Source organism: Mobula birostris, chromosome 23 (genome assembly GCF_030028105.1).
Source record: "Mobula birostris isolate sMobBir1 chromosome 23, sMobBir1.hap1, whole genome shotgun sequence".
NCBI classification, from domain to species: domain Eukaryota; kingdom Metazoa; phylum Chordata; class Chondrichthyes; order Myliobatiformes; family Myliobatidae; genus Mobula; species Mobula birostris.
Genome location: NC_092392.1, coordinates 54,653,606 through 54,775,501, shown reverse-complemented (window position 1 = coordinate 54,775,501; position 121,896 = coordinate 54,653,606). Strand labels below are relative to the sequence as shown.

Sequence of the window (121,896 nt, the reverse complement as noted above, 5' to 3'; positions counted from 1 at the left end):
CTACTACAAGGAGCCTCAGTTTTCACCAAGCTTCATCTCCGTAACGCCTACCATCTTGTCCGCATCCACAAAGGGGACGAGTGGAAGGCGGCCTTCAACACCACCTCAGGCCATTACGTGTATCTGGTCATGTCATTCTGTCTCACCAACGCCCCCACCGTCTTCTAAGCCCGTTTAAATGACGTTCTCAGGGACATGCTGAACCAATTTGTTTTTGGGTATCTCAATGACATTTTGATTTTTTTCTAAGTCCCTTGCTGAGCACACAGGTCACATCTGTAGATTTCTCCAGTGCCTTCTGGAGAACCAGCTCTTTGTGAAGGCTGAGAAATGTGAGTTTCATCACAATACCGTCTCCTTCCCGGGGTATGTAATTTCAGGTGGTTCCATTCAGATGGACCAACAGAAGGTCAAGGCAGTGGTCAAATGGCCCCAACCCCCGACTTGTCAGGAGTAGCAACACTTCTTGGGCTGTGCTAACTTCTATCGCTGCTTCATCAGAAATTACAATACACTGGCTGCACCACTCACTGCTCTTACCTCATCTGCTGTCAGATTCTCCTGCTCCTCTGTCGCTGAAAAAGCATTCTCTGACCTGAAGGAACATCTCACCTCTGCCCCCATCCTGATTCAACCCAACACCGACCGGCAGTTCATTGTGTAGGTGGATGCGTCTGACATCGGTGTAGGAGCTGTTCTCTCTCAGTGCTTGGCCAAGGATGAGAAGGTACACCCCTGCACCACCTCACTCCCACAGAGCGGAATTACGATGTCGAAAACTGGGAACTGCTGGTTGTGAAGCTAGGAGTGGAGGCATTGGCTGGAGGGAGCAAAGGTGCCTTTCTTAGTCTGGACTGATCACAAGAATCTGGAATATATCCGTACGGCCAAGCGTCTCAACTCCCGTCAAGCTCGTTGATCCGTTTTTCTCAAGATTCAAGTTTGCCCTGTCGTTCTGCCCTGGTTCCATGGAAAACCTGATGCCCTCTCCCAAAGACTTCCTTCCTCTGAGACCCATGAGGTACCCGATGTCATCCTCCCTGCTCACTGTCTCATGGGTGCAGCCCAATGGGACATTGAAGCCATGGTGCAATCTGCTAAACAGAGCGAGGCAGCCCCTAGTCAATGCCCCACTAACCCTATTTATGTTCCCAGCTCTGTCCGCTCACAGGTATTGAAGTGGGATCATTCTTCCCGGTTATCCTGACACCCTGGAACCAATCATACTCAAGACTTCATCAGTTGGCGGTTCTGGTGGCCCTCCGTGGGAGATGACATCCGTAACTTCGTCTCAGCCTGTTCGGTCTGTGCTCAAGGCAAGAACTCTAACTGGTCACCTGCTGGTCTGTTACAACCCCTGTCTATCCCCGAGAGACCCTGGTCCCACATTGCCCTGGATTTTGTCACCAGTCTTCCTCCATCAGATGATAATACCACCATTCTCACAGTTGTTGATCATTTTTCCAAGTCTGTACACTTCATTCCTTTACCTAAACTCCCCTCGGCCAAAAAAACAGCCAAATTACTAGTACTGCATGCTTTTAAATTACATGGTTTACCTGTAGTTGTTGTGTCAGACAGGGACTCTCAATTCACATCCAACTTCTGGAGGGCATTCTGTAATCTTCTGGGTGCCTCCATGAGTCTGTCTTCAAGATTCCACCCACAGACCAATGGCCAGACCGAGCGGGCCAACCAATAGCTGGAGACAGTATTGCGGTGTCTGGTCTCCCAGAACCCCTCTGTGTGGAGTCAGCAGCTACCCTGGGCCGAGTACACCATAAACTCTCATTCGTCCATATCCACCGGTCTGTCCCCTTTCGAGTGCTGCCTTGACTACCAACCTCCACTGTTTCCTGCCCAGGAGGAGGAGGTTGGCGTTCCATCTGCCAAGGCGTTCATCTGCCGTTGTCATCGGACGTGGAGGCACACTCGCTCTGCCTTTCTCCGTGCCTCTGCTAGGATCAAGTGTCAAGCTGACCACCGTCGCTCCAAGGCTCCACGTTACCGCCAGGGACAGCATGTGTGGCTTTCAACCCAAGACCTGCCCCTTAAGGTGGATTTCTGCAAGCTCGCCTCTCACTTCATCGGCCCCTTTCCCATTGCTAAAGTCATCAGCCCTGCTGCCATCCATCTCAAAGTCCCCTCTGCTCTCCGCCGCATTCATCCCACCTTCCATGTGTCCTGCATCAAGCCTTTCATGAGCCACCCCCTGTGTCCTGTCTCCAAACCCCCCCTCCCCCATGGCTCATTGATGGGTCAGAGGCCTTCATGGTGCATCAAATGCTGGACATTTATCGTCAGGGCCGTGACCTCCAGTACCTTGTGGACTGGGAGGGCTACGGTCCTGAGGAGAGGTGCTGGGTCCCCACTTGTAACATCCTGAACCCCTCTCTCATCAGGGACTTTCATCACCAGCACTCAGCTCTACCTGCTGTGACGCCAAGAGGCGCCCGTGGGGGGTTGTGATGGTACTGTCAGTACCTCCGGATGAACTTTGCCTTTTTGTGTGTTTTCCCCCAAGCTGTCAGTCTGTGGTTTTGTATTGCCATGTGCTCCTGTCCCCACTCCTGCTCTACTCCAGCCCCTGTATTACTGAGTACTCCGTCTCTCACCTGTTTCTCATTCTTACCTGTATTGCTGCCACCTGTGTCTCATTGTGCTCCACCTATCATCTGCCTCTCTGTTTATTGCTCAGTGTATTTCAGTCCTGTGTTTTCACCTGTTTGTTGCCAGACTGTGCCAGTGAATTTTCCTGAGCCTTTCCAGCATTCATATCTGTACTCTGTCCGTCTGAATATCAACTCTACCTGTTTCCTGATTCTGGTTTTTGGATTTCTCTGGACATTTTGATCTCTGCCTGAACTTTGATGTTGATTTTGTTTGCACCATGGGATTTGTTACTCAATTAATATCACTGTGCGCACGGTACTGGGTCTGTGATTGGATCCCTGCTCCAGTGCCCTGACAGTAGTAAGAAAAGCATATGTAACAAAGACCAAGGTATTGGATTGGAGTAAAGGTGATCTTGTAGCACCCAGGGGAAACAATGGGGTCTGTAGCGAGCTCGTTATATTGGCCAGACTCTGGTTAGTTCACGCTGCATTTCCATCTTCTCTGAACATCCTGGCGAGATAACCTCAGAACACGACTCTTTAGATCATACAGCACGAAAGCAGACCATTCAGCCCTCATCCATACTTCTATTCCCTATGTAACTTTCCATAAACGCCAGTCAGCATGATAATGCATTGAATGGAGTATGCACACTACAGGCTGTAGCGCAGAGAGCGATTGATAAGAGACTTGTTGGTGCTGGAATAACTTAAAGGACACTGCCATTTTTGTTGGATATTGTTCCTCAAATTGGTATTAATGAAGTGTCTGAATCAGCATTCTGAAAATGTTGGTTTTGTTCAGTGGGTTCTGTATGTTGGTAAGCTTCACACAGGTTGTAGCTCGATTAGTAAACCAGCATCGGATGATGCAATTACAGGTACGACAGCCTCCTTCCTGTGTGGTTACCAGTGTTTTCCTCTCTTCAAAAGGTGGGACACAATCCTTTTTTGATGCAATGGAGTGCTGACAGTTAAGGTCAGTGTCACCATCTTGACCTGACACACTCATGACATTGCTGCATTTTGTGAGGTCTCTGAATTTCATACCCTTGGGCTGCAGACCACAGGTGACTTAATGACTCATGATTCAGCTGTTATTGTGGGAAGATATCCATTATGATATTCTATCATTTCTCTGTAGAACATAGACGTAGAGTTGTTATAGCATAGTACATGACCTTCAACCCATAATGTGGAGTTTTTAACCAACTGTAAGAGCAATCCTATCCTTCCCTTCCACAGTACATGGCCCTCGGTTTTTCTATCATCCATGTGCCTCTCTTCTCCAAGGATCAGCACCTTGTTATGATGCAGAGACTTCTGAGTTCTTGAGATCTTGAGTGTGATGCCATTGGGAGCTTAGCTCCTGTTAAGGTTCCAGGCTGATACAACCAGGACCGCAATGGCGCAGCTGGCGGCAGACAATGACACATCACAATGGCAACGAAGGTGGAGGAAGGCTGCCAAAGTGAAGGGTCCCCAGTCATCCTACATGCCATGCCACTGCACTCTGACCCAGTTCTGTCAAGGACTGCCTGGTGGCTCCCTGTGCCCGCATTAAACAAAGACACGCAATGGCGTTCTTCATTTAGGGAATAACCCCTTGGGAGAACATCATGTTTGACTCTACCTAAGAATTTCTTAAATTCCTCTAATGTATCTGGCTCTTTCACCACCTTGGTAGGCACTCGAACATCGAGTTAATAATTTTTGTTTGTGAGCTTCTAGACCAGTGGTCCCCAACCATCGGGCCACGGACTGGTACCGGGCCGCAGGGAAATGATATGACTTGGCAATATGGAACGATTTGAGTCAGCTGCGCCTTTCCTCATTCCCTGTCACGCACTGTTGAATTTGAACATCCCCCCCACCCCGGTCGGCCAGTCTGCAAGAATATTGACATTAAACCAGTCCGTAGTGCAAAAAAGGTTGGGGACACCTGTTCTAGACATTCTTGAGCATCTTACTTGTACATACAAATACACAATGAAAAATCAGAGAGACTTCTTATCTAAGTGGTAATTAGAAGATGAAATTCATTACCACAAGGAATATATTCTTTATATCATGATCCTTTATCTCCCAGAATAACCTCTGAAGCAGTACTTCATCAAACGCCTGTTTACAATCTAAGTATAGTGCATCTACATGTATCCTGCACCCACACCACACATTAGATCTTCAAAGAGTTCTCATATTTGAAGTTAATGAAAATAAATACTGCAAGAATGATTTCAAATGCTTAAATAATTGAAAAAATAATGGAATCTCAATTGAAAGTCACATCAAACTACTAAGCTCCACAAAGCTAATCTTCCCAGTTCCTGATGTAGATCCACAGATGCATACTCTAAGAATTAGAGAAAGTTTGTGATGAAAACCAATATCAGGGCACAGGTATAAAATCAACAACAGCGTTTAGACAGCAAGATTAGGAATTTGATAATTACATTCGAGACCTATCTTCAGACATGGGAGTTGCCTTGGCAACCTCTCACTGCTTCCCTCCCCCACCCCATCAGGAAAAGGATACTAAAGCCTGAAAGCATAGACCACCAGGCTCAAGGATAGTTTCTTGAATGGTTCCCTTGTACCGTAAGATGGAGTCTTGAATTTACAATCTAACTTGCTATGACCTTGCACTGCACTTTCTCTGTAAATGTGACACTTTATTCTGCACTCTGTTATTGCTATCCCCGTACTACCGCAAAGCACTGTTGTAAATTAATTGATCTGTATGAATGACATGCAAGATGAGTATAGTTCACTGTTCCTTGGTGTATGTTACAATAGTAAATAAATTTACCGATTTACACCCCACAGTTTGATGTTAAGTTGCCAACATTCCCCTTGCCATTTCAACAACTTCTGGATTAATGTTGTACTTTCATTTACAAATTATAGCAACATTTTTGGACTTTATTTTTCTACCTGCATCGCACTTTTTTGTAACTGTAACCCTACATTCTGCAGCCTTTTTTTTAATTGCCTTGATGTGTTTGTTGATGGAATTATCCGCACCTAAGCCAAAACTCTTCACGTTATCCTGCGAGAGGTGACAATAATAAACCAATGATCAATTACACAAATGCCATTCAGGACACCACTTTTGTTCAATGACTAGTCAAGTTAATAACCTAATAACCAAACCTAAACCTTCAGTGAGATATCAGCAAGACATTGCTCATCCAGACAGGCGGAACTGCTGTGGCATTGCATCAGGTACAATGGTAGTGTAGTGGTTAGCATAATGCTTTACAGTACAAGCATCCCGGGTTCACCAGTTTCTTCCCGCAGTCCTGGTTGGTCATTATAAAATGTCCTGTGACTAGGCTAGGATTAAATGGGGGACTGCTGGGAGGTGCAGCTCAAAGCGCAACTGTATCTCAATAAAAAAAATCAATTATTCTCGTTAGCCCCCACTCCACACCCACCTTTCTGTCTATTACCCCAGTCGCTGCACTGTAAACACTTCAAGCCACTTTTGGTAATGCTGTTAACATAGTAAATACATAGTGCCATTTATGTATTTATGCACATTTTAGTCCATTTGTCTGTACAATTCTTTATTCTACACAATTATTGAAAGTTGCTGGGTTTTTTTGTTGCACATCACACCACAGCAACATTTATATGGCAAATAAAGTTGATCTTTAATCCTTCATTTTCAATGTGATACAGACACTGTGCATGATCAGAAATTCATTCCCAGCTTTACTAAAGCATTGGAATTTCCAAGTACGTGCCATTGGTCTGTTGAAGATATAGTGATACACAGTGGAGTCAGATGGCATTCACTCAAAATTCTGATAACAGTTACCACGTTTTATCATAACACACAGGGGGCTATGTTGATTTATTATTTTTCTTAGACTTAAAGTATTTCAGGACCATGTGAACATCTGCTCTTTGTTCAAAGTTCAAAGATGTGCTGACCCTCTCCATCTCTGATCCTCTGATGAGGATTGGTCCCCTGGTTTCCTTCTCCGGAAGTCAATAACCAGCTCCTCGGTCTGGCTGACATTGAATGAGAGGTTGTTGTTGTGGCACCACTCAACCAGATTTTCAGTCTCCCTCCTATAGGCCAATCTCTGATTCAGCCTCTGCTTGAAAATGGCATTGAAGCTATGTTTAGCCACACAGTCACACGGCCATGAGTAGCACGGGCGAAGCACACAGCCCTTTGGTGCACCTGTGCTGATGGAGATCATGGAGGGGACATTTTTGAGCTTCAGCTTTTTAGCCACTTCTGTATGTCACAATATGTCAATATGACAGACTTGAATATAGAATTCACAGTCCTTTGATACACAGGTTGAAAAAGTACATAGATAACATATTCATCCTTTTAGTACTGCTCTCCCAGGGTGCAGGGGGCTTGCAGAGACATTTATATCATCATGGAGAAAACACCTGCCTAAAAGTATCAATTGTGGGGAAGCGGAAAAAGACTAGCTCATGAGGCTTTCTAAATAAATATTCCAAAATGTGTATTTATTGCTAGGACCACCATCACAAGTAGCATCTAAGGAATAATTGTGTAGTTCCTCCATCTTCTTAATATCCACATTAATTTGACTTTGTTCCAAAGCAACACATCAGAATAAAATGCTCTATCTCTATCTTTGGAGACAGCTTATCTACTGATGTCTACTATAAGCCTACCGACTCTCACAGCTTTCTGGGCTATTCCTCATCTCACCCTGTCTCTTGCAAAAATGCCATCCCCTTCTCGCAATTACTCAAAGGAAAGGATGAGGCTTTTCATTCTAGGACGAGGGAGATGTCCTCCTTTTTTAAAGAAAGGGGCTTCCCTTCCTCCACCACTGCGGTATGTTTCGGGGTAAGGATGAATTGTACAAAAGGGACGGGTTGCACCTTAATAGGCGGGGGACCAGCATTCTGGGAGGCAGGTTTGCCACTGCAACACGGGTGTGTTTAAACTAAGTAGTGGGGGGGGAGGGGACGAACTGGAAACATAAGGTTGGAGATAAAGGGAAAGTGAGAATAAGAAAAGTTAAGAATGACAGCAGAATCAACAGAGCAGAAAGCTCAAGAAGGGATCGTACAGTATGGCCAAGTGAAATAGGAATTGATATGAAAGGTGAGGGGAGTAATGAATTAAAAATATTGTATATAAATGCACGAAGTATAAGAAATAAAGTGGATGAGCTTGAAGCACAGTTGGAAATTGGTAAGTATGATGTTCTGGAAATAACAGAGACATGGCTTCAAGTGGACAGGGCCTGGGAAATGAAAATTCAAGGGTATACGTCCTATCGAATGGACAGACTGATGGGCAGAGGGGTGGGGTGGCTCTGTTGGTGAGGAATGATATTCAGTCCCTTGCAAGGGGGGACATAGAATCAGGAAACGTAGAGTCAGTATGGATAGAACTGAGAAATTCTAAGGGTAGAAAGACGCTGATGGGAGTTATCTACAGGCCCCCAAACAGTAGTCTGGATGTAGGGTGTAAGTTGAATTAAGAGTTAAAATTGGCATGTCGCAGAGGTAATGCTACAGTTATTATGGGGGACTTCAACATGCAGGTAGACTGGAGGAATCAGGTTGGTACTGGACCCCAAGAACGGGAGTTTGTGGAGTCCCTCCGAGATGGATTCTTAGAACAGCTTGTACCGGAGCCTACCAGAGAGAAGGCAATTCTAGATTTAGTGTTGTGCAATGAACCGAATTTGATCAGGGACCTCGAGGTAAAGGAGCCATTAGGAGGTAGTGATCATAATATGATAAGTTTTAATCTACAATTTGAGAGGGAGAAGGGAAACTCGGAAGTGTCAGTATCACAGTTGAACAAAGGGAACTATGGTGCTATGAGAGAGGGGCAGGCCAAAGTTCAATGGAACAATACCCTAGCAGGGATGACAGTGGAACAGCAATGGCAATGTTTCTGGGAATAATGCGGAAGGTGCAGGATCAGTTCATTCCAAAACGGAAGAAAGATCTTAAGGGGAGTAAGGGGAGGCCGTGGCTGACAAGGGAAGTAATGGACAGTATAAAAATAAAAGAGAAGAAGTATAACATAGCAAAGACGAGTGGGAAGCCAGAGGATTGGGAAACTTTTAAAGAGCAACAGAAGTTAACTAAAAAGGCAATACGTGGAGAAAAAATGAGGTACGAAGGTAAACTAGCCAAGAATATAAAGGAGGATAGTAAAAGCTTCTTTAGGTATGTGAAAAGGAAAAAAATAGTTAAGACCAAAATTGGGTCCTTGAAGACAAAAGTGGGTGAATTTATTATGGGAAACAAGGAAATGGCAGATGAGTTGAACAGGTATTTTGGATCTGTCTTCACTAGGGAAGACACAAACAATCTCCGAGATATAATAGTGGCCAAAGGACCTAGGGTAATGGATGAATTGAAGGAAATTTATATTAGGCAGGAAATGGTGTTGGATAGGCTATTGGGTCTGAAGGCTGATAAGTCCCCGAGACTTGATGGCTATTGGGTCTGAAGGCTGATAAGTCCCCGAGACTTGAAGGCTGATAAGTCCCCGAGACTCCTGTGGATTGGAGGGTGGCTAATGTTGTCCCTCTCTTCAAGAAGGGAGGAAGAGAGAAAACAGGGAATTATAGACTGGTTAGCCTGATGTCGGTGGTGGGAAAGATGCTGGAGTCAATTATAAAAGATGAAATTACAACACATCTGGATAGTAGTAACAGGATTGGTCCGAGTCAGCATGGATTTACAAAGGGGAAATCGTGCTTGACTAATCTTCTGGAATTTTTTGAGGATGTAACTATGAAAATGGACAAGGGAGAGCCAGTGGATGTAGTGTACCTGGACTTTCAGAAAGCCTTTGATAAAGTCCCACGTAGGAGATTAGTGGGCAAAATTAGGGCACATGGTATTTGGGGCAGAGTATTGACATGGATTGAAAATTGGCTGGCTGACAGAAAACAAAGAGTAGCGATTAACAGGTCCCTTTTGGAATGGCAGGCGGTGACCAGTGGGGTACCGCAGGGTTCAGTGCTGGGACCGCAGCTGTTTACAATATATATTAATGATTTATTTGAGGGAATTAAAAGTAAGATTAGCAAATTTTCCGATGACACAAAGCTGGGTGGCAGTGTGAAATGTGAGGAGAATGTTATGAGAATGCAGGGTGACTTGGACAGGCTGGGTGAGTGGGCAGATGCAGTTTAATGTGGATAAATGTGAGGTTATCCACTTTGGTGGTAAGAATGGGAAGGCAGATTATTATCTAAATGGAGTCAAGTTAGGAAAAGGGGATGCACAACAAGATCTAGGTGTTCTTGTATATCAGTCACTGAAAGCAAGCATGCAAGTACAGCAGGCAGTGAAGAAAGCTAATGGCACGCTGGCCTTCATAACAAGGGGAACTGAGTATAAGAGCAAAGAGGTCCTTCTGCAGCTGTACAGGGCCCCGGTGAGACCATACCTGGAGTACTATGTGCAGTTTTGGTCTCCAAATTTGAGGAAGGACATTCTTGCTATTGAGGGAGTGCAGCGTAGGTCCACAAGGTTAATTCCCGGGATGGCGGGACTGTCATATGTCAAAAGATTGGAACAACTAGGCTTGTATACTCTGGAATTTAGAAGGCTGAGAGGGGATCTTATTGAAACATATAAGATTATTAAGGGATTGGACATGCTGGATGTAGGAAGCATGTTCCTGCTGATGGGTGAGTCCAGAACCAGAGGCCACAGTTTAAGAATAAGGGGTAGGCCATTTAGAACAGAGTTGAGGAAAAACTTTTTCACCCAGAGAGTGGTGAATATATGGAATGCTCTGCCCCAGAAGGCTGTGGAGGCCAAGTCTCTGGATGCTTTCAAAAAATAGATGGATAGAGCTCTTAAAGATAGTGGAATCAAAGGTTATGGGGATAAGGCAGGAAATGGATACTGATAGTGGATGATCAGCCATGATCACAGTGAATGGCGGTGCTGGCTCGAAGGGCTGAATGGCCTACTTCTGCACCTCTTGTCTGTTGTCTATCAACTCTGCTCTCAAACGCATCTCCCCCATTTCACGCACATCTGCTTTCACTCCATCCTCCCGCCACCCCACTAGGAATAGGGTTCCCCTTATCCTCACCTACCACCCCACCAGCCTCCGGGTCCAACATATAATTCTCCATAACTTCCGCCACCTCCAACAGGATCCCACTACTAAGCACATCTTTCCCTCCCCCCTTCTCTCTGCTTTCCGCAGGGATCGCTCCCTATGCGACTTCCTTGTCCATTTGTCACCCCCATCCTTCCCCACTGATCTCCCTCCTGGCACTTATCCTTGTAAGCGGAACAAGTGCTACACATGCCCTTATACTTCCTCCCTCACCAGCATTCAGGGCCCCAGACAGTCCTTCCAGGTGAGGCGACTCTTCACCTATGAGTCGGCTGGGGTGATATACTGCGTCCAGTGCTCCTGATGTGGCCTTCTATATATTGGTGAGACCCGACGCAGACTGGGAGATCGTTTCACTGAACACCTGCGCTGTCTGCCAGTGAAAGCAGGATCTCCCAGTGGCCACACATTTTAATTCCACGTCCCATTTCCATTCTGATATGTCTATCCACGGCCTCCTCTACTGTAAAGATGAAGTCACGCTCAGGTTGGAGGAACAACACCTTATATTCCGTCTGGGTAGCCTCCAACCTGATGGCATGAACATTGACTTCTCAAACTTCCGCTAATGCCCCACCTCCCGCTCATACTCCATCCGTTATTTATTTATATACACACATTCTTTTTCTCTCTCTCCTTTTTCTCCCTCTGTCCCTCTCACTATACCCCTTGCCCATCCTCTGGGTTTCCCCCCTCCCCCCTTTTTTTTCTCTCTCAGCCTCCTGTCCCATGATCCTCTCATATCCCTTTTGCCAATCACCTGTCCAGCTCTTGGCTCCATCTCTCCCCCTCCTGTCTTCTCCTATCATTTCAGATCTCCCCCCCCCCACCACTTTCAAATCTCTTACTAGCTCTTCCTTCAGTTAGTCCTGACGAAGGGTCTCAGCCTGAAACGTCGACTATACCTCTTCCTAGAGATGCTGCCTGGCCTGCTGCGTTCACCAGCAAATTGGTTGAAATTGTAGCATCTGCAGATTTCCTCGTGTTTGCATAGAATAAAATGCTCAATTGGTGCTAAGGTTGATTCTGGTTGGCCTTCAATAATAATTGGTTTCCTGAAGTTAAAATGTCCTTAAATATCATATGTTTGCTTCGAGCATATTTTTACACAAGAGGCAGGGCAATTATTTTCCTTCATTTAAACAGCTTACATGACTGAAATAACCTGTATAATTTTGAACATGGATAAAACAAGTAATTGCCCAGCATCTTATTTAATAAATTCAGTGCCTTTCATTAGAATGATTACTGGGCTTTGTTAGAATTTTTGATGTGGGGACAGAAAATTGTCCAGGACAAAATCCATTTGTTAATTATTATTATGGGTAAAACCCATGAAGGCATTTGTTACGTCACTTCAGGAAGCTAAAGGTCAATGTTTTTGTACTCAGGAGACAACCCTGGTTAGTACTGGAAGGGCAATTCAATCTGTATCTGTACCTCCTCCTTTTCAATCTGTACAGTTTCCATGGTCTCACTACTTGATTCCCTCAATTCCATAGATTTCATGCCAGCTTCCTTAGTAAATACAGACGCAAAAAACCTATTTAAGATCTCCCCCATTTCCTTTGGTTCCGCACAAAGCCGACCACTCTGATCTTCAAGAGGACCAATTTTATCCCTCACAATCCTTTTGCTCTTAGTATACTTGCAAAAGCTCTTTGGATTATCCTTCACTTTGACTGCCAAGGCAAACTCATGTCTTCTTTTTGCCCTCCTGATTTCTTTCTTAAGTATTTTCTTGCACTTCTTATACTCCTCAAGCACCTGATTTACCCCCTGTTTCCTATACATTTCATACAACTCCCTCTTCTTCTTTATCAGAGTTGTAATATCCCTTGAGAACCAAGGTTCCTTATTCCTATTCAATTTGCCTTTAATCTTGACAGGAACATACAAACTCTGCACTCTCAAAATTTCCCCTTTGAAGGCTTCCCACCTACCAATCACATCTTTGCCAGAGAACAACCTGTCCCAATCCACGCTTTTTAGATCCTTTCTCATTTCTTCAAATTTGGCCTTCTTCCAGTTCAGAACCTCAACCCTAGGACCAGATCTATCCTTGTCCATGATCAAATTGAAACTAATGGTGTTATGATCACTGGAACCAAAGTGCTCCCCTACACAGACTTCTGTCACTTGCCCTAATTCGTTTCCTAACAGGAGATCCAATATTGCATCCCCTCTAGTTGGTCCCTCTATATACTGATTTAGAAAACTTTCCTGAACACATTTTACAAACTCTAAACCATCTAGACCCCTAACAGTATGGGAGTCCCAATCAATGTATGGAAAATTAAAATCCCCTACCACCACTCCTGCAGTTGCCTGCTATCTCTCTGCAGATTTGCTCTTCCAAGTCTCGTTGACTATTGGGTGGTCTGTAATACAATCCCACTAATGTGGCCATACCTTTCCTGTTTCTCAGCTCCACCCGTAAGGACTCAGTAGACAAGCCTTCTAATCTGTCCTGCCTGAGCACTGCTGTAATATTTTCCCTAACAAGCAATGCTACTCCCCCACCTTTCATTCCTCTGCCTCGATCACATCTGAAACATCGGAACCCTGGAATATTAAGCTGCCAGTCCTGCCCCTCCTGTAGCCAAGTTTCACTAATTGCTACAACATCATAATTCCACGTGTCAATCCACGCCCTCAACTCATCCGCGTTTCCAGCATCTGCAGATTTCAAGCAACACACATAAAAGTTGCTGGTGAACGCAGCAGGCCAGACAGCATCTCTTGGAAGAGGTACGGTCGACGTTTCGGCCGAGACCCTTCGTCAGGACCAAATGAAAGAGGAGATAGAGTTGCGTAGTCAACGTCTGTAGGGTTGTTGAAGCCACTGGACAGCATTCTTCAAAAATAGTGCCGTGTTCACCACAGCAGGTAGACGGAACTCGGATTGATAAGTATGATTCAGTGGTCGGAATATGAGGAAATGATGTGTCAGTCAACGGGCGGGAAGGGCGTATTCCGCCCTGTACCTCAAGCAATCAGTCAGTAATTAGGTTTGTGTTAGCTGGGTGATGTTAAGTTAAACCCTGAGGGGTTTCTGTTTCCCCCCTCCCGTCTTTAAGACGTTTCTCCAAACTAATCCGATGGAACACCTCAGTAGTGGTCATTTCGATTCCACTGCCTTGGATTGCTTTGTTTGTAAAACCGTTGTATGAAGGCAGGTAGTTTCTTTAAAGCGGAGGGGAAGGGGGAAGGGGGATTGATGTGGAATATTATTTCCTACATCAGAGCACAATACAAAATGTGGGCAGGTGCTGCTAGGGGGGATAAAAATGAAAATTGAGTGCGAGCAGGACAGTAGAGGGTGCAATTTCAAACCGGCATCAAGGTGCATTTGTGCAGATTGAGTGAGGGAGCGCTGTGTGTTGCGTCTTGTGCGGTTGCAGTGTCAGGATGTGCTTGATATTCGACACTACGTAGCAAAAGGAGGGAAAACGCTCCAATCTCTAGTTTCATATGAACGTCAAAAAAAATCTCAGGCATTTAAATGCTTAAAAAATCACAAGGAGCTTTCTAACAAACCCCTGTACGTTTAGCATCGGGTGTTTTCTTTTCAAGCCAGAAAATTATATAATACATATATATTTTTTAAAAAGGCTTTGAGCAGCCCACTGAATGAGCATTGTGGCATTTGAGATCGAGGGCGGTGAAAAAACATAGCCCTCCCACTGTAACAGACAAGTCAGGAGCCAAGCAGCCGGTGGATGTGCCTCGCACACAAGGCTTGCTTTGTGTAGTGGGCGAGAAGATTGCATCTCCTCGATGCACGAGACTTTTTTTTTGCATCACGGATGCAGTATTTTTTGCATGCTGCAGATAACTTATCTAACCTGAGCTGCGGATTTATTATTCTGCATTAGTGCATCCCCCACGTTATTAGCAATGCATCGAGGTTAAACGCAAAACGATCTTTTTTTTTTGATCGTCAAAGATTTATTTGGCTCGTTCAGCTGCGAGACCGAAAGGCTGGAAGCTTTCAGGTCGCAAAGCCCACCAAATGCTGTATTGTTACAATCTCTCTAATTGTCTGCATCTCGAGAGACTAGAGGACCATGTGAAGCCGGACGCCTCCCTTCGCCCCCCTCATCCTGCTCCGTGCGCCAAGCATGGTGCCGCGGTGGCTGTGCCCCCGCTCCCGGCTGTCGCTTGGGGTAGCCTTGTGTGTCTTTGTCCTCTGCTGGCTCTACGTCTACCCGGTCTACAGGATTCCTAACGAGAAGGAGATCGTCAGCGAGATCTTGCAGCAGGCGAAGTGGAGGAGAAACCAGACAGCCATCGCTGATTTCAGGTAGGAGAGGGTGGTCGAGGGCAAAATGGTCAGTGCGGGGAGATATAACGGCACGGTGAGCTTTAATTGACGGCAAACGTGGAAAGAGCCGGTGAAGTATTGGGAGCAGCGCAGTGTCTCCATACATACAGCAAAGGACAGTGTCTCTTCCACACACATGCCCCCATTGTACGGACACACCCACACATAGATAAATTCACACAGCCACATACCAGTTCAAAAACATCTGTTTATTATGTCGTGGATATATAAACAGGAATACACCATCTACATACAGTACCAGTTTAATAATATCAGTGGACTGTATATGCATTTGAGAATGGACTTACCAATTCAAATACATCCATTGTAATGTGTGTATGTATAACTCAAGCGTATAGGAACTTGCAGCAACCCAAATATGCCCATGTTTTATTGTCCTCTATACACATGAACATAATATACCAATTGAAAGTTGTCGGTGTATTATTAAATATCCGTGCATGTGTATATCCAATGTCTCATACACACACCCATGATGTGCATTTATGTGTAGGCATGACCTCCACATACATGTGAACATACGTGCACACATGGAGGTCTATGCTGTGTGGATCTAGCATCATTACAGCGGCCAAGCCCCCAATGAACATAGCACAGCACAGGTGTAACTTGTACAGTATATCTCACTGGCTGGGATTCTGCTGTTGGGCAGATAAACCAGGGAACACTTATTTCTGCCGTGACAGCCCTGTATCTGAAAGAGGGCTTGATCTTCCTGGAAACCACAGTGTCATGTCTCCAGGGCTGAGGAGAAGGATTTATTTTGGTTTGGTGTAAGTGATTCTCCTCATAGTCTTTAATTATCTGTCTGTTCTTTTAGTTGTAACCACACAGTAGGTAATCAGACAAATCTGATTAGAAGGTCAACAAATAAATGAATATTGCACTTGAGATCTGAGTTTCAAGTCAACTGCTAATGGTTTAGATAAGACCATAAGACATAGGAGCTGAATTAGCCTTTGAATATTCTCTTGCTAATTTATATTCTTTGTGAAGGTGTGGAGAACTGTGGCTGCTGATTATTGGGCGTCACCGGCAGAGCCCTGTGTAGCAGATGTACCAATCATTTGTCTTGCTTATTTTGTGTTCCAAAGACTGGAGAGGTCAGTGGTCACTTGGCGGGATACACTGATATTAGATGTGTTGTTTTCCCATCAAACCCCGCTCCCCACCTTCCATAAAATGTGTGTTGTGGATGTAAAGATCACAGTCTGCACATACAGTGGTTCACAGACAGGCTGACTGCTCCCAAGAGTGGTGCCTGGTCATAGAGTCATACAGTGCAAAAACAGGCCCTTTGGCCCACTGAGTCAGTGCTGACCATCGATTTTGTCAGATTCTATGACTCCCTGTCAATCTGGGGTCAACTTTCAATGGCTGCCTAACTTACTGATTGGCTAGTCTTTGGGATGTGGGGGTAACCAGAGCAGCCAGGGGAATCTCAGAGAGTCATGCGGACTCCACAAAGACAACGTCAGAGAACAGGATTGGACCTTCCTCACTGGATGTGTGAGGCAGCGACACTGCTAACTGCAGCACTGTGCCTCTCCCAACTGCGCTGAAATCCCCCATAATCAGTACAGACACTTATTCTGCAGGGAGCACGGAGAAATTCCAGGAGACTCAGGAATTAATGAATTGTGCGTGTAAGGTGTTCTGAGGTCGGAAACACCCTCGATTTAAGGACAGATTCGGGTTCCATTCATACCTTAGCATTGAGACTGAAGACATGCAGCTACTCCCGGGGCAGGGATGGCCACCACCAAACTCCCCAGCTGAGCAGGATGAAAGTCTCAAGTCAAAACATAAAATGCTAGAAGCACTCAGCGAGTCAGGGCCCATCAGTGGGAACGGAAACAAAGTTTTGGGAGGAGGGGAGAAGCATATGTAGTAAATTGAACAGGCAAGTCCAGTGGGCAGAGATGGTCGGGGAGATGTGGAGGGCATCAGAGGACTGGTAGTCTTAACATACAGTCAGCCCTCCTTATCCGCAGGGGATTGGTTCCGGGACCCCCCGCGGATACCAAAAAACACGGATGTTCAAGTCCATTATATAAAATGGCGTAGTATTTGCTTGTAACCAACGCACATCCTCCCGTATACTTTAAATCATCTCTAGATTACTTATAATACCTAATACAATGTAAATGCTATGTAAATAGTTGTTATACTGTGTTGCTTAGGGAATAATGACAAGAAAAAATGCTCAAGGGACGAGTGCTGGAGAGAGAACTTCCGGGTTTTCCAGATCCGCGGTTGGTTGAATCCGCGCATGCGGAGCCCATGGGTAAGGAGGGCCGACTGTATTTACGTTAATGCAAAGAGCCTTACTGATAGGACGACTAAACTGGGAGTGTGGATCAGTAAGTTGAGATAATGACATCGTAGCACCACTGAAGTGTGGCTGAAGGATGACCAGGAATAACAACACAATGCGATACTTTAAAGCATGACGGGGTGGCGGGGGGGGGGCTGTTCAGAAAACAGAGCTAGCGCCATGCTGCTAATCAGGGAGAGTATTGTAGCAGTACTCAGAGAGGACATGCTGGAGGGATAAGAAGTTACAAGAAGGAGACAATCGCTTTGATCTGATTACTGTATACCATAGGCCTCCAAAAGAGTCAGCAGGGTTCAGAAAAGCAAATAGGTGAATAAATAGCAATAGGGTGCACTGACCGGCTCTTCTGCTCTGCTGACATTAACGGAAAGGTTGTTCTCGTGACACCACGTCACTAAGCTCTCATCTCCTACTTACTCCGACTCGACGTTATTTGAGATTTGGCACATTAATGTGGTGTCATTTGCAAATTTTTACATGGCGTTAGCGCAGAATCTGGCCAGGCAGTCATGACTGTATCGGAGGTAGAGGGCTGGGGAAACTGCCTTATGGGGCACCAGTGTTGAGGGTAATCATGGTGGAGGTGTTTATTTATTGTTATTTTTATTTAGAGATTCACCATGTTAACAGGCCCTTCTGTGCCTGCACCGCCCAGTTGCATCCATGTAACCAGTGAACCTACTAACCTTTATGTCTCTGGAGGAAACCAGAGCACCCAGAGGAAACCCACTCGGCCACAGGGAGAACATACAAATTCCTTACAGACAGTGGTGGGATTGAACATAGGTTGCTGGCTCTGCATGACTGTATGTTAAGTACTAACTGAATAAGGTCAGTTGGTGAGGAAGTCCCCAGATGCAGTTGCAAAGGGAGATGTTGCGCCCCAAGTCCAGGAGCTTGGAGATGGAACGGTTTATTTTTATATTATATTGTAGTTTTTTTAGTTTGCATGGAATCGCGGCATCGAAAACAGAACTGTAGTAAATAGGAGTCTGATGAAGGTGCCTTTACTATCCAGATGCTCCAGACATGAGTGATGGGGCAGGAAGATGATGTCCGCCGTTATCTTGTTTTGGCAGTAGGCAAATTGCAGTGTGTCGAGGTTGTGGGAGGCTGGGACTGATCTGTGTAATCACCAGCCTCTTGAAATGTTTCATGATGATGGATGTCAAAGCCACCAGATGGTAGCTGTTAAAACACGTAACCTTATTTTTCGTTGCTCCGGATATGATGGTCATCTAGTGGTGGAAGTCTGTGGAGGAAATGTCTGTGAGCAGTGACCACAATTTGCTTTAAGGTATTTGTGGACGAGAATGAGGTTGGATCTAGAGTAAAAGTAATAAATTGGGGGAGTCACAAGGAAATCTGCAGATGCTGGAAATTCAAGCAACACACGCAAAAAATGCTGGTGAACGCAGCAGGTCAGGCCGCACCTACAGGAAGAAGTACAGTCGACGTTTCGGGCCGAGACCCTTTGTCAGGACCAACTGAAAGAAGGGATAGTAAGAGATTTGAAAGGGGGACGGAGGGGGGAGATCCAAAATGATAGGAGAAGACAGGAGGGGAGGGGTGGATCTAAGAGCTGGAGAAGGGAATGGATCATGGGACAGGAAGCCTGAGGAGAAAGAGAAGGGGGGAAAGGAGCCCGGCGGGTGGAGAGCAGGCAAGGAGTTATAGTGAGGGAGAAAAAAGAGAGAGAGAGAAAAAGGGGGGGGGGAAATATATAAAATAAATAAGGGATGGGGTGTGGAGGAGGAGCATTAACGGGGGCATTAAATTGGGGGAGTGCTGACTTAAATGGTACAAGACCAGGAGATGGCATGAGTAAATCGGGAAGACCTGTTAGAGGTATAGCCCCCCCTGGCCACCCTCAGGGTTGCTCGGCTCGCTGTCGTCTAGGGAAACAGCCTCAGCCCCAGCAAACTGGGTAATTCGTTTGTGTGGATGCTGTGTGAGGTACCCCACGCTGCCCAAATAACAGACATTACACCAGATGCAATTAAATGATATACAGTTTATAGATATTACTGGAACTATATAATTAATAGAGAATAAAATATAAAAGGAAAATAAAAGGCGCCACACTTATCAAACTTCAATCTCTTCGTGCACAAAACAGTTGGAGCTCAAGGACCTTCTTCTTCACCCTGCGACCCCTTCGGACCACCTCGACCGGCCACCTGGGACCAACAACGGTGGTCAACCAGACGCTCCATACGAGTCCGTCTCCGTCTCCTCGCCGAACGTCCCGCTCGGGGTCCGACCCTGTTAGCGGACTCACAGCACCTCGTCCATCCTCTGTCTCGCTTTCCCGCCTTCTGCCCCAAAACCCCGCGCATACAGTATCTTCAAATACACCAAAACCATAACAACTATCCCAATTGGTTAATAACGTATCTCTTATCACCCTCTAAACCACAACAAGCTGCTAGCGCAAACTTTCTCAGCGTTTAAGACAACAAAGCTGCATTCCCCAGATTAACATAACAAAAATGCCATTTTAATTAGCCTCCGCAGTAACATAAAAATCGAAACCCCGTTGCACTGGGAAGAAACACAAGTGACTAGATTAGATTAGATTAGCTTTATTTGTCACATGTACAAACGTTTGTACATTGAAACATGCAGTGAAATGCATTGTTTGTGTCAAATTAAATCAGTGAGGATCATTGTCACCATACTTTTGGCACTAACATAGAGTGCCCAAAACTTACTAACCCTAAAGTATTTCTTTGGAATATGGGACGAGACTGGAGCTGCAGGAGAAAATCCAGTGTGGTCACGGAGAATTCACAAACTCCTCAGAGGCTGCGGTGGGAATTGAACTCCAGTCACTGATCACTGGCTTTGTAAAGTGACGCACTGACCACTATTCTTTAAAAGTGAAATACTGAGTTTGAAATTATCGTGTCCCTGCAAGGGTGAAAGGATTAGAGAGTCTTGTTTAACAAAGGAATTGGAGAATTTGATCAGGCAAGGTTGGAGGGGTGGGGGATTATGTCAGGTATAAGAAATTGGTATCGGGTGAACCCTTTTAGATTTATAGAAACTATAGGAGACATTTTAATAAAGCACTTAGGAAGGCAAAAAGATGATATGAACTAGCCATGACCAACAGAATTGAAGAGAATTCCAGAACATCTTGTAAACATTAGAAGCAAGAAGGTAGTTAGGGAAAAAGTATGTAGGTCCCTCGAGGGATCAAAAGGGAGACTTTTGTATGGAGCCGGGCTATATCTGTGGTGTCCTGAATGAATACATTAGTATTCATCAGGGCAAAGAATGGGGAGGATGAAGAGTCAAAGGAATGATAGTCTGCAATATATTGCAGTAATGGCTAGAAAATGGAAGACTGGGAACATTTTAACAAAGCAACAAACAGCTATTCTGTAAGCAATAAGGAAATGGAAGATAAATTATGAAAGTAAACTAGCACATTAATGTATTTATGCATAGTAACACCTTTTATTATTAAATAAAGTGTAAAGGGATAAAGTGAACTTTAGTCCCTTAGAATAGGAGAAGGGGAACTATTACTGGGTAAAGCAGAAGTAGCTGAGTGTTTGAATGACTATTTTGTGTCACTCTTCATGGTGGAGGATGTGTCTCCTATGCCAAAGAGAGATGTTATGGATGCATTGGGAGGTGAGGATATCGATACATTTGCTATCACTAACATGGTAGTGCTGAGCAAACCAGTGGGCCTAAAGACAAACACATACCCATTCTGAAGGAATGCATCTCAGGGTACTGAAAGATATGGCAGATGTTATAGTTGGTGTGTAACTGGTAATTTACCAAAATTCTCTGGACTCTCTGTAGGCTCTGGTAGATTGGAAGACAATTATTGTCACTCCACTGTTTTAAAAAGGATATAGGCAAAAGCCAGGTAACTAGAGACTGGTTACCTTAACATTTGCAGTTGAGAAAATGCTGAAGCTATCATTAAGGAAGAAGTAGCAAGACATCTGGATAAAAAAGTTCATCATAGATTCAGGAAGGGCAGGTCCCGTTTGACAAACTTACCAGAATTCTTTGAGGATGTAACATGTGGAGTGGATAGATGGGAATAGGAAGATGTATACTTGGATTTCCGGAAGTTGTTTGAGAAAGGCCCGTAGATTCATCGCCTTGGACAGTCTACCATCTGCGGTGGAGACGGCCAAAATGGTACCGCACCAGGTCTTCGGGATCCATGGTTTTCCAGTGAATGTTGTGTCAGATTGCAGTTCGCAATTCTCATCACGTTTTTGGAGGGTGTTCTATAAATTGATTGGGGCAACAGTGAGTCTCATCAGGGGTTCACCTGCAGTCCAATGGCCAGACGGAGTGGGTAAACTAAGATTTGGAACAAACCCTAAGATGCCTGGCCTCAGAAAGAGCAGATGAGTGGTGTGACCATTTGATGTAGACACCTCGCCCACAATACTCTGCAGCATTCGGCACACGGGATGTTTCTTTTCGAATGCCAGTTTGTGTATCCTCCGACCCTGCAAGGAGAACTGGACTAGGGCAAGGCAGATTTTGTTGGCCTCTACCCAGAAGGCTTAAACCAAGGCTAAACGGTCTGGCTGTCTGCTCAGGATTTGCCTCTCCAGGTGGAGCCTAGGAAATTGGCATCCAAGTTCATTGGACCCTTCTGTCCGTACCGATTCATTATTCAGTCGGAGAAAACACTCAGAGGCCACGTTTTCGCTCGATCAAATCTTTATTTAATTTGATCCGAGGAGAGGTAACCACCATACGCATCTGCAGCGTTTGGCAATCAACTCTGCCTAGCACGAGTACAAGGTTACATTTATATCAAAAGAAATGGTTTCAGTTAGCACTTGTTTCCCTGCCCGCGCTTATGACGGTTTTGTGGTTAGCAATTTCATCATGGTCACAACAGCTTCATGTGCAGAGGTACAGGTCAGTAAGCGCTTCTATTCTAAAAAATGAGCATGCAGTTGCAACATCTTAACCATGCCCGGTTCTGTTGTCTAGTTCCAGCCCCTGCTATATTTTCCAGGTCACATACACCATTTAACCCTTTCTATCCCGTACTCCAACCCCCTTTTCACTTACACACTTCAAGGTTCTGAAGAAGTAAACCCAGTGGCTCGTACCTTGCAGCTCCCCAGGACTCTCAGGATCAATCCCACCTTTCATATTTCCAAATTAAAACCTATGAACACCAGCCCTTTCGTCCCACCTCCATTAGTCCTGCTGCCACCCAGGTTTGTAGATGGGAAAGGTCTTCACCATGAGGAGAATTCTGGATTCACGAACTGTTTAGGGATGTCCAGCAGTTCCTCATGGACTGGGAAGGATTCGGACCCACGGAACGGTGCTGGGTTCCTGAAAGGGACAACTTAGATCCAGCTGTCACCCACGATTACCATCACCATCTCTCCGAGCAACAGGGCCATCAGGGGTTGGCCGTAGGGAATGGGTTCTTGTTACGATGTGTACCCAACTGCACCAGCTTCCAGGGTTTAGGCGCTTCAGAATACGGATAGCTGGATTGGCCCCTTTAAGGATTCAGGACCGTCCCGCTAATTGGCAGCCGTGTTGGGCACCAGGATTTCAATATTTAAGGAGCACCTGAACAGAGGTTCAGTGCTCAATCGTCAGCTCTAGTTGGATTATCATCGAGCATCTTGTTTAGTATTCTGTGCTTGTTTCAGTCTTGCATCATGTCTCAATTCCAGTCTCGGGTACTCCATCCCTGCCTAGGTCTCATCGTAATAACCCCTTCAGTCATGTGTGGGAGTCCCTGGTTTGTGAGGCTCAGAAAGAGAATGAGCTCAAGTCTTTATGGTAGTCACAGAGGTACAGCATAATAAAAGTGGAGGACGCTCGCGACATGGTGAACAACGATCAAGTCAGGCAGCATCCGTGGAAAGAGAAGCCATTAACGTTTCTGGTCTGGTACCCTTCATCAGAACTAGCAAAGGGAGATGGGTTGGTTTAGGTGGAAGAAAAGTGAGGGAAGGCAATGGGTGGAACAAAGGGAATTGCTCTGAATGGATGAAATAAAGTGGCAATAATCTCATTAGTCTGTACAATGTGGTTCTAATATGGTATAGTCAGACTGTATATTTAAAAACAAAAGATAGCAGGCAAAAACTGCCACTGTAGATATAAACAGAAAGAAAGAGACAGTTTCCCAAAAGCTCAAGGATTTGATGTTGAGCCCTGCAGGCTGTAACGTGCCAGAGGTGAGAGGAGATGGTGATACCCAAGTTTTGTTGGGCTTCGTTGTTATAGTGCTGAGACTACAGACAGAATGATCAGAGAACGGTGGAGAATGATTGTGACAGGGAATGGGAAGCCTGGGATCACCCCTTGGGCTGAGAATAGTTGATCTGCAAAGCAATCACTCAGTCTGTGTTTGGTTTCTCCAGTGTAGAGGAGGCCTTGTTATGAATGCAGTGCACTAGACTGGAAGAAGAGCAAAGCAACCCATCCACCTTCTGCTTCCCTGCAGCAAAGTCTGTGGACCATATTGGTGACCAGTCAGCTCGCAGCTCAGAGCAGAGCTGAAGCAAGTCATCTTTGATCATGAGGGACTGTCTGAGAAGAAGACAGAGACTTTCTGCCAAGCTTCGAAGTTTCATTATGAAAAGCAGACTGCTTGTCCAGTTTCATATGGTGCTACAAAGAAAGGTTGGGTGAGACTAGAACTGGAGATCATAGGTTAGGGGTGAAAGGTGAAATATTTAAGGGGAATTTCTTCTTGCAGAAATTTCTTCCCAACCCGAGTCAGAGGGTCTTGAGAATGTGGAATGAGTTGTCAGTGGAAATGGTGAATGCAGGTTTGATTTCAACATTTAAAAGTTTAGATAAGTACATGGATGGGAGGGTTATGGAGGGTTCTGGTCTAGGTGCAGCTCGATGGGACCAGAATGATTGTTGTGCTCGGACTAGGTAGGTCAAAGGGCCTGTTTCTGAACCGTAGTAACTCTAAAGGGTCCTGTTCCAATCCACTTTTCATAACCCAGTGACATTACCAGTGAAATACTTTTCAAATGTAGTTATTGTTTCAGATGGGAAATATTATAGATAATGAATATGCTGTAAACTCACAAATAGCCATATAATGAACTGAGTGATTTTGGCCAAGAATAAATAATCAGATAAACCAGTAAAGAGAATTCACCTGCTCTACATCAAATACTATACAGACACAAATTATTAATCAGAAGAATGCTGATTAACAAACCCGGAAGGGTTGCCTCTTTTACTCAGTCTGGGCAAGGTGGGTTTCTGAAGAAGGGTCTGATGTATATGATTTGTGACATGGGTTCTGCAGCTGTGTCAGACAATACAGATGCAGGATTTTGTAAGGTTTCCCTGTCCAACTCACCTTAAGCCTTGGGGAGTCACCATCTCCAGTATACCTGTGAGGGCTGCATGAGATGTGTTGGGCAAGGAGATGTGAAGGTGTTAATTTATCTCTATGGCTTCTGTGGAAAACCGGAAGGCTCCCAGGGGTTGCATTGTAAAACAGGGAAGTTTTCAGTTCTTCAGTTCACCTTTCAGTTTTGTTTTAAATACTGCAGGTTAAGGAATTACATCATTTTTAGTTCTAAGACCGTAAGACATAGGAGCAGAATTAGGCCATTCAGCCCATCGAGTCTGCTCCGCCATTCCGTCATGGCTGATCCCGGATCCCACTCAACTCCATATACCTGCCTTCCTGCCATATATCTGAGCAATGTATCTCAGAGGTTAAGTTAGAAACTTAGGAACTGCAAGGTAGAGGAAGACCATAAATCATTGATTTCTTTAACTATCCCTATAGTTGAATAATCCAGCAATAACTAATTGTGACAATCACTTAGTTAATCCACAGCAGGTTCACACAGCGAAGAAGAAAACTTCAGTGGTGTAAAACTATGGGAACTATTGTCTAAATACCTTATGTTCTCTGAGAAAATTTCCCTTACACACGCTGTACATCAGATATTCCTAGAGAGTGAAACAAATAGCAGTTGTGAAATAAGCCCATCCAGCTGGCCTTAAAATGACTCTTCACTGATCCAAAACATTTCTTCTTTTGCACATTGGTGTATCAGACCAAATGTCGCTCCCTGACAACAGTATCAATACGCACATCATGTTTCTAGGAATATTATGGAGTGATTGGGACTGGGGTGCTCCACAATCACTGGGACCTCGGTGTTGTACCGATGGGCACGAGCAGACGGTAGAAGGATCCTAGTGCACTTGGCTCAATGTTGCAGCTACCACTTTAGTGCAATATCAGAGACTTGCACCGAAAGCTGATGGCATGGTTTCCCACCTAGCTGTGGTCCTCACTGGAAGCTTCGCCTTGGAGGCTAACAAAGGGGGCAGTAAAGCAACTGAGCATTTAGTTAGGGCAGTCCCTGGTCTACTCCAGGGTGCAATTAAACTGGAGCTGTAATGTGTCATCTGAAAATGTGAACACCACCCGACAGCCTATCGGGCAGAGAATGCGAGATGCACAGCACCTGAATACTTCAGAAAGTGATTTCAGCGAATTGTGAGGGTGTCCCCAGCAATATCTAGTGGTGTTGATAGGGTTTGCATCTTCCTCCTATCCCCTCCAACACCTCCCAGATTCCCTTTTCCATCATGTCTTCAAAACAAATCAGTAAGCTTTAAGACCTGGGCCTCAACGTCTCCTTGTGTATTTGGATCCTGGATTTCCTCCTCAGTAGGTTCGGATTAGCAACAACACCTCCTCCACAGTCTCCATCAGTACAGGTCATAAACCCCTTATGACCATGTGGCTCAGCTGCTCCAATGCTATATTGAAGTTTGCTGACAACACCATTGTCACTGGCTGAATCAAAGTTGGTGACAAATCAGCATATAGGAGGGAGATTGAAAATCTGACTGAGTGGTGCCACGACAACCTCTTCCTCAATGTCAGCAAGAGCAAGGAGCTGGTTATTGGCTTCAGGAGAGGGAAACCAGAGGTCCATGAGCCAGTCCTCATCAGGGTTCAGAGGTGGAGAGGATCAACAACCTTAAATTTCTCAGTGTTCTCGTTTCAGTGGATCTGGCCTGGGCCCAGCTGCGTGCAATTAGGAAGAAAGCAGAGTTGTGCCTCTACTTCCTGAGGAGTTTGTGAAGATTCAGCATGATATTTATAACCTTGACGAATATAGATGTGTGGTGGAGAGTATATTGACTGGCTGCATCACAGCCTGGTGTGAAAACACCAGTGCCCTCGAATGAAAGTCCAGGATACGGCACAGTAGATCTCGAGCCATTGAGCACATCTACATGGAGTGTTGTCGCAGGAAAGCCGCATCCACCATCAAGGACCCCACCATCCAGATCCTGCTTTCTTCTCGTTGCTGCCGTTAGGAAGAGAGTACAGGAGCCTCAGGACTCGTCCAGGAACAGTTATTACTTCTCAGCAATCAGGCTTCTGAACCAGAAGTTCACTCAACCCAACTTGTCCCATCACTGACCTGTTCCCATAACCTGTAGATCCATTTTCAAGGTCTCGTCATCTCATGTTCCTGGTATTGTTGCTTGCCTGCTTGCTTGTTTGTTTGTTTGTTTATTTATTTATTATTACTATTTATTTATTTTTGTATTTGCACAGTTTGTCTTTTGCACACCTGTTGGTGCAGTTTTTTATTGGTTCTATAATGGTTATTGGATTTATTGAGTATAACAACAAGAAAATGAATCTCAGGATTGTATATGGTTATATAAATTTTACTTCACTTTACCTGTAGTCATCCACCAGCTCAATTCCTCACTGCACCCCAACCTTGTGCCCTCCTCCTTTCCAGTCCTGCTGAAGTGTCTCGGCCCAAATCATTGACTGTCCATTTCCCTGCACAGACGCTGCCTGACCTGCTGAGTTCCTCTAGCATTTTTGTGTGTGTTGCTCCAGATTTCCAGCATTTGCAGAAACTCTTTGTGCCTGCCGTGTCGTGTGGACCGACTTCAGACCGAGGGCTGTCACCGCCCCAGTATCTATCTGTGCTGAGGGAGACACATAATCTCCAGGCTGTAGTGATAGGTGCTGGTCTCTCCTCTGCAGTAACGCTTAGCAGTGAGTGGGGAGGATTCCCCTCTCCGGTGACGGGAATGATCTCTTCCCTAGCGTACAACAAAATGAATCTCAGGGTTGCATCTGGTGACATATACGTACTTCAATAATAAATTTACTTTGAACTTGGAGCTGTAGCAAGACTGATGGTGAGAAATTGGTCACAAAATCATACAGCACAGAAACAGGCCCTTCAGCTCAACTTGTCCGTACTGACCAAGGTGCCTATTTCAACTAATCTCGTTTGCTCACATTTGGCCCAAATCATTCTGAAACACTCTTGCCCATGCCTCAACCACTTCCTCTGGCAGCTTGTTCTATATTTCACCGTCCACTGAATCTGGTCAATTTTAAATCTTTCTCCTCTCACTTTAAACATATGCTTCTTTGTGTAAAAGACTGTGTGCATTCCCCGTCTACGACCCTCATGGTTTTATACCCCTCTATAAGGTTACCCCTCATTCTTTTAATTGCAAAATAAACTTTATTCATAATTTTAAAAAATTACAAGAATAAACCATGCAATGCCTTTTCATTCTTTACATTCATAGTCAATGCTTTCAGTTTTGTTGTATAGCATTCATTCACATCAATAACGCTGCGGCCACTCATGTGGCCCCTGGGTGGTGTACTGTTACAATAATAAATGAGGAGCTTCCTCCCCAGTAAGAGCAGAACCTGACAGTGTGGTCTTCACCCACCAGACCCCTCATTCTGCAACATTCCAAGGAATATAGGAGATTTGCAGGAATATGGGAGAGTGGGGCGGCACAGTGGCGTAGCGGTTCCATCGCCAGCGAACCCCGATCGGAGTTTGATTCCCACCACTGTCTGTACGTCCTCCCCGTGACCGTATGGGTTTCCTCTGATTGCTCAGGTTTCCTTCCACGTTGCAGAGGCTTATGGTTGGGGTCACGGTTAGTTAGTTGAGGGCAAGCAGTGTTGGTTCTAGAAGCCTGGTGACTGTTGCAGGCTGCCCCCAGCACAATCCTCGTGTCTGTGTTTGTCGTTGACACAAGCAGTACATTTCACTGTATGTTTTGATGTACATGTGACAAATAAAGCTAATCTTTAATCTTGAATGAAGTCCCAGCCTGCCCAACCTCTCAGGCCCTCAAGTTCTGGTAAATCTCACCACCTCCTGTGGAGCAGCTTTAATGGGTTTTGGTTTACCAGCCCCTTTCCATCTGCCACCCTCACCACTGCCATCTCCTTCTGCCACCCACACACAATCGTGTGTGCTGCATGTCTTATTCTTGCACCCTAATCTCTTCCTGCCTCCAGCCCGCTCTCCTGAATTGGATTGGAATCAAGTTGATTATCACTCATTTGTCAGTGCAGTGCAAGACAAAAAAAAATCTATAAACCCCAAAAATATGGATAGTGCAGAAGGGAAATATAGCGTAGTGTTCATGACTTCATGGGCCTTTCAGGAATTTGGTGGTGGAGGGGAAGAAGCTGTTTCTAAAATGTTGAATGTGGCTTCAGGCTTCTTTGATGGTAGCAACGGGAGCCAAAAAAATTCTTTTGAGGAAATTACAAGGAGCGTAGACAAAGGAGATGCAGTAGACGTGGTGTACCTGGATTTTCAAAAGGCCTTTGACAAGGTGCCGTACCGGAGGCTGCTTGGCAAGATAAGAGCCCATGGAATTACAGGGAAGTTACTAGCATGGGTGGAGCATTGGCTGGTCGGCAGAAAACAGAGTGGGAATAAAGGGATCCTACTCTGGCTGGCTGCCATTTACCAGTGGAGTTCCACAGGGGTCAGTATTGGGACCGCTGCTTTTTACCATGTATTTCAATGATTTGGACTATACTATTAATGGATTCGTGGCTAAATTTGCTGATGATACAAAGATACGTGGAGGAGTGGGTAATGCTGAGGGAACAGAGAGCATGCAGAGAGACTTAGATAGTTTAGGGGAATATGTAAGGAAGTGGGTAATGAAATTCAATGTTGGAAAGTGTATGGTCATGCACTTTGGTGGAAGAAATAAATGAGCAGTCTATTATTTAGATGGGGAGAGAATTGAAAATGCAGAGATGCAAAGGGACTTGGGAGTCCTTGTGCAAGGTACCCTAAAGGTTAACCTCCAGGTTGAGTCGGTTGTGAAGAAGGCAAATGCAATGTTGGCATTCATTTCTAGAGGTATAGAATATAAGAGCAGGGATGTGATGTTGAGGCTCTATAAGGCACTCGTGAGACCACACGGTGTATTGTGCGCAGTTTTGCGTTCCTTATTATAGAAAGGATACCCTGACATTGGAGAGGGTTCAGAGGAGATTCACAAGAATGATTCCAGGAATGAAACAGTTACTGTATGAGGAACGTCTGGCAGCTCTTGGAATATTCCCTGGAATTCAGGAGAATGAGGTGGGGATCTCATAAAAACATTCTGAATGATAAAAGGCCTGAACAGATTAGAAATGGCAAAGTTATTTCCCATGGTAGGAGATCCCGGGACAAGAGGGCACGACTTCAGGATTGAAGGATGTCCTTTTAGAACTGAGATGCGGAGAAATTACTTTAGTTAGAGGGTGGTAAATCCATGGAATTTGTTGCCACGAGCAGCTGAGGAGGCCAAGTCATTGGGTGTACTTAAGGCAGAGATAGATAGGTTCTTGATTAGCCAGGGCATCAAAGGGAATGGAAAGAAGGCAGGGGATTGGGGATGACTGGGAGAATTGGATCAGCCCATGATTGAATGGCAGAGCAGACTCGATGGGCCAAATAGCCTACTTCTCCTATATCTTATGGTCTTATGGTTTTAAAATAACTTTCCAGGATGTTACTGAGCTAGATAGCCTGGGTTCTAAGGAGAGGCCGTATAGGCTTGTACTTTGCTCCCTGGAGCTTCGGAGATTAAGAGATGACCTCATAGAGGTTTATAAAATCACGAGGGTCATACATAAGGTGCATGGTTGCAATCCTTTTCCTGGAGTAGGGGTCCAAAACTAGATGACACAGGTTTAAATTGAAGGGGGAGAAAAGAGGTATCTTTTTCACACCTGGTGATGAGTAAAGGAACAAGCTGCCAGAGGAAATGGTGGAGGTGAGTATAATTACAGTAGTTGAAAGGCATTTGGACAATTACATGGATTGGATGAGGCGAAAGTGATATGGGTCATATAATATCTTTCTTAGAGTACTTTTTTGTCTTGTACTATACTTTGCCACAAAGATAGGTCAGTGAACCGATTGCTGCCATTGGTGGAAGTTGATTTGCAAGTCACGTTTTTCACACAGCGAGTGGTAGTTGTGCGGATCCCACTGCTGGGAGAGGCTTTGGAAGCAGATACGATGGAAACATTTAAGTGGCATTAGGCATTTAGAAGAGTAAATGAACAGGCAAGAAATATGGACAGTGTTGCAGCAGATGGGTTTAGTCGTGATCAGCATAGAGATTGGGGGGCTGAAGTGTCTATTCCTGTGCTTGACTGATTGCAAGAAGGTTGCCGACCCATGTTCTAAGCTTTCCTGTCTGAAGCTCTCTGTCTCTCTAACTGTCAAACCATGCTCTTTCTAACTATCCTTTGTGACCAAGCTCTAGACATCCGCAGTAATATATCCTCATCATCCAAGTCTGTATAATAATGTTCCTACAAAGTGCCTTGGGACTCTAGTACTGTACATTAATGACATTTATTTATAGGCAGCCTTTAATGATTACTCCACAAATCTGTATTTAAATGCTTTGAGGTTCCCAGCATCCTGTGAAATTTGGAGATGTTCCATTTGGTTTTTCACTAATTTGTTGCTACTTCGTTAATATCTTTTTGGAGGGACTATATTGGGGTATTTGCTGGGTCACCACCAATTATCCTACTAAGAGAGATTCTTAAATAAAACTTGAAGGTTGATAAAGAAGTATTCAATAACAATAACCACGTGGTACTGAAAAGAAGAAACAAAAATGGGACATAAACCTCAAAGATATTCAATTTCTCCATTCCAGAGAACTTTTGTCATTAAAGTTCCCCATGTTTAGGGAATTTTAATGAATGCTAGTGAGGCTAGAAATAGGAAGATAATGCAGCTAAATATGTGGCTAAGGAAATGGTGCAGGAGGAAGTGCCTCATGTCTCTAGACAGTTGGGCTTTGTTCCAGGGAAGGTGGGACCTGTTCTGACAGGACGATTTGCACCTGAACTGGAGGGAGACTAACATCCTTGCAGGTAGGTTTGCTATTTCTGCTCAGTGGGGTTTAAACTAGATTTGCAGGGGGAGGGGAACCAGAGTGTTAGAACAGATAGTGAGGTGGAGGAGGATTAAGGTCATGTGAGGACTGCATGTATAGACAGTAATCAAAGGTGTGTACATGATAGAAATGTTCTCAGGTGCAAATATTTCAATGCAAGGAGTATTGTAGGTAAGGCAGATGAGCTTAGGGCATGAATTGACACGTGGGATTACGACATTATTGCTGTTAGTGAGACTTGGTTGCAGAGGGGCAGGACTGGCAGCTTAATATTCCGGGGGTCCGTTGTTTCAGACGTGACAGAGGGGGAGGGATGAAAGGGGGAGGAGTGGCATTACTAGTCAGGGAGAATATCACAGCTGTGCGTAGACAGGACAGCCTGGAGGGCTTGTCTACAGAGGCCATATGGGTGGAGTTGAGGAACGGGAAAGGGGTGACCATACTAATAGGGTTGTATTATAGACTGCCCAATAGTCAGAATTGGAGGAGCAAATCTGTAGAGAGGTAGCAGACCGATGTAAGAAACAGAAAGTTGTAATAGTAGGGGATTTTAACTTTCCACATATTGACTGGGACTCCCACACTGTGAAAGGGTTAGATGGCGTGGAGTTTGTCAAATGTGTTCAGGGAAGTTTTCTAAATCAATATATAGAGGTACCAACGAGAGAGGATGCAATACTTGATCTCCTATTAGGGAACCAGACAGGTCAGGTGACAGAAGTATGTGTAGGTGAACGTTTTGGGTCCAGCGACCATAATGTCATCAGTTTCATGTTAATTATGGATATGGATAGGTCTAGTCCTCGAGTTAAGGTTCTAAATTGGGGAAGGGCCAATTTTGAGGAAATGGGAAAGGATCTAGGAAGAGTTGGATTGGGATAAGTTGTTTTCTGGCAGGGATGTGTTCAGTATGTGGAAGGCATTCAAAGGCGAAATTTTGAGAGTGCAGAGTTTGCATGTTCCTGCCAGGATTAAAGGCAAAGTTAACAGGCATAGGGAACCTTGGTTTTCAAGGGATATTGGTGATCTGATTAAGAAAAAGAGAGAGGTGTATAGCAGGTATAGGCAACAAGGAACAAATGAGGTACTTGAAGAGTATAGAAAATGTAAGAAAATACTAAAGTAGGGAATCAGGAAGGCAAAAAGTAGGCATGAGGTTCCTTTGGCAGATAATGTGAAGGTAAACCCGAAGGGTTTCTACAAGTACATTAAGAGTAAAAGGATAATAAGGGACAAAATTGGTCCCCTAGAAGATCAAAGTGGTCGTCTATGTGTGGAGCCTCACGAGATGGGGGAGATCTTAAACATTTTTTTGCTTCAGTATTTACTCAGGAAACTGGCATAGCGTATATGGGAGGAAGGGAAACAAGCATCAGTGTCATGGAACATATAGAGATTATAGAGGAGGAGGTGCTTGCTGCCTTACAGCGAATAAAGGTACATAATTCCCCCAGGCCTGACATGATATTTCCTCGGACCTTGTAGAAATTGCAGGGGCCCTAGCAGAAAAATTTAAAATGTCCTTAGCCACGGGTGCGGTGCCGGAGGACTGGAGGGTAGCTCATGTTGTTCCATTGTTTAAAAAAGGCTCCAAAAGTAAACTAGGTAATTACAGGCCAGTGAGCCTGACATCAGTAATAGGTAAGTTATTGGAAGATGTTCTGAGAGATCGGATATATAGTCGGCCCTCCTTATTCGCGAGTTCCGCATGTGCGAATTCAACTAACTGCGAATCGGGAAAACCCAGAAGTTCTCTCTCCAGCACTCATTGTTCGCCTCGCATCTCGTTTGCTCGCTACTTTGTTTCTGTGAAAAAAATGGCTCCTAAAAAGCAATTACGTGGTCAAAGCAATTCCTCAAAGGCTAAGAGGGAGCGTAAAGAGCTACCTCTCGCCGAGAAATTAGAAATATTAGATCTTTTGAAAAGTAGCATGTCGCATTCCGAAGTGAGCGGTAAGGTTAGTAAGAACGAATCCAGCATTCGCACAATACAGCAGAAAGAAGCGGAAATTCATGCAAGTGTTAGTGCCAGGGATGGCTGGCCGGCTATGTAAAGTGCTACAGCCTCAAGAACTTAAAGATCACAGGAGAATCGGGATCGGCTTTCCCAGAAGAGCTACAATGGTTGCGTCTGTACTGAACATGTACAGACTTCTTTTCTTGTCATTATTCCCTAAACAATACAGTATAACAACTACTTACATAACATTTACATTTACATTGTATTAGGTATTATAAGTCAACGGAACAGAAACACTGAGGGCCGTGGGTCCTGTGCTGCCCTGGGTTCTAAAGTCCACCCACACTGAGACAGGTTAAATAAGGGACCTGAGCATCCGTGTTTTTTGGTATCTGCGGGGGGGGGGGCGTGGGGGGGGGGGTCTCGGACCCAATCCCTTGCGGATAAGGAGGGCCGACTGTACAAGTATTTGGACAGCCAAGGACTGATTAAGGATAGTCAGCATGGTTTTGTGCGTGGTGGATCGTGTTTAACGAATCTTGGAGAGTTTTTCGAGGAGGTTACTGAGAAAGTGGATGAAGGAAAGGCTGTGGATGTTGTCTACATGGACTTTAGTAAGGCCTTTGACAAGGTCCCACATGGGAGGTTAGTTCAGAAGGTTCAGACACTAGGTATCCATGGAGAGGTTGTAAACTGGATTCGAAATTGGCTGTGTGGGAGAAGACAGAGAGCAGTAGTGGATGATTGCTTCTCAGACTGGAGCCTGTGACTAGTGGTGTGCCTCAGGGATCTGTGCTGGGACCATTGTTGTTTGTTGTCTATATCAATGATCTAGATAATAATGTGGTAAAATTGGATCAGCAAGTTTGCTGATGACACTAAGATTGGAGGCGTTGTGGACAGCGAGGAAGGCTTTCAAAGCTTGTAGAGGGATCTGGACCAACTGGAAAAATGGGCCAGAAAATGGCAGATGGAACTTAATGCAGACAAGTGTGAGGTGTTGCATTTTGGAAGGACAAGTCAAGGTAGGACATACACAGTAAATGGTAGGGCACTGAGGAGTGCGGAGGAACAAAGAGATCTGGGAGTTCAGGTACATAATTCCCTGAAAGTGGTGTCACAGGTAGACAGGGTTGTAAAGAAGGCTTTTGGCATCCTGGCATTCATAAATCAAAGTATTGAGTATAGGAGCTGGGATGTTATGGTGAGGTTGTATAAGACATTGGTGAGGCCAAATTTGGAGTATTGTGTACAGTCCTGGTCACCCAACTATAGGAAGGATATCAGTAAGATTGAAAGAGTACAGAGAAGATTTACTAGGATGTTGCTGGGTCTTCAGGAGTTGAGTTACAGGGAAAGATTCAACAGATTAGAACTTTATTCCTTGGAGTGTAGAAGAATGAGGGGGGATTTGATAGAGGTTTACAAAATTATGAGGGGTAAAGACAGAGTAAATGCGAATAGGCTCTTTCCACTTAGATTAGGAGAGATAAATAAGAGAGGACATGGCTTTAGGGTCAAAGGGGAAAGGTTTAGGGGGGACATTAGGGGGAACTTCTTCACTCAGAGTGGTGGGAGTGTGGAACGAGCTGCCATCTGACGTAAATGTGGGCTCACTCTTAAGTTTTAAGAATAAATTGGATAGGTACATGGATGGGAGAGGTCTGGAGGGTTAAGGACTGGATGCAGGTCAGCGGGACTAGCGGAATAATGTTTTGGCACAGACTAGAACGGCCGAATGGCCTGTTTTCTGTGCTGTAGTGTTCTATGGTTGTATGGTTCTAATGTGTTGGACTAGAAATAGTATCCAAGAAAACCCTCATGTAGGGCAAGTAGCTTCTGCCTTTGGAAAAGTTACAGAATGGTTTGTTTTGGGGTGTATTCTCAGGTGAAAGAGGTTACTGTCTGTAGAGAATGGGGCATAAGGGGAAGTTTGAACCATACTCTAAGTGGGTACATTGAAGCATTTCATATGTATGTCATGTAACACAGAAACAGGCCCTTTGTCCCACCAAGTCTGGGTTCATCGCCAATCAAATAGCATGGAAACAGTCTCTTCACTGACTCCATGCCACCTCCATCCACCCATTTACAGTAATCCTCCATTAACCCCATCATATTCTGTCACTCACCTTCACACTAGGGACTATGTAGTGGTAGATTGGGAATGTAACTAGGTCAATATGGCGATCCCTTGTGGTGCGCTGAAGGAGCAAGTAGATAATGCTAAGCCTTTGTAAGAGACTCGTCAGGCTGCACTTGGCACTTGGGGATATTGACAACAGTTTTGGGGCTCTATATCTCAGAAAGGATGTGTTGTCATTGGTGAGAGTCCAGAGGAGGTTCCCGAGGATGATTCTGGGAACGAAGGGCTTAACATATGCGAAGCGTTTGGCAGCTTTGGGCCTGTACTAACTGGAATTTAGAAGAATGACGGAGAGGGGGTGGGGGAGGATCTCATTGAAACCTACCAAACGTTGAAAGGACTAGATAGGGTGGATGTGGAGAGGATGTTTCCTGTGGTGGGGGTATCCAGAACTCGAGGGCACAGCCCCAAAATTGAGGGGATGACCTTTTAGAACAGAGGCAAGGAGTTTTTTTTTAGCCAGAGAGTAGTGAATCTGTGGAATGCTCTGCCACAGACTGCAGTGGAGGCCAAGTCCTTGGGTATATTTAAGGCAGAAGTTGATAGTTCCCCAATCGGTCAGGGCTTCACAGGATAGGGCAAGAAGGCAGGTGTATGGGGTTGAGTGGGATCCGGGATCAGGCATGGTGGAATAGCGGAGCAGGCTCGATGGGCTGAATGGCCTAATTCTTTTCCTATGTCTTATGGTCTAATGTACTGCAGCCGGTTAACCAATCAACCCCCATGCCTTGAGGGAAGCTCGCGGAGGAACTCTCTTGGTCTGAAAGAGAAATTGTAAACCGCACACGGAGAGCACTGGAAGTCAGGACTGAACCAGGGTCACTGGAGCCGTAAGCCAGTGCCACTTCACCATCAGTAGTGTTGCTGAGCTTTCGATCAGTGGGGTTTTGTGTGCATCGGACTGCACTGGTAGATGGAGTGTGTAGCTAGGCTAATATGGTGATCCCCTGTGGTGCTGTGAAGGGTAGCAGAAGATGAGAGGCCTGCAGACCGTGTCTCTCCACTGCCACAATCCTTCTGAGGTCAGAGCTCTCCGGTTCTGGACTGGAATTGGGATGCAGTGTTGAAGCTGTACAAGGCGTTGGTGAGGCCAAATTTAGAATACGCAGTTCTGCTCATCGACCCACAGGAGCAATGCAAGTAAGCCTGAAAGAGTGCAGAGGAAAATCACACAAGGTTGTCAGGATTTGAGGACCTGTGTTCTAGGAAGAGTGCAGAGGAAAATCACACAAGGTCGTCAGGATTTGAGGACCTGTGTTCTAGGAAGAGTGCAGACGAAAATCACACAAGGTTGTCAAGATTTGAGGACCTGTGTTCTAGGGGAAGGTTGAATAGGTTAGGACTTCATTTCCTGGAGCACAGAAGAATGAGGAGAGATATATACAAAATAATGAGAGGTATAGACAGGGTGAATGCATGGAGGCTCTGTCCCCTCAGGTTAGATGAGAATAGAACTAGAGGGTGAAAGGTGAAATTCCTAAGGGGAATATTGAAGGGGACTTCTTCATTCACTGGGTGGCTCGAATGTGGAACGAGCTGCTGGTGGAAATTATAGATGAAGGCTCAGATGTAGCATTTAAGAGAAGTTTGTATGGGTACATGGCTGAGAGGGGTATGGTCTGGGTGCAGGTAGATGGGACTCGCACAGGCTAGCTGGGCCAAAGGGCTTGCTTCTGCAGTTGTGGTGTTTTATGACTGTGCATCTAGCTGACACAGTGACATCAACAGGTAACCTTGACTCAGCTCTTTACTTCACCTGCCCCCTCCCCCTGTTTCACCTATCACCTTGTGTTTCTTCCCCCCCCCCACCACCTTCTAACCCTGACTTCACATCTTCTCTCCATTTCTAATGAAGGGTCTCGGTCCGAAACGTCAACTACACTCATTTCCATAGATGCTACCTGGCCTGCTGAGTTCCTCTAGTGTTTTGAGTGTGTCACCCTGACTCAGATTTTTCTTTCTTTGCTGATGTTGCCTGACCTGCGAAATATTTCCAGTTGCTGCGTTAAGTATCTCTTGGTTTTTTTCCTCTCTCCTCTGACCATTTGTCTCCATGAAGACTCAACCTGCCTCAGGCAGATTCGATGCAGTTTAAAAAGCCTTCAGCATCCTCTCTCGGCGAGCACTACCGCCATCTCCCGACGTCCCGGCCCTGCTGGCCTCCAGCCTTAGTCACACGCTCTCTTTCTTCTCACTGTCCATCCCCCTTTCCGGCAATTGAAAGAAAGCCTGTTTCCTTCTAAATCTGATGAAGGGTTGATGGACAGGAATGTCAGCCCTTTTCCTCTTCTCATAGATGCTGCCAAATGTCTCCAACATTTTCTACTTGTTCCATTTCAGATATCCAGCAATTGCAGTCTGCCTGCCCCTCATTAACTTTAAGCTCTTTGGTGAAATACTCTGCCAACCATCCTCAGGTTACAAATGTTCAAATCTGGAAAAGCACAACACAGAAACGAGCTCCTGTAATATTATTCAATTCAGAAATCCTACATATGTACTAGGTTTGATCTTACAAACAGCTGAGCTAGTTTCCTGTCTCCATTTTTAGTCATTGTTATTTTTTAAAATCAATATTATGTACTTTTGTTACCTTTCATTACAATGCTGTGGAGGTATAGTGGCAAGAAGTGATTCTTGTATGTTTTCTGACTTATGGCCTAAATAGACTGATGGACTTCCGTAAAAACAACCCTTTTGTTACCCAGGGTTTCCTGTAGAGTGTTGACGGGGAAGTCTGATTGACATTGTTGTAGACTTTCAAAGTTGATTGACAAACATCCTCGTGGGATTAAAAGGCCGAAATCAGTGAATGGCAAACTAACTAAATGGCGACACACTAAAGGCTGATTTATACTTGTGCGTCAAAGCTGCGAACCCTACGCAGAGCCTACACGGATCCCTACACCGTAGCCTGATGAGCACCTCTCCCAAAATGTAACTACGCGTCGCAGCAATGCAGACCGCAACAACTGTGATTGGTCCGCTTGGTAGCATCGCATTTCCTCCTACACTGCAATAGCTTCCCATTGGGTGACTGAAGGGCAGGGAAGGAACTCTGGCTGCAATGCTTTCCATAAAGCTTTACAGACCTCCGAAATTATGGAGGACACATTTCGCTTTTACGAGAAAAGATGCTCGCTTTAAACTTGTTTACTCTGAGAAAGACTACCATGACCATGAAGCCTTGCGTGGGCAGGTGTGTGTGTGTGCGTGCGTGACGTGCCCAAATTGCAGAGCGACGCAGACACACCAACGCACCAGTATAAATGCTCACAACGCACGTAGGCCACTTGTGTAGGTTATGGCATCGAGTTGACACACCAGTATAAATCAGCCTTAAAAGTCATGGTGTATAGTTGATTTTCAAACTAGAGAAATGCAACGGTCTTTGGAAGACGAGATTCTGCAGCTGCTGAATATCTTGAGCATCACACACAAAATGGTGGTGGAACTCAGCATCTATAGTTGACATTTCAGGCTGAAACTCTTCATCGGGACCTGGTGTTGGGATCAGATGAAAGACCTCAGCTGGAAGCATCCATTGTTTATTTCCCTCCATAGAGGCTGCCTGCACTGCTGAGTTCTTTTCGTCTGGCTCAGGAATTTTGCGATTTTGTTAATGGCATCACAAGTGCACTGGTTATGTGTAATTCAGACACATAATAAGCAGAAAGGAAGATGTCTACAGGCACTGGGAGTCTGAAATTGGTCACTTGTATTCAGAAACAGAGTAGGTGAAAGGTTGAACTGAAGAAAGACTGGGAATCTGAAATTTGTATAATCTATCTTTTTACATACTTATTGAAGATTTTGCAGTCCATTTTTAAAATCTTTCTTGCAAGTTTGCTCTCATAACTTTATTTTTCCTCTTTTGAGCACTTGGTCTTTTTTTGCCAGAATTAAGCCTGCTTGTACTCCTTGGACCTACTACTCTTTCAGATAGCTTTGTTTCCTCTGGATCCAATACTGTCCTTCACTTGTTACTGTCATACATTAGTGTAGGCATCTGTTTCTTCCAAATCAATGTTTTATTATTTAGAGTTACAGCAGGATAACAGGCCCTTTCAACCGAGTTACACTCGTGACTACTAGCCTGTATGTCTTTAGAATGTGGGAGGAAACCAGAGCACCCGGAGGAAACCAGAGCACCCGGGGGAAACCAGAGCACCCAGAGGAAACTCACACAATCACAGGGAGAATGTACGAACTCCTTACAGACAGTGGCAGAAATGAACCTGGGCCGCTGGCTCTGTAATAGTGTTATGCTAACCGCTACACTACCGTGCTGCCCAGGGCCGGATTAATCTAGTGCGGGGCCTGTAGCATATGTTATAAAGGGGCCCTAAATTTCAAAAATGCGCATAACTATTAAAACATAAATTATTTACTTGCATAGTAAAGTAATTCAATCTTTTCATTTGCTATAGAGCCAGATAATGCGACAAATGCCTGACACTTCAGTAATAGTATTACTTACATGTAGGTATCAATTTCAAATGTCAAAAGTAACAAAACTACAATTTATAAGTTAGATTTTCTAGATTTAGCATGAGCAAATTTGTTGATGATACTGGGAATGTCTATTTCACGCAGAAGTTCATGTTCAATGCTCATTAGAGTGAGATTGTTCAATCTGTTTTGACCCATGGTGCTCCTTAGTTCATTTTTAATCCTTTTCAGTTTTGAAAATGAGCATTCTCCACTGCAGTTGGTAACCATGAGTGACAAATAGATGCGCAAAGCATTTTCTACATTTGGAAAACATGACTCCAAAGAATTGTCGGTTATCAAACGGTACAACTGTAACTCTACAAGGTCTTGTTTGGCGCCAATATGAGAAGCAAGATCAGTTTTCAACAGTTCAGTAAACTGCACAAATTCTTCATCAAGACTTTTTTCCAGATCTTCCGGATATGATTTAATAAGATTTGATGACCTCTTTACGATTTCTTCAGGTGTAAATGACTATAACTGATGAAGGAATCGAAAAACACCATTCACCTTTAGATAAGCTTTCTGCCTTTTTGACAGGGCAGAAAGCAAATTGTCAATAATGGCAAGAAATGTTCGGCTTTTAAACTTCTGAGAAGGCGTTTGAGATTCAACGAGTGGATCAAGAGTGCTGGAACCACTGAAATCATCATACGCATGACTTTGCTTGTGTTTTCTTCGAGTTTCCTGTTGTTAATCTTCACACTTAGTCAGATCCTTGGCTTTTTGTCAATGTCTGAAAAAGTAGACCGCATAGCTTGAATATATCCATGCAAGGATTCATAGAGTGCACAAGCTGTGTTCAAGTCTTGGCCAGAAGACTGCAAAGAAGCAGTGGTCATTTGAAAACGTTGTAATACTTGATCCCACAATATGACCATTATTCCTGTTTCCAACTTCATCATGGTTGAAAGTAGTCCACAAGCCTGTTGTCGACAATCTGCCTTCTGATCATTGTTATTTGAAATGTCATCCAAGATTTGTTTTATTGCAGAAAAGCTGTGTAAAAGTGCTTTCGTTGCATCTGCATGAGCTGACCACCTGGTATCTGGCATTCTTTTCACAATGGGCAAATGAGCACCACCATCGGATAATGCAGCAGAAAGGAGATCCCACCGATAAGTAGAAGCAGAAAAAAATGTGTACAGGCTTTCTACAAATTGAAAGAAAATTAATGCTTCTTGACAACATTCAGCAGCACATTTTCCAACCAAATTTAGTGAATGTACAAAACATGGAATGTAATCCGCAAACACGAGGAAATATGCAGATACTGGAATTTCAAGCAACACACATAAAAGTTGCTGGTGAACGCAGCAGGCCAGGCAGCATCTCTAGGAAGAGGTACAGTCGACGTTTCGGGCCGAGACCCTTCATCAGGACTAACTGAAGGAAGAGTGAGTAAGGGATTTGAAAGTGGGAGGGGGAGGGGGAGATCCGAAATGATAGGAGAAGACAGGAGGGGGAGGGATGGAGCCAAGAGCTGGACAGGTGATCGGCAAAAAGGATATGAGAGGATCATGGGACAGGAGGCCTAGGGAGAAAGAAAGGGGGAGGGGGGGGACCCAGAGGATGGGCAAGGGGTGTAGTGAGAGGGACAGAGGGAGAAAAATGAGAGAGAGAAAAAGAATGTGTGTATATAAATAAATAGCGGATGGGGTACGAGGGGGAGGTGGGGAAGTTACGCACAAGATGCGGCAAAACCGTAGGTGACTTCATCACATCCCGCGATATACCATAAACAATAAATTTGACCCTTTGTTAAACTGCAACGTAGTTATCAACCTTTAACTTCAACTAGAAAATAGTTACAAACAAATTATTTAAGGCGGAAATTTAATAAAGTTAAATAAATGCCTTAAGGGCAACACGACAGTGAGATACCGATTTCACCAGACTGCAGCTTGCAAGCATTTAGTGCGGGGCCCTCGAAAATGCTGGGCCCATAGCATATGCTACTTTTGCTACTAGGTTAATCCGGCCCTGGTGCTGCCCACGTGGACCTGGAATTGCTGTTATCTCACTTCCCTATGTAAACAAGCATGTAGCACATAAAGAGTCCTCCAGTCACTAGGGTGCAGCTGCATTTCAAAGGCAGATTGGAAAACTAGCTAGAGCTGCCTTAAGTCAGTCGTTACATTCCTCACAGACCTGATATAACACATGAAGGGATCTAAACTGGCTACAATATGTGATGTGGTCTCAGACTTAATGAAGGATTTAAAACTGCTTCTCTGTCTTGTATAGACTCATACCATGAGAGGCCTGCACCTTACAAGGCACAGATTGGAAGTCTGTGGGGCGCCGTTCCTTGCGCAGACCGGAGCAATGTGCCTTGTTCAAGGACACAAACACGCTGCCATAGCTGGGCTCGAACTAGCAACCTTCAAATCACTAGACGAATGCCTTAACCACTTGGCCACATGCCCAGCACATATCTCAGCCTGAAAGGGGATCTTAAACCTGATATAATGAATAAGGGCTCACACTGGTATGGCGTTTGAAAAGGTCTTATAATTAGAGCATCATATAGAGGGGAAACATACTTTTCAAGAGGGCAGAGTTGCAGAATACAAAGAACAGATGAGGGAGGAATTCCTTTAGCCAGAGGGTGGTAAATCTCTGTAATTCATTGCCACAGAGGCCAATTCATTGGGTATATTTAGAATAGAGGTTGATAGGTTCCTGATTAGTCAGGGTGTCAAAGATTGCAGGGAGAAGGCAGGAGAATTGGGCTTGAGAGGGATAATAAATCAACCATGATGGAATGACGAAGCAGACTTGATGGGCTGAATGGCCTAAAGCTGCAAACTCCACGTAGTCAGCACCTGAAGCCAAGGTTGCTGGAAGTGTAATTCTGTGTCTCTGGGTTCCTGATTGCAAGAACTTTAATCCTTGTGTTTCTACTCAGGCCCAGATAACTTGTACTGGGAGTATAGTAGGCCCTCCTTATCTGCGAGGGATTGGTTGCGAGACACCCCACGGATACCAAAAACTGCGGATGCTCAAGACTCTTATTTAACCTGTCTCAGTGCTGGTGGACTTTAGGACCCAGGGCAGCACAGGACCCGCCGCCCACAGTATTTCTGTTCCATTGACTTAAAATACCGAATACAATGTAAATGCTATGTAAATAGTTGTTTCACTGTATTGTTTAGGGAATAATGACAAGAAAAGAAGTCTGTACATGTTCAGTACAGACGCAACCATTGTAGCTCTTCTGGGAACGCTGATGCTGCCTCGGCATCAGCCGGTCCCGATTCTCCCGTGATCTTTAAGTTCTTGAGGCTGTAGTGCTTTACACAGCCAGCCAGCCATCCCTAGCACTAACACTTCCCCGAATTTCAGCTTCTTTCTGCTTTATTGTGCGAATGCTGGATTCGTTCTGACCGACCACCGGAATGCGACATGCCACTTCTCAGGAGATCTACTCTTAGCCTTTGAGGAATTGCTTTGACCACGTAATTGCTTTTTAGGAGCCATTTTTTTCACAGAAACAAAGTAGTGAACAAACGAGACACTAGACGAACAATGCTCGAACAACGAGTGCTGGAGAGAGAACTTCTGGGTTTTCCTGAGTCGCGGTTGGTTGAATTCGTGCATGCGGAACTCACGGATAAGGAGGGCTGACTGTACTATTAATCTTTTAAGGACTCTAACTATTATTGTTTAAGCTTCACTTTCATTTCCCCCCTAACATTGTATTTAGTCACGATGAAGGGGCTGGGCACCAATCGCCAACTGTTTATTCCTCTCCATAGATGCTGCCTTTAGCATTGTTGCTTTCTCTGTTGCAGATAAATGGAAAGTACTTCTGCAATTCAAAGGTGCAGCCTTGGTATCCTCCTCTAATTTTGGTGTCTCATTGGTGTCCCACCTTCCTTTAACTTCCCTTCCCGTACTTGTACGTTTGTAAACAGGCCCCGTTGCTTCCTGTTAATTTAACAACCGGCAACACAGCCCATGTCAGAAGCACAAATTTGTCAGAGCTGTTGTCTGTTCATCACTTTGAGATTTTCCATTTAAAATGCACCTTGTTTTTTTTTACCCCCTTAGGCAACTACTGCAGCAATGCTGTGATACACAGAGGCTTTTTGCAGTAACCAAGTTGAACTCTCCAATGGGAAAGAGCCTTTGGTTTGATGGAGAGTTCCTCTACTCGCTCGCTATCAACAAGGAAATCTTCTCCATGTTTCCTCAGGTTAACTATTTTAACTATTATTACTTTTGTGAATGAGGGATCGCGTGTGTGGAGGCTTTGGAGAGAGCGCAGAGGAGATTTGCCAGGATGCTATCTGGACTAGAGAGCATGGCTTATGACGATGGATTGAGCAAGCTGGGGTTTCCTCTTTGCTGTGAAGGAGAGTCAGAGGTGACTTGATAGAGGTGTACGAGGTGATAAGAAGCTCTGATGAAGTGGAAAGCCAGAGACTTTCCCAGGGTAGAAATGGCTAATATGAGGGGACAACATTTTAAGGTGGTAGGAGGGAAGTATAGGGGAAGTATCAAAAGTAAGTTATTTACATAGAGTGGTGGATGTGTAGAATATTTTGCTGGGGGTGCTGGAAGAGGCAGATACATTAGGGGTATCTAAGATGCATGGATAATAGAAATCTGTATTTAGTTATTGAGATACAGTGTGGAATGGGCCCTTTGAGCCGCAACACCCAGCAACCCCCAGTTTAATTCTAGTATAATCACAGGACAACTTACAATGACCAGTTAATCTACTAACTGGTCCGCCTTTGGACTGTGGGAGGAAACCGGAGCACTCGGAGGAAACCCATGCATTCCACAGGGAGGACATACAGACTCCTGTGCCAACAGATGACATTGATGTTGAAATTGGACTCCGATCTCCAATGCCCCGAGCTGTAGCAAAGTTCCTCTTACCACTGCGTTTCCGTGGTGAAAAAGGGAGGATCCGTGGTGAAAAAGGGAGGAAAGTCAGGTTAATCCTGGAGTAGGTTAAAAAGTCAGCACAACATAGGAGCCCAAAGGGCCTTTATTGTGCAGTAGTATTGTATGTTCTATGTAAGCCTGGGTAGCGCAGGTGAAGCATATGTAGTGTGGCACATCAGGTTTTAAACGTGGTACAGAGTACTGATGCCCAGGAGAAGAGAAACAAAAAAATAATCATAGTATGCATGGAAAATGTATTTATAATCATGCAGGTTACTCAGTTGGTAATATTATCAACAGTGTATGGTCTTTCCATGATGTAAAAGTGATTGAATCAGCACAGAAGCAGACTCTTCAGCCCATCGTGCATATGATAACCATTATGCCTTTCTCTACTTAACCCACTTGCCTGAGTTAATTCCACATCATTTATTCATGTACCTCTCCAGTTACTTTTTCTGAAATGTCACTGTTTCTGCTTCCACCACCACTTCTGGCAGTTCATTCCAGATACCAAAGACTCTCTGCAAAAAATTTATCCCTCAGGTGCTCTTTAAACTTCTTCCCTTTCACAAACCTGTGCTGCCTAGTTTTAGAGGCCCCTTACAGACTGGCTATCTACCCTATTAATGTCTCCATATGCTTCTATCATGTCATCTCTCAGCAGGAAAAAGAGATGCAGCCTATCCAATCTCTATTTATAACTCAAGTCCTCTAATCCATGTAACTTCCTCATGAATATTTTCTGGTCTCTCTCTAGCTTAATTCCTCTTTGCTATAGTGCAGTGCTGAGAATGGCACATAATATTCCAGTTATGGCCTAACCAATGTTTTATACTTGTAAGGTGATGTCCCATCTCCTGTAATCAATGCCTTGACTGATGAAGACAAGCATACCAACTGCCTTCTTCACCACCCTGTCCACCTGTGATGCTACATTCAGGGAGCAATGGACTTGTACCTCAACGCCCCTGTCACTACTTTCGGAAATGGCTCGAATGTGGAGAGAGAGAAACACTGAAGTGGGTTGATGGTTCACAGACTTTAATGTCAACTGGATTTTAAGGGAAAAGAAAACAAAAAACACCAGGCAAAATGGGGCCGTTACTAAAACTCCCAAATGGAAAACTACATGCCAACACAGTGGCTGAAAAGAATATCTAATTATAAAAGGAATACTGCTAGTCTTCAGAGTCAGTTGACTTGACAGCCCACTTTCTCAGGCAAGGCTGAATGCAAGCCGGCAGCGTCATGTTGCTGTGCTTTGCTCAAGTCTTGATAAGTGCTGCAATGAAAGGAAGGGAGTTAAATACAGCCATAATGAAATAATAATTATCTGGCATGCACATATTCATGAGTACAATTGCCAAATCTGCTGCTGAACCTATCTGCAGATGAGCGCCTTGTCCAAGATGTCCTTTGCCAAGATCCAAGAATGTTCTTCAGGACCATACCCTTCCCAATCCACAAAGTTCTGGACCTTAACACATACCTGGTGAGATGCCAGGGGGTGCCACACCGTATAGACCAGGGAACCATCTACCAAGCGGGGAGGAGGGGAGGCAAAGTGACTGGGGCCAGGGGAGAGGTAGTAACGGGCTTGAGCTGGGAAACATGGAATACTGTGTGGATCTTCAGTGATGCTGGTCGATGCAATCTATACGAGGCCTTGTTGGCAACCTTTTCCACTACGAATGGTCTTGCATAGCACAGAGACAATTTGTGGCTCTGGGCTTTCAGGAGAAGATCCATTAAGCCCAACAAGACCTCCCCTCCTTGCTTAAAGGTCTCACCCGTCGGTGGAGCTGGTCAGCCTGCTGGGCATGTTGTTTCTGGGCACGCAGCTCAGAAGCCCTGGCTCATTTCCAGGTGCGCTTGTCGCGCTGGATCAGCTGTTCAGCAGCAGGAACTGCCACATCAATTTCCTGGTCAAGGAAGAGCGGTGGTTGGAATCCCTTCTGGCAATAGATGATTGGAGGATATTGTGGGCGATCTCTGCCCAAACCAATTGGGAGCTCCAGGACGTGGGGTTGGAAGAGTCAAGGCAGCTCAGAGTTGTCTCCAACTCCTGGTTCACTCTCTGGCCATTGGATTGGGGGTAGAAACCAGACAAGAGGCTGGCCATGGCTCCTACAAGAGAGCAGAAAGCCTTCCAAAAGTGGGAAGTGTACTGTGATCCACCATCAGACACTATGTCGTGAGGAAAGTCATGGAGCCTGAGCACGTGTTGAACCATGAGTGCAGCAGTCTCATGAGCTGATGGGAGTTTGGGGAGGGCAATAAAGTGGGCAGCCTTGGAGAATCGATCCATGATGATCAAAATGGTGGTGTTTCCATCAGATGGGCTGCCCAGTGACAAAATCCACTGAGAGGTGGGACCAGAGGTGGTGGGGCACAGGCAGTAGACATAACAGACCTATAGGATGCTGGTGTGACATCTTGTTTTGGTGGGTCAGACAGACATGAAGTTGTGGACATCCTGGGACACAGATAGCCACCAAAATTATCTCTTAATTATCTCAATTGTCTGTAGCTTATCCCCTACCTGACCATTGAATGTCAGGGCCAAGGTCAGTTGGTCTCTCCCTGCTAGGTCCATCTTTGTATGGTCAAGACTTGCTGTCACTACGTTTGGCTATGGCCCAAGTGCAGAGAGAGAGACACTAAAATAGGTCGATGGTTCATACACTTTAATGCCAACAGGATTTTAAGGGAAAAGAAAACAATAGGTGCTCGGCTAAACAGGGCCATTGACTAAAACCCTCAAATGAAAAGCTATGCCAACACTGCGGCTGAAAGGAATATCTAAATATAAAACGAACACCGCTAGTCTCCAGTGTCAGTCAACTCGATAGTCCACTTTCTCAGGCAAGGCCGAATGCAATCAGACAGCGAAACGTTGCCACCTACATACTTATCTAAGCTGTTAATATATTTGACAAACAACAAAGCTCCCGGCCTCGAACCCTGTGGCACACCACTGGTCACAGGTCTCCAAGCTGAAAAACAACCTTTAAACTGCCACTCTTTGCCTCCTACCACCAATCCACTTTTCTATCCAGTCTGCTAGCTTGCCCACTATCTAATCTATTCTAAATAGTTGGACCAGCTTACCAAGCAGGATTTAGCAAAGTCTGTACAGATAGTGTCGACCACCCTGCCCTCATCAATCCTCTTGGTAATCTCATCAAAAAATTGTCAGTCAAATTTGTGAGACATGATCTCCTACATACAAAGCCACGCTGACTCGCCTTGATCAGTCTTTACCTTTCCGAAAGTGAGTCAATTCTGTTTCTCAGAATCTCTTGCAGTAACTTTCTCATTGCTAATGTAAGGCTCACTGACTTGACCAGCTTTAGGAAGTTGTAAACCAAATACAGTTCATGTGAGGTTCTTGCAACTGATCTGGGGATTAAAGAAATCTTAAACCTGGTTCATTGTTTATAGTGTTCTTAAATCTGGTAGACTTCATCAGGGAGTTTAAACTCAATATACGATTTGAGAGACCTTTCACTATTAATGCAGAATCTTAATCCAGTGTAACATTTGAAGATTTTATAAAGACTTGTATAGAAATGACAGATATTAGTCTTGCTGGAATAGACGAAGGGTTGTAAACTTGATGTGGGTCTGAGAGAGCCTTAATCCCAATAGAATATATGAAGGTATCTTAACCCTCCTAAACAGATGAAAGTCTTGCACCTGGTGTGAATTCTGCATTAATGCGCAAGAGATTTTGAAAGTTTGTTTAATGAATGAAAGTATCTCAAACATGGTATATAGTATATGATGGGACTTAAATGTTGCAAGAGGGATCATAAATGAATTGGCCATTATAAATAGTCCCATGATTAGGCTGGGGTTAAATCTGAGGTTGCTGGGCGACGTGACTTGAAGGGCCGAAACAGCCTGTTTATCTCAATAAATAGCTAAACCTGGGAGAATATACAAAAGTAGGGCGGCAAGACAGCACAGCTGTTAGCATAACACTATTGCGAGGCCAGCGAGCGGGTTTAACTCCTGCTGCTGTCTGTAAGAAATTTGTAGTCTCCCTGTGACCACCCGGGTTAGTAGGTCAGACGATCTCATTGGGCAGCGTGGGCTCGGTGGGCCAGGAGAGTCTGTTACTTTGCTGTTTCTCTAAATAGAAAATAAATACATTGAAAGTGAACCGCAAACTTGGTCTGATGTATGAAGGGATGTTAAACCTGAAACGATGCAGATGGAAGTGTAAATCTCCTAGCAGGCATCCCGCGTCGTAATCCTGTCAAGTTTGCCGGTCTTTACAGTGGGGTAGTTAGGAAGTCTGGAATAATGCTTGAGGAATGTTAAAATAATTAGACTTTTTGGAGGATCTTACCTTGTTTCTGTAATAATGACCGACGGGCTCAAGCAGCAAGTAGAGAGATGAAGAATTCCAAGTCTGTAAGAGGGACCTAAAATCTGGAATGGTGCTGATCCTACCTCTGGTATAGAAACATAGAAAATAGGTGCAGGAGTAGGCCATTCGGCCCTTCGAGACTGCACCGCCATTCAGTATGATCCTGGCTGATCATCCAACTCAGAACCCTGTACCTGTCTTCTCTTCATACCCCCAATCCCTTTAGCCACAAGGGCCATATCTAACTCCCTCTTAAATATAGCCAATGAACTGGCCTCAACTGTTTCCTGTGGCAGAGAATTCCACAGATTCACCACTCTCTGTGTGAAGAAGTTTTTCCTCATCTCGGTCCTAAAAGGCTTCCCCTTTATCCTTAAGCTGGGACCCCTCTTTCTGGACTTCCCCAACGTCGGGAATAATCTTCCTGCATCTAGCCTGTCCAATCCTTTTAGGATTTTATACGTTTCAATAAGATCCCCCCTCAATCTTCTAAATTCCAGCGAGTATAAGCCTAGTCAATCCAGTCTTTCATCATATGAAAGTCTTGCCATCCCAGGAGTCAAACTGGTGAACCTTCTTTGTACTCCCTCTATGGCAAGAATATCTTTCCTCAGATTAGGGGACCAGAACTGCACACAATACTCCAGGTGTGGTCTCACCAAGGCCTTGTACAACTGCAGTAGTACCTCCCTGCTCCTGTACTCGACTCCTCTTGCTATGAATGCCAGCATACCATTTGCCTTTTTCACTGCCTGCTGTACCTGCATGCCCATTTTCAATGACTGGTGTATAATGACACCCAGGTCTCGTTGCACCTCCCTTTTTCCTAATCGGCCAACATTCAGATAATAATCTGTTTTCCTGTTTTTGCCACCAAAGTGGATAACCTCACATTTATCCACATTAAATTGCATCTGCCATGAATTTGCCCACTCACCTAACCTATCCAAGTCACCCTGCATCCTTTTAGCATCCTCCTCACAGCTAACACTGCCGCCCGGCTTCGTGTCATCTGAAAACTTGGAGATGCTGCATTTAATTCCCTCATCTAAGTCATGAATATATATTGTAAACAACTGGGGTCCCAGCACTGAGCCTTGCGGTACCCCACTAGTCACTGCCTGCCATTCTGAAAAGGTCCCGCTTATTCCCACTCTTTGCTTCCTGTCTGCCAACCAATTCTCTATCCACATCAATACCATACCCCCAATACCGTGTACTTTAAGTTTGCACACTAATCTCCTGTGTGGGACCCTGTCAAAAGCCTTTTGAAAATCTAAGTATACCACATCCACTGGTTCTCCCCTATCCACTCTACTAGTCACATCCTCAAAAAATTCTATGAGATTCGTCAGACATGATTTTCCTTTCACAAATCCATGCTGACTTTGTCCGATGATTTCACCACTTTCCAAATGTGCTGTTATCACATCTTTGATAACTGACTCTAGCATTTTCCCCACCACCGATGTTAGGCTAACCGGTCTATAATTCCCCGGTTTCTCTCTCCCTCCTTTTTTAAAAAGCGGGGTTACATTATCCACCCTCCAATCCTCAGGAACTAATCCAGAACCTAAAGAGTTTTGAAAAATTATCACTAATGCATCCACTATTTCTTGGGCTACTTTCTTAAGCACTCTGGGATGCAGACCATCTGGCCCTGGGGATTTATTTGCCTTTAATCCCTTCAATTTACCTAACACCACTTCCCTACTAACATGTATTTCCCTCAGTTCCTCCATCTCACTAGACCCTTGGTCCCCTACTATTTCCGGAAGATTATTTAAGTCCTCCTAAGTGAAGACAGAACCAAAGTAGTTATTCAATTGGTCTGCCATGTCCTTGTTCGCCATGATCAATTCACCTGTTTCTGACTGTAAGGGACCTACATTTGTCTTAATCAATCTTTTTCTTTTTACATATCTATAAAAGCTTTTACAGTCAGTTTTTATGTTCCCTGCCAGTTTTCTCTCATAATCTTTTTTCCCTTTCCTAATTAAGCCCTTTGTCCTCCTCTGCTGGACTCTGAATTTCTCCCAGTCCTCAGGTGAGCCACTTTTTCTGGGTAATTTGTATGTTTCTTCTTTGGAATTGATACTATCCCTAATTTCCCTTGTCAGCCATGGGTGCACTACCTTCCCTGGTTTATTCTTTTGCCAAACTGGGATGAACAATTGTTGTAGTTCATCCATGCGATCTTTAAATGCTTGCCATTGCATATCCACCATCAACCCTTTAAGTATCATTTGTCAGTCTATCTTAGCTAATTCACGTCTCATACCTTCAAAGTTATCCTTCTTTAAGTTCAGAACCTTTATTTCTGAATTAACTATGTCACTCTCCATCTTAATGAAGAATTCCACCATATTATGGTCACTCTTACCCAAGGGGCCTCTCACAACAAGATTGCTAATTAACCCTTCCTCATTGCTCAATACCCAGTCTAGAATGGCCTGCTCTCTAGTTGGTTCCTCGACATGTTTGTTCAGAAAAGCATCCCGCATGCATTCCAAGAAATCCTCGTCCTCAGCACCCTTACCAATTTGGTTCACCCAATCTATATGTAGATTGAAGTCACCCATTATAACTGCTGTTCGTTTATTGCACGCATTTCTAATTTCCTGTTTAATGCCATCCCCAACCTCACTACTACTGTTAGATGGCCTGTAGACAACTCCCACCAGCGTTTTCTGCCCCTTAGTGTTATGCAGCTCTACCCATATCAATTCCACATCCTCCAGGCAAATGTCCTTCCTTTCTATTGCGTTAATCTCCTCTCTAACCAGCAATGCCACCCCACCTCCTTTTCTTTCATGTTTATCCCTCCTGAATATTGAATATCCCTGAATGTTGAGCTCCCATCCCTGGTCACCCTGGAGCCATGTCTCTGTGATCCCAACTATAGCATATTCATTAATAACAATCTGCACTTTTAATTCATCCACATTGTTACAAATGCTCCTTACATTGATACACAAAGCCTTCAGGCTTGCTTTTACAACACTCTTAGCCCTTATACAGTTATGTTGAAAAATGGCCCTTTTTGATTTTTGCCCTGGATTTGCTGGCCTACCACTTTTACTTTTCACCTTACTACATTTTGCTTCTACCCTCATTTTACACCCCTCTGTCTCTCTGCACTTGTTCCCATCCCTCTGCCACATTAGTTTAAATCCTCCTGAACAACAGTAGCAAATGCTCCCCCTAGGACATTGGTTCCAGTCCAGCCCAGGTGCAGACCGTCCTGTTTGTACCGGTCCCACCTCCTCCAGAACTGGTTCCAATGCCCCAGAAATTTGAATGCCTCCCCCTTGCACCATTTTTCAAGCCACGTATTCATCTGACACGTCCTCCTACTTCTACTCTGACTAGCACGTGGCACTGGTAGTAATCCAGAGATTATTACCTTTGTGGTCCTACTTTTTAGTTTATCTCCCAACTCCCTAAATTCACCTTGTAGGACCTCATCCTGTTTTTTACCTATATCGTTGGTACCTATGTGCACCACGACCACTGGCTGCTCACCCTCCCACTCCAGAATGTCCTGCAGCCGCTCAGAGACATCCTTGACCCTTGCACCAGGGAGGCAACATACCCGCCTGGAGTCTCATTTGCGGCCGCAGAAACGCCTATCTATTCCCCTTACAATCGAATCCCCTATCACTATAGCTCTCCCACTCCTTTTCCTTCCCTCCTGTGCAGCAGAGCCACCCATGGTGCCATGAGCTCGGCTGCTGCTGCCTTCCCCTGATGAGACATCTCCCCCAACAGTATCCAAAACAGTATATCTGTTTAGGAGGGAGATGACCTCAGGGGACTCCTGCACTACCTGCCTACTGCTACGCTGTTTAGTCGCCACCCATTCCCTTTCTACCTGTGTAGCCTTTACCTGTGGTGTGGGCAACTCACTGAATGTGCTATTCACGACTTTCTCAGCATCGCAGATGCTCCAGTATGAATCCAGTCACAGCTCCAGCCGCTCAATGCGGTCCGCCAGAAGCTGCAGCTGGACACATTTCCTGCACACATAGTCGTCAGGGACACTGGAAGTATCCCTGATTTCCCACATGCTGCAGGAGGAACAAACCACGGGGCCGACCTCAGCTGTCATGACCTACCCAATACGCCACAGCCTCGCCGCCTTCCTTGCTTCAAATAAAATACCGCTGCAGACCGTTCTCCTTTTAAAGGAACTTACCCGGCCTTACCTCACTTGGAGTGAAGCTTGTCCTCAACCTCTGCTCGCCGAAGCCTCTTGAGACAAAGCCTTCCTACTCTGTCTCCCTCTACTCCGTCGCCCGCTCCGTCAAACTGCTCTCTTTTAAATACTCCCGCTGACTCACGGACTGACTTACACGCACATGCGCAGTCCTGTCCCAATCAACCGCTGAGAAAAATGTATGAAGTACAAGAGATCATACAGCCAATGCACTGTACAGAGAATTACCTGTATAAAGCCTTGTCTAATGAATGATGAACCTTAAAGCAAAGATAACGTGGTAAAAATAAGAACTGCAAGGAGTTAAAGCACAAGGGGACATGAAAGATTCGCTGCAATGACCAGGCTTCTTGTCCATTGCTAGGATACACCGTTCCAGCTGCCATTGAAAAAGTGTTCAGTGGTTGGAAATGGCGGAATTTTGAAGAAGAGTAACTGTGGCAGCTTAATCGACGAGGCAGACTTTGTCATGCGGTAAGAGAACTTTTTGATGCCCCTTATCTAGTCTGCGGTTAGATATTCTACTTCCGCACACTATCTCCTGCTGGTGCTGGAAATCTGAGTAACACATACAAAGTGCTGGAGGAATTCAGCAGCTCAGGCAGCATCAATGGAGGAATAAACAGTCAACATTTGGGGCCAAGAACCTTTATCAAGACCAGAAAGGGAAGGGTGCAGAGATCAGAATGAGAAGGTAGGGGGGAAGGGGAAGGAGTACATGTTGGCAGGTGATTGGTGAGACCAGCTGAGGGGCAGGGTGCTTAAGTGGGTGATGTCGAATGGTGTGTTGATAGGTAGAAAAAGTAAAAGACCGATGAAGGAATCTGATAGGAGAGGACAGTGGACTGTGGAATAAAGGGAAGAAGGTGGGGAACCAGAGGGAGGTGATTGACAGGTCGTGAGGGCATGGGAGGAGAAGAGAACAGGTGAGATCAGAAACTGATAAAAAGAGGAAAATATTTGAACAATGAGGTAATCCTCCTCACAGCTCTGACCCCTGGGAAGTAGAGTCATGCCGTAATCCACCCATTGCCGCCTCTGACACTGCTGTTGTGCACTGTTCAGCTAGGCCTTCTAATATACAGTAACAAACTCAGAAAGGATCAAATTATTGACACATTATTGTTTTAATTGCAGGGAAAGCTACATCGAGACATAATGTCTGAAAATAGCTTAAATCTTATAACTCAAACAAAGTACTTTTATACTTTTTACAGAGAACAGTAATTAGGTTGTTTCATTCCATAACATTCCTCTGTAAGTGGACGTGCGGAGGATGTTTCCAATTGTGAGGGAGTCTTCAGACCAAGAGAGCATAGCCTTAGAATAGAAGGATGTGGGTAGTGAGGTAGTGTTCATGGGTTCAATGTCCATTCAGAAACCAGATGGCAGGGGGGAAGAAGCTGTTCCTGAATCACTGAGTATGTGCCTTCAGGGTCCTGTACCTCGTTCCTGATGGTAGCAATGAGAAGAGGGCATGTCCTGGGTGATGGGGGTCCTTAATGATGAATGCCACCGTTTTGAGGCACCGCTCCTTGAAGATGTCCTGGGGAGGCTAGTGCCCATGATGGAGCTGACTGAGTTTACAACTTCAATCCTGTTCAGTGGCCATACCCCAACCCGCCCCATACTAGATGGTGATACAACCAGTTAGAATGCTCTCCACGGAACATCTGTAGATATTTGCGAGTGTCGTTGGTTACGTACCAAATCTCCACAAACTCTTAATGAAATATAGCCGCAGTCATGCCTTCTTTGTCACTGCATCGATGTATTGGGCCCAGAATAGATTCTCAGAGATGTTGACACCCAGGAACATGAAATTGCTTGCCCTTTCCACTTCTGATCCCTCTATGAGGACTGTTGTGTGTTCCTCATCTTACCCTTTCTGAAGTCCATAGTCAATTCTTTGGTCTCATTGATGTTCAGTGCAAGGTTGTTGCTGTGACACCACTCAACTAGCAGATCTTCCTCACTCCCATCACCATCTTATCACCAATCCTTCTCGTCACCCTCTGAAATTCTGCCAACAATAGTTATGTCTTCAGCAAATTTATAGATCGTATTTGAGCTGTCTAAACACACACCCTGAGCTGCACCAGTGTTGATTATCAGCAAGGTGGTGATGTTATTTCTGATCTGCACAGACCGTGGTCTCCTGGGTCCAGTTGCAGAGGGAGGTACAGAGGCCCAGGATTTGGAGGTTTTCGATCAGACCTGTGGAAGCCAAATTATATTTAAAGCTGGAAGTTGATGGGTTCTTGATTAATGAGGTCATCAAAAGTTACAGGAAGAGGACAGTAGAATGGTGTTCAGAGTGAAAGCAATTCAGCCATGACTCGATGGGCGGAATGATTTTCTGCTCCTATGTCTTATAGTTTTATGGATGAATTGTAGCAGATGTAGTCAGGTCTGATCCAGGGAGAGTGCGTTCAAGTTATTTTGAGTTTATTGTCGAAGTGCACAAGCACATTGAGGTACAAGTAGAGTGAAAAACTTTTTTGCAGCAGCATCACAGGCACGAAAGTACAGCTAGTACACAGACTGTAAATTACACAAGACACTGAAGAAAGAGAAAGGGAAAACAAAAGACTGGAAAAACAAGATCTTAGTGCAAAAAAGAGTCATGACCATACACGCCCATAATGTTCTGTTGCTGCGGGAAGGTTAGGATTATGCAGATTGGTAGGTTCAAGAACATGATGGTTGTACGAAAGTATCCGGTCCTGAACATGCTAGCGTGGGACTTGTTTCTGCACCTCCTGCCTCATGGTAGCTGCGAGAAGATGGGGTGACCCAGATGGTGGGGGTGATGCCCCCTTCTAAATGCAGAGCCTGTTCTAGTATCAGATATTTCTGCCCTGGGGTAAAGATACCGGCTGTCTATCAAGGCCTCTCATAATTTTACAAACTTCTGTTAGTCCCTCCCTCAGCCTCTGCCACTCCAAACAAAAGAACCATTGTTTGCCCGACCTCCCCTTGCAGCAGGTGCCCTCTAATGCAAGCAGTATTCTGGTATACCTCTGCACGCACTCTAAATCCTGCACATCTCTTCTACCAGAATTGAAGTTGATATTCCAGGTGCGGCCTAAAGCTGCAACGTGACCTCTGACCCTCAAACTCTCTGTCTCAACTAATAAAGGCCAGTATGCCATGCGTCGTCTGCCATCCTATCAACTTGATGGCCACTTTCAGGGAGCTATGGACTTGATCCCCAAGATCCTTCTTGTTTTCACTCCGGTGCCATAGGCACTGAGGTATTGATGGGGCACCTACTAACTCTGTCACAAATGGGGCTGAAGATAGTTGATAGGATGCATAGGCTGGTGCACGCCTTCTATCACTTGCACAGAGTGAAATTCAAAGTAGAGCTTGAACACGCCTAGGCACTACAGTAGCATCCTAACATCTAAGACAGGAGGGTAAAGTCCCATTTTACTAATGTGCTGTTTTATAAAATAGAACAGTGTGTGTGCAAAACTATTGAAATTCAGTTGCAGAAAGCATAATGTGTGTTACATGATTGAAGTTTTAGTCCTGTCGGGGAGTTTGTGAGTAAAGAGGGAACAGATGTGGACTGTAAGCTGATAAGTGCACCTTATTTCTCTGTACAGCTGCAACCTCCCCCCTCTGTCCAGTGAATACACCAGCGATGCTGGCTACAGAACACACCTGGTGACCGCAAATCCAAGCATCATTGAGAAAAGGTACAGTAGAAAATGCGTTCGCCCAAAGCAGAAATTCATTCAAGGACAGAGGCAAAGTCTTGTTCGTTTCCTCTCCCTGCACTGTTATACTCCAGGTCATTCTGTTTCCTGGTGACCTTCATTAAGGTAACACCGATAACAGTACTTAACCTAAGAGGCAAAGGGAAAACAGTGCAGAGATGGTGGTCAGTTCCTGTAGCTTCTGATGCACGGTAATGCAAAACAAGGGAGTGAACTGCTTCATTAGCTATGAATTATCGCCCATTGCCAAACATGTTGCAACTTGAATGGATGGGTGGAAAAAGCAGTAACTAGTTGCAGTGAACACAAACTAATTGTGCTGTCTTCATATGTACCTGTTAGCTGGGGGTCAAGCCAGATAGATTTTGATCTCTTTGGGTGTGATCAGTGTGGCTTTTGGCTTTGAGCTCATTTGATTTATGACATTTTAGAACATAGAACATTCCAGCACGATACAAGCCCTTCAGCCCATGATGTTGGGCCAACCTTTTACCCTAGTGTAAGATCAATCTAACTCTTCCCTCCTACGTAGCTCTCCAGTTTTCCATCATCCATGAGCCTATCTAAGAGGTATTGACTTGTGCTCCTAGTACCCCTAATGTATCTACAACCATCCTTGACAGGACATTCCACGCACTCACTATTCCATGTGTAAAATAAAAGTTACCTCTGACACCCCCCCCCCACATTTTTTCCAATTATCTTAAAATTGTGCCCCTTCATATAAGCCATTTCTCAACAAGTTTCAATAGGTACATTTAATGTCAGAGAAATGTACAATATACATCCTGTGAAGAAAAAGAATTTCAGGATGGATTTTACACACATGGAATGGTGAGTGTGTGGAATGTCCTGTCAAGGGTGGTTGTAGATACATTAGGGGCAATAGGGGCACTTTCTGCTTTGGGAGACAGTCTTTGGCTGTCCATTTGATCTATGTCTCTTATCATCTTATGCACCTCTATCAAGTTACCACTCATTCTCTTTCACTCCAGAGAGAAAAGTTTGCTATCTTCTTAAGGCATTCTCTCTTATGCAGGCAGAATTCTGGCAAATCTCCTGTGCACCCTCCCTGAGGCGTCCAGGTCCTTTCTATAATGAGGCGACCGGAACTGAACACAGTATTCCAAGTGTGGTCTAACCAGGCTTTTATAGAGCTGCAACATTACCTCACGTTTCTTCAATTCAGTTCCCCAACCAATGAAGGCCAATACACCAGAAGCTTATTTAACAATCTTATCAACACACAACTGTTGATGTTTTTAGTGTTTGGATTTTTCTCTTTGCTATCTCAGTAACGTAAACACAAAAGGTGATTAAACAGTCTCTCGACATCTTGTCAGTATATTCAAGTGAAAAGAATAAAATGTGGAAAGAGTAGGACCAGTTTGAGACAATGGGGGCAATTGGTGCATGGACTGAGTTCCTGTAGGTGAGGGTCAAATGAATACATTTCATTGATGATCACAAAGGAAATAGACCTTGTAGATGGAAAACTCGGTGATGGGTGCATAGGTGAAACTCCGGTGTAAGACTCCAGAATTAAAGACAATACAATATCCTCCCGCTTCTTTCTTCTTCTTTTTTGTTTTATGGCGGTTGGCACCCAGTTTTCAGTGCATTACCGCCATCTGCTAGACTTCTTGTGTTCCAACCAAATATGTCCTGGAGTTCTCTACTTTAGACAACCTAGTTCGGCCTGCAGTTCTCTATTGGCATCACTCAATTCCTCGTGAATGCTTAATACGCTCATTAGATAGTGCCGCAAACTGCTATTCTACAGTAATTTTGTTACATGTTTTCATGTAGTTGCATTACCTCAATTACATTGATTTCATCTACATCACTTGTAAGACTAAAAGCGTCTTGTTAAAGAATAGTAATTATCACACGTTATACTTCTAAAATTGCGATTTTTCCAAGTCTATCTGCTTTTCCAGTTTCCAGTTTTCCTTTTCTTGGATCGTAGCCTGCAGTTGTTTACTGAGACCTTGGAGTTCTTCTTCATTTGCTTCCATGTTTTCATTTTATAATCTGAATGTAGATAATTCACTTTGCAACGAATTCCTTTTCCTTTTGTATCCTTGTAATAATTTCCTCCATTTTCTAATCTCTTTTCAACTCACCGTTATTCTTGTCGGGTACATCTATTTGTTGTTGGAGTTCTGCACATTTACCCTGGGCTTCAACCATAAAATCTGAGGATTTTCCTTAAGTTCTGAAACATTTCTTAAATTCTTGACCATTTGCGATAAATATACTGCCATTAACATTCCATCTCCCCTGCCTGTGAACTGTTGGATCCTCCATTCAGTGTTTCTTTGATTTCTTCCCACCTAATCCCTTTAATACCAAGATACTTTTCTGCAGACTTGACGATAATTTTAATTTTCTCAGTTCTTTTTCTTGTTTGCGCTGAACAATTAATTACATCCACCATAAAAAGCACGAAATCCTTTCTACTCATTAATAGTGTATCCTTATTTTTCATATTACAGCTCTCACAATTCACCAGTTTATTATTCCCTGTATTTGTTTGCTTGACAGCCTTTTTTTCATCAAATTCTTTCACTGCCTCTGCATAACTGATTCCTTGAGTTTTACATATTGTATCTCAGCTGCCTTCTTGCTATAAATGCACCCTTGATAAGCTGCGCTGTGTTCCTCGCCACAATTGCAGCATTCCAGCCTAGCTCTCGCTTCACATTTCCCGTATTCATGTTCTCCAGCGCATCTCCCACATCTTTGTTTTCCTCTGCAGACCGCCGCAATGTGCCCGAATTTCTGACATTTATAGCATCTTAAAGGCGGTGGTATATATATTCTAACGGCATAACACATATACCCTAAGTAAACTTCAGGCAGCAATCTCTCTTCATCAAAGTTAATCGTTACCGATAAACTATCACACTTTTTCCTGTTTCTTGTAACTTTCAAACGTTTGGCCTCAATAATTTTTGCTCCTTTTATATTCTGTTTAATCTCATCCATTGCAACTTCTGTTGGTATCCCCGAAATAACTCCTCTAGTTCGCTTTCTATTGTTGGGTATTGAGCATTGTACTTCTTTGCCATCTATTTTACATAATCTTATCACTTTGCCTTGCTGAGCACTATCCCGACAAATCACTAATAGCGATCCATTTCGTAAAATCTTTGCTCCTTTAATCTCGCCTATAATTTTGTTGAGCATCTTCGTCAAACGAATCGGGTTCTTAGTCTTCACTTAGTTTTATAATAGTTTTAATCTCATCTTCTTTCCATTGTTTTGCTGTCCTGTTTTGATCATCCGCTGACTCCTCAGAATTTGATATCCCGTACCTCTGCTTTCTTTTCTTCCTCTTTCCATTCCGTTCCTTTTTCCCGCCAACCTCCATCTCTAGTTCACTTCCACTCTCGCCAAAAACTTCCTTCAACAGCTTGGTTCTTTCCTTGATGTTCTCTCTCTCTGCCATTTTCCAGTCACAACTATGACTCCCATAACCATCTCTGTCTGCCAATACAATATCCTAGCTGGCTAAAAGCTGATAAACCCCAGATGAGGTTTATACCAGGCTGCTAACGGTGGGTGGGTGGGGGGGCATGATAAGAAGTTGCTGAGATTTTTATTTCTACATCTGCCATAAGTGCAAGAAATCTGGTCCCCTTTTCAAGAAAGACAGCAGGAAACATCTGTCTGTTTTAGAGCCTAGTATCAATAGAAGGGTGGTAATTGGAAAGGATTCTGATGGACCAAATGAATTAGGCCCAATTACTTCCAGCTGCTTCATCAATGACCTCCCTTTAGTCTTAAGGTCAGAAGTGGGGATGTTTACTGATGCACCCACTGCTCATGCAAGACCTGGACAATATGCAGACCAGGGTCGATCAGTGACAAATTTTCCTTATGCCACACATGTAACTGGCAATGACAATATCCAACAAGAGAAAATCCAGCTGTCACTCCCTCTCACTGAAAGACTAAAAGATATAGGAGCAGAATTAGACCAGTTGGCTCGTTGAGTCTACTCTGCCATTCCACACCCTCTGGCTAAAAAAGCCATTGCCATTGCTAAGTATCTCCGCTATCAGTAACCTCGGTGGTAGCATTTGGTGCCATGGTAGCTCAGTGATTGGCGTGGTGCTATTACAGGTTGGGGCGTCAGAGCTCAAAGGTCAATTCCAGCATCCAATGTGAGGAACCCCTATGTCCCACCGGTGGAATGCATGGCTCTTCCCTGAGTGTTCCTGTTTCCTTCCACAGTCCAAAGATGTACCGGGGGTAGGTTAATTGGTTGTTGTAAATTGTCCTAGGATTAAATCGGGGTTGCTGGTGCAGAAGGGCCTACTCCGTGCTGTATTGCTAAATAAAGTAAGTAGAAATAAGGTCGACCAGAAACTGGAGTAGCCATGTACACAACATGGCTGCAGGATCAGCTCAGAGACTAGGGTTCCTGAGGCGATAAGCTACCTTCTAGCTCCCCAAAGCTTGTCCCCTCACTACGATGCCCAAGTCAGGTGTGTGTTGGATTACTCTCGAGTTGTCTGTGTGAATTCAGCTTCAAGAACATTCAGGAAGCTTAACAGTTCCTTCATTGGAGCATAGCAGAATGAGGGGAGATCTTACTGAAGTGCATAAAATCATGAGGGGCCTAGATAGGCTAGATAGGGTTCATATGCACAGTCTTTTTCTTGGAGTTGGGGAATCAAGAACTACAGGACAGAGAGAGAGGAAATATTTAATTGGAACAGGAACAGGAAACAATTAATCTGATGAACCAGTCTAGTTCCTTCTCCCACCCCACCCCTTTATTACCTCAGGCACTGCACATAAACACCTTAAACTACTTTTTATAAAGCTGTTTACATTGTAAATACATGATGTTGTGTTTTTGTATTTGTGCACGTTTTATTCTATATCCATCTTTAACCTCTAATTGTAGTGTTTTTATATAATTCTTTATTATTTATATTTGTTTAACGTGTTACTTTTCTGTTGCACGTGACACCTGACCAACACACCACAGCAAATTCCTAAGACATTAAGGCATAAGACAAATAAAGTTGATCTTTGATCCTTAGCAAGCAATTATTTTCACCCAGGCATTTAGTAAATGGGATGAGCTGCCGGGGGGATTGATTGAGATGTCTGTGGAAGGAAAGCTTTAAAGAGATATGAACCAAACATGGGCAAGTGGGTCTGACTTAGCCGGAATTTTTGATTGGCATGAACCAGTTGTTATGAAGGGCCTCTTTGCGTACTATTTGATCCTATGACAATAGAGGACATTGCAGTCCACTTGATAGGCAACTTGTCTAAATGGTAGCAGCCGTTTGTATCAACTACCAGGTACACTGCAGCAACTCACCAAGAATTCTTGTACAACACATGATCTCTGGCTAGAAGGACTGGGCACAACCTGGAAGATAGTCTCCAAGCTGCACAGCATCATGTATTATAAATCTGTCGCTGTTCATTCACTACTGGGCCAAATCCCCTGACAGCAGTGTGGGTATACCCACCCAACAAGATCTGCAGCTGACCAGCACCTTCTAAATAGCAACTGTTGTTCAGTGGTTAAGTCGAATCTGACTGTTCATGACCTCATGGACCATAGGGTCCATGGCAAGATATGGAAGTAGATTGCCAGGCCTTTCTTACTGGTGCTGCCCAGGTAGGACCCGGCTGGGTTTGAACTCAGGGCCGTCTGCCTTGAAGCCTAGTGCTGATGCCACTACACCACCAACCAGCCCAAAAATGGCAACTAGGGAGGAGCAATTAAACGCTGGCTCGTACTGTGAAGCCCACATCCCTTGAATGAACAAAAATAAACAGAATAAATTAACAATTACTTGGAAAGAGGACTAACAAGATCTCATGCAGGAGGCTGGTCTAAAGATTAGGACCCATGTGTTCCAGATGGAGTTGGCAAGATAGATTGTGATTGGAGGCCTGTGACTAGTGATGCCCTGAAGGCATCTGTGCTGGAACTTCTGCTGTTTGTAATGTAATAATGCCACGAGACTGAGGAACAGAATTGGCCCATTGAGTCTGCTCCACCATTCGATCATGGCTGATTTATTTTCCCTCCCAATCCCATTCTCCTACCTACTCCCTGATTCCTTTGACGCCCTTACTGATAAAAAACCTGTCAACCTCTGCTTTAAATATAGATTAGATTCAACTTTATTGTCATTGTGCCGGGTACAGATACAAAGCCAATGAAATGCAGTTAGAATCTGACCAGAAATGCAAAGAATAGTGTGATTTACAAAATAACTGCGAATACAAAGTAAGTGCTACAGCACACAAATATAAAAGTACTGAGACAGTGCAATATGGGTGCAATACTGCTTAGCGCTGCGATGTGAGGTTCAGAAGCTCTTCCTGTGCCTGCTGGTGTGGGAGCGGAGGCTCCTGTAGCGCCTACCGGATGAGAAGAGAGTAAAAGTCCATGCTTCAGGTGAGATGCATCCTTGATAATGCTTTTCACCCTGCCCAGGCAGCGCTTATGGTAGATGTTCTCAATGGTGGGCAATTGGGTGTGGAAATATACTCAATGACTTTGCCTCCACAGTTGTCTGTGGCAATGAATTCAACAGATTCACTACCTTCTGGCTAAAGAAATTCCTTCTCATCTCTGTTCTAAAGGGATGTTCTTCTATTCTGAGGCTTTGCCCTGTGGGTGTAGACCCCTCTCTCCCTCCATAATAGGAAACATTCTCTCTTTGTCCATTCTATTTAGGCAGTTCAATATTCAATGTTTTTCAATGCGATTTCCCCCCCCCCCCCCATTCTTGTAAACTCCAGCGAGTACAGGCCCAGAGCCATTAATGAGCTCCTCATACGTTAACCCTTTCAGTCCTGGGATAATTCTCAGGAACCTGCTCTGGACCCTCTCCAGTGCCAGCACATCCTTTCTTAGATAAGGGCTGAAGCCTGCTCACGTTGCTCCAGATGCAGTCTGATCACTGCCTTTTAAAGATTCAGCATTACATCTTCGCTTTTATGTACAGGAGTGATTTGGCTGTGGACTTAGATTGCATATTCAGCAAGTTGGTGGATGACACTAGACTGCTGGGGTTGTCTTAGACTTGCAGGGTGATATCAGTGTGCTAGTGAAATGGGCTGAGGTCCTGATAAATGTGAGGTCACTGGGTGCACTTAAGGGAAAGGTTGATTAGTCAGGGAATAAGAGGTTATGGGGAGAGAGCAGGAGAATGGGTTTAAGAGGGAAGTGGATCAGCCACACTGAAATGGCAGAGCCAGACTCGATGGACCAAATGGCCTAATTCTGCTCCTATGTTTTATGGTCTTATTATGCATTTTGAGGGTACTAGTGAGGCAGAGCAAATTCTAGGGTCCTAGGGAGTACTGAGCAATATTTGTATGCAAGTCCAAAGATTCTTGAAGGCCGCAGCACACTTGATATGTGGGTAGAAAGGCAAATGGAATACTACTGGACACTGTAGTATTACTACAGGACACTGGATACAAGAACATAGAGCACCTCAGCACAATACAGGCCCTTCGACCCATGATGTGCCAACCTTTTAACCTACTGTAAGATCAATCTAACTCTTCTCTCCTACATAACCCTCAATTTTTCAGTCATCAGTGTGTCTAGCTAAGAGTTTCTTAATTGTTCCTATGTATCTGCCTCCACTAAACCCCTGGAAGGGCATTCTATGCACTCACTACTATTTGTGTATTAAAAAGAACTTACCTTTGACATCTTCCCCACCACTCCATCCCTCCAATCACCTTAAAATTATGCTCTCTTGTATTAATCATTTCTGCCCTTGGAATAAGTTGCTTGCTATCCACTCAATTAATGCCTCATCATCTTATACACCTCTATCAATCACCTCTCAACCTTCTTTGGTCCAAAGAGAAAAGTCTAGTTCTCTCAACCTATCTTGATAAGACATGATCTCTAGTTCAGGGAGCATCCTGGTAAACCTCCTTGGCACCCTCTCCAAAACTTGCACATTCTTCCTACAATGAGGCGGCCAGAAATGAACACAATATTTTAAATGTGATCTAACCAGAGTTATTTAGAGCTGCAGCATTACCTTACAGCTCCGGAATTCAATCTGCTGCCTAATGAAGACAACACACCATACACCTTCTTAATAATCTTATCAACTTGCGTGGAACAGGAAGGTTATGCTCCAAATGTACAGCAGGGGTCCCCAACCTTTTTTGCACCGCGGACCGGCCAGCTGGGGGTGGGGGGGTGGTGTTCAAGTAGGGTTAAACTCAACTCAACATGTCTTTTACAGTTAAGGTTGCCAACTTTCTCACCCCCAAATAAGGGACAAAAGTAGCAGTCAAATCCTAGGACACTATACCCCAGGAAAGACTACCATGACCATGAAGCCTTGCGCGGTCACCTGTGTGCGCATGTGATGTGCGCATGCGCGTACCTCCCGACTATACTGTACATACATTTCTACTTTATATAGGCTGTGTATTTATCATATCATTCCTGCTTTTACTATATGATAGTGTTATTTATTTTCAGTTTTATGTGTTATTTGGTATGATTTGTTAGGTTATTTTTTGGGTCTGGGAATGCTCAAAAATTTTTCCCATATGAATTAACAGTAATTGCTTCTTCACTTCAGGCCATTTCGGCACGAAAGGTTTCATAATAACGCTCTACCTTAGCGGGGGAAATACAGGACAAGGGCAGTCCCGTATGGGACAAAGCAATTTAGCCCAATATATGGGATGTCCCGGCTAATACAGGGCAGCTGGCAACCCGATGTTCAAGTTTAACAGGGAATGAGGAAAGGTGCAGCTGACTCATATCGGTTCCTCACGGCCCAGAAGCCCATGCTTTGCGGCCCGGTACTGGTCTGCGGCCTGGTGGTTGGGGACCGCTGATGTACAGGATAAAACGTTGATAGATTCTTGGCTGGAATATTGCCTGCAGTGCTGGCCACCTTCTCACCCTGGAGAGGGTGCAGAGGAGATTCTCCAAGATGATTCCTGGGTTGGAGTTATGGAGAGAGACTGGAAAGGTTGTTCTCCCTAGAACTAAAGAGGTTAAGAGGGAACCTAGGGCATAGAATGGTACAGGCCCTTTGGCTGACTATGATAGAGGTATATAAAATTATGGGTTGTACAGATAGGGCAAACCACAGAAAACTTTCCCAGGTAAAGCTAGAGGACATAGGTTTAGGGAAAGGGATAAAAGATTTGGGGGGCATCTGAAGGTGAGGTTTTTTCACCCAGAGAGTGGTGAGAGCCTGGAATACACTGCCAGTGAGAATAGGTCGGCATTATTTGTCACATGTACATCAAAACATACAGTGAAATGCATCCTATTGCATCAAATCACATCGGTGAGGATTGCCTGGCGGTGGTGGGGGGGGGGGCAGCTCACCAGCACCAACATAGCACACCCACAACTTACTGTCCCTGACCATGTGTGTTTGGAATGTGGGAGGAAATCAGGGCACGTGGAGGAATATCGTGTGGTCACAGGGAGAACGTGCAACTCTTTACAGACAGTGGTGGTAATCGAGCACTGATCGGTAATTGCTATAAAGCAATTGCATTAGCTGCTATACTATTGCGCTGCCCAGCTACGCTGATTAGTAGAATCAGAGTCACTGACACAGTATCCAGACAATCACTTGAAGTGCCGAGCAATAGAAGCCTCACGTGCTGGAAGAGGGGAATCAGTGCAGATGGGTGCTCAGTGGTTGGTGAGGATGTGGGCTGACTAGTCAGTTCACATTTTGTGTGGCTCTGTGACTGCTAATTTTATGTGTGTGGGTGAGACTGAGTGAGTATATGCAAGTACGTACACTGTGGGTGTGTGTGTGTGTGTGGGTGCAGATGTGCGTGAATTCAAGAGTGTGCACGTGCATGTGTGCATGCATGTGAGAGCTTAAGTGTGCATGCGAGTGTGTGTGTGTGTCCCCACTCCAGTGACTTGAGAATTGTTGAGTTCATTTGGTGCCAATTTACATTTTGTTCAGACAATGCATGTCTGGAAAGGGATATTCTGTGTCCCTGCCTGAATGTTCTGATTGTCTTTCATGATTACAGAAGTGCTATTCTTTCAGTCCCTAAATCCCAGCAACGTCTTTTTGGTGTGTGATTATATCTGAAGGTTTTCTTTGGGGGAGGTGGAATGAAACAGAACCTTTTAGTGAAGCCCGACGACTTCCCGCAGCTCCTGGTAACAACAGCATTTCCTGCTGTGGCCATCCATGCGAGAGAGTGGAAAGAAACTCCTTCAAAAGAAATGATCAGTAGTGAATGAAGTCTGTCTTGAATTTGTCTTTTCTTCTACATTACTGGACACAAACCCTGGATAGTTCCCCAAGGAGTCCTGGCGGTTTGATTTTGTTCCTGAAGTTGAAGTTTGAAGTTTGGAGGCTGTATTAATGAGGGTGATTATCTACCTTCCTGCTAAACTTGCCGTTCAGTACAGAAATGACTCACAAGGAAGGCTTGAGTTAAGGACACACTGGATATAGAGTCATAGCGAAATGCAGCCCTGTGGCCCATCTAGTCCATGCCTAAAGCATTTAAACTGCCTGGGACTTTTTTTTGCTTTTTGTATAGGGAGGCACATACATTTTTGGGGCTATGGTTAAAAGTGAAGAGTCAGGGTTTTTCCCAGGGTTGGAGAATCTGAAACGAGATAGAATTGAACAGTACCGTACAGGAACAGGCCCTTCTGCCCACAGTGTTGTGCCGAGCCAGCACAAAAAATAGAAAACTAATCCCTCCTACACACACAATGTCCATATCCCTCCATCTTCCTCACATTCATGTGCCTATCTAAACAGCTCTTAACAGCCTCTGATGTATTTGCTTCTACCACCATGGCAGGCAGTGTATTCCAGGCATCCACTTGCCCTTCACATCCCCCCCCGAACCTAATCCCCAGCACCTTTCAATGCATGCCCTCTGGTATTAGGCATTTCTACTTCGGGGAAAGGATACTCCTTGTCTACTCTATCTATCCCTGTTATAATCTTATAAACCTGTACCGTATCTCCCCTCAGTCTCCGCCACTCTAAGGAAAACACCACAATTTTATCCAGGTTTAGGGTGAGAGGAGAAAGATTTAATGGGGAACTAAGGGACACTTTTTCACTCAAAGCGATGGTTATGTGGAACAAGTTGCCAGAGGAAGCAGTAGTGGCAGATACAATTACAGTGTCAAAAAGAATTGAGACTGGTACGTGTATGGAAAAGGTTTGGACGAATACGGCTAACTCAAGTAGACAGGTTAGATGGCGTGGACGAATCGGCCTCTTGCCTTGCAGTATCACTCTATGACTCTACAGCAGCCTGTTTAATCCGTTGATAACATTATATAAGTGGACATGCCATGATGACATAAATTGATTATTTATAAAATTTAAGTGGTTGGTACCAAACATTTCTATTTACAAGATCCCTTCCCTTTCTTTCAGATTTCAAAACCTGCTGTGGTCTCGGAAGTCCTTTGTTGAGAGCATGAAAGTGTATGGCCGGAGTTACATTTACATGCCAGCCTTTTCCATGAAGACTGGCACAGATCCATCCTTCCGAACGTACTACACCTTGTCTGACTTCAGTGCCAACCAAACCATACTCTTCGCCAACCCGGACTTCCTGCGCAACGTGGAGAAGTTCTGGAAGAACAAAGGAATCCATGCCAAGCGTCTCTCCACAGGTCTGTTCCTGGTCAGTGTAGCCTTGGGCCTCTGTGAAGACGTGACCCTTTATGGATTTTGGCCGTTTTCAATAGACCTGCACGGTAACATGATTAGCCACCACTATTATGACAATGTGATGCCATACTCGGGCTACCACGCCATGCCAGAAGAGTTTCTCCAGCTTTGGCTCTTGCATAAGAGTGGCATTTTAAAGATGCAAATTGGTAAATGTGCAGATGGCCCAAAATAATCTTCATTCCAGAAGAAGGGAGGTGTATATTGTACAGATTTCTGCTGTTTCCCTTTGGGTAAAATCTTATCAACTTGCACTGACAAGATGTTCCATTTTTTTCTTGAGTGAATGGGTCTGAAGGCAGAGCATACCCTATTCATTACCACAAACAGTGAATGGATTTACAACAGGCAAGGGTGAGCCCAATCTCACTTCCAGCACCTGGCCTGCACTGTGTCTGGGGTATTATGTTGAAAGGCATAAATGAGAGACTGTTGGAGGGATGGTGTCATTTTATACTTCTACCAGGAAGCAAACATATTGAATGCTTAGGAAGTTCAGAGGATGAGTTTCTACAAGGCTGTGTAAATATTGTCTTTGCAGTTGTTGCTGAAAGATTCCCAAGGAGCATTGAAACAATGATGAACTTATCACCTTGGTTACTGGACTTATCTGTTAGGTTGACTGGATCCAGGGTTAGTCTTGGTACATTCTGTAAAAGTGCATGCACTAAACGAATTCTTTTACTCATTTCTGTTTTGTTCCTAGGAATTGTTTTGCAAGCATTTCAGTCAGTGTCAAGGAATTAGCTTTGTACTTTTTAAAGAAGGTGGATCTTTTGAACCAGCATAAACAAGTCAATCTCAATCAGTTTTGCCTTAAATTTGCAGATATAGAATAGGCTTCCACCCTCGTGTTGGTCTATAAATTTTATTACGTCGTTCCATTGTGATTTCTCCTTTGTTCCAATGTGGTCTCTTGAGACAGCTGATGATTTTTCCCACAGTGGGCATGCTATTGAATACATAGAAAAAGGCAGAAGCCCATTGATGTCATAACTTACAAAAATACTGACAGCAGTTGAATGCATTTGTTTACTGGATGTTTTTGTGTACCTCTCTGTAACATAGGAAAGGCAAGGTAATTACCTGTGGGCGGGGGCTGGCTTGATTGGCGTTCATACTACTGAAGATGGGACTGTTGAGAGCAACTTTGCGATCTCCACAGCAAGGTAGTAGGGATCGCAAAACTGCTCTCGTCAGTTTGTATGGATTCCTGAGAGTAAAGAGGGCAGATTTACTCTGTACGCTTACCAGTCGTGCAGCCTATATTTTCAGTAAGTTATATTTTAGGCCAAGAGTGAGTGTCAATTATTTCACCTCATTTGGTACAACAAATCTTTGATCTCCTGATTAGAACCTTTGGCAGTCCTGCCTTTAATTTTCTATCAGGTATCTTTTGGTCAGAAAGATTTGTGGATGTAGCAGCAGAGTTATCTGGTGTCATTTTTTTAAAAAAGATGATCTTTTCTGACTCAGGTTTAAAGCTATTTCCAATACATTTGTCCTTCACTATTGTCTTTATGAAAATATTTTAAAGAGAGGTGACTTTTTTCTTTGTAGCAAATCCATGCCAAATTCTGGGAATGTAGGACTTTCAGAAGCACTATGTCTCCCTTCTGGTGAAACTTATTTGCCCTCGCGTCAGGATTTTCTCATGTTGATATAGCCAGTGGAAAGGAATATGGGAGGTTTTTAGTGAGACACACAGGTTTTGGGGATTCTGGATCCTTATGGTAAATACGCTTGCATTGCCATGTCTCTGAGGAATTCTGGATTTCACAAAACAGGTTTTAACTTTGCAAAACGTATTGCCAATTTGTACACAATTAAGGAGAATAAAAAGGTAATTTCTTATTCTTATAGTAAGTGGTTTTGTGAACTTGTAACTTAGACAAAATGTACTTGAATATTCATGGATCTGCCAAGTTACATAAATACACTTGGCGTCTCCCGTTGTGAGGGGCTTTTTGACTTCAGAAAGGAAGTCATTGTTGGACTTAGAGTCTAGAGTGGTATAAGCTTTCAATCCCAGGAGACGGTGAGGAATTTTGGGTTTTTAACTCGGCAGCCTGCTGCTTTCCAACCTGTGTTTGGAAAGTGTCAGGAATTGGGCTGTTGGATGGAGCATTGTCAAAAAGCAGACTGCTTCACTCCTAGTCAGAGGCCAGTCCCTCTGAAAGCTTCCTTCCAGCTTGCTAAAATGCTGAATTTACAGGAAGGAGGTATATAACCTACTAGTTGTGTGGAGGGAAATCCTATAAAATGAAATAAACTAGAGTCTGCAAACAAAATAAAATAGGTTCAAGCCCACGTGGGTCAGTATAATATCACAGATTGTGAATGATTAGTGGGTGTCATTGGATGTTTGGTCTATTAAGTACTTATGTGAAAAGCCTTGTAGTCTCTTTTGAAGGTTTTAGAAATAGATCTTGTGGAAAACTGTTGAAGAATAGCATATCCTGCGGGGGTGGTTGAGTAGCCTGGCTTAAACAGGGTCAGGTTTAAACCATTGAAGCATTGAGGGATAAAAGTGTTAAAGAGGTTCTAGATATCCATATCTTTGTCTGTATAGTCATTTTAGGTTCTGGTTAGCAAAGTAACTACAAATTGTCAGTGGGAGTCTATTACTTTGCTGATGGTCCAAATAAAATTAATGTGAAATAAAGCAGAAAAGTAGAGAGAGAAAATACTCAGCTAGTCAGGCAGCATCTGTGGACGGAGAAACGGCTATAGTCTCAGTACAAAGACCGTTCATCAGAAACTCTGAATGTGTGTGCCAACAGTTATTTATGTGCTGAGCTCCCATATTTAATATTTTTTTAAAGGGGCAATTAACAGTGTTTTGTGTGTTGTGTTGTCAGTGTGTATATGAGCCAAATGATGCAGCAGTATAATGCTGCATCTTGAGAATACAATCAGCTACTTGGACTGTTCTTCACTGAACAGCTGACATGATTTGACCTGGTTTCCTATCTGGCTACCTCAAATGTGTGTATATGACTTCTATCTGCCTTAATTATTCTTCCGTCTGAAAAAAAAGGGTGCAAATCTGAAGGAAAACAGAAATGAAAAGGGCCAGATTTTTAAGGCCAATATTCAAACTGGATGGTTTTTATGATTCTGGTGCAATTAATTTATGGTGTATTCCTGTCAGGAGGAATGTAATACTTGTTCAGCAACATAGAAGAAGGAAAAGGCAGGAAAATGGGGTTGTGAGGGAAAATAGATCAGCCATGATTGAATGGCAGAGCAGGCTCGCTAGGCCGAATGGCCAAATTCTGCTCCTATATCTTAAGGTCTAAAAGAATTTGATTCTGGTTCCATTTTATGTACAGACTGATTCTGTTACGACTGAATTCTGAGCATTTCCACTGTTGATAAGTTTGTTCATTGTTAAATTGATCATTTGACTTCTGTCTTTCCAAATTAATAATTGTTTTCTTCTATTTCCATAAATGTGTGACTGAAAATATATAAATCAAATTTATTTCAAGTCTTAATGAGTCCTGTAACAGTTTAATAGATAATGTCGTGTTCAGTCGATTGTTCAGTCCATTTCACAATAGAAGTATACTGTAAGTCTTTACAGCTGACATTTGCACATATAATCTTTAATAGGAGTTTCTGTTTTAGGACAATGCAGCTATAGTATTTTCAGTTCTTTAGATTTGTAAATCAGAAGATACTGTATTTTATTGAGTTTTTGAAAACTTTTGTCATAACAGAGACAAGGAAATTACTGGCACACCAACACTAAATGGGTGTCCAGTTGTCGGGCATATGACTTTATTGTGAACAACACAATCGTCGTCTGATTGTGATCGATTTTTAAATGTAGCATGTGGATTTAAAAAAAACAACTGTAGCATGATGTGTTAACATTTTCCCTGTTCATTTCCTCGATATTGTTTCTGGAATCGTAAGCCCCATTGTAACTTGGATTGTTTTATGATATTCGTGTCAGTGTGTCTTTTGAGAAGTATGTACAGTTGGGAATGAAACTGTAATTTCATGTGCAACCAGGGAGAACACTGCATGCCAACCAGAAGCTGTGGTGTAAAGCCTGAGGCCTGAGCTGTCGTGGATGGGAACACATTTCAGAAGGAGGACTTCACATTTATTCTAATGCAAAATTCTGCATAAGAGTAACAGCAAGGATTTCTATTTACCACAGGGCTGTGTTTATGTTTGAATTTGTTGTCCTACTCGAATATTGTTTATGGTAAAATACTATTGGTGTTCTAATTTAAATGAGTTCTCTTTCAAAACTGATGCCTGTATTTTAATGTTGTTCCGTTTACTGCCTGCAGGATTCCAACCACCTTTCATGTACATTCAAAGACTGATCAGACTTTGAGTGCTATGTTATTTTACAGGCAGTTGATACCAGAAGGGATTTTCTCCCCCCAGTTCTGATCCTTGAATTGCTGCTGAAGTTCGAAACTCTGTAGTCTGACACCCTTGGGACCTGACTCGTGCCAGACCACTGGAGCTGAGCATCAGAATTAGCTTGAGTATCACTGGCATATGTCGTGAAATTTGTTGTTTTGTGGCAGCAGTACAGTGCAATACATAAAAAATACTTTAAATTACAATAAGAATTTCATATAAAAATTAACCAAGCAGTGCAAAAAGAGAGCAAAAATAGCAAGGGTCGGTTCATTGTCCTTTCAGAAATCTGATGGCGGAGTGGAAGAAGCTGTTCCTAAAACATTGAGTGTGTATCTTCATGCTCCATTTATACTGCCTCCCTGATGGTAGCAATAAGAAGAGGGATTGTCCTGGGTGCTGGGGGCCCTTAATGATAAATGCCGACTTTTTGAGGCATTGTCTTTTGAAGATGCTGGCAAGGCTAGTGCCGTGCTCAGACATTACTCCTGATCATCTTCTTGAGCAGGAGGTCTGTTTTAAAATGATCCAGGAAGTGTCTATCCTTAGGGTTTCAAGAAGAGTCTTTAGCCCAAAGTTACCATAAGTTTAGATCTGCTGAGACAACTGAGATCACAGTTGCACTGATAGGTTAATTAGGTACAGATTAGTGTACATCTTGGATCACTTTAGATTTGCGTAGAATTGGTTAGTTAGTGTGGATCTGTACCACAGTTTTAAAACATGCCTGCCGACGGGAGTTACTGGACCACAGAATGCCACACTAGAGAGTTTCAGCCTGTTTAGTGGTGGAGCAGGCTCAATGGGTCAAATGGCCTAATTCAGATCCTATGTCTTATGGTCTTACCAACCCCTTTGCCTATTTTGGTTCAGTATCCTTACCACTCCTTCCCGGTCTGATGCGTTGCTTACTGTTTGAAACTTTTAATTGATTTGGAAGAGAAAGTTACAGAAATTCCATACTCCTTGTGTGAGCCTGTGCTTTCTGTCAGAGGCTTTGAGTTGCCAGGCCCCAATTTTTAAGGTTCCAGCTCCTTGTTCTGGAGATGGCCTTCAGCTATCAGTTGTTCGGTTCAGATTCCACTCCACACTCTGCTGCTGGTGGAGTTAAGTCAAGTGTTCGAAGATTGAAGAGCAATGTAATCAATTGGGAGTAATTGCAGTAATGTTTCAGTTACTTTCAGGCTCACCTCTGCTGGTTCATCATACAGGGATTACCTGCGTTTATGTGAAAAGTCAACTTAGTTCCAGCTTCAACAGACATCTGCCCTACATAATGGCTATCAATGGTTACTGACTGAAATTTATATGGAAGTTTTTATGGATTCAAAATTCTTACTGGTTTGGGCCTTGTAGCTGTTGGTAGGCCCTGTGTTGTGTCAACATTCAATAAATTTCTCTTAAGTTATGAAACATAGTTTTTGTTTGTCTAATTTCTTGACTTCAAAGTATGTATATGTCACCAGATACTACCTGGAGATTCATTGTCTTGCAGGCATTTACAGGAAAATGAAGAAATATAATAGCCAAATATTTTCTTCTTGGGCTTCCAGCCGGGTACAAGTATCAGTTTTTAACCAACGTTTCAGTGACAAACTCTGCCATCTTCACCAGGGGCGATGTCTGTGCACATCTAGTCTAGTGCTATATATACGCTCGTCCTCCATCCCCGCTGATTGGTTAGACCTCAATCAATCATCTTTCCACTGTCCCACCTTCTCTAACAAAGATGAAGGTCTCACTCCAAGTAAGAAAGGGAATTCAATTGTGAGCAAGGTGGTACTGCAGAAACCTTATACTCATACAGTATACACCGGGAAAGCATGAGATCCTTTTTCAAATGTTGTAGAATTTATAAAAACTATATGTAAATTAAGACTGACAAATAACCAATGTGCAAAAGAAGACAAATAAGAGTTAACAGCACAGAAACCAGTCATTTCCTCCAATTGCCTTGTGACAGTGTTTATGGTTCCATCCATCCTGCCAACAGATTATCATCATTTATTCTGGTTCACATACTGCCCTTACAAGTATATCCTCAACCTTTCCATGTTGTAACTGATTCCCAGTTTAATCATTCCCATTTCCTTTATTGGGTTTGCTACTGATGATATAATGGCCCTTAATAACTTGCTTCTCTCAAATGCAAACATCCCTACTCCCACCAAACCTCTTTTAAAGAGCCACTCAGTTTTTTTCTGTATCATAAGACCACAAGATAGAGGAGTAGAAGTGGGCCATTCAGCCCATTGAGTGTTCTGCCATTCAATCATGGGCTGATCCAATTCTTCCGGTCATCTCCACTCCCCTGCCTTCACCCCATACCCTTTGATGCCCTGGCTAATCAAGAACCAATCTATCTCTGCCTTAAATGCACCCAATGAGTCAGCCTCCACAGCCGCTCATGGCAACAAATTCCACAGATATACCGCCTTCTGACTAATTTTTCCTCAACTCTGTTGTGAATGGATGTCCTTCAATCTTAAAGTCGTGCCCTCTTGTCCCTGGATCTCCTACCATGGGAAATAACTTTGCCATATCTAATCTCCTCAGGCCTTTTAACATTCGGAATGTTTCTATGAGATTCCCCCCCTCATTCTCCTGAACTCCAAGGAATACAGCCAAGAGCTGCCAGATGTTCCTCATACGGTAACCCTTTCATTCCTGGAATCATTTTTGTGAATATTTTCTGAACCCTCTCCAATGTTAGGATATCCTTTCTAAAATACGGAACTCAAAACTGCGCACAATACCCCAAGTGTGGTCTCACGAGTGGCTTATAGAGCCTCAACATCACATCCCTGCTCTTATAATCTATACCTCTAGAAATGAATGCCAACATTGCATTTGCTTTCTTCACAACTAACTCAGCCTGGAGGTTAACCTTTAAGGTATGTTGCACAAGGACTCCCAAGTCCCTTTGCATCTCTGCATTTTGAATTCTCTCCCCATCTAAATAATAGACTGCCCGTTTATTTCTTCTACCAAAGTGCATGACCATACACTTTCCAACATTGAATTTCATTTACCACTTCCTTACATATTCCCTTAAACTATCTTAAGTCTCTCTGCAGGCTCTCCATTTCCTCAACACTACCCACTCCTCCACCTATCTTTGTATCATCGGCAAATTTAGCCACAAATCCGTTAATACCATAGTCCAAATCATTGAAATACATCGTAAAAAGCAGCGGTCCCAATACTGACCCCTGTGGAACTCCACTGGTAACTGACAGCCAGCCAGAGTAGGATCCCTTTATTCCCACTCTGTTTTCTGCCGACCAGCCAATGCTCCACCCATGCTAGTAACTTCCCTGTAATTCCATGGGCTCTTATCTTGCCAAGCAGCCTCCGGTACGGCACCTTGTCAAAGGCCTTTTGAAAATCCAGGTACACCACGTCTACTGCATCTCCTTTGTCTACGCTCCTCGTAATTTCCTCAAAAGAATGTTTTTGGCTCCCGTTGCTACCATCAAAGAAGCCTGAAGCCACATTCAACATTTTAGAAACAGCTTCTTCCCCTCCACCACCAGATTCCTGAAAGGCCCATGAAGTCATGAACACTACGCTATATTTCCCTTCTGCACTATCTATATTTATGTGGTTTATAGATTTTTTTTTGTCTTGCACTGCACTGACAAATGAGTGATAATCAACTTGATTCCAATCCAATTCAGGAGAGCGGGCTGGAGGCAGGAAGAGATTAGGGTGCAAGAATAAGACATGCAGCACACACGACTGTGTGTGGGTGGCAGAAGGAGATGGCAGTGGTGAGGGTGGCAGATGGAAAGGGGCTGGTAAACCAAAACCCATTTAAAGCTGCTCCACAGGAGGTGGTGAGATTTACCAGGACTTAAGGGCCTGAGAGGTCGGGCAGGCTGGGACTTCATTCAAGATTAAAGATTAGCTTTATTTGTCACATGTACATCAAAACATACAGTGAAATGTACCGCTTGTGTCAACGACAAACACAGACACGAGGATTGTGCTGGGGGCAGCCTGCAAGTGTCACCAGGCTTCTAGAACCAACACTGCCTGCCCTCAACTAACTAACCGTGACCCCAACCATAAGCCTCTGCAACGTGGAAGGAAACCTGAGCAATCAGAGGAAACCCATACGGTCACGGGGAGGATGTACAGACAGTGGTGGGAATCAAACTCCGATCGGGGTTCGCTGGCGATGGAACCGCTACGCCACTGTGCCGCCCCACTCTCCCATATTCCTGCAAATCTCCTATATTCCTTGGAATGTTGCAGAATGAGGGGTCTGGTGGGTGAAGACCACACTGTCAGGTTCTGCTCTTACTGGGGAGGAAGCTCCTCATTTATTATTGTAACAGTACACCACCCAGGGGCCACATGAGTGGCCGCAGCGTTATTGATGTGAATGAATGCTATACAACAAAACTGAAAGCATTGACTATGAATGTAAAGAATGAAAAGGCATTGCATGGTTTATTCTTGTAATTTTTTAAAATTATGAATAAAGTTTATTTTGCAATTAAAAAGAATGAGGGGTAACCTTATAGAGGGGTATAAAACCATGAGGGTCGTAGACGGGGAATGCACACAGTCTTTTACACAAGGAAGCATATGTTTAAAGTGAGAGGAGAAAGATTTAAAATTGACCAGATTCAGTGGACGGTGAAATATAGAACAAGCTGCCAGAGGAAGTGGTTGAGGCATGGGCAAGAGTGTTTCAGAATGATTTGGGCCAAATGTGAGCAAATGGGATTAGCTGAAATAGGCACCTTGGTCAGTACGGACAAGTTGGGCTGAAGGGCCTGTTTCTGTGCTGTACGATTTTGTGACCAATTTCTCACCATCAGTCTTGCTACAGCTCCAAGTTCAAAGTGAATTTATTATCGAAGTACTTATATGTCACCAGATGCAACCCTGAGATTCATTTTGTTGTACGCTAGGGTAGAGATCATTCCCATCACCGGAGAGGGGAATCCTCCCCACTCACTGCTAAGTGTTACCGGAGAGGGGAAATCCTCCCCACTGATTGTTAAGTGTCACTGGAGAGGGGAATCCTCCCCACTGACTGCTAAGTGTCACCGGAGAGGGGAATCCTCCCCACTCACTCCCCACTTACTGGAGAGGAGAGACCAGCATCTATCACTACAACCTGGAGATTACATGTCTCATGTATTTTCTTTCCAGCAAATACAATAGAATTGATGAAAGATTGCACCCAACTGCAAATACGAATGAGAAAAAAGCAACGAATATCAAGAACGTGATGAAGAGTCCTTGAAAGTGTGTCAATAGGTTGCGGAACGGTTCTGTGATGGGGTGACTGAATTTATCCCCTTTCGTTCAAGAGCATGATGTTTGATGAATCTCAGCCCAAAAAGTTGACTGTTTACTCTTTTTCATAGGTATAGCTTGGCCCGCTGAGTTACACCAGCATTTTGTGTATATTGGTTGATGGGTAATAACTGTTCCTGAACCTGCTGATATGAGTCCCAAGCTCCAGCACCTTTTATTTCTTCTACCACACTGTGTGGCCACACACTTCCCGCATTGTTGCTACGATTAAGTCATTAAAGGACAGCAAAGCCCCAGGAGACAATTCGAAGGCTGAACCGTTGCAAGCTCAACCAGAAGGTGCAGCAACCATCCTGCAACCACTGTTCACTATAATTTGCAAACGGGGACAAGTACCCAAGATCTGCACAGAGGACTTACTGTTTGGATTCCCAAGAAAGGAGCACCGAGTAATTGCGACATCACACTGGTCAGTGACCTGCAAGGTTTTCGCTGAAGAAGTCACTGTCCAGTGGATTACAGATGCTCCTGAAGTACGCTTGCAGAAGGAGCAAGATGGCTTCAGGAAGAAGAGAAGCTGTAAATTCCAGCTGTGTAACATCATAGAACAATGCACAGCGTGGCAGGGGCAACAGTCTGTGAATTTTGTGGACTTTAAAAAGGATGTTAATGGCATTCACAGGCAAATTCTCAGATTATACGGGATTCCTTCCAAAATGTTCCAGTTTATCCAGAGTTTCTACACTAATTTCACCTGCACAGTTTAGGACTGCAATTTGAGCTTTGAAGTCAAAACAGAAGTCAGATAAGGCTGTGTGATGTCAGTGATATTGTTTATCCTGGTGACTGGGTTATGAGGCAAACAACAAAAGATAAACGGAGAGACATGAGGTGGACTCCATTCTCTACTTTAGAAGACATTGACTTTGCAGATAACCTTGCATTACTGTCACATACACACCAGCACATGCAAGAGAAAACTGTGTACCCTTGGGGGACAGGTTGGACTCAGAGTCAACCAGAGGCAGACTGAGACCATGACCCTCACCGTAGAGTCTCCCTCTCCCGTCAAGGCCTACGGCGTCGACTTACCCAGCTCTCGCAGTTATGGTTACAGAGATGGTGCAGACAATGAAGTGCAATGGTTATGACAGGTAGATTGTGAGGTAAAGGGTTCAACTTTATTGTACTAGAGGTCCATTCAAGGGTACAACGGTGGGATAGAAGCTGCTCTTGAACCTGGAGGTGCGTGCTTTCTAGCATTTATATTTCCTGCCTTATGGAAGGGAGGGAAAAAGAGAGAATGACCGACGGTTTATAATTATGTTGAATATTTTCCCAGGGCATAAGGAACCATAGACAGTCAGTGGAAGGGACCATAATTGTCTATCACAAAAGCTTTGTGATCTTGGACACCTCAGTGGAAAATGATTCCTAGTTTAACTGTTCCCATTTTCCTTATTGTACTTATCACTGACAAATTGATTACCTTAATTTCTAGCTTTCTTCAACTGAAAACATTTTTATCCCTAACAAACTTGTTTATAGAGTCGCAAAGCACTACAGCACACAAACAGGCTCTATGGCCTATAGAGCCTGTTTGTGTGCTGTAGTGCTCTGCGACTCTATAAACAAGTTTGTTTTTCCTAGTTCCATTGACTCACACCTGGACCATAGCTCTCTATACCCCTCCCATCCATGTGCTGATCTGAATTTTTAGATTAGATTCAACTTTATTGTCATTGTGCCGAGTACAGATACAAAACCAATGAAATGCAGTTAGCATCTGACCAGAAATGCGAAGAATAGTGTTATTTACAAAATAACTGCGAATAAAAAGTAAGTGCTACAGCACACAAATATAAAAGTACTGAGACAGTACAATATGGGTGCAATACTGCTCAGCGCTGTGATGTGAGGTTCAGCAGTGTCACAGCCTCAGGGAAGGAGCTCTTCCTGTGCCTGCTAGTGCAGGAGCGGAGGCTCCTGTAGCACCTACCGGATGGGAGGAGAGTAAAAAGTCCATGGTTAGGGTGAGATGCATCCCTGATAATGCTTTTCACCCTGCCCGGGCACGTTTATGGTAGATGTTCTCAACGGTGGGCAATTGGGTGCCGATAATCCGCTGGGCAGTTTTCACCACACGCTGGAGTGCTTTGCAGTCTGATACGGGACAATTGCCATACCACACTGAGATGCAGATGGTCAGTATTCTGTCAATGGTATTGAACCCGTATCCACCACCTCTGCTGGCAGCTCATTCCACACTCTCAACACCCTCTGAGTGAAGAAGTTACCCCTCATGCTTCCTTAAACATTTTACCTTTCACCTTAACCTATGACCTCTATTTCTACTTTAGTTTATAATTCAACTTTAGTTTAGTTTATCATATTTTTTTCTGATTGTACTTGCTTATTTCCTTACAATACAGGCTTTCCCTGCCATCTGAAGGTAGAGCGTTCCTATGAAACAGTTCGTAAGCCGGAATATCGTAAAGCGAAGAAGCAATTACCATTAATTTATATGGGAAAAATTTGTGAGCGTTTGCAGACCCAAAAATAACCTACTAAATCATGCCAAATAATACATAAAACCTAAAATAACAGTAACATATAGTAAAAGCAGGAATGATATGATGAATACACAGCCTATATAAAGTAGAAATATTTTTCCACAATCATTGCCGGCACTGTTCTCTGTAGTGAAAATCTCACGCAAGCGCCGTTGGCAAAACACCCTCTCCAGTAACCTTTACACTATGAAGCTGCCAAATCATACCAAATAACACCTAAAAATACACAGCCTATATAAAGTAGAAATAATGTATGTACAGTGTAGTATCACTTACGGGAATCGGGAAGACATCGAGCACACTGATGATGGTGTGTTAGGCTGAGTCGTCGGACGATGGGGTGGTGCAGTGGCCCCCACCGTCCGGGCAGCGAACCAATACTGATCCACGAAGCATGCGGGGTACACACACGGCACATCTTTAAGAAAAAAGCCGAAACAAACAAGCTAATTAATTAGGTGCCGCCCGGCACGTAAATGTCGGCCCAGATCAGAGGTGATGCAGGTCATCTTCTTCTATGTCTGCCCGCCTCGATGTCGAAGGTCGAGTTTCGCCGTCTGCTATGGCTGATGTGGAAGGCTTGCTTGACTGCTCAGCTTCGCGCATTTTTCTATCATACAGTTCTTTGTAAGCACTCAAACCATCCTGCAAATATGCCCTAAGTCGATGTACCTTTTCAAAATTAAAGTCCTACTTTATCATTGCAGCGAAAATCCCACGCAGTTGCTTCACATCCAGTTCCTGGATGACTTCACTTTCGGTCCGTTCGCTACTGCATTCGGTTTCAATTGTTATCCTTTTCTCTTCCAGTTGCATCGGCTCTTCATCTATCAGTTTTTGGTCTTGGGATGCCAAAACCTCTTCAACATCATCTTTGTCAACTTCCACAAGCCAGACTCACTTTGTCCTTACTTCGTTCATCACGATCGAAACGCTTAATTATGCCTAGTTTTACGCTAAGTGTAACACCCTTACAAGCTCTTTCAGGCTTTTCCGATACCATAGAACTCATCTTGCTAACAGCTGCTCACAGGCACGTGTTTAAGCAATGCCAGCTAGAATGCAGTTCCGAATCCAGGGGAGAGCGGCTGCTCGGGGCACGCGCTGCCTTTTTTTCGTAACAGTGAAAACACCTTCTGTTAGCGAAAACAGGGAACAAATGTAGGTCCTTCATAATAGTGAGGTTTCGTAAAGCGAACGTTCGAAAAGTGGGGGGCACCTGTATTGAAGAAGGCCATTCATCCTGTCAAGTCTATGCTGATTTACTGACCAATCCAACACCCCTAATAGTTTTCCCAATAACTTATTCTCCTCATATACCTATCAATTCTTCCACTCTCCTACATATTCCTTTGCAGCAGGCAATCGACCTACCAACCTACACTCTTCGGGATGTGAGAGGAAACCGGAAGACCTTGCAGAAGCTCATGTGGCCACAGGGAGAAAGTGCAAGCTCTGCAGAGATGGCACTTGAAGCTGGATTTGAACCTGGAACTGAGAGAAAGCAGTCCTATTTCTTGTTACACCCTGTGATACCCTTCCTGCTACGGAAGGATCTGAGCTGTTCAGCCTGCACTTGGAGATGGATTTTGCAAGGAATAATATCACAGCTTTTAAATCCTTCCCCTCTAAATATGAATCCCAGTCTTTTGTTGGCATTATTTATAGAGGAAGTGAGAAGAGAAAGCAGAAACGTAATTACTTAAAATTGGTGTCAAAGGTAGATAGGACCGTAAAGAGAGATTTGACACATTGGCCTTCATAAATCAGAAGTTGGGATGTTATGTTGAAGTTGTATAAGAAATTAGTGAAGCCTAATTTGAATGTTGTGTGCAGTCCTGGTCATGTTCTTACAGGAAATATACCAGTAGTATTGAAAGAATGCAGAGAAAGTTTTTTAGGATGTTGCTGGGCCTTGAGAACCCGAGGTCGAACAGGTTCGGACTTTATTCGCTGGAGTGTAGGAGAATGAGGGGAGAGTTGATAGAGGTTCATGCTTGAGTGCTCAGTGGTGGGTGCTGATGCTTTTTGCTGGTGGGGCTGGGTTGTTGCCTTACTGCTGCTTGTGTATAGGGGGGATCTGGGGGGTCTTTGGGGTTCTAATCTTTAACTCATTCATTCCTTAGGACACTCCTCTGTTTTTGTGGATGTTTGCGAAGAAAAAGAATTTCAGGATGTATATTGTATACATTTCTCTGACATTCAGTGTACCTATTGAAAACTATTAAATTATGAGAGGATACATAGAGTAAGTGCAAACAGGCTTTTTCTACTGAGGTTGGGTAAGACTGGAACTAGAGACCACAGGTAAGAGTGAAAGGTGATATATTTCAGGAGGATCTTTTCACTCAGAGAGGGGTGAGAGTGTGGAACAAGCTGCCAGCAGAAGTGGAGGATGTTGGTTCATTTTCAACGTTTGTGAGAAATTCAGATAAGTACATGGATAGGAGTGATCTAGAAGTGGGATGATGGGACTCGTCAGAATAACAGTTCAACATGGACTAAATGGGCCAAAAGGCCAGATTCTATGCCGTGATGCTCTATGACTCCAACTCTCACGCTCTTCTCTCTTATCAATTACTTTGCTGCCCATTTAAGACACCTGGATTTGTGCCCTAGTCTCTAAATGAGAAAACATGTTACAGATAAAACCCTGGCAGATCCAAGAGGAACAAAAAAATCAGCTGGAAGAAGTCAGTGGGTTGAGCAGCATCTGTGAGTGGAGGGGAGGTGTATGCGTGAGGGCTGTGAGTGGAGGGGAGGTGTATGCGTGAGGACTGTGAGTGGAGGGGAGGGGTATGCATGAGGACAGTGAGTGGAGGGGAGGTGTATGCGTGAGGACAGTGAGTGGAGGGGAGGTGTATGCGTGAGGACTGTGAGTGGAGGGGAGGTGTATGCGTGAGGACTGTGAGTGGAGGGGAGGCGTATGCATGAGGACAGTGAGTGGAGGGGAAGTGTGTGCGTGAGGACAGTGAGTGGAGAGGAGGTGTAACCGGTATAGAGAGGAGGAGAGGAGAGGCAAGAAAGGACCCCAGGGGATGCCGGGGGGGGGGGGGTGGTGGTGTAAGATAATAAGCAGGTAGGGGAAGTGAACTTGGGTGGAGTTGGAAGACCATACAGCTGCGTGATTGATGGAGCCAGAGAGAGGAAAACAGGGGAAAAAATGGGAGCACAGTAGTGGGAGGAAGGGAATGTGAAGATAAGAGGCACGTGCTGGAAAGAGATAAGCAGGAACAAAAATTGTAATACATTGGGGCAGCAGGGTAGCGTATCAGTTAGCGTACACCACTACAGTGCCAGCAATCTGGATTTCATTCCCGCCGCTGTCTATAAGGAACTTGTACCTTTTCCCCAGTGACTGCTTAGGTTTCCTCTGGGTGCTCTGGATTCCTCCCATGTTCGAAAGACAAGCGCGGTAGTAGATCAATTGGCCACGTGGGTGTCATTTGGAGGCCCAGGCTTGAGGGGCCGGAATGGCGGGTTACAGCGCTGTAAATAAAAAATAAATTGAAACTTTCTGGAGTTGGATGGTGATAAGTGAATTGAGCAGGAACGGGAACTACTAGTGCTGAAGAGCGCAGTACCTCGACCCAGATGGGGTGGAGTTACAGGACCTGTGTGTGAAGGGGGTGGATGAACCTGGAATTGGCCCCTACACTTGAAAATGAGAGAACACGTCACCACTCAGCCCCAGTAGATCCAAGCGGCTTGTGTGGGTGAGGAGGATAAATTAGCCGGGCTGCTGATGTTGCATTGCCATTGGGTGAGCTCTGCTAGGAAGTGCATTCTTGGGAAAGAGGCCTTTTGGCCCCTGACGATGTGATGACTTTTAAACCTACTCTAAAACTAATCTGACCCTTCCCTCCTACAAAACCCTCTAGTTTTCTATTATCCACGTGCCTATCTAAGATTTTTTTAAATGCCCCTAATGTATTTGCCTCTACCACCACCCCTGGTTAGGGCGTTTCAAACAACTATCATGTCTGTGTGAAGAACTTACCTCTGACATCCCCCTATACTTTCCTCCAAATTTAAGAGCCACTTACAGAGTGTAAAATAGACACTTAACATGGATGAACTTTACATAGGCTTTTGTAAGAAGAAGAGAGAGATGATTTGCAGGGTGAGGAGTAGGGTTATGCACCAAAAATCAGTTCATACCGGAAATTAAGCTGTGATAACAAAGGTATTCTATGCTGGTTGTGTGTTCGCCAGTTCCTTATGTAGAGTCCTGAAGCATTTTAAGTAGAAAACCATTGGAGATGTTCATTAAGCCAGGTGGATTCATCATTTGAAATGCTGGAGTTTAATACAGCTGCACTTCACTAAAGAAGGCCCATCAGCCCATTGAACCTGTGCTGGGCTTTGAGAGAGCTGTTCAGTAAGGACTGATACTCCTACTGGCATTGCATGGAGTAGGCACGTTTCTCGAACGGCTCCGTTCTTTTTAAATTACTGAATCCAATCAGCTTTGAAAAACTTACTTTTGGAGTATTATAATGTCTCGTGCTAAAACTTCAAAAAAAGAAGAGCAACACACATCAAAATTGCTGGTGGACGCAGCAGGCCAAGCAGCATCTGTAGGAAGAGGTATAGTCGACGTTTCAGGCCGAGACCCTTCCCTCTTCCTTCAGTTAGTCCTGACGAAGGGTCTCGGCCTGAAACGTCAACTATACTTCTTCCTACAGATGCTGCCTGGCCTGCTGCTTTCACCAGCAACTTTGATGTGTGTTGCTTGAATTTCCAGCATCTGCAGAATTCCTGTTGTTTGCGTTTAAAAAAAAGAAGAGGATCCTTCTGTGACTATGGAAGATATTAGCGGAGCTAGTTCGGAAAGTTCAGAGCGAAACATCTGAACAACTTTCGGATGTATGTTTAAAAGTTACCACAGAGCTTAAACAAATGGAGATTCTGCTGCAGACTTTGCAAAAAATTTTACAGGAACATGCTACTCAGATTCAAGAACATAAAGATGCTTTAACCAGACTGGACACTAAGACGGATGAATTGGAAAAGCTCAGAGATAAACAATTGAAAATAGTTGAATCTTTAAGACAAAAGATTGTTGCTTTGGAGAATAGATCAAGAAGGAACAATATACAAATTCTGAGTCTTCCTGAGTTGGTCGAAGGCAAGCAATCTGCAGAATTTTTTGCAAATCTGTTGGCTCGTTTGTTTTCTGATATTTTGGATACTCCACCAAGAATAAACTGGGCACACAGAATTCCAGTGCTTAGACCCGCTTCTCAACAAAAACCTCGACCTGTGATAAATGCTTTTCATGACTTCCAAACTAAGGTTTCTATAATTCACCAATCTTGTCGGTTAGGTATGATTAACTTTGAAGATTATAAGATAAGGCTGGTCGAAGATTATTCGCCTGAGGTGTTAAACAAACAATTTAAGTATAAAAAGGTTATGGCAGAGTTATACACCAAAGGCTATAAACCTTCACTAAATTACCCCACTCGCCTCTGGATCATTTTGGAAAACGGATCTCCTAAGTGGTTTCGCTCAATTGAGAAAGTGCACGATTTTCTTCAGGCCAAATCAAGTCCAGAAGACTAATTGTTTATTACTGTATCATATAAGTTATGCTTCCTTAGCTTGACCGATTCTTTGTTGTCGGATGTTTGCAATCTAATGGTTTAGTATGTCTTTTTTTTTGAACAATTCTCTCTTCTATTCTTGTATACTCTTATAATTAGTTTCTGTTCTTATCGTATTTTCTTTGCTGAATTAATCTTTTTTCAACATAATGTTTTGAACTCTTCTTTAGCTCTTTGGAATAATATTTAGTCTATCAACTCCAGAAGTTTAAATGTTTATTTCTGTTTTAGATAACCTCTGGCCACTATTGCATCTGGGAGATCGTTTGTGTCTTCCCTAGTGAAGACAGATCTGAAGTACCTGTTCAACTCATCTGCCATTTCCTTGTTCCCCATAATAATTTCACTCTTTCTGTCTTTGAGGGCCCAACTTTGGTCTTAACTAATTTTTTCTTCTTCACATACCTAAAGAAGCTTTTACTATCCTCCTTTATATTCTTGGCTAGCTTACCTTCGTACCTCATCTTTTCTCCCCGTATTGTCTTTTTAGTTATCTTCTGTTGCTCCTTAAAAGTCTCCCAATCCTCTGGCTTCCCATTCATCCTTGCTATGTTATACTTCCTCTCTTTGATTTTTGTACTGTCCTTGACTTCCCTTGTCATCCACGGTCGCCCCTTACTCCCCTTAGAATCTTTCTTCCTCTTTGGAATGAACTGATCCTGCACCTTCTGTATTATTCCCAGAAATACTGCCATTGTTATTCCACTGTCATCCCTGCTGGGGTATCTTTCCAGTCAACTCTGGCCAGCTCCTCCCTCATGGGTCCATAGTCCCCTTTGTTCAACTGTAATACTGACACTTCCGATTTTCCCTTCTCCCTCCCAAATTGTAGATTAAAACTTATCATATTATGGTTACTACCTCCTACTAATTCCTTTACCTCAAGTTCCTTTGTCAAATCTGGCTCATTACACAACACTAAATCCAGAATTGCCTTCTCCCTGGTAGGCTGTAATACAAACTGCTCTAAGAATCCAACTCTGAGGCTCTCCACAAACTCCCTATCTTGGGGTCCAGTACCAACCTGATTTTCCCAGTCTACCCACATGTTGAAATCCCCCATAACAACCATAGAATTACCTTTGCGACATGCCAATCTTAACTCTTGATTTAACTTGCACGCTATATCCAGGCTACTGTTTGGGGGCCTGAAGATAACTCCCATTAGGGTCTTTTTGCCCTTTCAGTTTCTCAGTTCTATCCATACTGACTCTACATCTCCTGTTTCTATGTCCCCCCTCGCAAGTAACTGAATTTCATTCCTCACAAACAGAGCCACCCCACCCCCTCTGCCAACCTGTCTGTCCTCTCAATAGGATGTATATCCCTGAATATTCATTTCCCAGCCCTGGTCCTCTTGCAGCCATGTCTCTGTTATTCCCACAACATCATACTTGCTGATTTCCAACTGAGCCTCAAGCTCATCCACTTTATTTCTTATACTCCATGCATTCATATATAATATTTTTAATCCATTTAAAGTAATACTTTTACTCCCCTCACCTTTCACATCGATTCCTATTGCACTTGGCCATACTCTCTGATCCCTTCCTGAGCTTTCTGCCCCGTTAATTCTGTTGTCTTTCTTATTCTCTCTTTCCCTTTCACTCCATCCTTATATTTCCAGTTCCTCCCCTCCCCCCACTACTTAGTTTAAACACACCCGTGTTGCAGTGGCAAACCTGCCTGCCAGAACGCTGGTCCCCCGTCTGTTAAGATGCAACCTGTCCCTTCTGTACAATTCATCCTTACCCCAAAACAGATCCCAGTGGTCCAAGAATCTAAATCCTAGCCTCCCGCACCAGCTCCTCAGCCACACATTCAGATCCCCTATCTCTCTGTTTCTGTCCTCTCCAGCACAAGGAACTGGAAGGAAACTGGAGATAACCACCTTGGAGGTCTTGCTTTTCAGCCTTTTTCCGAGATCTCTGAAGTCACGCTGCAGAATTTCTTTCCTCAACCTCACGACGTCATTTGTGCTGACATGCACCACCACTTCCAGCTGTTCACCTTCACCCTTGAAGATGCCCTGCAATCGGTCTGTGACGTCCTGGATCCTGGCACCAGGGAGGCAGCACACCATCCTTAAATCCCACCTGTTGCTGCAGAAACCCCTTTCTGTACCTCTCACTATGGAGTCCCCTACTACCACGACTCTGCCTGATGTCCATCTCCTCGGCTTTGCTTCAGCGTCAATTATTGACTCGCAGACCAGACCGCCTCTCAGACTGGCAATGTCTTCTGTCCTGACAGCTTCCAAGAGGGTGAACCTGTTTTCAAGAGGTATATCCCCCGGGGTCTCCTGTACTCCAAGCATCCATCCCTTCCTCATCGTCGCCCCCCCACCTCTCTTCCGATCTTTGGTGTAACGATCTCGCTGCAGGTCCTGTCCGGAAAAATCGCTGTTTCCTGGATGAACCTGAGGTCATCCAGTTGCCTCTCCAGTGCCTCAACACGGTCCTTCAGAAGCTGAACCTGGACACGTTTTCCACATTTGTAGTAGCCAGAGGTACCATCAGTGCCCCTGACCTCCCACATCATGCAAGCAGCACACTGAATCACTTGACCTGCCATTTCTTCACCACTTCTCACCCTCTCCAACCGGGGCGTAGTCTCCTCCCTCAGCCTCCTCGCTGAAGACTCTCGAGACAAAGACTCGCACTTTTCTCACAAGGCACTTCCCTTGACAAGGCCGCTCCCTGACAGTCTACTCCCCTAGAGCAAACCTTGATTATATTGGCTGATATTTTGACTAATTCATTTCACTTGTCGCACCTTGGCCGACCTCGAACGTTTGTGTTGCAGGCTGGTCCCGATTGATTTTTAAATCAACGGCTCCTTCTCAGCCAATCCCCTCACTCACTCCTTCACTTGTCTCACCTTGGCCGACCTCGAAAGTTTGTTAGACTTAACTTCAGTACGTTTTCTTTGTAATTATTTTTTGCAAACATTATGTTTTGATTTTTTTAGTTCTTTTGAAGGTTATTTAGTCTAGGATGGAATTCATTCTGTACTCATCTTTTCTTCTCTTGGAGCTTTGCCCGTAAGATGTTGGGGGACGGATTTATCAGTAGATTAACTTTCGCCCTTGCTTGGGTGATTTTTCTCCTTGGGAGGGGAGTGGGTGGGAGTGGGCTGTTTTTTTTTCTTTTTCTTTTTTATCAGCTGTTTGGTTATCCCTGCCTCATCTATTGCTTGGTCAAGTATTTTGAATTTTAAGGTTTGGAATTTTGGTATATTCCAGTGGTTTGTATGATTAACCTCTGTTTTAAACATAATCAAATGGTATATGATATTAATTTTCTTATTTTAAATGTGAAAGGTTTAAACCACCCTGTGAAATGCAATAAGATTTTTACCTATATTAATAAATTGAATGCCTCAATTATTTTTTTACAAGAGACACATGTTTGCAGATCTGACTGTGGGTGTTTGTTTAAATGTTGGAATGGTCTAGCTTTTCATTCTTCCTTTCAAACCAAGGCCACAGGTGCTTCGATTTTGATTGACAGTTCAGTTGCTTTTGTTCAACATGATGTAATGTCTGACCCCAGTGGGTGGTTCGTTATAGTCTCAGGGAAAGTAGATAACAAACGAATGATTCTTGCTAATCTCTATGCTCTGAATATAGATGATCCTAGCTTTTTTGAACATTTTTCTCCCTTTTTACCAGACTTAAATTTGTACCCTTTAATCTTGGGAGGGGATTTTAATTGTTGTCTTGACCCTGTTTTAGATTGTTCATCTTCGAAATGATTGAATATTAGTAGATCTGCCTCCTATATCCAATCTTTTCTAATGAAATGTGACATTATTGATGTTTGGTGTTTTTTACACCCAACAAGTAGAGAATATTCCTTTTTTTCTCATGTTCATCATACCTATTCCAGGATTGATTTTTTTTTGTCGATAGTCATTTGATACCCTCTGTTCGATCCTGTGATTATAAAGAAATTGCTGTTTCAGATCATGCCCCTGTTTTTTTATTTTTAAAGCTCCCGGGTGTTTCTCGATCAAACAGATTTTGGCGTTTTAATCCAATTCTACTACCGGATAAGGCTTTTTTACAATTTTTAGAGAGTCAAATTACTTTTTTCCTTGAAGGGAATATGCTGGATGGCACTTCTAGCCTTATTATTTGGGATGCTTTCAAAGCTTATATTAGAGGCCAAATTATTTCCTATACAGCAAGTATTAAGAAAAAAGCAGAGAACTGATTTAGCCAATCAGCTGAAACATTTAGATAAAAAATATGCTTCTGATCCAGATCCCATTTTGTATAAAAGACGTGTGGAAGTTAAAGCTAAATATGATCTGTTCTTAACTTACCCTGTTGAAACTCAACTTTTAAAAGATAAAAGTCAATTTTACGTTCATGGTGATAAAACGGGCAAACATTTGGCTAATCAACTTAAAACTTTAACAGTTAAATGTCAACTTAAGGAAATCTCCAAAGGGAATGGTGATAATATTTCTGATCAATTAGAAATAAATGATATTTTTAGAGAACTTTACTCTAAAATTCCCCTAAAGTTCAGATTCCCCTGAAGTCAATTTTGCTATGAATAATTTTCTAGATCGTTTAAACATTCCCTCACTTTCTGAGGTTAATCGAAAATGGTTAGATCAACCTTTTTCTTCTGAGGAAATTGCCTGGGTTGTCCATTCTCTGAGTTCGGGGAAGGCTCCCAGTCCTGATGGATTTTCTGGAGAGTTCTACAAGGCTTTTGCTCCTTTGCTTATTCCTCACTTACTTTCTGTTCTTTCTGACTCTTTTAAATTAGTTAGGTTGCCACGATCTTTTTATGATGCTTCTGTTGCACTTTTTCTCAAAAAGAATAAAGATCTAACTGATTGCTCTTCCTACAGACCTATTTCTTTAATTAATGTTGATGCTAAAATTTTATCTAAACTTTTGGCTCATAGGATGGAAAACATTCTGCCTTTTATTATCTCTGATGACCAGACCGGATTTATTAAAAATCATTTTTCTCATTTTAACATTTGTCATTTACTCAATGTTATTTATTCTCCCTCTAAAGAAACTTTGGAATGCGTGCGTGATTTCTTTGGAAGCTGAGAAAGCCTTTGACCAGGTTGAATGGAATTATTTATTTAAAATATTAGAAAAATTTAAATTTGGCTCCAATTTTATTCAATGGATTAAATTACTTTATTCATCTCTCACTGCACAGGTTCTTACTAACTCTCAGAGTTCTAAACCATTTAATCTCCAATGTGGAACCAGACAAGGATGTCCTTTGAGTCCTTTGCTTTTTGATTTGGCTTTAGAGCCTTTAGCCATCACATTTAGTGAATCCATTGACATCTCGGGTACTTTAAGGAGGGGTATCACTCATAAGGAGTCACTTTATGCTGATGACCTTTTGTTCTACATTTCTAATGTGGAGTCCTCTTTACTCTCAATACTCGCTTTACTTTCTGAATTCAGTCAGTTCTCAGGATATAAACCTAATCTTCATAAGAGTGAACTTTTTCCTTTGAATAATTTGGTATCAGTCAACTCTGACCTTTCTTTTAAAATTGTAAGAAATCAATTTACGTATTTGGGTATAACAATTACTAATAATTATAAATTTCTTTTTAAAGTAAACTTAATCACTCTTTTGGAATGTGTTAAGAAGGTACTATCAAATTGGTCTCCCCTTTCTTTACTGCTGATTGGACATATTAATTCTATTAAAATGAATATTTTGCCTAAATTTTTATACTTATTTCAAGCCCTAACTGTCTTTATTCCTAAATCCTTTTTTGACTCTTTAGATTTGATTATATCTTCTTACTTACGGAAGAATAAACCCCCCCGATTAAACAAAATTCATCTTCAGAAAGCTAAAAAAATGGGAGTTTAGCCCTACCCAATTTTAGGTTTTACTACTGGGCAGTCAACATACGCTACCTTACGTTTTGGATATACTACATTAATCGTGAAGACTGTCCGGTTTGGGTTTCTTCAGAAGTTAATTCTGTTAATACATTTTCTATTATTTCTCTTCTTGGTTGTTGAATTCCTCCATCCTTAAGTAATTTAACTAATGGTTTTGTAGTTAAACATTCTTTGAGGATTTAGTTACAATTTAGAAAATTCTTGGGTTATTTGGTTTTTCACTCGCTAGTCCCATTTTTTCTAATTATTTTTTTAAATCTTCTTTGACTGATGTAGTTTTTAAACAGTGGAATAGACTAGATATTAAATGTTTTCAGGATATGTTTGTTGGAGATAGTCTTTCCTCATTTGATCAACTATCTATTAAATATAATCTTTGTAAAGCTCACTTTTTTAGATATTTACAAATTAGAGACTTCTTGTGTTCTCAACTTTATACATTTCCTAAATGTCCAGATAAGAATTTAATTGATACAATTTTTACTTTGAAACCTTTTCATAATGGATCTATATCTAATATTTTTAGTATGTTGTTGGTATTGAGAAACATTCCATTAGACAAAATTAAAAACCTCTGGGAACATGACCTACAGATTTCAATTGATGAGGATACTTGGAATGCAATTTTTAAACTTGTTCACACCTCTTCGTTATGTGTGCGTCACTCTCTTTTACGACTTAAAGTGGTTCATAGAGCCTATATGACTAAAGATAAGCTCTCTCGTTTTACTCAGATTTTTCTCCATACGGTAATAGGTGTAATGTCAAAGAGGCCTCTCTAATGCATATGTTTTGGTCCTGTCCACGGCTTGATAAATTTGGGAAAGAAGTATTTCAAACTTTCTCGGAGCTTTTTAAAGTAAACTTTAAACCCAACCCTCTAACTGCCTTGTTTGACATTGTTGGAGGAAATGATTTTACTCTTAAACTGAATGATTTGCATATTTTGGCTTTTTTTTCTCGTTTAGCCCGAAGAGTTTTGTTGCTGAAATGGAAAGATGCCGCTCCGCCTGCTCATGCCCATTGGTTGATTGATGTTATGTCATGTTTAAATCTAGAGAAGAGTAGGTGTTCTATTTCTATACCTAGACAAGATTTCTTCACATTATGGGGACCTTTTTGGAACTACTTTCACAATTTTTGATTTGGTCAGCAATGATGATGGCTATTATATGTTCGAATTTACAACTATCTGTCAGAGATTTTTTTTCTTTTGACCAAACAGCACTTTTTTTCTGTTTCTTTTCTATTTTGTTATGGGGTTTTGATTTTGCTTTAGATTAGAATAAAATATACCTTTTCAATATTATGGTTAATACATAGTTATGGGGAAATTCAATCTTGTTTCTGTTTCTGTAATACCATAATGTATTTTGTATTCGTCTATGCAAGTAATTAATAAAAATATTGAAAAAGAAAAGTAAGGATTGATCACTACTCTGTCCCTGTAGCCCTGCAGATATTTTGGACTGAAGGACGAAGTAATGAAAGAGCCTGAGTTGGCCAATCTCTGTGACTCCAATGGGGAAGTCGTAGGCCCTCTGCCTGTGAGTCAGAACTAAGGTATAAGATACAAGAGCAGAAATAGACCATTTGGCCCATCTAGTCTGCTCTGCTATTTCATCATGGTTGATCCATTTTTCCTCTCAGTCCCAATCTCCTGCCTTCCCCCAGTATTTCTTCATGCCCGAACCAATCAAGCATCTATCAGCCTCCATCTTAGATAAACATAAAGACTCGGCCTCCACAGCTGCTTGTGGCAATGAATTCCACACATTCAGCACTCTCTGGCTAAAGAAATTCCTCCTCAAATCTCCATTCTAAAAGGATGCCTCTATTCTGAGGCTGTGTCCTCTAGTCTTAGACCCTCCCACCATAGGAAACATCTCTGCACATCCACTCAATTAGGCCTTTCACCATTCAATAGGTTTCTGTCAGGCCACCCCTCCTGTCCTAAATTTCAGCGAATACTGGCCCAGACCTATCAAACAGTCTTCATATGACAGGCCGTTCAATGATTTTCCTGAACCTCCTTTGAACCTTCTCAAGTTTTAGCACATCCTTTCTAAGATGAGGGGACCAAAACTGCTCACAATGCTCCAAGTGAGGCCTTTTTCAGAACCCTGGAATGTACGTCATCTGGTCTAGTTCACTTATCTACCTTAAGACCTTTCAGTTTCCCAAGAACCCTCTCCCTAGTAAGGGTAAATCCACACACTTCATGACCCCTGACACCTGGAACTTTCACCATACTGCCAGTGTCTTCCACAGTGAAGATTGATGCAAAATACTTATTCAGTTCATCCACCATTTCTTAGTTACCCTTTACTACTCTCTCACCTCTTTAATATTATTAGCTAGCTTACTTTCATTTACCTTTTTAATGACTTTTTCAGTTACCTTCTGTCGATTTTTAAAAGCTTCCCAATTGTCTAACCTCACACTAATTATTGCTCCATTATTTGACCTCTCCCTGGCTTTTATGTTGGGTTTGACTTCTCTTGTCAGCCACGGTTGTGTCATCTTTCCTTTAGAATATGTCTTCCTCTTTGGGGTGTATATATCCTGTGCCTTCCAAATTGCTTCCAGAAATTCCAGCTATTGCTGCTCTGCTGTCATCCCTGCCAGTGTTCTTTTCCAATCAATTCTAGCCAATTCCTCTCTTATATCTCTCTAATTTCCTTTGCTCCACTGTAAATCTGATACACCTGACTTTTTCTTCTCCTTCTCAAATTTGAGGCTGAATTTGATCATATTACAATCACTTTCTCCTTAGGGTTCTTTTACCTTAAGCTTCCTAATTAATTCCGGCTCATTCCACAACACCCAATCCAGGATAGCTGATCAACCACAAGCTGCTCTAAAAAGCCATCACTTAGGCATTTTAGAAATTCCCCTCCTGTAATCCAGCACCAACCTGATTTTCCCAATCTAACTGCATATTGAAATCCCCTATGACTATTGTAACATTGTCCTTTTGGCAACCATTTTCCAACCCATTGGAATTTGAGACTAGATCATCATTACGGTTTAGGGGTCTGTATACAACTCTAATCAGGGTCATTTTACCTTTGCAGTTCCTTAGCTCTATTCACAATTATTCGATATCTTCCGACCCCATGTCGCCTCTTTCTCATGATTGGATTTAATTTCTTACTAACTGACCATTTGATTTCATTTTTTACCCTCTGCCTTCCTGCCGGTCCTTTCGATACAATGTGTATCCTTGGACACTATGCTCCCAGCTATAATCTTTTCTCAGCCATGATTCAGCGATGCCTACAACATCATGCCTGCCAACCTGTAACAGTGCTACAAGTTCCTCAACCTTATTCCGTATACTGTGGACATTCAGTCCTGTATTCACCCTTTTCGATTTTGTCTGCCTTTTACGTTGCAACCCATCCCATTGACTGCAATTTTGCCCTATCAACAGCCTCTACTTGCTCGGAGTCTCACTGGACATTGCTTGTGTTTGTTAACCAACTACCACATCCTCAGCACTATCACTCTGGTTCCCATCCCTCTGCCAAATTAGTTTAAACACTCCCCAACAACTCTTACCAAACAGCCTACAAGGATACTGGACCCCCCCCCCCCCAAGATTCAGGTGTAAACTATCCCTTTCGTACAGGTCGTACCTTCCCAGAAGAGATCCCAATGATGCATAAATCTCAACCCTTGCCCTGTGCATTAGTTCCTTGGCCACACATTCACCTGCCAAATCGTTCTATTCTTACGCTCAAAGGCGGGCGTCTTGAATGCATTCCAGATCTGATTGTTCTTTTTTGTTGCTACATTTGGATGATTTTTGAACTGGGGCAGACTGCAGATAAAAACACTGAGATGAACTGAACTAAAATGTGCCTTTTGATTTCATGCTTTATAATCTGTGTTTCTGCTTGTTTTTTTTTGTTGCCATTTATGCAATTTTTTGGGTGTGCGGTGAGGGTGGTTTGCTGTTTGATATCTTCCTTTGAACAGTTTTGTTCCATGCTTCTTCTTTGTTTCAAGACTGTCTGTGGGGAAGATGATTTCAGGGTTGTACACTGTATACATACCTTGATATTAAATGTACTTTGAATCTTTGAATTAAATGATCAGGAAGTAATTTTACACTCGTTTTTTACTTCTGTACTATATATTGGGAATGTCATTCACAGAGAAAAATGCAAATTAGTGAATGATGGCAAGCACAGCAAAGACAAAGAGCGGCTTCTTTAGCGAAGGGACAGATGGTCAGAGTTTATGTAACCAGAACTTTCAAAAGACATTTGATAGAATACAGCTGTAATACACATTTAACAGAATTGAAGTGTGTGGGATTAAAGGGTTAACGATCAACTTTATTTGCCACGTACAGTACATTCTCATTTATTAGGAATTTGCTGTGGTGTGTTGGCATGACACGCAACAAGAAAATAACATTCATCAATTATAAAGAATTATATAAAAGTAATGTTGGAGGTTAAAGTTCTTGTATAAAATAAAATTTGCATAAGTACATAAATACTAGCATTTACTTACAAAGTAAACAACATTATAAAAAGTGGTTTAAAGTGTTTACACTGCAGTGGAGTGACTGAGTTAATAGGTAGAGGGGACTGGGGGAGTCTAACTAGTATGTTTGATCAGATTTGGGAGCTTTTGGAAATAAAACAGTTGCCGTGTGGGTAGCGTCCACAATGGTTTCCTGCTCGCTTCTTTGTCCTAGACACATACAAGCCCCGTAGTGATGGTAGACTCCAGCCAGTGACCTTTTCTGCCGGCCCAGACATTCTCTGTAGCTTTCAGGTACTGTGAGAGGATGCTGCACGAAACCAGATGGTAAAGACTGTAAAGGGATAATGACAGTGGAAATACATGACTCATGTCCATAGATACTGCCAGAAATGCAACAGGCAGCAAAGCAGAAGCAGTGTGCAGCTGTTTCTCAGACTGAAGGCAAGAGTAGAGTGGTGTTGAGGCAAGTATGACAACAAGCAGAGCTTAATGCCAACATTTGGAAATGACACACCACTTTAGGAGTAAAGAGGAGGATTGTTTCTGATTAACACAAGACATGAGTTGGTTCAATTGGTAAACCCATTCTGGTTGGAAGTTAACACAAAGTAATTGGGGATTCAATTTCAGTCCTGATGCAGGATTTTCAACCCAAACCATCAACCATTCCTTCTCTCTTCCACCCCCCCACCCCACTATACGGATGCTGCTCAACCTGTTGAGTTTCTCCAGCGTATTAGTAGTTGCATAAATTCATCAGGAGTGCTTTGTAAATAAACATGGACCACTCTGCAAGACTTCTATGAAAAGAAATCTAGGCACAAGAGATTCTGCAGATGCTGGAAATCTGGAGAAACACACACAAAATTCTGGAGGAACTCAAAAGGTGACAAAGTATCTATGGAGTGATGAACAGTGGACATTTCAGGCCACGAACCTTCATCAAGATGGAAAAGTAAGGGGGAAGAGGTCAAGGTTGGCGGGGGGTGGAAGAGCACAAGCTGGCAGGTGAGAGGGAGAAGTTAGGAAGGTGGTTAAATGGAATGATGTGAGAAGTTGGGAGGTGATAGGTGGAAGAGGAAAAGGGCTAAAGAAGAACAAATCTGATAGAGGAGGACAGTAGATCATGGAAAAATCTAGGACAATGAGTTAATTTGAATACCAGGCTTGTGGGACTTCAATAAGATGGCAAGACCTAGGAAGATGGATTATTCATCTACAGGATGAGCTGGTTAAGTGTGAATTTAATCAGAATCATAACGAATTAAGAAAGAGCAAATTAAGAAAAAATATTGCTAGTTATTTCTGATGAGTAAAAATAGGACCCAGAAATCATGTGAAAAGTTGTTGGAAATAGGAAATAAAGACAGAAATGGCTGGAAACAATCAGCTGGTCAGGCAGCATCTGTGGAGAGAGAAGCAAATTTGATTTAAGTGCTTTAGTTTGGAACATTGACTCTGTTTTTCTTTCCACAGATGTTGCCTGACCTACAGAATGAAGGCACTTGTCTAAGAATCCAGGGTGACGAGACAGGAATATTTGTGGGTTGCTGTGATTTAGAATACTTTGCATGATAGGGTTGTGGTAGTAGATTCAATAGGGACTTTAAAGAGAAAAGTTGACTAAGGAATGAGAACAGAACCATTTAGTTCTTCTGAGAGCTAGCTCGCGCACTGAGGGTTGATGGCCTCTGTTTATCCCACACTCTGCTTTCCACAGGAATCACTCTCTGCAGGATTCCCTTGTTGTACTGTGGGACCATGGCTTATTCTGCTTGTCGAAAGTCGCTTCTGTCGTTAGTGGTTGGTGAACATTACGCTTGTTCACTCATCCCTCCCACTGATCTCCCTCCTGGCACATACCCCTACAAGCTCCTCCTTCACCACCATTCAGGGCCCCAAACAGTCCTTTCAGGTGAGGTGACACATCTTCTGTGAGTCTGTTGCTGTCAGTTACTGTATCCAGTGCTTCTGATATGGCCTCCTCTACATCGGTGAGACCCGACATAAACTGAGGGATTGCTTCATTGAGCACCTTCACCCCATCCGCCACAAGAAGTGAGTTTTCCCAGAGACTGCCCATTTTAATTCTACATCCCGTTCCCATTTTCACATATTGGTCCATGGCCTCCCATACTGCCATGATGAGGCCTCTCTCTGTTTGAGGAGCAACACCTCATATTCCATCTGTGTAGCCCCCAGCCTGACAGCACATAAACATTGATCTCTCCAACTTCTGGTAACTTACTTCTTCCCCCTTCCATCTTTTCTTCATTCCCCATTCTGGCTTCCCTCTTACCCCTTCTCTTTTCCTCATCTACCCATCATCTCCCTCTGATTTCCCTCCTCCTTCCAATTCTCCCATGGTTCACTCTCCTCTCCTATCAGATTGCCTGTTTGCCTATCACCTTCCATCTTTTCTACCTATCCCCTCCCTCACTCCCTCTGGATGGACTACCCACCACTCTCTCTGCACCAATCCCAGCTACACTATCAAGATTGCAGACGAGTGGGGTGATGTTGTAGTCTGGCAGGCTGATCTCTATCTTCTTAAGACCAGAGAGCAACTCTCAGACACCTCCTCTTATTTACCCCTTCACTGGTGAGACCCAGATTGGGGGGCTGCTTTTTTGAGCACATTCGCTGTGAAAGATAGGATTTCCCAATGGCCACACATTTTAATTCAACTTCCCATTCCCATTCCGACATATCGGTCCAAGGCCACACTGGAGTATAACCATCAGAAACCTCATATTCTGATGGTTGTTCTCCAGCCGCATGGCATGAACATCAACTTCTCTAACTTCCTGTAATTTCTTTCTCCTCCCCCACCTTTTTTTTCTGTTCTCCACTCTGGTTCCCTTCTCACCCCTTCCATTCTCATCACCTGCCCATCACCTCCCTCTAGTGTCCCTCCTCTTTCCTTTTCTTCCATGGTCCACTGTCCTCTCCTAGTAGAATCTTACTTCTTCAGCCCTTTATATCCTCTCAGCTCCTCACTTCATCACACCACGCCAACCACTCACCTTCCTGCACACCTGGTTTCACCTATCACCTGCCAGCTTGTGTTCTTTCTCCTGATTAACCTTCCCTATTCTGGCTTCTTTCCAGTCCTGATGAAGAGTCCCAGCCTAAATTGTGGACTGCTTGTTTCCCTCCATAGACGGTGCCTGTCCTGCAGAATTTCTTCTGCACTTTGCGTGTTCCCCTGGATTTCTGTTCCATTCAAAATCCTATTTTCAGATTACTTCCATAAGCAAACGTATGAAGAAGGTAAACTCAATATGACAAGGTCTCTTTCAAACAAAACTTCAGTATGATGGAACACTCCATGTCACTTCCCGCCAAATGAAAGCACGGATAAACGCTGATAATGCGGTCAAACAATATTCTTCAAGGCCACATGGCATTTAGATTCCCTCTCCCTCTGCCCCTTTCCTTCTCTCCCTCCCTCCCTCTCTCTCCATCTCTTCATCTCTCTCTTTACCTTTCTCTTTCCATCTCTCTCTCTCTCTCTCACTCTCTCTCTCTCTCTCTCACACACACACACACACACACATACACACATCCTCCCCCCGGCACCCCCAGCTGGAGCCTTAATGCTGTTTTTTCTGCCTTGCTAACCCAAACAGATTGGTTGGTATCAGGGTCAGCTTGACAGAGACTGGTTTAAAGGTTTTAGAATCTTGTTCCTCACAGAGAGGTGAAGTTCAGCACTTTATAAGCAAGGTTGCCTTTGCAACGAGGGGGGAGAATGCGTTGGACCTTGTTTACACAAACATTTCCGACGCGTACCGGGCGGAGCCCCGCCCCCACCTCGGTTACTCAGACCACATCTCTGTTATGCTAATCCCAGCATACAGACCGCTGGTCAGATGCTCCAGACCAGTTCAGAAGCAGGTGAAAAGCTGGACAGCAGGAGCCATCTCTGCTCTTCAAGACTGCTTTGAGCACATGTTCAGGGAGGCTGCAACCGATGGCCACTCTACCAACTTAGAGGAGTACATGGCATCAGTGACTAGCTACGTCAGCAAGTGCATCGATGACCTCACTGTGGCCAAGACCATCACTACACGCGCTAACCAGAAGCGATGGCTGATCGCGGAGGTGCATGCGCTGCTGAGGACCCATGACTCCGCCTTTGGAGCAGGTGACAAGGCAGCCCTAACAACAGCAAGGGCCAAACTGTTCCAGGCCATCAGAGAGGCAAAGCATGCACACGCCCAGCGAATCCACAGCCACTTCCAGGACAGCAGCGACACGCGGCGCATGTGGAAGGGCATTCAGGCCATCACCAATTACAAGACGCCACCTGCCTGTGCCGGTGATGTCTTCCTCCCAGATGCGTTGAACAACTTCTACGCTCGTTTTGAGGCAGAAAATGACGTGGCGACAAGGAGGACCACCCCTCCTCCACATGACCAGGAGCTGTGTCTTACCGTGGCCGATGTGAGGAGAACCCTGTGCAGGGTCAACCCATGGAAGGCTGCTGGACCAGACAATATTCCTGGCAGTGTGCTTAGAGGATGTGCAGACCAGCTAGCAGAGATTCTCACTGACATCTTCAACATCTCCCTGAGCAGCGCCATCGTTCCTACGTGCTTCAAGGCTGCCACCATTGTCCCCGTGCCGAAGAAGTCTCCAGTGTCCTGCCTCAACAACTACCGTCCCGTCGCACTCACATCCATCATCATGAAGTGTTTCGACAGACTCATCATGAGGCACATCAAGACCCTGCTGCCCCCCTCACTGGACCCCCTGCAGTTTGCGTACCGTCCCAACCGCTTAACAGACAACGCCATTGCCATCACCCTCCACCTGGCCCTAACCCACCTGGACAAAAAAGACAGGTACGTTCGAATGCTGTTCATAGACTTCAGTTCAGCATTCAACACAATCATTCCTCAGAAACTGACTGGAAAGCTGAGCCTACTGGGCCTGAACACCTCCCTCTGTAACTGGATCCTAGACTTCCTGACTGGGAGACCTCAGTCAGTCCGAATCGGAAACAGCATCTCCAACACCATCTCACTGAGCACGGGGGCCCCCCAGGGCTGTGTGCTCAGTCCACTGCTGTTTACTCTGCTGACCCACGACTGTGTGGCAACACACAGCTCGAACCACATCATCAAGTTCGCTGATGACACGACTGTGGTGGGTCTCATCAGCAAGAACGATGAGTCAGCATACAGAGAGGAGGTGCAGTGGCTGATGGACTGGTGCAGAGCCAGCAACCTGTCTCTGAATGTGAACAAAACAAAAGAGATGGTTGTTGATTTCAGGAGGACACGGAGCGACCACTCTCCGCTGAACATCGACGACTTCTCCGTAGCGATCTTTAGGAGCACCAAATTTCTTGGTGTTCACCTAGCAGAGAATCACACCTGGTCCCTCAACACCAGCTCCATAGCCAAGAAAGCCCAGCAGCGTCTCTACTTTCTGAAAAGGCTGAGAAAAGTCCATCTCCTACCCCCCATCCTCAGCACATTCTACAGAGGTTGTATTGAGAGCATCCTGAGCAGCTGCATCACTGCCTGGTTCAGAAATTGCACCATCTCAGATCGGAAGACCCTGCAGCAGATAGTGAGATCAGCTGAAGGGAACATCGGGGTCTCTCTTCCCACTATTACAGACATTTACACCACACGCTGCATCCGCAAAGCTAACAGCATTATGAAGGACCCCACGTACCCCTCATACAAACTCTTCTCCCTCCCGCCACCTGGCAAAAGGTACCGAAGCATTCGCGCTCTCATGACCAGACTATGTAACAGTTTCTTCCCCCAAACTATCAGACTCCTCAATACCCAGAGTCTAGTCTGACACCATCCTACACACACACACACACACCCACACACACCCACACACACCCACACACACTCAACTGAACACCACTCCACTCCCTTTGCAATTTTTGCTCATTTCTTTCTCCATTCCTGCTAAAACATTGTTTACATTGTTTGCATTTACATTGACATCATTTATTATTATATTGTAATTTGGCCATTACTGTGCCTATTGTCTTGTTTATTACTTTTTGTACTGTCTTGCACTGTTTTGTGCACTTTATGTAGTCCTGTGTATGTCTGAAGTCTAATGTAGTTTTGTGATGCCATCTCTCTGGCCCTACATTTCTCCTTAGAACACCTGGAGAATAAAGACGCATATGTAAGGCTCCTTTTCATTGACTACAGCTCTGCCTTTAATATCATCATTCCAAATAAACTGATTCTTAAGCTCCGGAACCTGGGCCTTAGCACTGAGATCTGCAGCTGGATCTTCAACTTCCTCACAGACAGGACCCAGGCTGTAAAAATAGGGGACAAGCTCTCCTCTACAATCACTCTGAGCACCGGTGCCCCACAAGGCTGTGTACTCAGCCCCCTGCTGTACTCACTGTACACCCATGATTGTGTAGCCAAGTTTCCATCAAACTCAATATATAACTATATAAACATATAACCATATAACAATTACAGCATGGAAACAGGCCATCTCGGCCTTTCTAGTCCGTGCTGAACTCTTACTCTCACCTAGTCCCACTGACCTGCACTCAGCCCATAACCCGCCATTCCATTCCTATCCATATAGCTGTCCAATTTAACTTTAAACAACAACATCGAACCTGCCTCAACCACTTCTGCTGGAAGCTCGTTCCACACAGCTATCACTCTCTGAGTAAAGAAGTTCCCCCTCATGTTACCCCTAAACTTTTGCCCTTTAACTCTCAACTCATGTCCTCTTGTTTGAATCTCCCCTACTTTCAATGGAAAACGCCTATCCACGTCAACTCTATCTATCCCCCCCATAACTTTGAATACCTCTATCAAGTCCCCCCTCAACCTTTTACGTTCCAAAGAATAAAGACCCTACTTGTTCAACCTTTCTCTGTAACTTAGATCATGAAACCCAGGTAACATTCTAGTAAATCTTCTCGGTACTCCCTCTATTTTGTTGACATCTTTCCTATAATTCGGTGACCAAAGTTTGCTGATGACACCACAATAGTAGGCCGTACCTCGGATCATGATAGTTTGAGTACATCAACGTCAGAAAGACGAAGGAATTGGTTGTTAACTTCAGAAGGAGTAGCGGACCGCATGACCCCATTTACATCGGTGGTGCGCAAGTGGAACAGGTCAAAAGCTTTAAGTTCCTCAGAGTCAATATTACAAATGACCTGACTTGGTCCAACCAAGCAGAGTCCACTGCCAAGAAGGCCCACCAGCACCTTTACTTCCTGAGAAAACTAAAGAAATTTGGCCTGTCCCCTAAAACCCTCACTAATTTTTATAGATGCACCATAGAAAGCATTCTTCTAGGGTGCATCACAACCTGGTATGGAAGTTGTCCTGTCCAAGGCCGGAAGAAGCTGCTATTGGGGAGGCTTTAAACTAGATTTGCAGGGGGATGGGAACCAGAGTGCCAGAGCTGACAGTGTGGCTGGGGTGAAAATAAATGATGTTGAAAGTTTAAGCAAATCCGCTGATAGAAAGGTTGTGAATGGTGGTAAAAATCTTCTGAGGTGTATATATTTCAATGCTAGGAGTATTGCGGGGAAGGCGGATGAGTTGAGGGAGTGGATTGACACGTGGAATTATGATGTTGTAGCAATTAGTGAAACTTGGCTACAGGAGGGGCAGGACTGGCAGCTTAATATTCCAGGGTTCCGATGTTTCAGATGTGATCGAGGCAGAGGAATGAAAGGTGGGGGAGTAGCATTGCTTGTTAGGGAAAATATTACAGCTCAGGCAGGACAGATTAGAGGGCTTGTCTACTGAGTCCTTATGGGTGGAGATGAGAAACAGGAAAGGTATGGCCACATTAGTGGGATTGTATTACAGACCACCCAATAGTCAACGAGACTTGGAAGAGCAAATCTGCAGAGAGATAACAGGCAACTGCAGGAAACATAAAGTTGTGGTGGTAGGGGATTTTAATTTTCCATACATTGATTGGGACTCCCATACTGTTAGGGATCTAGATGGTTTAGAGTTTGTAAAATGTGTTCAGGAAAGTTTTCTAAATCAATAGATAGAGGGACCAACTAGAGGGGATGCAATATTGGACCTCCTGTTAGGAAACGAATTAGGGCAAGTGACAGAAGTCTGTGTAGGGGAGCACTTTGATTCCAGTGATCATAACACCATTAGTTTCAATTTGATCATGGACAAGGATAGATCTGGTCCTAGGGTTGAGGTTCTGAACTGGAAGAAGGCCAAATTTGAAGAAATGAGAAAGGATCTAAAAAGCGTGAATTGGGACAGGTTGTTCTCTGGCAAAGATGTGATTGGTAGGTGGGAAGCCTTCAAAGGGGAAATTTTGAGAGTGCAGAGTTTGTCTATTCCTGTCAGGATTAAAGGCAAATTGAATAGGAATAAGGAACCTTGGTTCTCAAGGGATATTGCAACTCTGATAAAGAAGAAGAGGGAGTTGTATGAAATGTATAGGAAACAGGGGGTAAATCAGTTGCTTGAGGAGTATAAGAAGTGCAAGAAAATACTTAAGAAAGAAATCAGGAGGGCTAAAAGAAGACATGAGGTTGCCTTGGCAGTCAAAGTGAAGGATAATCCAAAGAGCTTTTACAAGTATATTAAGAGCAAAAGGATTGTAAGGGATAAAATTGGTCCTCTTGAAGATCAGAGTGGTTGGCTTTGTGCGGAACCAAAGGAAATGGGGGAGATCTTAAATAGGTTTTTTGCATCTGTACTTACTAAGGAAGCTGGCATGAAATCTGTGGAATTGAGGGAATCAAGTAGTGAGACCATGGAAACTGTACAGATTGAAAAGGAGGAGGTGCTTGCTGTCTTGAGGAAAATTAAAGTGGATAAATCCCCGGTACCTGACAGAGTGTTCCCTCGGACCTTGAAGGAGACTAGTGTTGAAATTGTGGGGGCCCTGGCAGAAATATTTAAAATGTCGCTGTCTATGGGTGAAGTGCCAGAGGATTGGAGAGTGGCTCATGTTGTTCCATTGTTTAAAAAAGGATCGAAAAGTAATCCGGGAAATTATAGGCCGGTGAGTTTAACGTCAGTAGTAGGTAAGTTATTGGAGGGAGTACTAAGAGACAGAATCTACAAGCATTTGGATAGACAGGGGCTTATTAGGGAGAGTCAACATGGCTTTGTGCGTGATAGGTCATGTTTGACCAATCTGTTGGAGTTTTTCGAGGAGGTTACCAGGAAAGTGGATGAAGGGAAGGCAGTGGATATTGTCTACATGGACTTCAGTAAGGCCTTTGACAAGGTCCCGCATGGGAGGTTAGTTAGGAAAATTCAGTCGCTAGGTATACATGGAGAGGTGGTAAATTGGATTAGACATTGGCTCGATGTAAGAAGCCAGAGAGTGGTGGTAGAGAATTGCTTCTCTGAGTGGAGGCCTGTGACTAGTGGTGTGCCACAGGGATCAGTACTGGGTCCATTGTTATTTGTCATTTATATCAATGATCTGGATGATAATGTGGTAAATTGGATCAGCAAATTTGCTGATGATACAAAGATTGGAGGTGTAGTAGACATTGAGGAAGGTTTTCAGAGCCTGCAGAGGGACTTGGACCAGCTGGAAAAATGGGCTGAAAAATGGCAGATGGAGTTTAATACTGACAAGTGTGAGGTATTGCACGTTGGAAGGACAAACCAACGTAGAACATACAGGGTTAATGGTAAGGCACTGAGGAGTGCAGTGGAACAGAGGGATCTGGGAATACAGATACAAAATTCCCTAAAAGTGTCGTCACAGGTAGATAGGGTCGTAAAGAGAGCTTTTGGTACATTGGCCTTTATTAATCAAAGTATTGAGTATAAGAGCTGGAATGTTATGATGAGGTTGTATAAGGCATTGGTGAGGCCGAATCTGGAGTATTGTGTTCAGTTTTGGTCACCAAATTACAGGAAGGATATAAATAAGGTTGAAAGAGTGCAGAGAAGGTTTACAAGGATGTTGCCGGGACTTGAGAAACTCAGTTACAGAGAAAGGTTGAATAGGTTAGGACTTTATTCCCTGGAGCGTAGAAGAATGAGGGGAGATTTGATAGAGGTATATAAAATTATGATGGGTATAGATAGAGTGAATGCAAGCAGGCTTTTTCCACTGAGGCAAGGGGAGAAAAAAACCAGAGGACATGGGTTAAGGGTGAGGGGGGAAAAGTTTAAAGCGAACATTAGTGGGGGCTTCTTCACACAGAGAGTGGTGGGAGTATGGAATGAGCTGCCAGACGAGGTGGTAAATGCGGGTTCTTTTTTAACATTTAAGAATAAATTGGACAGCTACATGGGTGGGAAGTGTATGGAGGGATATGGTCCGTGTGCAGGTCAGTGGGACTAGGCAGAAAATGGTTCGGCACAGCCAAGAAGGGCCAAAGGGCCTGTTTCTGTGCTGTAGTTTCTATGGTTCTATGGTTCTAAGATCGTGAACACAGCCCAGCACATCACACAAACCAATCTTTCGTCCTTGGACTCACTTTATACTGCACGCTGTTGGAGAAGTGCTGCCAGGATAATCAAGGACACGACCCACCCAGCCGACACACTTTTTGTCCCTCTTCCATCCGGGAGAAGGATCAGGAGCTTGAAGACACGTACGGCCAGATTTGGGAACAGCTTCTTTCCAACAGTGATAAGACTGCTGAACGGATCCTGACCCGGATCTGGGCCGTAACCTCCAAATATCTGGACCTGTCTCTTGATTTTTTTTGCACTACCTTACTTTCCTTTTTCTATTTTCTATTTATGTTTTATAATTCAAATTTTTAATATTTACTATGGATTTGTACTCTAGGGAGCACGAAGCACAGAATCAAATATCGCTGTGATGATTGTACGCTCTAGTATCAATTGTTTGGCGACAATAAAGTACAAAGTATAAAGTATAAAGTAAGTATAAAGTATAGTTTTGTGTTGTTTCATGTATCACCATGGTCCTGGAAGATTGTTGTTTCGTTTTTACTGTGTACTGTACCAGCAGTTATGGTTGAAATGACAATAAAAGTGACTTGACTTGACTTGGACATAATATGGGTGAAAGAGCAGATTTTACAGCTGTGTGATTAGGCAGTAGGTGACCCAGGCAAAGACTGGACTGAGTAGCATTTAAAAAGTTTGGGTCTAGGGGAGGTCACAGGAGGGAGGCAGAGTGATATTGTTAACCTTGGAGAAGACTAGGGGAGCTGGAGAGAGATTCCAGAGCAGGTATATGATTGGAGGAGCAGGGAGATTACCGTGAAATGGTGAGGCAATTTTGGGAATGTGTGATCATCATTAGCTGGAGTCTGTGAGAAGGTGGGTGGACACTGGATGGGGAAGGACGTTGGAAAAGGAGGAGTATAATCGGAGTGAGGAGTTAGGGTGGGGAGACATGGGGGATGGTGCATGAAAGAAAGAATATTAAATAAAAAACAGAGTCTGCTTCTAAAAAAGAGCTCTTGCTATGACTAGACTTCTGATTTTTCATTTGATGATGTACTAAAATATTGAGATACCAGTGCCACACTGGATAAACTGCCAGTGTCACCTCAGGATACACTGGCTGTGTCACCTCACGATACACTGGCTAGGTCTCAGTGGAAAATGTTGCTAATGTCATATTGGGACACATTGCCACTGTTTCTTTGGATCATATTACCAGCGTTAACACTCAGTTTTACTGATTCTGCGACGTGTCTTCAGGTCCTACACTCCCCCACTATAGGAAACATCCTCTCAACATCCATGGGCCCAGAGCCACCAAACACTCCTCATATTTTAACCCTTTCATCCTGGAATCGTTTTTGTGAACCTCTCCAATGCCAGCACATCTTTTATTAGATAAAGGGCCCAGATCTGCTCACAATACTCCAAGTGCAGTCTGACCAATGCCTTATAAAGCCTCAGTGTTACATCCTTGCTTCTATATTCTAGTCCTCTCAAAATCAATCCCTGATTTCTAAATTTTTTCTCTGTTTAGAAAATAGTCTGTGCCTTTATTCCTTCTACCAAAGTGCATAACTATATATTTCCCAGCACTATATTCCATCTGACACTCCTTTGCCCATTCTCCTGACCTGCCTGTCTTTCTACTGACTCCCTACTTGATCAGCACCACCTGCCTCTCTACCTATCTTTGTATCATCTGCAAACTCAGCTACAAAGACATCAATTCTGTCATCCAAATCATTGACATACAGCAAAAAAAGAAGTGGTCCCAACATTGACCTCTGTGACACTAGTCACTGGCAACCAACCAGTGAAGGTCCCCTTTTACTCCCTTCTTGGAAGATCCTTCGTAATTCCTCCACATTTCATAGTCCAGCTCCAGAGGCCCTTCGGACTTTGTGAAAGCGGTGACAAGCCCTTTGACAATCTGCGTTTCACGAACCCATCAGCGCTTCCTTGCACTGTGTTTGTGTCAGTCTTGAGCAGGGGCAGCTCTGAAGGCAGCTGCAATCCTTTTCAGGTTGAATACCCACCAATACTGTAGTCTAAAGGCTGGGATCAATGGGCACCTTACAGAGCAGCGCAGACCCGCAGTAGTTTGTGAAATCTTTCTTCAGGACACAAGGGTGGAAAGAACGATAAAACCAAAATGCGACCTGTCACAGGGCAAATGTAAAGATTAGAGATGCAATGTCAACTTCAATTTTAGAGGTTCTCAGCTGACCCTGAAGGCATTCTCATCTCTTAAACTGCCACCATATAAAGGACATTTCTATTCATACATGAAGAAATGTAATTATGGGCTTAAATGAACTTACTGTTTCCGAATAGAATAGGCTCCGCTTTAATTTCAGCTCTTGTTGAATGAGGCTGATTCATCAATCCTTTCTCCACCAGCTGCTTTTCATTCAGTCTCATTAAACTCTCAGAATAACACTGCTCTGATAACCTGATAAGGCTCAGTCTATAATAACCGGATCCAACCAAGGGAACCCAACAATGAGTTGTATGCAATTGCCCTTAGCAATGAGTGAGTGCTGCTGAGGCTCAGAGGGTATCCTCGCCTCCCTTGCAAAGTTCAGGGAGCTTCTTGCTCACACTAGAGACCACAGCCAGAAATCCAGAGTCATGAAATGGTGAGCAGCACAGGTGATTCTGCAGATGCTACAAACCTTGAACAACGTGCACAAGATGCTGGAGAAACTCTGCAGGTCAGGCAGCATCCTTGGAGTGAAATACACAGTCACATTTCCAGCTGAGAACCTTAATCAGGACTGGAAAGTAAGGGAGCAGAAGTCCTGATGAAGGGCCTTGGCTCGAAGCCTCGACTCCATAGATGCTGTCTGACCATCTGAGTTCCTCCAGCATTTTGTGTGTCTTGCTCAATAACTGAAGCTCTGCTCCATTCTAGTGCTGCTCCGGTTCCATGTGGATGAAATGGACTATGGGACTGAAGTGAATGTGAAAGGCCCCAGGCACTGGTGTGTTAACCATGGCATTCTGAACAATTCTCAAAAAAATCTCTTTACCAAACAAGCTAGTTGGTTTTTTTTGTTGTCTGGTAAGTATTTTATAACATCATGAAACTGTGAAAGGTGCAAGTTCTTTGGTGCTTTCTTGAGTTGATCATTGGTCCTTAGTTGTATATGGCAACACACAGAGAGATAAAGAAGCCCACCCTGGAATGGCACTGCTGGCTACTGAAGCCCTCCATAGTCGGCAACATCATCATCATTATGTGCTGTGTCCTATGACGCAGGCAACTATGGTCTCATGACCATGATTGTTCTTGGCAAACTACAGGAGTGGTTTGCCACTGCCTTTTCACAAACAAGAGAAAATCTGCAGATGCTGGAAATCCAAGCAACACACACAAAATGCTGGAGGAACTCAGCAGGCCAGGCAGCATCTATGGAAAAGAGTACAGTCGATGTTTTGGGCTTGCCAAACGGTTTCGGCCCGAAACGTTGACTGTACTCTTTTCCGCAGATACTGTCTGGCCTGCACAGTTCCTCCAGCATTTTCTGTGCATTGCCATTGCCTTCTTCTGGGCAGTGTGTTTACACAACGGGTGACACCAGCCATTATCGATATTCTTCAGAGACTGTCTGCCTGGCATCAGTGGTTGCTTAACCAGGATTGTGATGATCTGCACCGGCTGCTCATACATCATCCACCACCTGCTCCCATGGCCCCACGTGCCCCTGATCGGGGGTGGGGAGGGTTGGCTAAGCAGGTGCTACACCTTGCCCAAGGGTGACCTGCAGGCGAGCAGAGGGAAAGAGTACCTTGCACCTCCTTTGGTACAGACATATCTCCAACCCGCCGCCTACGGTATTGAAAAGAATTTACAATTTAGAAGCGAACTGGTCTATTCTGAAAATCTGCTTCACATCCTCCCTCCTTCATTTGAGCCCATTGGCAAAGCTTTCTATCCACTTTCCTTTCAGATTCAGATTATTGTCAGGGTGCACTAAAATCCTCTGCTCACTTGAAGTTCACAGAGTAATCAGTGTACATGGTGGTTATAAATACAACAATAAGACCATCAGACTGTAAGACTTAGGAACAGAATTAGACCATTTGGCCCATCGAGCCATTCCATCATGGATGATTTATAACTTCTCTCAACCCCATTCTCCTGCCATCTCTCCAAGGAGAAGTAACTACGATGATCACAAAATAACAGAATGCTGGTACAAATGCAGATGGCACGATAAGCAATGCTGAAGTAGCAATAATAGGATAACCAAGAGAAGTAGGTTTTTGGCAGAGACACAAGAGATTGTGCAGATGCTAGAAATCTGGAGCAACGCACAAGAAATGCTGGAGGAACTCCACTGGTCAGGCAGCATCTATGGAGAGGAATAAACAGTCGACGTTTTGGTTCAAGACCGTCCATGAGGACTCATATTTTTGACAGAGATGGAGGAGTTTCTCTAAACCATCTTTGAAGTTCTTAGTGAGGTTGTAGTCCGAGTTGTGCCAGGACACAGGCCTGACTGTGGGGTGGGCATTTTGTTGATGCTGCCTAGGACCTTTCAGCCCTCCTTCCAGTTGGGCAGGTACCTACAGGTTTCAATAATTCACCCACACTGATAAAACAAGGTTCGAGGTCAGTTTTAGGTTGACTACAGCCTGGAGATTTGAGCCAGGGGATGTGCTGCAGGTCATGGTCATACAGCACAGAAAGTTGCCCATCAGCCCATCACATCCATGCTGACCTTTTGTCCATTTATTTATTTATTATTCCATGCAGCGATACTGCATAGAACTGGCCGTTCCAACCCAACAAGTCACACTGCCCAGCAACCCACCTGTTTAGCCCTGGCCTAATCACTGGACAGTTTATAATGAGCAATTAACCTACTGGCCATCCAGTGGCGTAGTGGCACCTACACTGGACTTCGAGTCTAGTGGGCCCGGGTTCGAATCTGTCCAGCTCCTTGCATGCTTTCCATCCATGCTGGGTTGAGCATCGAGCTAGGAACTCGGCCTTGTAAAAAGCAGATAAAGAAATGCTAAAGAAGTGGCAAAGGTTACCGCCTGATGCGCCACAAGGAGTGGTAAGGAACAACAAAAAAAATTAACCTACTAACTGGTACCTCTTTGGAAGGAAACTGGAGCACCTGGAGGGATCCTATGGGCTCGCATGAAGGGTGTACAAGCTTCTTACAGAGGACATGGAAATCGAGCTACAATCTCTAATGCCCTGAATTGCAATAGCGTTGCGTTAAGTGCCATACTACACCACTTCCATTTGCCCACACCAGGTCTGTATCCTTTCATGCCTTGCCTATTCAATTGCCTCTTAAATATAATGATTGTACCTGAATTCGCTACCTCCTCTGGCAGCACCTTCTAGATATGACCTATTCTCTGTGTAAAATACTTTTCCCACTATCTCTCAGAAGTGTCCCAAAAACAGGCAGCAATTCACAGGGAATCTTCCAAGCTACCAGGCATGGGTCAATGATAACATTTTCCAATCCGAGTCATACCATTTTGGGCTTAAGTTCCATTTCATTTCAGAGTATCTAATCCAGACTGACCACATTTCAAACATATTCCTTTCCCCTTGAAGGTTATGGTAAGTACTACGCAGAGTAAGAAGTTCTTTATAGTCATAGTCATACTTTATTGATCCCGGGAGAAACTGGTTTTCATTAGTTGCACCATAAATAATAAATAGTAATAAAACCATAAATAGTTAAATAGTAATAAGTAAATTATGCCAGTAAATTATGAAATAAGACCAGGACCAGCCTATCGGCTCAGGGTGTCTGACCCTCCAAGGGAGGAGTTGTAAAGTTTGATGGCCACAGGCAGGAATGACTTCCTATGATGCTCTGTGTTGCATCTCGGTGGAATGAGTCTCTGGCTGAATGTACTCCTGTGCCCACCCAGTACATTATGTAGTGGATGGGAGACATTGTCCAAGATGGCATGCAACTTAGACAGCATCCTCTTTTGTATATACTGTTGCCTGGGATAAGGCAATGGTAGATAGCACTCTGTTTAACCATCCGTACATATGTAGATTAGTTTTATTTGTCACATGTATGTTGAGACATTGAAACCTACAGTGAAATGCATCATTTGCATCAAATCAAATCAGCAAGAATTGTGCTGGGTAGCCTGCAAGTATTGCCACAGTTCTGGTGCCAATATATCATGCCCACAGCTCACTAACTCTAACCATACAATTTTGGAATGTGGGAGGAAAGTGGAGCACCCAGAGGATAGCTACGCCATTATGGGAAGAATGTACAGACTTCTTACAAACAGCGGAGGGAATCGAACCCCAGCCAGTTCCGAACCAAGCGGGTACCAACAACCATGGAACAGATTGCTCCTTGTAAGTCATACATGGGTCTTGCTCTCCATATGGGTCTGATCGTCTCAGGACCAAGTCTCAGCACTCAGGCCTCAAGCTTTCTCTTATTGCCATAGTAACAACCCGCTCTTCAGCCCGCTGCTAAGGCCACACCTACATGCTGCCGGGAATTCTTGGAATAGCCCCTTCTACTCCAGCTCCCTACACCAGCCAGTCTAGTTGCTTCCAATTTATTAGGTCTCTGAAACGTTGGATCTTAGTAATTTCCCAGTTTATGATGGCTACTGATGAAGCCGGGAGCATATTATTGTGGGGTATTTTATCACATTCCAGTTTATAGTTACGGTTATTTCACAGAGTTTTAACTGGCACTAATATATTCTCAAAGTAATTCCTGATTCAGAATCTTATGAACAATCATCCCTTTGATTAATCTCCTTGCTTATACATTTTTAACACTCTCAGAGAACTTCACGGATCATTAAGCACCTCTGTGCATAGTTGCTTCCAGATGCCATTTAAAACTGAACACACTGTACATTCTTTTATTCTGTAATGGCTGCTTCAACTTTCTGACCACCATACTTCCATCGTCAATTGAGAAGTGGATATTTTCGTAAGACCAGAAGATATAGGAGCAAAACTAGGCCATTCGGCCCATTGAGTCTGCTGAGCATTCAATCATAGCTTTTTTTTCAGCGTGTCGCACCAGTCAGCCAGCCATTCCTGTCTGGCACGTGATGTCAGGAGTGGTCTGCTTTCCGATTAACCGAGTCACGATATGAACGATCTGAGTCGGCCCCTTTTTTTTACGAGGCCGAGTGGCTAGCTCGACGCTCAACCTGGCACGGATGGAAAGCGTGCTCGGGGGGTCGCCCGACTTGGATCTGAACTCGGGAGCCTTTGCTCCGGAGTCTGGCGCTGATGCCATTGCGCCACCAGCCGGCAAATCATGGCTGATTTATTGTCTTTCTTGACCCCATTCAACTGCCTTCTCCCTGTAAACGTTGACGGCTTTACAAATGAAGAACCTATCAACCTCCGCTTTAAATATACCCAATGGATTAGCTTCCACAGCTCCTTTTGACAATGAAATCCACAGATTCTCCATCCTCTGGCTAAAGAAATTCCTCTCCATCTATGTTTTAAAGGAGATCCTTGTATTCTGAGGATGGGCCTTCAGGTCCTAGACTTCCCCTTTATTGGAAACATCTTCTGCATGTCTAATCTGTTTAGGTCTTTCAATACTTAATATGTTTCAATGAGATCCCCCCCTTCATTCTTCTAAACTCCAGCAAGCACAGGTCCTGAGCCATTAAACCCTCCTCAAACGTTAACCCTATAATTCCACTGATAACTGCACAGCATTCAATCCTATTTGCAGCTTCTCAGCAAATGAAGTAGCTCGGGCCTGCATGCAGCACGACAATAGACAATATACAGGTATGGACTGAGAAGTAGTAGTTAGTACTTGTACTACAAAGGAACCAGGGCACTGACCATCTCCAACATGACAGAGTCTAACTTCTACCCTTCCTTGCAAAGTCTCTGGGTATCATGATTGGCCTGATGTCCAACAGGACCGATGGTACAAGCACCACGGCTACAAGATTGGGAAGTGAGTGACTCGTCTCCTGACACCCCAACACCTTCCGCCATCTGCGAAGGACAAAGTCAGGACTTTGAAGGAATACTTTCCGCTTGTGTGCAGCGCCAAAGGCTCCCAGGAAGCCTGACCCCTTCCAGAACTAAGCAGCCTGTTCAGCCACCCGAAACGTTTCATCTTTCCACCACAAGTGCACAATGGTTGCACTGTGTACCATAAATGAATTATACTGTATTTATAGAACACGGAACACCACAACACAGTGCAGGCTTTTTGGCCCACGATATGGTGCTGACATTTTAATCTACTCAAAAATCATTCTATCATTTCCCTTTTACATGGCCTTCCATTTTTCTATCATCCACATGCCTATCTAAGAGTTTCTTAAATGCCCCTAATATATCTACCTCTGCCTCCACCCTTGACATCTGCCACTGTCTGTGTAAAAAACTTACCTTTACTTTCCTCTAATCTTCTTAAATTTATGCCCCCTTGTATTGGCCATTTCTGCCCAGGGAAAAGGCCTCTGGCTATCCTCTTGATGTATGCCTCTTACCATCTTGTACACCTCTATCAAGTTGTCTCTCATCCTTCTTCATGCCAAAGAGAACAGCCCTAGCTCAATCAACCTCTAAGATATGCTCCGTAATCCAGGCAGCATCCTGGTAAATCTCCTCTGCACTTTCTCTAAAGTTCTCTCATCCTTCCTTTAATGAGTGGATCAGAACTGAACACAATATTCCAAGTGTGGTCTACTCAGGGATTTATTACCTTGTGGCTCTGGAACTCAATTATCCAGGCTAATCCAATAGCATCTGGATTGCCCACCATTCATCATTATCTGCCATTTCATATGACATGGGTTATCATGGTCCCATGACCATGATTGTTTTTGGCAATTTTTTTTCTACAGAAGTGGTTTGCCATTGCCTTCTTCTGGGCAATATGCTTCCAAGACGGGTGACCCCCGCCATTATCAGTACTCTTCAAAGATTGTCTTCCTGGCATCAGTGGTTGCTTAACAAAGACGTGATATGCACCGGCTGCTCATGTGACCATCCACCATTGGCTCCCATGGCTTCATGTGACCCTGATCGGTGGTGGGGTGTGGGAGGGTTGGCTAAGCAGGTACTACACCTTGCCCAAAGGTGACCTGCAGACTAGCAGAGGGAAGGAGCACCTCACACCTCCTTTGGTAGAGACACGTCTCCACCCACCACTGCTCCCCCACCACTAAGAAGATTAAAGCCAACTGGTGCTTGGGTACAGGAATATACATGCTGGTTCCCTCCTATCCTGGCTGGGATTCCAGAAGTGGCTGCGTGACCTTGGCTTCACTAGAAGGGAGATCAAGTCAACCAGCAGGGCTGTAGCTGAGGCAGCAAAGAAAGGATCAGCATGGGTGTGGACCAAGTGTGTCCAGAGGGGCAGATAGTCAGACAGTGTATACATATCTTGCAAACCCTTCAGTAGTTGCATAGACACCTGAAGAGTAGACCATCTGTTGGATGGAAGTGACCAACAACTCTGATAGAGGCAGATGCCAAGTTTTTAAGCTCACCAGTGGGAGGTGGTGCTTTAGCACTGCTGGTCCACCACCTCGAGGGAGTCTTGATCATAAGCGGGCCGAAACTCCTGAAGACAGGTGGCAGATCAACTGATGATCCCACTGGTGATAGCACAGGACAGCTAACATCTTAGTCCGTGTATTTTTAACTATATATATACATTTGTGTATATATATCAGCTATGAGAGGAAAGTCTGAAGAGGATTGTAATATATTCTGTTTAAAAATTGGACAGTGATATTTTTCTAGGCTCTTGCTAAAGCTTTGCCCATTGTGTTGCAAACCTGCTGAATATTTAACTCAGTTGTTTCCATCTGTAAGTCTCTTGCATTTTCTGCATCTGTTATGTGTGTCTCCTGGCACAAAAATAACTCTGACCTCTGTGTGCATTCAGTCTGGAACACATTTCAGTGCAGACGTGCTTCACGTTCCATCTGGTGACTTGCCTGTGCTCTGAACCATTGCTTGTTCTCACTTCATCTGCTGCTGCTCACCAAAATCATTGCAACTGCATCACTTGCATTCCAATCTGCTTCCTTACACATGCTGACTAACGGCAACAAAGATCAAGTGGCTAAAAATGTTCTTGTTCTTGCTTCCACTGTCATCCGTCTAACGAACCTCCTTACACCCTCAGTCCTTGTGGCAGCCGCTCCTGCACCCAGATGAGCAAAATGTGTAAGGAGAACGCTCAGACTATGCACTATTGTCTTGTCAATCATACCAAGTCCTAGGTTAAGGGATGGATATGGACTAAATGTGCATAAATAAATAAACACCAGCATGTATTTACAATGTAAACAGCTTTATAAAAAGTAGTTTAAAGTGTCTACAGTGCAGTCACAGGGTTAATAGAGGGAAATTTATTGAGTTATGGGTTCATGGACTGTTCCTCAATCAGGTAGTGAGGGGAAGAAGCTGTTTTTGAATAGTTGAGTGTGGGCCTTCAGGCTCCTGAACTTCCTCCCTGATGGTAGTAATGAGAAGAGGGCATGCAATTATCTGGCATTGCAGCAAGAGAGTGTAGCCCTTCCTGCTGTCCTGCTGTCCTGCTGTGAGCTAGAGAAATATTCAGGCAATTCCTCCCTCTAATCTGGACATCATTATGCCCAACCTAACTATCTCAATGCCACCCCCCCACATACAAGACGGTTATGGTATACTGCCTGTTCTGCCGACAAGGTGTACGTGGTGTTAGAAATGGACCAAATGAATTTAAGGGCAGGGTGGAAGTCAAATTTGATGAAATTGATGAGCTCAGTGTGGGTGTATGAAGCAGCACAATGCAGTTGTCAATGTGGCAGAGGAAGAGTTGGAGAGCATTACCTGGGAAGGCTTGGAACGTGGAGTCTTCTGTGCAACAAAATGGCAGGCATAGCTCGGGCCCATGTGGGTGCCCATAGCTACGCCCCAAATCTAGAGAAAATGGGAGGAGCTCATGGAAAAATTGTTGAGGGTGGGGACCATTTCTGCCTGACGGAGGAAGGTGGCAGAGTAGGAGGAACTGGTTGGTTCTTTTATTGAAAAAGAAAGGGAGAGGCCTTCTTGATGGGGCATAGAAGTGTATAGGAATTGGTCATCCACGGTGAAAGCAAGGTGGTCAGGGCCAGGGCATTGAAAGTTAGTGAGGAGATCGAGAGCATGAGAAGTGTTGTGGATGTAGTTGTGAAGGAACTGAACCGAGGGGGTTAGAATGGGGTCAAGGTATTGTAATGCCTGGGTTAAGATTTCTTCTGCTATGCTGTCGGTATTTCATTTCATAGTGTTCTGTAAAAGAATGGTTTTGACTGAAGATAAGGAGGCATATTGTTCAACTTAGTAATGTGGTGTCAACCAATCAGACTGGTGGAATTGGGAGAAGGGTCTAGAGAGCGCTGGACAGAGAGAGGTATGTGCCAGACACTGATGGGGTTCGTGGTCTTTTAGCGGGAGATGTGGGGAGGAGAAGATTGGGAGAGATGGCCATAGGATTCAATCTGATGGGAAGCTGCTATTACAAGGAGTGTTTCACGAGATGAAGGAGTCCAAGATAGGAAGCTCTACTGGTGATTCTATTCCCCATTTCATCATGGCTCATTCAATTTTCCTCCCACCACCAGTCTCCTGTCTTCTCTCTGCATCCTTTCATGCTCTGACCAATCAAGAATCTACTCTCCTCTGCCTTAAATATTCATAAAGACTTGGCCCTTCCACAGCAATAAAAAATTCCACAGATTCACCATTGTCTGGCTAAAGAAATTCCTCCTTATCTCTGTTGTAAAAGAATGCCCCTCTATTCTGAGGCTGTGTCCTCTGGTCTTAGACTCCCCCACCATAGGAAACATCCTCCCTACATCTATTCCATCAAGGACTTTCACCATTTGATAGGATTGAATGAGGTCAACACTCATTCTTCTGAATTCTTGTGAATACAGGCCCAGAGCCACCAAACGCTCTTCACATGACAAGTCATTCAATAGATAATAGACAATAGACAATAGGTGCAGAAGTAGGCCATTCAGCCCTTCGAGCCAGCACCATCATTCGCTGTGATCATGGCTGATCATTCACAATCAATACCCTTTTCCTGCCTTCTCCCCATATCCCTTCACTCCACTATCTTTAAGAGCTCTATCTAAGTCTTTTTTGAAAGAATCCAGAGAATTGGCCTCCACTGCCTTCTGAGGCAGAGCATTCCACAGAACCACAACCCTCTGTGTGAAAAAGTTTTTCCTTAACTCCGTTCTAAATTATCTACCCCTTATTCTTAAACTGTGGCCTCCGGTTCTGGACTCCCCCAACATTGAGAACATGTTTCCTGCCTCTAGCGTGTCCAATCCCTAATAATCTTATATGTTTCAATCAGATCCCCTCTCACCCTTCTAAATTCCAGTGTATACAACCCCAGTTGCTCCATTCTTTCAACATATGACAGTCCAGCCATCCCGGGAATTAACCTCGTGAACCTGCGCTGCACTCCCTCAATAGCTAGAATGTCCTTCCTCAAATTTGGAGACCAAAACTGTACACAATATTCCAGGTGTGGTCTCACCAGGGCCCTGTACAACTGCAGAAGGACCTCTTTGCTCCTATACTCAATTCCCCTTGTTATGAAGGCCAGCATGCCATTAGCTTTCTTCACTGCCTGCTGTACCTGCATGCTTGCTTTCAGTGACTGATGAACAAGGACACCTAGATCTCGTCGTACTTCCCCTTTTCCTAACTTGACACCATTCAAATAGTAATCTGCCTTCCTGTTCTTGCCACCAAAGTGGATAACCTCACATTTATCCACATTAAACTGCATCTGCCATGCATCTGCCCACTCACCCAACCTGTCCAAGTCACCCTGCATTCTCATAACATCCTCCTCACATTTCACACTGCCACCCAGCTTTGTGTCACCTGCAAATTTGCTAATGTTACTTTTAATCCCTTCATCTGAATCATTAATGTATATTGTAAATAGCTGCCGTCCTAGCATCGAGCCTTGCGGTACTCCACTAGTCACTGCCTGCCATTCTGAAAAGGACCTATGAATCCCTACTCTTTGTTTCCTGTCTGCCAACCAGTTTTCTATCCATGTCAGTACCCTACCCCCAATACCATTTGCTCTAATTTTGCACACTAACCTCCTGTGTGGGACCTTATCAAAGGCTTTCTGAAATTCCAGATACACTACATCCACTGACTTTCCCATGTCCATTTTCATAGTCACATTCTCAAAAAATTCCAGAAGATTAGTCAAGCATGATTTCCCCTTCGTAAATCCATGCTGACTCAGACCTATCCTGCCACTGCTATCCAAATATGCCGCTATTTCATCTTTTATAATTGATTCCAGCATCTTGCCCACCACTGATGTCAGACTAACTGGTCTATAATTGCCCGTTTTCTCTCTCCCTCCTTTCTTAAAAAATGGGATAACATTAGCTACCTTCCAATCCGCAGGAACTGATCCTGAATCTATAGAACATTGGAAAATGATTACCAATGCTTCCACGATTTCTAGAGCCACCTCCTTAAGTACCCTGGAATGCAGACCATCAGGCCCTGGGGATTTATCAACCTTCAGTCCCATCAGTTTACCCAACAACATTTTGTGCCTGATTCGAATTTCCTTCAATTCCTCTGTTACCCTAGGTCCTCTGGCCAATATTACACCTATCACCATTCAAACCTAGAATAATTTTCATGAACCACCCTGGAACCCTCTCCAGTTTCAGCTCATGTTTTCAAAGATAAGGGGCCCAAACCTGCTCACAATATTTCGAGTGAGGCCTCACCAGTGCTTTATAATGTTTCAACGTCACATCCTTGCTTTTATATTCTAGTCCCCTTGAGATGTATGCTAACATTGCATTTGCCCTCCTCACCACAGACTCAAACTGCAAATTAACCTTTAGGGAATCATGAATAAGGACTGTCAAGTCCCTTTGTGTCTTAGGTTTTTGTATTTTCTCTCCATTTAGAAAATAGTCAAACGTTTTATTTCTTCTACCAAAGTGCATGACCATACACTTCCCG

General features: G+C 43.9%; 1 protein-coding gene across 1 annotated transcript; it reads left to right on the top strand.

Annotated features, from left to right (window-relative positions):
* Positions 1-14,849: 14,849 nt before the first annotated feature.
* Positions 14,850-69,386, top strand: st8sia1 (ST8 alpha-N-acetyl-neuraminide alpha-2,8-sialyltransferase 1). Its single transcript, XM_072241405.1, has 5 exons — positions 14,850-15,031; positions 44,312-44,456; positions 54,122-54,231; positions 57,372-57,464; positions 68,912-69,386. Exons 1-5 carry the CDS (start codon positions 14,850-14,852, stop codon positions 69,384-69,386), a joined length of 1,005 nt encoding a protein of 334 aa, XP_072097506.1.
* Positions 69,387-121,896: the final 52,510 nt, after the last annotated feature.

Bases quoted from the DNA above. Each gene is read 5' to 3' on its own strand.
- st8sia1 (XM_072241405.1), top strand. From the start codon at position 14,850: ATGGTGCCGCGGTGGCTGTGCCCCCGCTCCCGGCTGTCGCTTGGGGTA. The intron at 44,457-54,121 runs GTTAACTATTTT...GTCCATTGCTAG, and splicing joins TCTTCTCCATGTTTCCTCAG to GATACACCGTTCCAGCTGCC. The intron at 54,232-57,371 runs GTAAGAGAACTT...TTCTCTGTACAG, and splicing joins GAGGCAGACTTTGTCATGCG to CTGCAACCTCCCCCCTCTGT.